The 144,179-nt window shown below is 44.4% G+C and overlaps 3 protein-coding genes across 4 annotated transcripts; 2 read left to right on the top strand and 1 right to left on the bottom strand.

The window, feature by feature from the left end:
- The first annotated feature begins 2,331 nt into the window (after positions 1-2,331).
- Positions 2,332-23,560, top strand: PACSIN3 (protein kinase C and casein kinase substrate in neurons 3). Its single transcript, XM_080617699.1, has 11 exons — positions 2,332-2,430; positions 14,222-14,305; positions 15,862-15,962; positions 16,383-16,539; positions 17,285-17,520; positions 18,201-18,356; positions 18,882-19,057; positions 19,832-19,952; positions 20,405-20,541; positions 21,554-21,714; positions 23,296-23,560. Exons 3-11 carry the CDS (start codon positions 15,909-15,911, stop codon positions 23,409-23,411), a joined length of 1,314 nt encoding a protein of 437 aa, XP_080473825.1. The 5' UTR covers positions 2,332-2,430; positions 14,222-14,305; positions 15,862-15,908; the 3' UTR covers positions 23,412-23,560.
- A 9,404-nt stretch (positions 23,561-32,964) lies between these two features.
- Positions 32,965-42,108, top strand: ARFGAP2 (ARF GTPase activating protein 2). 2 transcript variants are annotated; one of them, XM_080617141.1, is made up of 17 exons: positions 32,965-33,281; positions 33,531-33,649; positions 34,546-34,618; positions 35,173-35,304; positions 35,402-35,482; positions 35,812-35,914; positions 36,565-36,621; positions 37,182-37,226; positions 38,196-38,248; positions 38,662-38,798; positions 39,315-39,446; positions 39,915-40,043; positions 40,127-40,255; positions 40,618-40,744; positions 40,862-40,952; positions 41,071-41,189; positions 41,590-42,108. In XM_080617141.1, exons 1-17 carry the CDS (start codon positions 33,210-33,212, stop codon positions 41,608-41,610), a joined length of 1,620 nt encoding a protein of 539 aa, XP_080473267.1. In that variant the 5' UTR covers positions 32,965-33,209; the 3' UTR covers positions 41,611-42,108. The 2 variants fall into 2 exon arrangements, with proteins under 2 accessions (XP_080473267.1, XP_080473268.1); XM_080617142.1 differs by lacking the exon at positions 37,182-37,226.
- A 1,902-nt stretch (positions 42,109-44,010) lies between these two features.
- Positions 44,011-132,998, bottom strand: CSTPP1 (centriolar satellite-associated tubulin polyglutamylase complex regulator 1; the record flags this gene model as incomplete). The annotated part of the gene is made up of 9 exons (XM_080617143.1): positions 44,011-44,203; positions 44,706-44,769; positions 48,011-48,120; positions 49,671-49,866; positions 52,650-52,735; positions 58,496-58,580; positions 103,976-104,106; positions 122,155-122,257; positions 132,953-132,998. The coding sequence occupies 9 exons, from the start codon at positions 132,996-132,998 to the stop codon at positions 44,023-44,025; spliced, it is 1,002 nt and encodes a 333-aa protein (XP_080473269.1). The 3' UTR covers positions 44,011-44,022.
- Between the last annotated feature and the right edge of the window lie 11,181 nt (positions 132,999-144,179).

The raw sequence follows: 144,179 nt of genomic DNA, 5'->3' as shown, positions 1-144,179 counted from the left end.
GCATGGCATCAATTCATTGTCTAAATGCCTCTTAAAACACTGACAGGCTTGGGGTATTGACCACCTCTCTAGGAAGCCTGTTCCAGTGTATGGCTAAACTCTCAACATATTCAAGAATCTTCATATCCTTCTTAAATAGTGGAGCTCGGAATAGCAGAGGGTTCTCCAGGTGAAGCCACACCAGCACTAAATACAAAGCTAACTACAGTAATTTTATCAATTACTAACACCAAGTTTGCTTTCTCTCTAGAGCTATTTCTGTAATGATTATTCACTAAGGACAAGAATAGCAGATAGCACTCAATTCACCCACAAAATGTGCCACCACCCGGGGTGCCACAGCTCAGAGTCACCACACTGAACAAGCCAGAGATAGACTATAAAGAAATATTCCTGTGTGTATGTAGAGTCTCACACTCTTCAAACTACAATGTGCATCAAAGTCAGAGTATAATTATGTGTGCGCAGGATATCGGGCTTATTTTTATGATGCCTTTTGTCTGATGTACAGTTACGGTGAGGCTCTGCCTCAGTTATGGGACGTGGTTCTCTACTGCAGGACAAAGCTGTCTTGTCACTGAGTCTGGTAAAGCTATATTGTGACTGAGAAGACGAACTTCATGGTATTTGTAATACCATTAGTTATTCCACCTCCTCGTTGCCAGGATCTTTGTCCAAAGCATGAGTATTTTGGCTACTTTAGTCTGACTACCGACGTAAAGAGTACCAATACAGCAACTAGAGTTTAGTGTGTGTATGAAAACAAGCCTATACTCCACTGAAAAGTAGGATAAATGACAGAATCCTAAAGAGATAAAAGAGTAAATATTATGCTGACCTCCTCTTATCTCATGATCATTAACAAACATTAATTTGATAATGGAATTAACATCTCAGAGTTTAACTGAATTAGGGAATATCTATGCCAAAGAGTTGGGTTTGGTTTTGCTTTATTAAAATACAAAGTTGAGGCTTATACTCTCAACTATGTTTAACTCTTGAGGATAAGATAAGCATCTTACATCACTTCTGGAAGGATGCTTATGGTCATACCACAACCAGTGACCTTTTATGGGTGCCAACCTTCCAGGGACCCCATACTGGTAAAAGTGAAGAGAGGACTGGCCTGAAATTAAGTGGAATAGTTTTTAATGTCCACTTTCTAGCCCAGCAGTTCATCCTATCTGAATGGCGTCAGTACAGGTATTTTTCTGGTTCCTATGAAACCTGAGACAGTTGTAAAGAGAGAGAAAACATCCCAGAACTGGTCCAGAGAAGGAGCAGCACAGATTTACGGCATGTTCTTTCCTCTCTTTCTCCTGCAAGGCTCTCAGTCTCTCCTTTCTCCACCAATGGAATAAACATCACTGCAAACACGCAGCTCGTCCTTAAGAGTTGTGTCCCAAGTCACTTGGAAGCAGTCAAGAAGAGACAGGCCAACGAGGCCTCCTAGCACTCCTCTTGCAAGCCCTGCCCCAGCATTATGGGGAATTGCACTGGGAGCTGGCGCTGGAAATGGAAACTCTGGCAGGAAAACTCCATGGCATTTAGAAAAAGCTGGGTTTAACTGAGAGACTCCGAGGGCTTAAAGATGAGGTCTGGATTATTTAGATGGAGGTTTTCAGAGGAAAGGCAGAGTGGCCGAACAGAGTTAGCAGGGAACTAGGTATCTTAAGGTCCTTTCCAACCCTAACTATTCTGTGATTGGGATGAAAGAGGAAGGATGCCAAACGCATCCGAGGTGAAGCTGCTCTAGCAACCCCCCCAGTGATCAACACTAGGCTCAGCAGCAACGGCACATCTCCCGCTTGGGTGTGAGCAGGGCTTGCTTCGGGAGCCCTCTGGGCCTCCTGGTCCAGCACACCCGGCAAACTCCGGGCCCTAAGTGTCAGCACACGAACTAACACACTAAAAACTAAAGCCCTGAATCACTGGGCTCGCAGCACAGGCAAGAGCACAACTCCTGCCCGGGCGGGCGGCTCATAGGGCCGCCTTCCTCCTCCTCCCGGTGCCCGCCATGCCGGGCAGAGCTCCCCAGCCGGGGGGCAAAGAGCAGCCCCCAGCCCGCTTCTCGCTGTTGAGAACCGGCGGCTCAGGGCCTCCCCCAGCCCTGCCCATAGCGGAGGAACCACACTGGGAGCCGGCGCTGCCCTCCCGGCCGCCCCCCCGGCCCCACCTGGCGGGCAGAGCCCGGCGGCCGCCCGTTAATTGGATCGGGAGCGCGGCGGAGGGGGGCGGGAGCCCTCGCCGGAGCTGCCCCGCCGCCACCGGAGCGCTGGGGACGGGCCCGCCCCGCCGGCAGCCGCTGAGAGGCGGGGCGGGAGCCCCCGTGTCCCGCGGTTGAAATAGGGGGAGGGCCCGGCCCGCTTTCAGCTCAGGTGGCCGCTGCCCGCCGGGCGTCCCTCCGCGTGGAGCCGCGCTGCCTGGGAGGTAAGCGGCGGGGTCACCTCTGCTGCTGCCGGGGCGCTTTAGGACCTGTTTCCCGTGGGGTGCCGGGGGTCCCGGCGGCACGGAACAGCGCGGCCCGGTGGAGGGCAGCGCGGCTCGGGAGGCGCTGGCAGCTGCGAGGGAAAAGTTTCCTCATGGAAAGGGGGCGGACGGGGGGAGGCGGTGCCCGGCCGGGCGCTGCCTGTGGGCACAAGGGGAGCGGGAGGCGGCTCGGAGTGACACGGAGCGGAGACCCGGGGTAGGCGCGGGGGAGCGGCGGGAGGGGCGGCGGGTGCGCGGTGCCGGGCAGGTTGTTGGCGGGGGGCTGCGGGAAGGTCCCCGCATAGCTCCGGTCCCTCCGCTCCCCTTGCAGCCCGGCCGCCAGCCTGACCTTCACCGGGTGCTGCTGCGGCTGGGGGCTGCGGAGGCTTCCCCGCTCCCTCCGGGGCCAGCGCCTCCGCTCCGCGGCGGGGACAGGGGCCCCTTTGTGCCGGAGCCGTGTTGAGTCGCTTCCCACTCTGAAACCGGAGCCGCGGGCGCTGGCAGCGCTGTGGCGGAGCGGGGTAAAGCGGCTTCGCAGGACCCCTGGGGGAAGGGGCCTCGCTGGGGCCCAGGCTCGGGGGCTGCACCCCCGTGCTCGGGGGTCCGTGTTGTCGGTCCGTGAGCCGGACTCAGCCCTGCCCTTGCTCATCTTCTTGCCCTTGTCTGGCTGCCGACAGCGGTCTCGGTGTGCGGGAGGGGAGAGCAGGGTGTGGGGTAGGCGAAGGGGTGCTGCTTGTGGTCGTGTCAGTCGGGCCCGGGCAGGCTGCTGGGGGTTACCGTGTCCTCTCCGGCCCAGGGCAGGAAAAAGCTGATAAACATGGAGGGTATTAGTGGGCCTGAACACTTCGTGCTTGAGGAGACAGTCTACGATTTGTCACTGTGTGCAGGAGGAGAGATCAGCAATCTCTGCGAAGCTATTGATAAATGAAGTTAATATGGCCCAAACATATTAACCAGTTTCACCACTTTCCGTGCCAACTATGTGTTCTTCATTTGCTTCAGTTCTTCAGGCTTGCAGGAGGCTCAGAGCATGGTGGTGAGGGGGAGGTTAGCTGACCATCTCTGCGCTTGCTCCTGGCCCTAGGATGTAGTCTGGCCTTTTTGTTCACTCTCCTTACCCAACTGGTGCTCGCTGTCTCCTGAAGAAGGAGATAAGCCCCTTTCCCCTTGGAGTCAACCACTGGTCTCACTCACACAGAGGAATTCCTGATACGGAGGTAATTGATTGCAGTGCAGAACGCTGGCAGAGCCTCTCACTCCACCCTGGAATTCACATGTCACCGAGAAGTCCCTAAGCGTGGCGATGACTCAAGTCGCTCTGGGTGCGTAATGGGAGCAGAACGCACAACTGCTGTGTGTGGGCTAAAATGACAGGGTCCAGATACTCCTTGCTTCAGGTGTGAGCTGGTCTCGGGGTGGAGCCTGAGTAGAGCTTCTCCCCGTGCATTGCATAACTGCACACATTCTTTCGGGCAAGGATTCACCTTTCTGCAGACTGTTCAATGTGCTCTGTGTGAGCCAGAGTCTGTTCTGCTTTGACAGGGTTTTGTGTTATTAATAGTGTTTCACTAGAAGTTCCCTAAAATATATCCTAGATCATTCTTTGATTTGCAGCTTGGAACAGAATGAATGTGTGAGCTGGATCAGCTGCTCGCTGCTCCCCTGTCCTGTGCTCGCTGTATTGTATTGCTTTATTGGCTTTCTTTTCTTTTTTTCCTTCTGACCCATGAGTTTGAGCTTCCCTGGCTTGCCTGCACTTGTCCAAGTGAAGGCTGTTTTCTCCTTCTCAGGCTGTATAAAGCAGTAAATTCAATGTGTCAGCGATGTATAGGCCTGAGAACAACTGTCCACCTGGAACTCCATTCTCAAATGTCAGTGAGTGAATAAGGATTGTGTGTAACTGAAGTGTGCCAAAATGCTGCAGGTCCTTGGCAGATTCTATGTGTAATCAAGTCATAAAAGCTTAAATCTTATGGACCCAAATTAATTTATTTGCAGGACAATGGTGCTTTTAGTCATTATAGGTTATTATGGATTATACAAGAGCTAGCCTGTATCTGCTGGGCTTTCTCTAAATGATCGTGAGTTTCAACATAAATACATATACAGAGAGAGAAAGAAAGATTGTGGTTTTAAATGCAACAGTTCTGTCGGGTATATTTGTAATGTGACTGCTTTTAAGGGATGATAAACTGAGAACATGTTAGTCCCTGCACTGGGGCAACGTGAGCTTCTGTTAGAACTCCTATCACCCAGCCTGGCAAACACTGTATATTCTTTATTCTGACCATCTTGAGGGCTGGAGATTGTTCAGTTGTTGTTTGAACTATTTGGTCTGTGTCATGGCTGACATCCAGGAATTGAACTGGGGACCTGGAAAGCTAAAAGTATCTGCCTGTGGCCTGAGTGGAAAAAGCTATGCTCTTGATCAGAGAGCATTAATAAACTGCCTCTATTTCTGTCATCAGCTGATCAGTGATGTGCGAATTTGGGCTGCTCTGGAGAGTTCGTGGGGAAATGCCTAAACAATAGGAGAGCTGTATAAGCCCTTTGAGGGACTCTTATCTTTTTAAAGCAGACTTTCTGATCAGGCAGGCTATTTTATCACTAGTTACTCAGTGTGATGGGTGTAGAGGGGACTGTGTGACAGGGAACCGTGTCAGAAAGATTAATAAAAAAGCCATAATTCATTAGTGTGAGGTCTTAGTGGGTGGGACAGAAAACAGTGGCCATTGTATCCGGAAGTTTTAATGAAAAATGTGGGATTTTGCCCTTTGAAGACTAATGAAAGGACTTTGCATCCTTGGAGCAGTTACAGAGCTGTTTAAGAGGTAGCTTTTTGCCGCTACGTTGTGGTATGGTGACCACTAATTTAACATCCAAATTCACTCTGATTGTCTGGCCACAAGTTTTTCCAGCAGCACAAAGTGTAAAGTCAATGCAATGCCAGTGGTGCATCCTCTGCTGTAATCGTCCAGCTTTGTTTCAGTGATGGGCACATTAATTTCATGTTCCTTCAAACTGAAATGTGGGCTGAAGCCGGGCACTGCCATAAGGCACTATGTGTGACTGGCATCTTAATCATACTTGAGTCTTCAGTGATTTCTCCTCACTGTGAATGGCACGATGGGAAAGAGCCTTTCAGACTTGTGATAGTCAGAATCTGTGCATTAAATCTAGTGGCTGTCACTGGGCATTGTAGTTTGTCGAAGAGGCATGTGAGAGATCTCCATGGTACCCAGGGCCTGGATGCAGTCATTAGGCTTGTGTGGGCTTTCATGTTCTTTGTAGGTGGCTGTGGTGGGGCTCTGTTTATTGCGACCTGTCAGTAAGTTTTTCCAGCTTAGAGCAGTTAGAATTGCTGCAGGCAACCCACAACTAAGTGTTAGCAAGTCTTCAGCCTCCTCAGTTCTTGTCCATGCCATCAGCTTGCCCAAGCTGTGTCTCTTCTATTTGCAGGAAGATGCAGTAGTTGCCTCCTGGGTTGTTGGGGACATGGTCAGTGTTCTCACTTGCCTGTAGGTGATTATCTGTTGGCAGTAACTTCCTCTTCTCCTCAGTATCCCTGCTGCTGAGCCAAACCTCTCCTGCTCCTGGGAGGGCTGAGCTGTATCAGCTACTGTTAAATAGAGCTCTGAAGTAGGCTTGTGCCTGTCTCTGACAAGGGCATGAAGCTTCACAGAGGATTGGGAGAATACACAGCATATTTCACTTCTTGAATGATTCTAGGTATTTATTTTTGTTTCTTGGTGTTTTCAGTCAGCTCTTTCTTGTACTGGAACTGCTGACTTGTGTGAAAGCCCGATGCTGACTCCAGCAGCAATGCAAGTCAAAACCTAGGGTTTTGAGCTGTGGGATAGGAGCTGCTTCAGGAAGCCACTGGGAAGAAATAAACCCCACTGGATTGCTCTTTGTGCTTTCTGGTTTAAAAACAACCCCTTAGTGTTCTTTTCTTACATGTCAGGTTGAGTCCTGAGGATCAGAAACTGAGATCATTGCTTTGGGCAATGGGCTGAGAAAGCAAATGACATTCCAGTGATGAAGAACAGTTAAAATCTATGCTGTGATGTGTGCCCTTTGGGCTGACTGTCCCATTTGCTTGTGTTCTCCTGGGGTCTTGTTGATATGAAGTAATTTATATTAAAAGTCCTGTTCTTCAAGCTGAGGTCCAAAAAGCTTACTTGAAGAGGCACTACTGATACCAAAGAGCAGATTCTGTGCAAATAGTATGAAAGCAGATAAAATTTGCTCCGTGACATTCAGGATAATGAACTTCAAGAAGAATGCACAAAATACGGTTCTGCACAGTGCAGGCCAGTTCCTAACGGCTGCCCTGCTTCACCCTTGTTATCTTCTGACATGGGAAGAATGTCAGAAAGGCACATGAGTATCTTTAGGAATGGAGTACCTGCAAAGCGAATCTACCAAACTTCTTGAACCAGGAGATGCTATGAAGGGAATTGAAGTTACTGAATGTTCTCTCCAGGCCACAGAGCAAACACTTTCTTTGTATGTGCCTCGTTCCATAAAAGACTGTGGAATGACTCTGTGTAAGCTGGTCTATAGTTCTGCCAGTTTGTGGTACTAAAGCCTGCCTTACAGTTGTTCTTTATGTTGTTTAGATATTCCTCTGAGGAAGCAATTGAGTAAACCTGGCTATGGTGGCAAAAGGTGAACAAAGAGCTTTGCCATTGGAGTGGAGGAACTGACCGCAACATGGGACAGAAGCACTGGGTGTGATGCTTTACCTCATTCTTCTCCTTTACCATAAGAGCTATTCTAGCAGTCAAGCTCATCTTCTTCAGCTCTCACTTTAAAAAGTTGGTTGTACTCCCTTCTAGAGCATGTTTGGGACTCAGAACTGTGAAGGGAACCGGATGAACTTCAGGAATGTTTTGATGATGATCTTTCAGGTCCTTGTCTTCATTATATGAATATTTGGAAGCAAAGTATTCACATAATAAACAGCTTTAGTAAATTAGCTTTTATAAATAAAAGCAGAAACTTGTTTGATGTAACCAGAGATAAAGGAGCGGAGTACTTCAAATTCATTTGCCATATGTTTGCCACACTTGGCCTGAATGACAAAATACTATCTGCCATTCCCCCTTCCTCAAAAGACAGCTAATGGAAAAAAAAACCATAGGTAAAGTGAAGCCAGAAGCTTCACAACAGCAGCTGGGTAGAAAAACCCACTGTGATTTCCAAATGGGAAGAAGGGGCAGAGAGGGCTGATTGGAGACATCTGACTACTGTGCAATCTAGTGAAACAAGAAACACCCAAAAGCTCAGTGTTAGGATGGAGCTAACCTGCTTGTGGTGCCTATAAAGGCTGTTTGATTGCACTGATGGCAGGCTGCTTCCTTAAGACTTCTTAATGCATTCAAGTAAACTCGATCTCTGCTCTTGGGGTTGCAAAGTGATTCAATCACAGGAGAATATTCCGTTGACAGGGACTTACAGGAGTTTGCTCCCTCCTGTTCCCAACCACAGGAAGCATCCCCAGTCACCACCTTCTGTTACTTTTTTCTTTGCTCAGAGCTGAATGAAGCTGGAGCATTTTGTTCTCTTTGGATCACTGCTGTTCACATAAAGACCTGAACAAAACTTCTTTACTCAAAGCCTGGTTGGAATTGGGTGGACTGGCTCAGCCTGCTGTTGTGATGAGTTACCTTTAACAAGTTACAGGCAACTGGGTTACAGGATGGACTGTTGATCTTGCCAGGCACATTACCAGGTGAAATGTACATAAAATCCTTGGGAAACTGTCTGCATTCAGTGCAGATTGAGACTGCCGAGGAGGGGTATAATAGCTTTGGCTGGAGCTTTAAATACCTGTTTATTAATGATTTAGGAAGAAACAGCTTCCAGTTCTTTGGAGTCCCTTCTGATTAAAAGGGAGGTGCTGATTGCATGTATTTGCTGGCAAGCCCGGTGTTTGTTTGCAGAGGCTGATGCAGCAGGGTAGGAAGTACCAGGCATGTGAAGCAAACAAGTGAAGAGGCTCAGGGAGTGGGACAGCAGAGATTACAGGTTCTCACCATCCACGTGGCTTATACCCTTGGCCTGGGAGAGAGGTAAGGCAGGGATTGTGAGAACTGGGAAGTGGACATGCAGACTGATGTGTGGAACAGGAACTATGCTATTCACAGCACTGAGAGAGTAGGCTGGTGTATTGCTGTTCCTGGTAGCTTGCATGTGCCTTTTATTAAACTACCCACTGCTATTTGTAGCTGGCTGTTAAATACATAGACACAGCATACATGTCAAGATTATTCTGGCAACTGTCTTAAACATACAAAATTAATATGGCCTGTTGCCCTGTTAGAGTATGGTACCCCATGGTCCAACACTGATTTCCTCCTTCTTTTAGCTCTGTGGATATTTGAGATTATAATCAATTTCTTCATAGGAAGAACAACTGGGGGGAAAAATAAACACAGACTTTGACAGCCCAATACATTCCTTCATTAACACTGCCTCATATTGTTGTGTTAAGCAGCAGTCTGTGTTCCTGTGATGCTAAAGATCTACATCATTGGAAAAGCAAACAGGATTTCTCCTTATCTGGTGAAACAATTTCTGCCTGGTGAAGTTATGTCAGTCAGGAATCTTAACCTTTAGAGCAGCAGCAATGTGCTGGTAGAGCCTGTCCTGTAGCCTTGGCCTCTCAGAACCTGACAGGGAATAGCTACTAAATGTGGAAAGTATTTAATTCTGAATGAACATTTTGAAAGCAACTTGGGGTTACAGACAGGGGGATGTCTGTCTGCAGTACATTAGCTTGGTCTGAATGTGAAGAAGACCAATATAAAGAAGCTGTGGTCTGAAATAAGAGAATAATAAAGGAGTACATAGGCTCAGGATGTCAGCCTGTAAGTTGAACAGGATCTTGTCTGCATTTTAGTACTTCAGTATAATCATGGAGAATTTTGCTAGCAGGCAAAAGCATGATCTCTAGAGAATCACTGTATGGGAGACAGGCTTGCACGTAGCTGAAGTGACCTTTGTGTGCAGTTGCTCTTCAGCCTGGTGTCCCTCCAGCCTCTCCCTGGCTGGAGAGATTTCAAGTCTTGCTTGAAACTGTGCTCGACAGCCCTGGCAGGCTTCAGTCCTTAGGGAGTGACTGGGAAGCACTGATTTCTAGTCCCTTTCCCAGTCAGGTGACTCTACCAAGGGTGTGACCACAGCAAGAAGATAAACATCTCTAAAGGAAGTTTAGGGGAATCATCACATTGTTTGGCATCCTATCTAGCTATAGAGAAGAACCAGCCCCTCTTCAGAAGGGTGAGTACACCTGTAGATATCAGACCTCTTCTGTAATGGCAGTGGAGAGCACATTACTGGGCATCGTCAGTAGTCACTGGTTCAGAGCTATTGGATGTGCGCCTCCAGAGATGGTGAGGCTGGAAAGGACATCCCATCTCATGCCCCATTTTTGTTCTCTCCGTCAGGGAGCTTCCTAGCTCTGCTATACCAGCAGCAGTCCAGTTCATTCCACTGCTGGAGTCGTGTGGAACCTCCTGGCTCCAGCTCTCTAGTTCCATTCTGACAGGTTAACAGGAAAAAAAAATCCCCAAGGGTTTTCATGCCTGTTGTTCTGTAAGGGGAGGGGGCTGTCATCCTTCTGGGTATTTGTATTGTTCAGATTGAAATGGTTGTCTGTAGCCTACACCAGAAGTGCCCTGGAGTGAAAACACCCTCACCACTGCCTGTTCTATAGAAAAGTGACTCTGGGAATCAAACAAATTGGCTGCAGAAATCTCACATTGGTTCCTTGTGTTAGTTGTTGTCTTGACGTGGAAATAATAGCAGCCCAGTCCTGATTTAAACTCTTGCTTAGCTTGGCTTTAACACCTACATAGAAATTGGTCCGTAATAAAAATATGCCTCTACCAAAACCTCAGCTACTGTTCCTGAATAAATATAACTCCACTTATTCCTGCATGTGTCTGCATCCAGCGTTTGCTGTTGCACTTGGGAAAGGGGACAGGATTTGGGCAGAAGGTTGTGTTGGGTGCAGTGCACAAGCTCTCATCCTGTGGATGAATTCCTGCAGGGCTGCATGCTCCAGCCCTTGGAGCATTTATAGAGTTCAGAGGCTTGTTCTTGGCAAACTTGGGAAAACAATTGCTTAAAAGGAGTCTCAGGAGGCAGTCAAGCAATGCACTGAAGTGATGCCTTGGGCATTTGGAGGCTGGAATTATTGGAGTGTGGTGTAGAGGGAAGAGGATCTCTCTGGTTTATGTGCCTTTAGGAAAAGGTTTCTGAAGTGAAGAGTGATTATTACTATTGGGTCTAGAAGTTTTATTTGTGGATGAGATGCTGTCTTATTCATGTTGTGCAAGCATATTACCTTGTAGTGTGTTGCCAGGTTCACACACACTTTGAATGGGAATGTTTGTTTTGAATGACACGTTGGTCTGAGGGCAGGGATATGTGCTCAGAGATATGTGACTGATTGGAGCAGGGGTGAGATTAACAACATGGTTAAAGGTGGAAACGGCTCTGCCATGACAAACCCTGTGGCATTTCTCTATGTGGAGCTCAGTACCAGTGAGGCAGTCCTGAGCCATTCTGCCTTTCTGCAGCTGAAGACCAAGAGCCATTCTTTGATAACTTAACAGGGAGTTGATAGCAGGTGTGGCCTAATAACTATGTTGGTCATAAGTGAGGGAAGGTATTTGGGGCAAGGAGGGAATACCTTTCTAGTACTGCTAGCAGGAAGGGTTGTAGCTCTGCAGGAGTCTCATTTGCATGGTTTGGTTTGTCTACCTGATGTTGCTGGTTGTAGTGGTGCCTGTGATGCCCTCGTCCATGATCCTGCAGATGTGTGAAGTTAATAAACGTGTAGTCACTCTTTCCTTCCTTCTTCAGAGAGCTTGTCTTGCAGGAGCTGCAGTGAGGTCTCAAGTAGCTCTTAACTGTGAGAGCTGAAAGAGGAAGGTGGGAAGGTAGGGATAAACATTCCTTTGCCCTGTAAATATGATTTGCTAGATAGCCTCTTATTAGCAGAGGTGGCAGCAGCATCAGAAGGAGTCTTGTACATGGTGCTGACTCACATATAATTCTAGTTTACCCAGTATAACTTCAGTTATATGCTTATACTGTCCAGGCTCTGCCAGCCATCCTGAGTCATGTGGTGGCTCTCGCTATCATAGAGCCATAGAATGGTTTGGGTTGGAAGAGATTACCTAGTTCCAACCCACTGCCATGGACAGGGACATCTTCCACTGGACCAGGCTGCTCAAAGCTCTGTCCAACCTGGCCTTGCTATATCCACAAGGTAACCCCATCATCTGTGCTGCAAAGCAACCTCCAGGCTCTGGCATCTATAACTCAAATATTTGCTTTTCTTGGCACACTCGTGTTTTCCTTGGTCTCAAGCTCTTGGTGGCTCACAGCACATACGGTGTTTTGGGAATAACTAGACATGAAGGGGTGGAATGACAATTTATCTGCTCTTTTAGGGCTCGGGGTGACAGCAGCAGCTGTTATTCAGCCCCTGTGTGCAGTACCAAGTCCTTCCCCATGGCTGCACGCGTTTCCAATTTGATCTGCTGATTGACACAGGCTCATGGAGTATGTGAAGTCCAGAAAAAGCCTGGCAGAAAAGGGTCCTCCTCCTTCTTTGACCTTTTTGCTTCCACCAGGCTAGATTTACCTGCACTTCTATAAAGTCTATACAACCGCTTTGGAACTATGGACTTGACTGGCTGCTACTCAGGTCATGGAGATTAGCCTGCAGAAATATTAGACTACCTTATTGTATTCTCTCACCTAACTCCTGTGCTGATGATTGCAGGATAGCCTTAAGCTGTGGGATACTTTGCCACACGATACTGTGGATGCTGAAACCTCATGTGGGTTCAAAAGCACATTGAAGAAATGAATGGAAGAGAAATCCATTGGGCGTTGCTAAATTCATAGGTGCCACATCCAGCTCGGGAAGTGGCTGTCGACAAATGGTTAGAGGCTTGGAGAGCATGCAGGGAGGCAGCATGTATGCTTGCTCTGTTCTCAAAGCAAGGGAAGGTATCTGCTTTTGGCTGCTGTCTACAGGGGCTATGAGAGCCCTTAGTCTGATCCAGCACAGCTACTAGTATTTTTCAGAGCCTGTTGATCTTGGTGATAGTAAATCCAGTTATTTGGGTCTGGAACTCCTGAGGAATATGGCTCAAATTTGAATATGGAAACTGCAGAAAGAACAGATTCAGAGGGGTTTCATTGGCTTTTTGCTTGACTGCCCCTCAGGTGAACAAGCACACTGTGATTCACAGCAGCTTTCCACATTTACCCCCAAATTGAGCACTGCGTAGTCAGCCTGAATTGGAAACCAGAGATGGAAGGCATGTTTGTGATTCATTGCTTCCTGATAAAGTGGGGATGGGGGTGTGGCATGGAAAAACTGATACAGCCTTCACATGTCCTACCCATTGATCTGTGTCTTCACTGGCAGAAGGAAAGAAGGGGTCTGGGGCAGTTTTAAGTCTACTTTTTACATCAGTGTTAATGGTTTTAATCCTGGCAATTCGAGGAATGTGCAGTCTGGTTTATTGGGGGCCACTGGGAAGACTTAGAAGGTTTGTGACGAGCTATAACCTTTTATCCAGTAACCCGGATCATCCTTAAGTGTCCCAACTCTTCCCCCCAACCCCTTCCTCACCAAAGTCTGCAGTACCCCAATTTGCTTTTCTTTACCTCTTCCACTTTCCCTACCTTCTTTCACTTCTCCTTCAAAATTGGCTTAATGTCTGGCTAAAAGTCCCCCTTCCAGGTTTTGCGGTTTCTGCTCTCAACTGTATTAGCTCTCAGCTGCCATCACCTTCCAGCCTCAGTCAAGCGGATGTTGCTGACTGAGAAGAAGGGGTTTTTGCTTGTCTGCTTTTTAAACAAGTAGACTTTCAACATTGAAGTAAATCTTCAGGGAAGTGAATGTGAGATAAATGAAAATGCCTCTTTCTGCCCTTGCTTCCCGTATCTTCTGCAGGCCTTTTACTTCCCTTTCCTCTGTGGAAAGTTACCTGTACCATAAGGGCAAAATAAAACATTTCTAAGAAGCTGATGGGGACAGCTTACAGAACCAAGGGACAAAGGAAGCTCTGCTGGTTGAGAGCTGCATCCTACCAGGGCAGTGCTAGGTGCTCTGATCTTAAAAGGACTCTAGACCAGAGTATGCGTTCTAGTGAGTTTTGGTTTTGTTTCTTAAATGTAGGGTTATCAAGTCCTTTGTCTTGAATACAAATCCTCTTCCTCTTTAGTAAAAAGAAACTGGAGAAGGTGCATGTGTCTGTCCTTCCCTTTTCCTTCCAAAGCCAGCTACGTGTAAAAGAGTGCACAGCAGTGAATGGAGGTGGTGGGGTTGCTAAGCTGGACACCGTGCAGTGAGAGGGGACCAAGCCCCATGTATGGTGCCTGGGGAGTGCTTATTTTCAGCCTTCCTGGCCCAAGCTGTCCCTTTGCTCAGCTGTTGTGATGGTACCTTTCCCGCACAGTGCTGTCATGCCGCCCCAGGGTTTCTATTTTCACTCTCTCTGGGGTTAGATCTTGTGACACAAGGATTTGGCATCTCTCCTACGTGCTGGAACGTGGCATCTTGGGAGGCACAGTGGCTGCAGCTGCTATATCAGAGGGTGCCCCTCCTAGTAGCTGGCAGAAGGGGGACACCCCTAGGGTTGCGATGCATCAGACCAGGTAGCATCCCTGCAGAGCAGCAGCAGGGTCTAATCATGCTCATCTTTGCATCTTCCAGCCTTTTTGAGGGAATTTGAAGTGTTTGGGACATCCTTGCTAGCTGCCCACCGCTTCCCTGCGGCATCTCACTTTCGGCTTTCAGGTATGTGCTTATTGGGGACAGGAGTAGAGTTGCATGCCCTGGAGGCATATATGATAGCTTTGCAGCCTGCTGACAAGTAGCGGTGGGGAGGGAGGACAGGGACAGCTGGTGGCATGGGTGGAGGTATTTTTCAGGTTTTGAGGTTCATGCTGTTGAATGTCACGTCCCATTTAACAACTTGCTTCAGTGACTGGGATTCAGCCTTCGGGAGGAACCCAGGCGAACAGCATTAATGTACTTCTGACACTCTCCATGAGATGAGACCAGTCAAACAGAGCCAAACTGTTTCCAGAAGACATGCAGGAAATCCCTGCATTCTGTTCTGGGATGCTTCATGGTGTGGCTCATGTCACTGAGAAGGGTCTGTGGGAGTGGACTCTCAACCTGATCTTCATCTCTGCTGTGTTCTCTTTGGGCTGGCAGAATGAGCAGATACCTCTCTGGGGTGTGAGGGAAGCTTTTTATAACTAGGAATGTGCAAGAGGAGAAGTGGCAGCAAAGGACATCTCTGTTGCATTAACCCAGCGTTGCCTAGAATGGCTTTGCATGCAAGTGACTGGGCTTGGGCCTTTTTCCAGTACTCCTTCTCTCATTCCTGTACAAAAGCAACCCTGAACCTCTCTCCAAGGAATCCATAGTGATGCACCAGTTCAGGAACAAACTGGCAGTGCAGCCTAGCACAGAGTTCTGAGACAACAGAGGGTGAGATGAACCTCTTATATTCTAGGCTAGGTTTTGAGCCTAATAGAATCTCAGAATCAGCCAGGTTGGAAAAGATCTTTAAGATCATCAAGTCCAACCATTACCCCAGGACTGCCAAAACCACCACTAAACCATGTCACTGAGAAGAGCTGAGTGTAAGGAAAACCCCAGCTCTCCAGGGCTGTTTCTGGGAAGCAATGCTGCTGGGGAACCACTATGTGTGCTGCAGGGCCCTTTGCCTGGGTATGCCCCAGCATGTTTCTGTAAGTCTGCTCAAGCCCAGCTCAGCTGGTGGGCAGCTTATAGGGCTCCTCCCCGTTCAAGACATGCCAGCCTGCTGACTGCTCAGCCTTGTTTGCTCCAGTCAGTGGTTGTAATCCTGTAATCCTGAGTCACACCGGGAAGCTGGAGTCCTCTCCATTGACAGAAGAATTACTTAAAGTCTTTCAAGGCAGATTTTAATAGCTTTAGCTACCTCACTTTCTGTAGCTTTTGCTACTTTCCTGAGGGCCTTGGTTAAGAAAAGAATCTCTGCAGAGATGTCTGGTGCTGCTGAAGGGTTCATCGCCACCTCCACTGCTGGATTCACCAGCATCTCCAGTGTCTGTACAGCTGAGGTTCAGCAAGATTGTCTTCTATGCCATCCTTTCCCAATATGCAGGGAGCGAGGGGGCAGGTCCAGTCCTGGGCATTGCTGCTGGATCAAGCAGTGTGCTGCTGGAGGTGCAGTGATGCCAGTACTTGCCTGCAGGGCAGTAAGTTGGGCTCCTCCAGCCCCAGGGGTCATGGAGAGCTGTGCTCTCTGCCAAGGCGCAGCCTGTGCCATGTTAGAAATCGCTTTTCTCTCTTCTCAGCTTAATTGAAATCTGCAAAGATTCTCTGCTGCAAGAAAACGGGGGTGATGTCATCAGAAGATGATGCTGGTGGGGAGGCTCCTGGGGGCAGCTTCTGGGAGGTAAGGAAAGATAATGGGAGTCTGAGGGAGGGAGGAATGTTTTCTGACCTCCCACCAGTTAGAGGGCTGAGATTCAAGTTCCTGGGTGACATGATGTTCCTGGGGAGTAGGAGGGAGGAACTGTGGGGAGGCTTAGGAACACAGTGTGTTACTGCAGGGAAGAGGTGACCCTTTCCTCCACAGATGCTGTGGAATGGGAGTTCCTTGGTCAGCTGACACTGATCTGAGTGGGGAGAGAGGCAAGCAAAGCATCTTGTTGTCTTCTCTCCACTGCTGTGCCTACCTGAGAGAGTGCCAGAGGAGGGTCTGAGTTCAGCTGCTGTGCTCCCTGCCCATGCAGTGACTGAAACTGCTGCTGTCTGCTCTGAAGGAACATGGAAGTCAGTACAGGATAAATGATGATGCTCTGTGGCATTTCAGGCTGGAAACTACAGGCGGACAGTGAAGCGTGTGGATGATGGGTACCGGCTCTGCAATGACTTAATCTCTTGCTTCCAAGAGCGAGCCAAGATCGAGAAGAACTATGCCCAGCAGCTAACAGAGTGGTCTCGAAAGTGGAGGACCACAGTGGAGAAAGGTAAAGCTGACAGGTTGGACTGGGAGCAGGATGCAGTCATTGCACTCTCTTCCTTGAATGTTACCTCTTACTGAGGTGATGCTGTTTCCTTTGGGGACAGGCTTCCCTTCTCCAGGAAGAGGGTGGCTTTCTTGGGTATCTGTGGTTTTGTAGCTAGTCCTCTGATTCTCCTGGAGAGCTGTTCTCTGTATTGCCAGGTATTTGGGCACAAAAAAACCCCATTAGTATCTATTTCTTTAGTTTGGCATTTCCTTGGGCAGCCCAAGTCTTAAATCAAGCTGCAGATTTCCCCTTTTAAGCATGGCTTGGCTGTCTTACTGCCTCCTCCTCCAGAGAGTGAGTAGCTATTAATGCTGGGATGTAGTGGCAGTGGGCTGAAACTGATAGCGTCTCCCAAAGAAATGGGAAACAGTGGGACAGATGCCTCAAAGGACATGCTGGTCTTGGAAGCAGAAGCTAGCCTCATAGTGCTGTTATCTATCCTGAAGCTCAGGCTGGAAACCTTCTCCTGGCCAGCACCATGTGGGAAAGCTAAGCCTGCCCAAAAGTAGGAGCAGTCGGCTGTAACAGCCAGTTTAGATGCTGCCTGTTGGGTCTGTGTGGAGAGTAGTCAATGCTGTCTTGTGTGATGGGGGAGAGTTAAGGAAGTGACTCTATACTGATACATGTGTGTAGGAGGAAAAGAATCTGCCTTCTCTTCTGTAGGCAGGAGGTGTAAGAGCCCCTCTGGTGCTTGTTCCTGCAGGTCCACAGTATGGAACTCTAGAGAAGGCCTGGCATGCCTTCCTGACAGCTGCAGACAAACTGAGTGAAATCCACTTGGCTGTCCGGAACCACCTGGCTGGGAAAGACTCAGATAAGATCAAGGCCTGGCAGAAGGAGGCCTACCACAAGCAGATGATTGGAGGCTTCAAGGAGACAAAGGAGGCAGAGGATGGATTCCGCAAGGCCCAGAAACCATGGGTGAAGAAGATGAAAGATGTGAGCAAAGTGTGAATGGAGAAGGAAGAATAAGGGCAGTTGAGGTGGCTGCCAACTGTGGGAGCCACTGGGAAAACTGGGCTTAGCCAGAGTTGCAGAGAATGCCAGAGGGAGGAATGTCTTCATAGAATGATTTGGGTTGGAAAGAACCTAAAGATCATCCAGTTCCAACCCCCTGCCATGGGCAGGGAAGCCTCACACTAGGCTGTGTCACCCAAGGCTCTGTCCAACCTGGCCTTGAACACTGCCAGGGCGGAGCATTTACCACTTCTTTGGGCACCGTGTGCCAGTGCCTCAGCACCTTCACAGTAAAGAACTTCTTTCTGATATCTAACCTGAACTTCCCCTGTTTAAGTTTAAACCCATTCCCCCTTGTCCTATCACTACAGTCCCTCTCCAGCATCCTTGATGGTCTCTTGTTCTTGGTGAGTTTGTAGCTTTCTTTTGTGGGAAGACTTCAGTAACAGGTTCTGTATTCAGTTAGCACTGAAAAAGAGCTCATTTGGAGATACCTCTTCCCTTTGGAGCGTGGTTTAGTAAATGCCAAGTAAGCATTCCTGTTACATTGTCCTGAAATGACTGCTGCCAACACTAACAAATGTTAACATGCCCTCTCTGAGTAATGGAGTATCAACGTGGTCAGTCTCATGGCTTTCTCTGCATCCTCCTCCTACCTATAGGTGGAGACGTCGAAGAAAAACTATCATGCAGCCCGGAAGGAGGAGAAAACGGCCCATACAAGGGAGAACCACGCCAAGGCAGACTCCTCTGTCTCACAGGAGCAGCTACGCAAGTTGCGGGACCGTGTGGAGAAGTGCACTCAGGAGGCTGAGAAGGTGAGTGAGTGGTGTTGTGTGGATGTGGGTCACAAGGATATTCCTCAAGGAAGAAGCACTGGTGGTAACATAACTCAGAGAAGTTATGTTGAAGTTATGCTGAAGCCTGTAAGAAGGGCTGAGATACTGTGTTGAGGCTTTAGTGAGTTAGACTGAGACTTAACTAAGGCCAAGCTCTCTCTGTCTTTGGTGTTGGGGAAGATCTAATTTATAAGTAAATAAAGCAGGGGATTTGGTGGGTGGGAGCTGCGGAGCTGAAGTTTGTGCTACCAGAATTGTCTGGTTTGTCTGCCCACAAGAGTGAAAGTGTGGAAAGTCCTCTAGGGAAGAGAGTGGCAAAGAACAAGGAACTTGCAAGAGCATTAGGAGAGCAATGGGCTGGGATAGCAGCTCTGAGATTTCCTTTTTCTGTGGTGTATTTATTCAGCAGTGCAGGGGGGAAAAACAACCTTGTCAGTTCTAAGGTAGAGCAGGGTGACATCAAGGCACATGTCTCACTACTGCTGTCCTCCTGGGTTAATACAGTGCAAGGATCAATATGAGAAGATGCTGGAAGAGCTGAACCGTTACAATCCCCGCTACATGGAGGACATGGAGCAAGTGTTTGAGGGCTGCCAGGAAGCGGAGCGCAAGCGGTTGTGCTTTTTTAAGGAGATGTTACTGAATCTGCACCAACATCTCAACCTCTCCACCAATGAAAGGTACCAGCCCTGCCACAGGAGGGAATTCTGCCAGCCTGGGGTGCCCTAGGCTCTGGTGAGGGGTGCCAATTCTCGTCTCGGGGAAGGGGAAGCTGCCTGCTTGCATTTGCCAGGTTGTGCTCCTTCCACTTCCAAGTGTGTCTTGGAACTGGCATTTGGTTCCTTTAGACTGACCAGTGCTGATCTCAGACAGTGCCAGGCTCGTCAGAGAGGATTCTTTCTGCTTCTGAACCCTTCCCCTTCCACTACGACTGCGGGTGTGCTTCTATGCTGTGAAATGCCTCCATGTTGCTATCTGTAATCCCAGCCTGAGGGATGCAGCTCTGTTGCCTTCTAGTATCTATAGTTGTTACACCCATTCTGCCCTGAGTAAAGAGACCTTTTGTGAGATGATGATAACCATAAACCCACGAGTTGCCCTTCAGTAGGGATTACACAGGGGAAATGAGTGCAGCCAAAAATCTTTTGTGCTTCTATACTTTTAAAGTGGAAGCAACAAATCTGAGCCACCTCCCTGTCTGTGTGCAAGAATGTGCCAGGCTCTTTCAGTGCTCACTTGATGATGTTAACTGCCACACGAAACAAGCCTGTCCTGCTTGCCAGGCCAACTCCCCTGTAAGGGTGGCTCAGAACAGGTGCTGCTCCAGCATCCTTAATTCTGTGGGATTTCAGATGCTCTGTAATTGTGCATGAGGTTATGCTCTTCCTTCCTATTTGGCTTTTGGGAAACAAAGGGATGTGGTTATTGGTGGTTCTGTCTGTTCCTGCTCATAGCTTTCATGCGTTGTATCGAGATCTTTACCAAGTCATCATGGCAGCGGACAACCAGGAGGACCTCAAGTGGTGGCGCAACACTCACGGGCCAGGCATGGCGATGAACTGGCCACAGTTTGAGGTGAGGCAGCATTCTAGAGTGTATTTTTACTATTTCTAAACATTCAGCTGCTTTACTGGAATTGGGGGATTGCTGATGTGTTGGAAAGAGCACGTCTTTGCTTGGCAGGCTCAGGATGCTGGGCTCTTTTTTGTTGTGTTGCAAGCTCTCTGGTGCCCCAAGTGACACATGGCAGCCCTGCCAAGGTGCAAATACTCCCCCCATCCAGCTGCAAGGTCAGGGAACAGGAACTGGTGTTTAGGGCCTTGGAACAAGACCTGTTGTAATTTTCTCATGGGCCTCTTGTTGCACACTGGGATTCAATGGGAGTGTGCCTGCAATGGCAGCAAGGCCATGGGGCTGACACAGCTGAAGTATGACCTGGTGTTCTGTCCTTCTCTATTGGTCAGAAAAGATGTACAGAGCTTTTGTATTAGAGTGGCTTGATGGAATTACTGCCTTTCCCTGAGCAGGAATGGTCCCTCGAAAGCCAGCGGCCCATCACCAAGAAGGAGAAGAGTGGAAAGATGGCTGATGATGTCACCCTGACCAGCATTCTGCCAACACGGGATGGGGTTGTCTCACAAACCCCTCTGCAGATAAGGCAAAGGTAAGGGCTAAAATCCAGGATATGTCAGGTTAAGAAGAGTACCTGCCTAGGATCATGGATGGGTTGGATTGATAAGAGTGATCTCCAACTTCCTGTCTCTTGCCAATCCCACTTTAGGAAAGACAGGGTAGAAAAGTGGCTTTAGGGTAGCTGCCTTCTTTTTGTCTAGTGTGTACTGCCTCCCAGTGCATATTTGTCCCCTGACATGGTGCTGAGCACTACCTGACAAGTCTGGTATAGCTGCTTCCCTTACCAGGAAGCAAGCTGGAGAATAGGGAGAGGCTGAAGAGACTCTGAATGTCCTACAGTTCCAGCAGCCATCCTGCTTTAAAACATGAACTCTGGCCAGAAAGGAGTGGAGATATAGAGATGTCTCAAGGCCCCTGCTCCATTTCACAGTCTGTTGGATTCAGGGGCCCTATTTGCCAATCTGCAGGTTTTCCTATGAAGAGGAACAGAACAGTCTCTTCTGTGACAGCCTGAGGGCACCTGCCCATGTGAAGTTAGTATGGACATAGCCTTTTCAGGGGTTTTTGGGTTCCAGGTGCCTGTCCTCTGCTGCTCTTCCCCTCTGCTCTTGTTCCTGACTTGGAAAACAGCATTTCAGGCATTTCTTTGGGATGGGAGACATGGTTTTTCCTGTCTTATTCTTGGCTGGAATAACTCTGGACATAGCTGGGCTCTCCAATTAGGACTGGACTTTCTTGTGTGAGAGGGTCTGCTAGAGGAGGATGAGGTTATAGTGTTGCATGTGTGAAAATACTTTGGGAATGGGTTACCCTCGTGCCCCTCAGGCCTCTAATGCTGCCATGCTTTCAACCAGATCTAGGATTTCTTGGGATCTTTCCTCCCTGTTCACCCTCATTTGGCTGCTGGGGCTCTCTTGCACCTTATTCTATAGCACAGCAGTCTCGGCAGGAGGAGTGAGGGTGGTGTGTGGTTCACAAGGAGGTGGGTGAGAGCTGATTCTACTCACAACCATCTTGTCCCCTCTCTCCTTCCACATGCAAAGCGGAGGGAAGGAAGACATTTCGGAGTGGTCAGATGAGGACACTCCCAAGAAGTGCCTGGATGCCAATGGGCACGAGGAGGACATAAAGGTACCAGGTGTACGGGTACGAGCGCTCTATGATTACACAGGACAGGAGTCTGATGAGCTGAGCTTTAAAGCAGGTACAGAAGCACTAACCTCTTACTAACATTATACTGTCCTCACTTGGGCTGACTGAATAATCTGAAACACTCTCTAAGAACCAGATGTCCCCTTGAAAACTGATATTCTTTCCCTGGCCTGACCCATTGCCAGCTCTTCCGAGGTGGATGATGCACTGGGAAGTCCTCTAGTCTTAGTTCTAAGACTAAGAGACAGGCCATCTAAAAAGAGACTGCCTAGGCCTTGGTCACAGTGTAGGGAGAGCAGACCCCAAATGGGTAAAATGGATCCTTCCTGCCTCCTCTTAAGGCATTTATTCTGCCTTGTATCTTGAGACATTATTAAATGCTTCTCCCTTGTGCCACTGATACAAAAATTCTGTAGGTGGTATATATTGTCCTTTGAAGTAACCAGAAGATGGATGTTGTGGGAGAAGGCTCAGATAACTGACATGCACTACTGAAGGCAGAATTTAATTGGCAAAAAACTCAGTGCAAACCACTGCTTAAAATGGGTATCTTGAGAGTGGACATCCTGCCTCTCAGCAGAGGATTGAGTGAGAGAGAATTTTAGTTTGTATGTGCCCTCTTTTCTAACTCCAAGAGGACATCTGGATCTTGAGAGTGTCTCTTGTCATCTTGCTTGGTTTGAGTCTTACATGGTACCTCTGTCCTATACCTCTCCAAAATACACCCATTTTGAAAAGGCACTGAAGCCCCTCAGTAGCAGGGGCTTGTGCCTGAGGCCAGTATCTATGATGCAGTGTTATACTAGTGAACTTCCTAACATGAACCTGTTGCTTTAAAGTATCTTGCAATATGGGTGTTCTACAACTACAACTTAACTTTCTCTCTTTCTACCCAGCAGATGTAATGAGGCATGACTGGATAGCTTTAGTCATCCCCTGTTTGAATCTGCTCTGAGCAGCATGTACCAGTAGGGCTTAAGCTTAACAGCCAACAACTTGTTTTCTGTGCCTCTGCCAGTGTGGGATGTGCCTACTGATGCAGTCAGATCTCCCTCTCTGGCAGAAGTATGACCTTCTACTGGTGGAGAAGGGGACCTTCCTGCCCCTTCCCAAAGTAGATGGGGAAAGGTTAAAAGCCTTTCCTGGTCATAATCTGGGAGACAAGTTGGTTCCATGCCTTGCTGGCCAAACCAGACACTTCATCATGGAATAGGCATTTTGGGTCCTAACAGCCAGAGCTTAGCAGCCTCTTACATTTCCTCCCCACCTGCTATGAAGAAGCCACTAAGAAATAAACCTCTGAGATCCTTCTGATCTCTCTGGCTTGTAAACACATCCCTCTGGAGGGAAGAAAGCAGAAATATAGGGCACAACAATATTTCTGATGTTGAACAACAAAAGTGAAGATCTGTCTCTTGTTCCTTGGCCTGGAGGGTGATACTGAGCATAGATCCTAAAGAAGTCAGTAACTCTGGCTTTGATTAAACTGAGCAGAATGATAGAGTGTGATAAGGAGAGAAAAGTGTGGTGATTCAGACCAATAGGTGTTGCTTTTTATCACCTCTTCTGAGGTGAGGAAAATGCCATGCTGTCTTTCTCAAAACTGCTTCCTAATGACTGTTTCTGCTTTTAGGTGAAGAATTAATGAAGATCAGTGAGGAAGATGAGCAGGGCTGGTGCAAAGGCCGACTTCTCACTGGCCAAGTTGGACTTTATCCTGCTAACTATGTTGAGAAAGTTGGATCATGATTGCTACTGCCCTGCTAGTGTCTCACAGCCATACCAGCGTCTCCTGCAGAGGTCACTGGGTCACTGTTGGCCCCAGTCCACCTTTGCAGTATATCCAGCAACTTCTGGACTTTGAGGGCATGTATTCCGTGTAACTAATGCTTTATTTTAAATGCCTAGACCTGTAGGGATTTTCTAATAAATAAACAAGGATGAGTAAAGATTTCTTTGGCTGTAAGCACTATAGGAGTGCAGAAGGGAACAGATCCTCTTGCCTTGCTCTCAGTGAAAAAAGATAAGTAACACAGGCAACTCCTCAAAAGGGAGCAAGCAGACTTCCTTGGCTTCAGTGCACATGTATCCATAGCCCTGCCCCCCAAGCTTCCTGTTCAAGGAACTTTGGATGTGCAGTGTAATAGGGAACTCATGGTATTGCTTCCCCTTTTTGGCTCAATCAAGCTGACTGGCACAAATCTATTTATTCTCCCACATCTTTCAGAAGTCTTCAGTATCCTTCACCTGCAGCTTTAGTTCCCCTGGTAAAGCAGCTGATATAACTGATACAGCTTCAACATCCTTTATGTCTCGTCCCAGAGCCCTCATATTTATTGGGATAGCCCCAGGAATGAATGGTAGCATAGCTTGGGGCCAGGAAAAAGGCTTTTCTTGCATGATGTGGCTGTTCAGGCTAAAAAGTTGTGAACAGAACTATCTGGCAGCAGGTCAGAGTTGACTGAATGTTCCCTGGGCTAGAATGGACACACACTGACAGCTGGCATCAACAGAAAAGCAGCACATTCCAGTGCTGTTCTGCTTAGGGTCCCTACATGCATGAGTATGTGTTAGGGTTTCTAAAGTGTCTAGATAGTTTTGACTATACTCCTCTTCATGAACACTTGGTGCACAGCAGAGACTCTGTTTTTCCTTCTCCTACGTATTCTTGACCGATACATGCTAGAAGTGCATTCCCTGCTTTGCCAAAACTGTGATGAAGGGTAGCAGAGTCTGGAAGCTTCCTGTTGGCTGGCACAATATTAGCTATAGAGGAGTGACTCTTCTAGTTCTGAGCTGCTGCGGGAGCACTTAATGCATAGTTGTTAAGTGCCATTCAGCAGGGAGCACCTATCAAACCTCTTGTGTCTGGCCTGTCTTTCTGTCCTTGAAAGCCTCTGAAACTGCTGAGAGAAAGTGGGGCTCTGATCCTAGTGCTCTGCATATTCAAACATGAGGACTGATGGGCATGTTCTGTATAGGATAAACCTAAGAGCTTGAGGGAACAAAAGAAGGAAAAACTAGGATTTTTAGGAAAAACAGTAGTATAAAAACTGTTTACTTACTACATTCACTTGAACCTGTTGATGCACTGTGAGTTTGTAGTAGCCTTTTGCAATGAAATTCTTCTTCTGGGTTAGCACATGTGAGGAACTTGGTTAAGTCAGACATGCAAACCTCAAGTCAAGCCTCCACCAGCCAGCCCAAGATGAACTGCTTCAGAGCTGTTTGGAAAAGGGATGATACAGATAAGGAAGGCTGAAGTCATAGGTGAGCATTAGGTGAGCATGACCACAAAACGTTAACGGCAGCTGGTGAACCAAAATGGATGTTTAACAAGTGTAGACTGAAAGCAGGGTGGGGATGGACAGGTTCCAACACTGCTAACTTGTTCGTGATAACTTTTAACTTCTCATATCTTGCTGCCTGCCAGACAGAGCAGAAATTAACCTTTCACAACACACTGGATGTCTTGAAATGCAGCCTGCTGTGGACAAGGAGATCTGAAACTGATGCTGTTTAGTGTGTTTGTGAGACCACAGAAATGCATCAGCTGCTGAAAGGTCTTGCCCAAAGAATGCCTTGGACTGTACTTCATGAATGGGGGCAGAAGGGTGCAAACCAAAAGAACAAGGCTGAAGCATTTTGTTTGGAGTCAATAATGTAATTTCTCAAGCAAAGAGAAGTATTCCCAGAAGGCAATTAAAGATCTAAGCAACAGACATCAAAACCGCCTGGATTTAGCTATGAATTTACCTATTATTCAAGGTCCAATGTTTGAAGAAACCTCCAAGCTTACACTGTATGATTAGATGTTGGATTTATTTAAAGATGTGGTCTCTGCTTTCACTGCTCTGTGCCAGGTAAAGTGTTATTAAGTGTTGTACAGTAACTGCAAGCGTTCCACTTGCTGACCCATAACTGAATGATTTGTTGCTGCTTTGTCCTAACAGACATGAATGTGAAGAGAGCAGCGCATGGCTGCAGGCTTGGAAGAGGACAGAGCCAAAACAGGGATAAAAATACCTGGGATGTGCTAAAATGACTACTGGAATTTACCTTTTAAACCAATAATGCTAGCCTTTCATACAAGGTCAGAACACCTAGAAGGCAGTTGTGATGGATGACATGGAGGCTTGACTTCAGTTTCTCCTCAGAGTTGCACTCAAGTTATACAGATGGAGTCTGGTGCGGCCAGAACCTGCTGTGAGGACAGAAATGTCCAGCAGCCTGGTTACAGTACAAACCACCTGAAATTCCACAGGACAAAGTCTGCACAGACTTGTTTGTCCTGGGAAAACACAACCCCCTGATCATGCTGGGCTGCTTGAATGGCTCCAGAAAGTGACATATTGCAGCTTCTGTGAGCAGGCCCCTAAAGGAATGCACATCAGCAATCCCTGCTCATACCTGAAGTACTGGCCAGGTGACAACACACTGAGAATGAAGAATTGCTTGGCTGGACTGTGCACCAAAAATCCTGGTGTGGCACTTCAGCCTGGCTACCCAAAGGGACTAGTAAAAGAGAGCCTGTGTAGTAAGGAACCAGATGGAGGGGGGAAAGAAAACCAACCCAACACACACATCTGAGGATCTATTAAACTAATGGCTCTGCCTGGAGACTTCAGTTGTCCACAGCAGCAAATGAGGTTTTGTTAACCACAAGGGCTCTAGTTGGAACTTGTCATCCATGCCATGGCAAGAGTTCTGTGTGTAACTGCTTGCTGTGCCTGAATTCCAGGTGGCCAGCAAAGCCTGTTTTTCCTCCAGGGGTTCTCTAGAACCATACACTGCATCTCTGCCCCTGAGGGGCAGCACACTGAACACGTTACCTAGTCACTTCTAATAAAACCACTGCTTGTGGAAAGCTTGTGCAGATGTGGTTGGCACATAATGAATGTGGTTCTGACATCTTCCTGGAAAAGCATTTCTGAAGCATCACAAAACTTTTGGATTTCCTATAGCTCATGAATTTTCTAGCAAAAGGAAGTTAAAAGATTCTCTATGATGGATCACACCCATTTCCCCAAAGCAGCAGCTGAGCTTGCTCAACCCATTAGTGATGTTTCTGCCCTGTAGGCAGAATCTGGGTTGCAGAGCCCACAGGACAGCTGTGCTCTGTGATGGCAGCTGGGTTGTGGTTAGTGGCTAACACTTGGTGACACTCCCATAGGCCTGGATGGGGCTTGGAGCTGCTGGTGCTTCAGTTTACTTCTCCATCTCCTGTGTCCCTGTGGCTGTGTCACTTGGCACAAAGCACTGGGCAGGTGCTATATGTGGCAGTCCTGCAGGGAGACCCCTCAGAGCTCTTGCCAACTGTCCTGTGCTCCCTTTGCTCCTCATTACAGATCCAGTCCAAGGCTGCAGCCCTGTGGAGCTCAGGTTCTGCCTGTCTTCAGTGCAGGCTGTGAACTGGGGCTGCCTCAGTTGCATTTCTAGACCTGCTCACATCGTGCTCATGGGCTGCAACTTTCCCTTCTGCTTGTGAAGCAAACTGAAGTTAAAATGGGCTTCAACACTCAGATCAGTAGGTGATGGTTTCTGTATAGAGACTGGCTGTAGACTGGTCATGGGGCTAAACCTGAGCCAAAGCCAGTGCCACAAACTCCATCTTGACTCACGGAAAGGTGGTTGGAAAATACCCACTGCTGGCTGGTGGGAAAGGTGCAAAATAAGGTTGCCTGATACAAGGCAAAGCATCTTCATAGCCACCTTGCACAAAAAGCCAAGGAGGAACAGAAGACGACTTGGCAACCCAGTGGAGCACCACTGCCCAGGTCAGGCTACAAGGAGCTGGAAAACTCAGGGCCTGTTTACCAAGCTACCTGTGTTCTTAGCAGATCAAAGAGGATGAAGATGAGATGTTTCTGGAGAAGATAAACAAATCCTTGCTGGAAGTGGAGGAGAGACACAACAACAGCATAGGCTCTGTAACTAGAAGCAATAAGCTGGTTTTCCGTTGGAACATTCTGAGTAAACAGCATGGCTCCAGTGAACTTTTCCAAACCAAATTTCAGGCCAAATCACCTTAGCTGCTCTCAGCACATCCATTTTATTGACTGCGTCCTCCTGGTTTTTGTCATTCATCAACCCTGCTTGCACAGGTTCCTGCTTTGTCAACCTCTCAGCTTAACGCAATTCCAGATGCAGTCTGAGACTTCCTTTCTCCACAAGCAGCGTCGCGGTGCTCAGCACTTCTTCCCCTTTAGTGTGGGGGCCCATAATCTCTTGTGCTTCCACTGGGTCCAGCTATTTACAGATCCTGTGGTCCCTTCTTCCTGTATTTCCTTTATCCTACCATTTGGAAGTCTTTTTCCAGGTCCTGCACTCCCCCCTTTGACTTCAATACCTCTTTCCTTCCTGAGTCTGTTGTTCCTACTTTCAGCAGGAGGCTGACACCAAAACAGTCACTGCCCCCAGCTGTGAGCACATGAGGCCTTTCTCTCAGATTCTCCTGAGGGCTTCCCCACAGTTCCTAAGGAATGTTGCATCCACTATCCTATGGATGTTTGTCGGACCAGTGGCCCTGGATCCCTTCCACCCATTGTGGCCACCCGTGGAGCTGAAGCACTGCTACCTACACCCTCTCCACCAAATCCCTCATAATAACCTGCTTGACAGCAGTGCTTACACTCTCAGAATTGTATGTTTTCAAAGGAGCACCACAGTAAACCAGCTTTCCCTTGTCTTTTCATTAGCCCTGCCTGCCCTTCTTTCCAGGGCTATTGTCTTCTGCTTTAGACATGCTCTCTACGCTTGTAGGAGCTGCAGGCAACTAGTCCCTGTACTAGAGGGTGATCTGCAGGAAAGAGATTATGTGCCCATTGGAACATCTGGAAGGGTCTGATAGGAGCACAGCCCTGCCAGCTCTGACATTAAGTCAGTTAGTGCCTGTGCTGTGCACTGCCCTGGAAGAAGGGTGAGGTAGCTCAGGGCCAGCTCACTGCCCAGTCTCTCCACCTTGCTTCCATATGGTGTGATGAGCATGACATGAACATATACATCACTTGAGTACGTATAGCTGTTCCCAGCAGGGACACCTCTAACATCTCCAAACTGGCCATTGCAGCAAGGTCTAAAAGTTGTCCTCAGAGCCAGGAAACCCCAGGGCACATGTGTGAGTTCACCTCGCTTTGGGGTGCCCCAAACCTGCCAGGCCAGTCAGAACTGATGGTACCAGACACTGAAAATAAACATTTGATGGCAGTATTGGGAACAGAGTTCCAAAATAAAAGCCTGAACACATACATGTATGCACACACTCAACGACTCCTCAGGAGCAATGGGAGCAGCATGCTCCTGCCCTGGCCACACATCCCAGTCACCCTTTCCATCAAACCCCAGCAGTTTTGCCTGCCAGCCCAGCAACATCGGCTGGCACAACTGCAAGGGATACTCCTCTCTTTTCCCTCTCAGACCTTCCCAGGTCTTCCCTTACTTGCTTCAGAAATTGCACGAGCAGGAGAAATCAGCTCAGCAACACAATGGCAATCAGCGTTTCAGCAGGGCTAGTGACACAACTCAGCCCATGGTTGCCTCTTGCCAGTGTGGGTGCAAGGGACAGCACATGCAGCAGCACAGACCTTTTGGCTGCAACACAACCCCAAAATGGATCAAACCAACCATGACTGTGCTCCTCAGTGTCTCCTGAGTTCACAGAATCACGGAATGGTTTGTGTTGGAAGGGACTTTAAAGCTCATCCAGTTCCAACCCCCTGCCACAGGCAGGGACACCTTCCACTAGAGCAGGTTGCTCCAAGCCCCGTCCAACCTGGCCTTGAACACTGCCAGGGATGGGGCAGCCACAACTTCTCTGGGCACTCTGTGCCAGTTTCTCACCACCCTAAGTAGTGGAATATGATCACTGAAACCATGGGAAATTGGGAGTATCTTCTTACACACTCCAGCAAGGGACATACCTGCTGAGAATGTGTCCCTTGCTCTAGTGAGGGGGAGAATGCTTTCTATGTGATTCTCCTTTCCTCCTCTCCTCCTGTGGCTATGCTTGCACTTTCCAGTACTGAGGAGGAAAGGGCAGCCAGGCTGCCCTGCAATACTGAGCAGAGCTCTCTCCCAGGGTTACTGACTATCCCCAGGGGAAATCATGTGGATTAGTGTCTGTACACTGCTTGGTAAGAAAGGGAAAAAAATTAAGCTAGGAATTACTTCTCTCCCTGAGGTATCATTGTAGATTCCTGGTATCCCATCACACTGTAATCCATGGGAAACTATCTCCCAGGTTTTGTGGGTTGTTTACTAAATTTGCTGGCCCCCTTCCCAATCTTCTCATTCAGGAAAAGCATGAGAGGCCAACAGGGCTGAGTAAGCAGAGCAGGACTCAGCCACCTTCTGTCTCTCCTGCACAGTCCTTTCACCTACATTCTTTGCTGGGTAGTGAGAAGAGAGCAGGGTCCCTCTTCCACTCTACCACCTGCTTCTGGACACTCTCCCAGAGAAGCACTTTCTCTTCCCTTTGGCTCACACTTGCAAGTGCAGGGCAGGTTCTATCCCCATTACTTCACTCCCCAGCCTCACCACCTCTCTTTCACAGCAGCCTCATGTCCTCAGACAAGAGGTCTGGACTGAAATTGTGTCCCTAGTGGTATGGCAGACTCCAAGAACAAGCCTGGTCACCATCTTTTGCTTTCCTGGATGATGCTGGGGACTCTCTATTACTGACAGAGGTGGGAAATAGCAAGGTGATCTCTGATCAGGAGGTTATATTGGGATCAGGGGCTGGTTTCACAGCAGTCAGGAGGAAAGAGACAGATGTAGATGGACAAGGAAGCTGAGGGGCAAAGAGCAGGCTGCCAGCTTGGAGCCCAGAAATGCAGCACCAAAGCACACGAGGTGCAAAACAAACAGATGCAGGAAATAGCAAGAGCAGTGTGGTGGCAGCATGCGCTCGCAGGAACAGCCAGCAGCAGGTGGTCTTTCCTGTCCTGACAAAGGCAACAAAACGAAGCTGACTGTTTCTCTGCCCAGCAGCATGCTCTTCCTGCTGCTTTTATGTGGAACTGATGGACAGGATCAGCAGCTTTGCCAGGATTTGGAGCAACCAGCATGGACTGGAAGGCCTGCAAGGGCCTCAACTGAGGTAGAGAAGCTTGAGTTACTGCTGTAGCAAGTTTTCCTAAGACACAGTGATCAAACACTGTGCACCCTCCACCGACGAGAGGAGCCTGCACTGTATCTCCCCATGTCTCCTAGCACAGACAGGCACAGACAAAGCCTGGCACTGACCTACTGGCCCCTGAGGCTGCCTTCGCTCCTGCTGGGCACATGCTGCTTCTCTCTCACAAGCCCCATCTGGATTAGCACCATCAAGAACAGACTCTGTCCCTCCTAACCCCTGCACCAGTTCTCCATCACATAGCCAAGCACAGACATAGTGAGAACAAAGTCAGGAGAGGAGGGGAGCAACACTGCACAACACACGGTCACTAGGCAGGATTGTGGCTGCTTGAGCCCGCATGAACAGCACCATTCCCAATGTACGCTCATCGCCTGAATGTGCTCCTCTAGACAAGATGTACTTTACACAGCCTCCACCCTGGCACCATTCATTCCCTCTCCTGTCCGTCTGTCTAGCTTCACCTCTCAGGCCCTCCAGTGCACCAACAGGCCTTAACTGTCTTGAGCACCTCACCTGGAGCCTCTACCCCTGCCCATGGGTGTATTTTCATTTGAGCTCAGCCCAGAGGTACCACTTCTGTTGGAGGAGCAGAGGTCTCTGGCTGTGCTTTGCGATCCAGACCTCACACTTGTTTTGCCACTGCAGATTGGGCCTGATCCTGACCTGTGCATTGACTTCCTAACTTGACTGAAGACTCATGAGCTTGCCTGGCTGTATCTCAGTTCTTGGCCTGCTCAGTTCTTGCTCAGGTGCTGTGGGGATGGGCCATGGCTGATGAGGGCCAAGGCCTGCTGCTGCCCTTGAGAATGCCACCCTCAGAGCTCTCCTCCTAGGGTGCAGCCAGCTCCTGCTGCACCCTGACACTGGCTCTCCTGGTATGACTGCCTGGACAGCTGCACCATGAACAGCATCAGGGAACTCAACTGGTTTAAAAATAGAGTGAGGAAAAAGCTACCAGTTACTGGTACCTGAACTGATTCCCCCAATACTGTTTGTGTGATCCTAGAAATGGGTATATAGGCACAATTAAATACCAGCATAAGAGCAATGGGCACCAGGGGCTACTTAAGACAAGACTGGTGCCAAGGGTGAGCCTGGCAGGCAAGATCAGGCTTCATTACCCAGTCCAAATGCTCATCCAAGTAGCTCGAATCAGATGTGGCAGCCAGAAGCCTCTCATCTTACTGTAAGACAACATGCCTCCTGTATCAGGTCTCACTGATCACGCTGTTAGAGCTTTGCTCATGTGAACACAAGGCTTCATGTCCCTGTTAAACCTGCAGGGGTTTTACTGCTGGGTTATTTTGCCCAGCAACTCAGATGTTCCTCATTTCATCTGCATGTCCCAAGACTTCATGGGTCTTTGCTAAGATCATGGGCCTCAAGTTCCCACTGAACTCTACAGACTGCTTTACAGACCTGTGAAAATTGTGGAAATGAGTGACAGAAAAGCCTTTAAATTTAAACTGAAAGTTGTCTTGCCCAGCTTTAGTGCATTTAACTGTTCCTTTTAGTGCCAAGCTGGTGCTACAAAGCAATCTCCCTTTGGAGGTAAGGAAATCCCCATCTATTCCACCTCAGTAACACCATGCTGCCATTAGCTGCTGTTGCCCTTCTGAATCTCTCATTGATGGGCTGTATGCTAGTGACTTTTAGTTCAAAACACGACCATATGTTTTCCTATTTTTCTTGCATTATAACTGTATACCTTTCTAGTCCATTCCCTCCTGCTTCTAGGCAGGTAATACATCACCTTAAGGCTTGGTAATACATCACCTTAAGGCCCTGACACTGTATTTAGTGTTAAGTAACAACTTCCCTACCTTAATTACTGCCACCCGCTGCCTTGATTACTGCACAGGATTAGGCAGTGGGGCTTGAGAAGTCTCCAGCTGACTAAATTACTTCCAAGTCCTTGTGCTACTGTACCAGGCCTGAGGTCCAGCTGCTGGAGGTGACATCTGTAAGCACACACCTGAGCTTTTCCCTTTGCCCAAGGCAGGAATTGCCTCTCCGCTGCTCTAAACAGCTTCTCCCTACAGGGGCACTGCCTCCTCCCGCGCCATGAGGGCCTGAGGGAACACCGCGAGCAGTCAGGGCTGACGGGGCCCATTCACGCTTAGACTCGGGACGCGGTTCTCAGAGGACAACGCCGTGGAAGCCGAAAAGCGGCGGGGCCGGAGCAGCGGACGGGACTACCGCAGGGCGCTGACCCGAAAGAGCCGAGCCCGGGGACGGCGGGAACTGCCCGCTGAGGCGGCTTCAGTGGTTAATGGCGGACAGCGCCGTGCGCCGCTGCCATGGCGATGGGGTGGTGTGTGCTCAGGCGGCACCCGTAGGGCGGCCCGGCCCCTCCGCCATTGGGCCCGGCCGGCACCCGTCGCCGCGGTGGCGTCTGGGAAGGAGAAATCATGGCGGCGGAGCCGAGCAAGACGGAGATCCAGACTCTCTTCAAGCGGCTCCGGGCAGCGCCGGCCAACAAGGTAGCAGAGCGACGCTGGGCGGCTGCCGCCCTTCCGAGCTGGACTGCTGCCCTGCGGCCGCGGCCTGGGCTCGGAGCGAGCCCCGTTGGGTTCCGGGCCGCTCTGCGGCGGCGGGGCAGCCGGGTCGGGGGCTCCTGGAGCCGTGGGGAGAGCCTGGGGAGAGCGGTCGGGCCGCTGCGGGACGGGGTCGCCGGGTTGTAGGAGCGGCGCTGGCGCCTCAGCCCCTTCGTCCCTTTGCCTCCGCTCTAGTCGTGCTTCGACTGCGGCGCCAAGAACCCGAGCTGGGCCAGCATCACCTACGGGGTCTTTCTGTGCATCGACTGCTCCGGCGTCCACCGGTCCTTGGGCGTGCACCTCAGCTTCATCAGGTGCGTGCGGCCCGGCAGTGGCTAGAGCCGACCCGGGGTTACGTGGTGTGGGAGCAGGGGGGGTCTCGGTTAGAGAGCAGCGTTACCGCGGAGGGATCGCCTCGGGTTTAGGGTTGTGGGCGAGTGGCTTCCTCAGTGGAGGTTTTATGTCAGCCCTTCCAAGATGGAGTTTCCAAAGCAGTTCAGCTGCACATCAACGCGTTACTTTTGGTAACCTTGCAGAAGCGCTGTCTGGTCTCTGGATTGTAGAAGCTGAGAGGAGTGTGGTATGTGAATTTTGTCAGTAAAACGGCGATATAAAAGGTTCTTGTGTTGCTGAGCAGGGCAAAAAGAGGAATATTATTTAATCTTTTCCGTATCAACCCAGTGGGGAAGATGGTGTTGAATTTTCAGCACGTTGTTCTTATCTGTGTTACTTATAAAACTTAGTATTTTAAGTAATAGAGCTGTGATCTTTACTTAGTCAGAGCTAAGTTGAGTAACTGGTATGACACATGCTCTGCCACCTAGCTTTACGTGGTTGTTTTCTCAGTTGCTTTGTCATGTGTTCTTGCCTAATCTGTGGGACAGGCTGAATATGAGCCTCTCATGTTGTGGTGAGATCACATGTAGAACGAAAACTGTTGGCTCTGCTTTCCTAGCTCAAGCTCTGCCCCCTCGACAAGCAATACAAGTGAGAAGTCTAAATTTGGGGACTGTTACTTGGTGTGAAACTGAAACTGAGGAATTTTTCCTCATTTTAAGAATTCAGATTATGGGGAGCAAAGAAGTTACTAAGGTGTTCTTTTCCCTTTTGCCCCTTGTATTCTGGGGTAGTAGTGGGATATCTGACTGTTCTAGCTCAGAGCTTGCTTTTGCATTTGGTGTGTTAATAGAAATAATTGGCTCTCACACAGGTCCACAGAGTTGGATTCCAACTGGAGCTGGTTCCAGCTGAGGTGTATGCAAGTAGGCAGCAATGCCAACGCGGTGAGGAGCCTCTGTAGGCATTTTGCTTGCTTTCCCTCTTGCTAATCCACATCCTCTGGTTTTTTGTCCCTTTCCTCTGTGTGGCTTTCTCGGTACCAACCTCATCTGTTTGGTTGTTTTTCTTCTGGCTACCAATCTCATCTGAAATGTGTGATGAAGGGAGATGTTTGTCAAGTGTGCTTTGGAAGTCAGGCTGTGTGATCTTGGAATGCACTGTTTTCTGATGTGCAGATCTGTAATTTCCTTAACTCTCATTTAAGTGAGAGGCATAGCCCCCTTAAATGAAAGGTGTTAGTAACACTGATCACTTTGAAAGCTGATGCTCAGTGTTGTGACTCACAAGTAGCCTCCTGTGGAGGACAGGGATTGATTTTTCCCATGGAGCCTGGACTGAGACTTCTTGGAGGGAGCTGGTCGATGAGTGGCTGGTTCATGCCGTGTGCTCAGTGTATCTGCTCCTATCTCTGGGAAGCTTCTTTTCTCTGTTGAGTTTGTCTACCACTTGCTTGAGTATGATATAGCAGTCAGGAGACCGAGTGATCTTCCCTTTCCAGACGTCTTTCTTCCGCCAGCACGGCTGTACGACCACAGATGCCAATGCAAAGTACAATAGTCGAGCTGCACAGATGTACAGGGAGAAGATCCGGCAGCTGGCAAGCGCTGCCATGGCCAAGTACGGCACGGATGTAAGTCTGAGCAGCTCTCTGCTGTTAGGTGTGTAGTGCTGGGTGTTAACTCTTGTGGGATACGTTCATTTTATTTTTTCCCCTCTCCTCTCTTCAGCTGCTTATAGATGGACTGAGTGGAGCCCCTGGGCACTCCCCTGACAAGAGTGATGCTGATTTCTTCATGGAGCACACACAGGTGAGAAGAACTGTCTAAACCAGAGAGTCAAGTAGTCAGCTGTTCAGCCAGGAGCAGTCCCACTTCATGTAGAGGGACTCTAAATTGTATATTCCTTCAGTAGTAACATGGAAGAACTAGGACTCAGTCATCAGTGTGGGACATAAGTCACCGATCTAAACAGTCCCTCATGTGGCCTGTAATACCCATGTCCTTTGGGTATAGGCATATTTTGGAGTTTAGAACACATTTCCTTTGTCTAAAAACTGAATACAGGTCACTAAACCTGAAGTAGGTTCAGGATTGTTTGGCTCATTCTGCAAACGAGTGGAATGAACATCTCCTTGCAGTCTTCCAGTACCTGGGATGTAGCAGATGTCAGCCAGAATCCTGCACAGTCTTCACCGGAGGTGGAAAAAGCAGCAAAATCATCAGAAGGCAGCGAAGTGTCAAGTGAGTTCCTTGCTGAATAATTATTTCAAGACCCTGACTTCATTTCCAGAGTACATTTTTGTGCCACAGTTGGAAGGGCCGAGCTTTTCCTTTGGCTCAGGCTTGAAGGAGTGGAAGCTTTGTGCACTCTTACGATGTTTAGTGAAGACTTCTAAACTCACTGGTTTGCTTTGCCACTGTCCTCAAGCTTTTCTTGAAATGCACAGAAAGCTGTTTTGGGAATTAGTTCTGTTTCCCTGCTCCCAGGCATGATTATTTGTCCAAACACTCTTTTCTATCCCTTGAATTTGGTGCATCTGGAAATGATGTATGAATATAGAGCAGAAAACTGTTTCTAGGATGAATGATGAGGAGACTGAGTATGTGGGGGCATGGCTGTGATTTGAAACAGCTTTGTATGTTCCCTGCTAAGTGTTTGCTTGCTTTTCATGTGTTAAGAACACTACAGAATGAATAACTTGCTCAGTGGAGATTAAGTTGTTGTGCTTGAGAAATTGCACATATCACACTGTAACTTGGCTTCTTTGGGGTGGTGGGGAAGGGCAGAGGAAGTAAAACTCTCTTTTATGTAAGTGGAAATGTGGGCACCTAAAAAAGAATGGGGTTGAGAATCAATCTGCTGAATGTTCTCTCTGGTTTTGTGCCCACAGATTCCAGCCAAGGCCCATCTACTGACTTGCTGAGCACATCTCCTAAAGCTCCTCTAGGTGAGTGAGACTTTTCACTATCTCTCAGGTCAGTCTTGCTCTTATTCCACTGTCCAGTAGTAAGCTCAGTGGAGCTGGAACTGATGAGCCAATTTTTAGAACATCTAAAGGAGCTTATCTTCCTGTGGAGCCAGTACTGAGGATCTCCCTGAACCCCCAAACCAAGCCATATCTTACTGCAGGTTTCCTCCTCAATTGGATGATAGAATTCAAAGCTGTCACCTTCCCAAAAGCTTGGTTTCAGTTTTTGAGCTTTGGACAAAGCTTGGCATTTGTGTATCTAGAACTTGGCTGGTCAAGGCCACATGGCTGTGGTGTTTTGTTTGTGTGGGGTGTTCTCCCACCCAAACCTTTAGAGGCAAATGAGTTTTTGGCTACCAAAAATCAGGTTTTGGCTGATTCTCCACTGCCCTTACTGTCCTGGCTGCACCCACAGCATCTAGCTAGACCTTCTTTCCTTATTGAGAGTGTGCTCCTAGCCCACAGTGCATTCATCCTGGGTGGAAAGCCTGTGTCCTCAAGTGTCTATTTATTCCCCATGTTTTGTGTCTCTTCCTCAGACATGTCCATGTGTCTATCAACACAAGAGCCTGCTCCTGCCAGAGGTAACTGGCTTACAGCTGGCCTGTGCTGGCTGCTTGTGACAACTCTGCTGCCCCTTCTGTGATTCTGCCTTCAACTCTTAACGTTAGCTTCCTGTGCTTGGAGGGAGGGAATGAGCCAAGCTTACATGTATCATGTTGGGATCTAAACCATTCCATATCTGGAAAGGGATCTTGCTGACGTTTGTGTTAAATGCTTCCTGACAGTAACATAAAAGCCCCAAACAACCCCAAATCAAATGTTAGGAATAGCGAGCTGAAAAGAGTCTTGGGTAGTGTGGATGTTCTGCTCTCTCCTATTTCAAAAACCTCTGGTGAGATTAGAAAACATAGGAAAGGCTGTCAAGAATGATCTAAAGTATGAGTTGACAAAGGTCATGTGGGTGTAGAAAGTAAGAAGACACTTCTATGGAAGAAAAGCCCAACAAGGGTGATAAGATTTTGGAGCTACAGGTTGGAAGCTGAGAAAATGTCCTGGGCAGTCCCTCTGTGTTTGCTTTGTTCTGACACTTTTCTCAGGCATCTGCTGCTTGGCTCGACCTTGGCTGGTTTTACAAGTGTGGCACGCTCCATGCCCTTGGAGTGACAGGTTCCTGGTGCCAGGTGTTGGGGAACCTGTTGCTTTTACAGCTCGCTGCACTTCAGGTCCATTTTGTCATTTGTCTGTTCATGTAGACATGACCTTGGAGTTCTTGCTTCTTTTTCCCCAAGGCATTGGTGAGGCACTGGCCTTCATATGGTCTGAAACTGCAATGGACATGCTTCTGTAGGCCACCAGCCTGCAATTGTGGAGCTTCTAAGTGCATCTTTCTTGGCTGGGTGAAGTCACCCAGGCTTCTGATGTGAAGCTGCATGGTGTGCCCTGGACTCTCTAGCAGCTGCATTGTGGTGGATGTTTGTGTGGATTGCTGACTAATTTTGGCTTCTTAAATTAATTCACTTCTGCTTATTGCTGCTTCCCTCCTCTCACAGAACTTAAATCCTCCCTCATTGGAAAGAAGAAGCCAGGAGCTGCCAAGAAAGGGGTATGTCTGAGCTCTTGTTTTATGGAGATGTAGAGCGTGTCCTTTCTCTGGCCCTTGCTTTCTGCCCTTAACAAAGCTGCTTACTGAGAGATCCATTTGGGAAAGGGAGAGACCTTTGATTATATCACTGCTTATTTTGAAACATAGCTTGTATATTAATGGACAAAAGCAATTAGGTTTAGATCATGATTCCTTATGGTCTGAAGTGTATGTGGCTGATCTCTTAGCACTGGCTAAGGGTGGGTTAACTTGTGAGTGTTCTTCCATACTCCTGTTGCAAGCTCTATTTGGGTCTGTAGGTTGTGTCTGCACAGGGAGACTGAAGGCCTGATGAATACAGCAAAGAGTAGGATTCTGGTGTTCTGAACAATTTAGGGTGAAGAAATCACAATCTTTTGGTTTTGTTTTTCAAGCTGGGGGCAAAAAAAGGGCTTGGAGCCCAGAAGGTGAGCAGCCAGAGCTTCAGTGAGATCGAGCGGCAAGCCCAGGTGGCAGAGCAGCTGAGGGAGCAGCAGGCAGTGGAGTCCAGGAAGCAAGCTGAGGAGTCCATGTAAGTGCCCTGTTTGGGCTGAATACCTTGCACACGTAAGGCAGAAGTAGTATGAGGTTAATGCTGTTCAACGTAGGACCACCTAATGTGAGTACAGAACATGCTGCCTGGTAGGATGAGTGGTAGCTGTAAGCCAATATGGTCCTTATGGCAGGGCTCAAGTTATATTGCCATATTTTATTCAAATTAGCATCTTTAGAGGAGTTCAGGGAGCAGATACGGAAGAATTTTGTGTTTGTTGACCTTTAGATGTGACTGAAAAAGGCAAAGTTGAACTGGATGGGGCATTCTGTCAGGAGCGCTGGGGGAGTCAGTGCTTACACTAAGCCTAGTAAGACTTGAATCCCAGCAGAGGTGAGATGGGAAGACAAGAAGTAGCTTCTCTGCAAGGATTTATGGCAAAGCTGTTACAGGAGTGGGTGTTTTGATGGGTTGTCAAGGTTACTATCCCCCTTGAACAGCATGAGCTGAGGGGGAGGGTGATGAGCTGATCCCCACCTTAGCTCTTTCCTTTAGAGTCACCTCAATGCGACTGGCTTATCAGGAACTGCAGCTTGATCGGAAGAAGGAAGAGAAGAAACTTCAGAATCTTGAAGGGAAGAAGCGTGAACAAGCAGAGAGGCTGGGCATGGGCTTGCCATCAAGGAGGTATTTAACTGTGTGGCATAGAACAGACAGGTGCCTTGGAAGCATCCTGCTCTGGAAGAGTTTTCTGAAGGCAACAGCTTGCTGCTCTTACCACATAAGGAGCTGGTTTAAAGTCCTCATGTGCTGGACTGTGTCTCAAAATGCTTCAGGCCCCCAGAAGGAATGGGCACTCTGAGGTTCTAGTTCTCATTTGAGCTTTTCCAAAGACACCTGTGGTCTGTCAGTGTCTAGCTCTAGAGCCCTGTCCCCCTGCAGAATACTTCCCTTAAGAAGGTATCTCAAGACTTCTGAGGGAGTGGGATTAAGCTAGAAAAGTGGTGAAGGGGGCTGGCATCCCACAGCTCTTCCTTGAGACCTGGGGCACCTGCCCTGCCTGTGAAAGCCAGATTGAGTTTTAGGCCTGTAGGGTGACTGTAGGGGTTGGATGCTGTTGGAGCCAGGGTCCTGACTGCCTGTCTGTTGTGCTAGTTCTGTGTCACACTCAGTGATGTCTGAGATGCAAGTAATTGAGCAGGAGACGCCGCTGGTTGCAAAATCTTCCCGCTCCCAGCTGGACTTGTTTGAAGATGCTGGAAGCTTCACCTCTGGACCCCCCAAGTAAGACTTGGCTTCAGTGTAGTATTTGGTTTATTCCTGAATTTAATGTCTGGCCTAAATTACATTTATCTTTTGCTGCTTAGGTACAAATATAGTCCCTTCTCATTCGAAGATGCATTCGGCTCACGATGGGAAACGGACTCTTCATGGGGTATGGACAAAGAGGAAGAATCCGAGGTGACCATTTCTAGTATTCGGCCTATTTCAGAGAGGTAAAGTGCCTGCCACTGCTCCTGTACTTTACTTGTGCATGGGACAAAGGGATGGGACTAGGACCTGTGGGGAGAGATGCTGCTGTGTGATGACAGGAGGCTTGTGCTGCAAAAGACAACTTTCATGGACAAGCCCAAGAAAAAGGGCTTTGAGTGAAAGGGGCACTTACTTGCCTGTCATGAGACAGCCTTTATGGTCATCAAGTGCTGGCTGTCCTGAGGTGGCGTGTGGAGAACCCTGATGGTAGCTAGCACCTGAGGATTTGTTGCTTTCTCTTGGTCAGCTGGGGTCTGAGAGAGAAGTCTGTTTCTTTACTGTGTTGGTGAGCTGAAGCTGAATGTCTCCTGTCTTGTTTCCTCAGACCCACCAGTAGGCGGGAGCCAGAGAACAGGACATTCGTTGTGGAATCCAATGAAGCTCGGCAGAAGTTTGCAGGGGCTAAAGCCATTTCTTCAGATATGTTCTTCGGACGGGAGGCAGATGCTGAGGTAGATGCATTCTGCCGTGCTTAAGCTGGTACAGCTCTGGCTTCATCTCCTCCTGTTTGCTCAGGTCCTACTTCATTCCCTTCCTTTATAACCATTTAGTTTTGTTTTCTGCTGCAGTATGAAGCCAGATCCCGACTGCAGCAGCTCTCAGGCAGCAGCGCCATCAGCTCTGCAGACCTCTTTGGAGAGGCTGAGAATGTGCACTCAGGTTTGTTAGCACTCGGTGGGCTGAGGAAGGGAGCAGGTTTCGAGGACCTAGACTGGAAGGGGTCAGGGTGCTCTTTGGAGCTGGGGGACTCTGGGCTAACTGCTGCTGGTTCTCGTAGGTGGTGTGTCCATTGGAAATGTCCTGCCTGCAGCTGACATTGCACAGTTCAAGCAAGGAGTGAAATCTGTTGCTGGCAAGATGGCTGTCCTAGCCAATGGGGTGATGAACTCTCTCCAGGTGAGCTTTTAACACCCTGGCACCCTCAGACAGGCTGTAGTCATGCTCAGGGGCTCTCACAGTATCTCACAGTATGGCTTCTGGAATTATCTTCTCAAATCATGTTCAAAGCCCTGATCACTACACTACAACAGCTGAGCAGTTCCACTTGGCCAGCCTTAACACTCCTGCTGGACAGGACACCTTGTCGTGTCAGATATGCTTTTTCCCCCCCAAATCTCAGGCTGAACTTAAAAAGTTGGGGGTTGGAACTACATGATCTTAAGGTTCTTTCCAACCCTAACTATTCTGTGATTTTACTTCCTGCCTTTGCATGGCAACTTGTCTAGACCTTGTGTTAACTGTCTCTGGAGTCTGCATGAAGTTTGGAGCATGGTGTCTTGGTGTGTTTCCTCCCCAGGATCGTTACGGCTCATATTGATGACCCAGGGACTGCAACTCAAAGAGAAGCCAGCACGAGGCCCTGATGCCACCTTCGCCTGGAGTAAACTCTGCAGGATTGTCTTAGTTTGTCTGGTTGGGTGGGGAGGGGGCCAGGACATGGCTGTGCCCAGGGTGCTTTCCAAATATCTCTGGATTCCACTCTATTAAAATTCAGTGTGCCCTCACACCCACTGCTATCTACTAGCCAGTGGAGACAGGCCTTCTTACAGGGTTAACCTCGCTGCTGTAAAAGACAGGACAGGAGCTCCTGGGCTGCCCCCATCGGTGCTCTTGTCTGTCTTGGCCTATACCTTAGCTCACTAAGTGGCAGAGAGAAGGGGAATGCTGTTTCTCTAAACATCATGTTACCTGGGTGCTGTGGACATGACTGTTTTTGTTCTGCTCAGTGCTCCCGCTCCATGGTGCTGTGGAGTCCTCTCTGTTTGCAGGGTCTCACTCTGACCATGGGATAATCCTTTTTACTGTCTTCTAAACCAGCGTATATTGATGCATGAGAAAAAAAATCAAAGCAAAGGTTATTTTTTTAGCTTCTAATTACATCATCAGCGAAAAAGGCCCAGGTAAAGAAGTTCTGTAACCATACTTGCTGGATCCCTGGTTATTTTGTTGCCCAGAGTTTGAGCAGAGGTCAAAGTCCGGAGCCCTGATTTCACCATGAGGTGAACTGCGGGGTAGCAGTGAGGGAGGGCTCATTCTAGGCCTGTTAACTTGGCTCCCTGCTTTTACTAAGAGTGTGTTATTTCTCTTCCTCGGATTGTGGTGGTGAGGAGGGGCTGTGGTACCGCGGAGCCAGCACAGGGAGGGGTTGAAGGCTTTCTCGCCGTTTGGGCGGGTGTTTGGCCGGAGCAGGGAAGGGTCCGACCCTTCCACTGCCTGCCTCCTTGCCCCGTTACGGTCGCGGAGGAAAGAGCGCCTGCGCGGTAGTGCGAGAGGGGTGTGTGGAGTATGCGCATGCGCGGTGCGCCGCCTCTCGCTGCCGAAGCGGGGTACCGGTAGCGCCGCTCTGGGCCCCAAGTCCGCAGCGCCCCGCGGGGGTCCGGGCCGTTATAGGACCCGAGAGGCGGCAGCGGCCTCGCACTGTGCTTTATTGCCCGGCCGGCGCAGCCACGGAGGGTGCGAGAGGAAGCACAGAGAGCAGGGCAATAAATAACTTACAATAAATAAATCTCCCGTCCCGCGCCCTCCACAGCGCGGCTGTGGTACAGATCCGCAATAGCCTTAAAATAGCCGCAGTGCGTGTTGAATCCACCCAGCTGATGGCTGCCAGCTTTGGGGTACAGCTCCTGGTGGCCCATGCTGCAGTGTTCCAGAACAGGAGGTGTGAGGAGGCTCCCACAGAACCAAGAGGAACCAAAGATCCCCCAGGGAAGAGTGAGTCTGCACGCTGAGACACAGCAGCCATGCTAGAGCAAGTGTTAGGGCTGTGGAGGCCAACCTGCTGCACTGGTTGTCATTAACATCCTGAGACAGAGGCTGCTGCTCTCTGTAGTTGCAAAGGGTTACATGCCAGTTACGTATGATCTACAAGGCCAATATTGACAAAAAATACCCAGGGCTCCTTTGAGAACTCTTTCCAGCTCCCCTCCTGCTTCTGCCCACCCAGCGCCAGCAGATGCTCTGTGTATTTGCACACCACACAACCTGGGGGCAAGGAATTGGAAGACTTTTCTGCCTCTCTGTCTCCTCCACCCCCTCTGAAGCTTGCTTTTCCAAATGACCTAAATATGCTGTCAGAGGCCTCACAGAAGGGAACTCAGTGCAGCAGAGGACACGGACAGCACCATGCAGTACTTACTGCAGCCTAGCTTATTTGCTGTATTTGCTTTGGCAAGTCTTGGATGCATGGAGAAGGAAGCAGAGAGAGGTGGCATGGCAATACCTAAGCCCTTTTCTAGGAGTTTCCCTACCTTTGATCACATGCAGGTGCAGCTTTAGTGGGAATAATTATAATGAAGCAGGAATGCAGAGCTGCCACCGGTGATTTAACCCCTCTGTTGTCTAGGCCAAGCCTTAGCACAGCAACACAACACTGGCAAGCAGCCTGCACCGGCACTCCCACTGCTCCAGCAACTGCTGAACCGTGAGGGAGAGCCCCGGTGCTGCAAGCAGAGGCAGAGCTATCGGGTGCTGGTTTGTGTTGCCTGCCAGCAGAGGGGAGCAGAACCCTGCAGCTGGAAACAGCTCCTGCATGACTTTGGAGCTAGGAAAAAGGCGGAGTTCCTCCTGGGATGAGATGGGTGGACCTGGGAAAGGGGACTGGCACAGCCAAACACACACTGGTGGATGTGAACAGAACCCACCGTCAGAGCAGATGCTCTGGGAGGAGGTGCTGCTGCTCCAGTGGGTTCTGGAGAAGCCAAGATAGGAACATTGCCCACCCTCACAACCTTCAATTCTCAGAGGAGTCTGTCTCTTCGTTGGAGCCTTCGCTCTCAGCATCCATTTTTCGCCGATGGTGGAGAGGTTTCCAGGGACAGTTCATCCGGGGTGAGTTACGCACAGGCAAATTGGCTGCGTCCCCGCTGGAGCTGGTGGGACCAGAGACGGAGAGCCCTGAAACCTGAGCTACCCTGAAAGAGAAAAGACAAATGCCGGGCAGCATACCTTGTCATCCCCAACCCTCACCGCAGCAGGAGGCCTCATTCACAGCTCGCACAGGGACGGAAAGATGCTCAAGGCACTGAGGGGGAACACCTTGCACCAGTACCTACAAGATTTGCTGTAGGATTCTTTCTTCCTGATTAAACAGATCTTTCTTCTGGGCTGAGCCTGTGTCCTCCAACACTCCTGGTTTTCACCATCCAAACAAAACTTCCCTTTTCATTAGAGACTGCTGCTTCCTCTAGATCACTCTTTGAGGCACACTTTCCCCCTCTGTTTCTGAAGCCTTTGTTAGCTGCACCAAAACACCCCAAAGAAGGAGTCCCTCTCTACTCAGGCTGTTGTGTTAGCTCCTCAATTGTTTTATAGTAGAGCAAGGGAATAGGGACAGTACCTTACTAAAGTCTCCCTTAGCATGCTAACTAACTTTAATCTGTTGCTTTACCTCCTACTTTAGGCAACTTCACTTACAATTTGTCAAGTTCACGATCCATGGCAGGGTCCACAAACAAGTCTCCTTTATCTGGCAAAGCCCCTGGACGAAAAAAACAAGGGAAGTATCAGAGCAGAGTTCGGCTATAAAGAAAAGTGTTCAAGCCGTAGCAGCATCCAAAATCTGCCCTGCAAGACAGAGAAGACTCTTCCTTATGCCTATTAGAGAAATGGACACTGAATGTTGAGGATCATGGACAGATAAGGAATGATGATCTATATTCTGTGTCCTTCACACAGGCTGTGGCTGAGCTCATACTAAATGGGAGGCACTCTCAGTAGTCTCACCTCAGAGAACTTTAAGAGCCCTCAGGATTGGCAGTTTCCATTCACTGCACAAAACTACTGAGTACTGACTGTCGGGGAGATGACAGAATGTCAGTTCAGGCCTCTGCTAATTGCCCTGTATAGTCACCAGCCCCAGATCCTATCAGAGCAATAGATCTGTTGTTGTCTGTGCCACAGCCTGAAGCATGCACTGTACCACCCAGGGAGATGCATACTTCTGTGCCACCTGCCTTTCTTGTGGTGCACTAAACTTGGGGATCAAAACACTCCACAGATGTAAGACTATTGCCTTCCTTGCAATTCAGGAAAGTCAGGCCTGACTCTGGTGTACATTGAGCCTACGGGAGTAAGTGTGATGGACTGTGCTCTAGCGTTGCTTGCTGTCTGGGTGATAGCCTGAAAGGCTGGGCCAGTAATCATGTACCCTTTCTTAGCATAAGGTCAGCATGCTCCTTTGCACATTGAAAACCCTACTCAGGATGAAGGACGAGGTGTAGGGTTGGAACAGCTGGTTGACTGTCCTTGCCGTTCTCCGAAAAGAGACTGACACCTCAGGAAGAGCCCAGAAAGGAAGATGGGGCTCTTAGGAAAGCCCTTCTTCCTAACTCTGTAACAACCTACACCTTGTACAGGGGTCGTAGGAGGGTGTGATGACAGCAATTGCCTACCATAGCCTGGATAGTGTCACTGCACACCAAGAGAGAAAACCCACTTGGTAATCTGTACCAACAGTGCAGTGAGGAATGCTCTTGTTTGTCAGAAGGCCTGGGTGCCACACTCAGTACCTTTGGCAAGGGGATTTGTACTCCCTGTGGGGACACAAACCTGGTTTCTGGCCCTGGCATGTTGCTCTTGAAGGATAGGCTGGAGAGCTGCTGCCTCACACAGACAAGCTGGCAGCAGTCACCAAAAACATAACAATGAAGGGCCTAAAAATCAGAACCAGTTTAGGTCAGAACTGATTCCCCCAGGTCTTCCCCTCCTGCAGATGAACAGGGGGGCCTGGCACTGCAACACAGAGTGTCAGGAGGTCCAGTGAAGTGCTCCAGCCTGCTCTCTTTCATGGGATCTATTAAAAGAATAAGCAGCTAAAGCCTGTTTCTGTGTTTGCAGAATGCACAGTGAGGTCTCCAGGGCACAAGAATTACACAAGTCAGTAAATAACCCTCAAAGGATTCACAAATCAACAGTACCACTGGAGTTTGGCTGTGGATTCCAGTCTGCCTGACAAACACGTAAGTGCTACTCCAGCCTGAATGAGCTGCTCTAATCCCTACCCCTGTTCCTTAAGGGGAACTAGTGGCTTTGTGAGACCAGAGAGACAGCAGGCATCCTGACTGAAAGCTCCTTCACCTGGAACTGCCCTTGCTGAAGGGCTCTGGGGAGCTTGTGATCCCCTACAGCCCCAGAACTATTGAAATCACCCTTCAGGAGAGATTAAAAGACACCAGGAAAAGAATTCTCCTCTCCATGCCAAGACGCTAGCACCTGTCAGACTTGTGGCTGCTGCTCCTCCTCTGAGAGAGGCCTCAGCAGGAGATGGCAGAGGGCCAGGGGACGGCCCCACATTAATAGGAATGAAAACCCACACACTTTGTAGATGGCACAATGGAAGCTGTGGGCAGGATGTGTTTTTTTCTGCTCATCTGTTTTCTTTGCACTCGATTAGAAGTGGATTTCATAGGGCAAAGGGAAAAAAAACCAAAAAGATTTTGCTAGCTGCAATCCAGGCATCACCTTCCCCAGTGAATACACTGCTTCCTAAGCCTGTTTGCAGAGGAGATTGCAGGGCTGTGTTCACGCACCTTTGATATATAATCTCCATGTTGCTGGGTAAGCAGCCCTGCCCCAGAGGAGCATTAGCAGCTTAAATGGTTTGCTGTAAGAAGGGGCTCAGCCAGGGAGGGGACACTTTTGCTCTATTATGACACACACACCTGTGCAAAAGAACAACCCTCAGGCAAGGTACACCTTTTCACTGAGGCTTGTTTTGTAATATAGGGACTGGCAGGAACTCAAGCCTACAAGCACAGGGAGAGGATTCCTACCCAAAGACAGAGACACCCTACCCTTACTGGCTAGATTATTTGCTGAATGGAGATGAGTGAAGATGAGTGTTTGGGCCTCCATACATTTAAACTTACCTCCTGGATACAGACTTGTCAAACACAAAAAGCCATTTCTGTTCCCCTTTGCAAGAGGAGGAAGAGCACAAGCAAGGCATATGGGACAATATGGAATTGTGAGTCTGAATTGTGCATGGATTACATATTGTCTCTTGTCAATGCAACACCTTGCTTCCATGCTCTAGAACAACTTTGACCAGCACAACATGGAAACAAGCAGTGAGATGCTGCTTGGGAATCCATCTGGTTCCCCCAGCAGTCTGATACAGAACTGTGTAGCAGTTTGTGTCTTATGATACCACCAGGTTTTCAGCAGGCCATAGATGAATATCCTAGTTAGATCACTCTGCCTTGAGGGAAGATGGGGAAGAGCTGGGCAAGATTGGGCTTTCAGTCTTTGAACCAAGGAGGCAGCAGAGGTTTTCCCATTAGGTGTGCCTTCTATTCTCGTAGATGAGAGCAGTTACTTACTTAAAATCTGTGGGAGGATAAAGGACCAAAACATAGGATGGGACTTCAGTACTGTCAACAGCAGCCACCACCTTACTCATCTCCTGACCCTCTCTGCCTGATCTTTATAGCCAAATGTTAAAACATTCTGCTAAAATGATCAGCTACTGAGGAGGTAAACCACTGCTATCTTAGGGCAGCATTTCCTATCTACTTTTGTCCTTGAAGAAGCTCCGCGGCTTCAAGCAGACAGTAAAGGCACAGTGTTATGTGTTAAAGTTTAATCCATCAACAAAAAGATGAAAAACTTCCCCTCCCTCTTCCTGCCAGTGTAAAATCTGGGGCACAATTACAGAGGAAATTCCCCAGCAATACAGCATGACTGAAAATCAGGAGCTGTACCACTCACAGGAGTCTTACCTAGAGCTCTATTGATCCCCTGATCCTTCGCAAGTGCCATAAGGAATCCATAGAAGGTCAGTCTCTGTGCACTACTCAACATTTCCTTCACAAGACCAGAAGGTGGACAGCTAGGAAAAGAGAGACAAAGAGGTCATCTTGTCTATTATCATCTTTTTTTGACGCAAGACCCAGCTCAAACCACAGAAATAAACCCTGTTACCTGTTCTAACACTGTCAAGTTGCCCTGACTCAATTTAAACCAAATAGCCACCAGCTTGCTTATTTAGCATTGCAGCTGCTCCCTGTTTTCTAAGCAAGATGTTTGAGCTGGGGTACATCTCTAGGAGCTGTCTTACCTGTCTCCATTCCAAGAACAGGCAGAAAAGCCTAAATTCACTCAGAGGCATACACAGCCCAACTCTTAGCATGTTCTTTCAAAAACCAACTGGGAAATCCTTTCTTTTAGAAGCCAATAAGCTTTCATGAGGGTTGTTATGTTGTTATTACCCTTTTACCTGTCATCCAAGGGGCAGGAAAACCTCTGATGATAGCCTAAATATGTAAGAGAACAGTATTTAGGTAGGGACTAAATGGACATGTCCCCTTCTTCTACACTCACCTTAACCTCTGGCCCTGATTTCTAAGCAGTATCATCATAGTGATTCTTGCTCTTGCCTAATACTTCTTAAAGGAATTCATGCAAAATCACTCTACCTCATGAAGAGGAAGTGTTGAACAGTCCATGTGGGCTGTGTTATTCATCAGGCAAAGGTGGTTCTCAAAGCCTGGCTGAGTATTGAGCTATTGGATGAAAGGCTGGGAATGGCTCCCCTCATACTGCTGTGCAGAGCCTGACCTACCAGATGGACTCACAGTGTCCTTCCCATCTGAAGCTATCAGGATATACAGGGAATATAGAGCTTTTGTTATTTAAGAGAAGAAAACAACCTGGCATCTCCACGCTTAGTTATCTGTAATACTGGGCAGCAGTTCAGCAGTAATTTTGTGCATGACAAATTTGGACTCAGGCACCTGAAGCAGGATTCAGGAGGAACTTGTGTCCTGAGCCTTTTTGTGGATCTAACCCATGACTTTCTAGCAAGACATGTGCTTGCTACCTGCAAGAAACTATGAAGAAAGAGTCAAAGCTATACAATAAGGCCTAGTATTGCTCCATCCCCTGCTGAACTAAGGCTAGCCTTGTGCCTGGGATCTGTAAGTGGAGACCAGCTCCATCACAGGCTTGGGTACAGACCAGCACCAGCAGTGTGATCTTGTCTAGGTATTAAGGCTTCGAACTCCATCCACCCCAGTGGGCCTTTCCTGTGCTTCAATACCCAAGAATGCAACTGTATTTGTTTATCTCCTCTAGTTAACTTATGGTAGATGGACCTCTTCTTGACAAAAGTGTCAATGCTGAAGTGATAAGGAAAGCAGAGGCCTAACTCAATCCATTACCTCAAGAATCAGCTCAAATCCCATGTTTTTTAGGTCCAGGAAATTGTTCCTCTCCTTTAGTTAAAGTGGTTCAGTGTGATCTCTCCCTTTATACTTCTCCACTGAGATCTATTTGGGAGTTACAGCTTGTTCAAAGTCCTGTATTTCATCACAGCTCCAGCCTTACAAAGGGTCTCCAGAGACAGAGACTTCAAATCTGTGTTTTGGACTCCATTCATACCTGTATTTTGATCTGTCACACAAGGACTCTAGGGACTGGTAGAACAGAGATGCCTCTACCCCATCCAGTGGGCTGCAGTCACTGGGGGGTTGGCGCTGCCGATGCTGCCCAGAGGATGAAGTTGGCACAATCACAGTATTTGGATTCTTACCAGCCAATAGATCTTGATAAATAGCAGCCACACTTTCCAGGAACTCTGAAACAAACAGAAGGTTACTTAAAACTCAAGGCTATAACCAGCAAAGTATCCTCCTGACCTACCGGACCTGGAATTAAACTGTCAGTCCCAGCTCTGTGTTTTAGTGTTTTACATAGCACCAGCAGGAAATAAGCACAACATTACAGCATCCTGCATATCCAGATCAGATAATTATACAGGCATGAACAGCTCTTTCCATATAAGTTGCTGGCTTCTTGTCACAATGATTATGGAAGGCCACTTACTCTGTTGAACAAGATTCTCCTCAAGGAAACAGAGGCTAGGTGGCACATGGATAAAACAGTGGAGTGAGAAAGCCAACCTTGAACACAAAACTGGTTTGCAAAGCCTAAAAAGTTCTCCTTCTCCATCTCTTGGCACTGATTAAGAACTCATCCAAGTTAGGAACAAACTATAATGGAACCACAACAGGAGGACAGGCAGCAAGTTAGGGCTCCAGGCTGTATCCCAGCTTGTCTCTGTGCTGCTCCAAAGTAAATATAACATGGGATGTAGAGGAAGGGCCAGGGCAGGTCAGGGCTAGAGTTGGCAGCAAGCCTCTCCCCAGGCTCCTCATACTACCCACTGTTTACTGCAAGAGTCTAATTTTAAACAAGTTTGTTTATGGATGTGGTCAGCAGTTTACAAATCTAGATTCCATTTGGAGTGGTTTGCATGTGTGTGGGTTGGTGGGAGAGCGTATGGCAGGCTGCGTGTGTGCGTTGTGCCTGGCCGAGCAGGACACGGATGGGATGGTTGAGTGTGTGTGTACACAAGGGAGGGCTTGTGAGGATTTCGGTGCCGAGTGAATGGAAGTGTAAGGCTGTGTGTGAGGCGGCTGGGGAGGCAAGGCAGGATGTCAGCGGGCCCTCGGGCTGTGCCGAGGCTCTGCAGCACAGTGGAAATATTTGTTTTAGCAGGGAACAACTTTCCAAACACATTTGCTGGCTCAAGGTATTGCAAGCCTGGTTCTGCCCAACCCAAAATCACTGGTTTTTGAACTCTTTTTCTTTGACAAATTGTCATGGATAATGTTGCGATATGCACAGGGGACTTACAGGGAAGTCTATTACAGACAAGTACTGAGAAAAAGAGAGTTTTGTCTTAGCTGACTCTGAACTGCTAGAAAGATGGGAACTGACAGCTTGGATCAGATCATCAGGCCACCCAAGTGTACTCTCTGACCACAGACTATGCTCCACCACAGCTTCTAGCCAGTGCCTCCCAGTATCCAAACCTGGCCCCTTTTGCCTGTTCGAGGCCAACTGTGAGCTACATCCATCAGAGGGAGCTATTTAAGTGCGAGTGAGCAGGAATCCATGAGCTAATGTTGCTCTGTAGGGGAGAGAAGTGGCACCCCAGCAGTCCCCAGCGCTTGGTAGCATGCTTAACTTTGACGGAGAAAATGCTTCCCTCTTTTTTTCCCCACTTACGCAGTTCCCTCTATGAGATTCCCCTTCCCCAACCACATTTTAGGGGGCCTGGGACAAAAAGGCCAACGTGTTTCAGTATCTGAAGGGGGCCTATAAAGATGATGGGGAGGGACTCTTCTTTAGGGATTGTAGTGATAGGACAAGGGGTAAAGGGCTAAAACTTAAACAGGGGAAGTTTAGATTGGATCTAAGGAAGAAATTCTTTACTGTGAGGGTGGTGAGGCACTGGAATGGGTTGTCCAGGGAAGCTGTGAATGCTCCATCCCCGGCAGTGTTCAAGGCCAGGTTGGACAGAGCCTTGGGTGTCATGGTTTAGTGTGAGGTGTCCCTGCCCACGGCAGGGGGGTTGGAACTAGATGATCTTAAGGTCCTTTCCAACCCTAACTATTCTATGATTCTGTGATTCTATTTTAAAGCAGTCTCTCTGTATAGAACATGCACCTGAATGCTCATCCAAGTTCCTCCCTCTTGTCTTATGAACTTTAGTTTAGGGGATTTTAGATGCATATGTGTGGGTGAGCATATGTAAAACACACACACAGAAACTAATATAGTTTGATTTGTACTTTTCCTGTCAAGAATTTTAAAAGAAGTACCCCATCTAGTTAGCATTCAAACAGGGGGACAGCGGTAGAATATGATGAATGACCAACAATATGAGGAAGGTAGATGGGGATTATCTGTTCTCTTCCCTTCCAACTAGGGGCTCTCAAACCAAACCAGAGGGACTAAGGGCAGACCTGCAGCTCCTTGCCAAAAGGTGTGGAGGTTACAAGTTTATGTGATTTCAAGGGGAGGCTGGAGAAGTTCTTGGGAGAGGAGTCCACTGGGGGTTCCTAACCCTATGGAAACCATACCCAGGTCAGAAACACTGTGAGCCAAAACCAGCTCATAGATGGGTGAGCATTAGGGGAAAGAATTGTTCGGTTCCTTTTCCTTTCAAGGCACCAGCTGGTGGGGCTTTTCTTACCTATCTCCAGCAGAGACCAATACTCCAGAGGCAGAAATGTTGTATTAAGGAAAGGAAAAAACAAATGTTCCTAGTAAAATAGTTAGGTGCTAACGTACTCTAGACAAAGCTGGGAATTCATGTCTCAAGGCTAAGACAAATACATGCATAAGTCATAACAGTTACACGTATCTTGTTCGTCACAAAAATTGGAACCTCCTTATGAAGCTTTCCAATCTCTTGGCATCAGTGATGCCTTTCGTCTGTAGATTCCATTCTCTCTATATTTTCTGTGAAAAACCATATCTTTACAAGTTTCAAAAAAGCACAGGGCTTGGGAAGCTGTAAAGATGTAATGCTATACTGGTGGGTGAATTCAGGAGCTTCCCAGCATTTACCTGAGTAGTAGAACTGGATTTGGAAAGCAAAGAGGAAATCAGAGAAAGACATCAGGCAATCCATAGCATCATCCATCAGCACAATCCTATGACAAGATGAGAGAAACAGTTTAGCATCTACAAAAGAACTGATGTCTGTAACCAGGAACCCCACATCCTGAGAAAGTGCATGTGGGGAACCATGTGCAACTAAGGATTGCTACTGGCTTGGCCCAGAATAGGAGGTTAGGAGAGAGGAATGGAAACACCCACTGCTGCATGGATGTAGACACCCTAATACCAAATGAAGGCAGTTTAAGAACTTCAGTGAGAAGATCCTGAATGTCAATGCTACCATACACTTCAGCTACATTGTGAATAGAGCAGTGACATGGATGTCAAGCATTCAAAGCCTGGTGGACATGATGGAAGCAGCACGGGCATAAAAACTGCAAGGCTGGTTCACAAGGCTATACAGAGAGTAACTGTGCTGCAGACAAGACAGTTCCACAGGTATTAGATTGGTGTGAGCAGAATGAGACTTATCTTATTCCTCTGTATACCAGAGTTCATCAAACTGGGAGAGTTTCAGATTCATAAGGATAAAAATTAATTCCCAAGCTATCGTCAAACAAACTCCATTTGACTGCAGAGGAAATAACATTGCCCCAACCATCAGCTTTCTAATTACACACTGTGAACATCCTATCCTCCCTTCCCGATGCATGAATCAGTCTCTTTTCCTATCTATCAGGTCTATAATTTGTCTATCAGATCAAATTTCATGGAAACTGAAGACTTCTTGGGCCAAGGTCAATGCCTTCTTTCTTTCTGCTATGTCGCAGGTTCATGCAGGGAGCCACATGCATCCTGATGTTGAAGCATACTTCATGATATGAAAAGTATCAGCCACAGGCTATAAAGATGACATATAATTGATAGCCAAGTCCAACTCCTCATTTCATGAAAAAACTCTGGATTGCAGAAGTAAGTTAGGGCAAAAACATTCATAAACATGAAAACAAACCCAACGCTCTGGTCATACAGATGAAAAGGTCAGTCTCTGCAGAGGGAAAGAGAAGGCTTTGGCAAGACTGTATTAAGTCTTCCAATACCTAAAGGGCCTACAAGAAATCTGGAGAGGCACTTTTTACAAGAGCACGTATTGGAAGGACAAGGGGGAATGGCTCTAACCTGACATAGGGGAAACTTAGATTAGACATTAGGAAGAAATACTTCATTATGAGACACTGGCACAGGGTGCCCAGAGAAGCTGTGACTGCCCCATCCCTGGCAGTGTTCAAGGCCAGGTTGGATGGGGCTTGGAGCAACCTGCTCTAGTGGAAGGTGTCCCTGCCCATGGCAGGGGGTTGGAACTGGATGAGCTTTAAGGTCCCTTCTAACCCAAACCACTCTGTAATTCCACAAAAATCAAACTTGGGCTTACTAGTGAGAGAGTGGAAAACAGAAGGAAAAACTCCACTTTGATGGGAAAAACCATAATATTCAGACAATGCTAATTCAGACAATGCACAGTTTTTTCAACTGTGTGCAGGTCTATTGACCCTGTACAGTCAGCATTTGGCATATCATGTCATACAAGGACTACCAGTTCATTATAGCCAAAGAACAGGTCATCTAGTAAGATCCTTCTGAACGCAAGCCCAAACACAATCCATGGTCCAACTCCTGCAGCATCGATGTTCTAAACACATTGCTGGGGAAACGCTGTTCTGTCTCATAGAAAAGACTCCAGGGAGCTGTGTGGGAGGCTGACCTAGAAGAGTCACAGGATCTTGCAAGACTTCCCTGCCACTCAGACCAGTTCTGTTCACAGTGGCAAAATCAAACATGTAGAGCAGCTTGAATTAATTATCTCAAAGAAGAAAGACTGGGGCTAAGAGGGTCCCCAGGAGAAAAGCCAGTATTTAAAACAAAACCCTTTGAAGATGTCAAAGTGCTTCTGATTTATTTATTATGTTCCAGAAGCCTCCTCTCCTCCTGTCTAAAGAAGCAATAGCTTCAGTTCTTAATTCTCACTAATAAGCATGTTACTGAGATTGTCAGTGGCCACATCAAGGCAATGGCTTTGAAGCTGGCAGGCAGAGCATCTTCATCGCTCAGGCAATACTGCTCAGCCACTGGTGTTTCCAACCACTGTTTAAGCACTGGAAATGCGATTGGCCACGTTGCTGATGAGCTGCACTCCCTCCTTTGAAGCGACAGTCTGCCTCCCAGATACCCTGAAAGCACAAGTTCTGAAGCATCTGCCAGTGTATTTCTCCATCTTGGAGATGCAGGAGAACAAGAGTGGAGAGGTTTTTGTACCTATTTGTTACGCAGAGAGACAATATTATATCACCTTCATGTCAATCGACTCATTTTGCTTGTTAAATCTAAAGCTATGGTCAATGGCTGTGCTCTTCAGCATCAAGTCCTAGTGTTTTACTTAGAAGAGAGCAGGACGAAACAGGCAGAGGTCTGAGAATGTGCTGGACATTCCTTGCCGTTAAAGACAGCGAGGAGCCTCTAAGGAAGGCTGTACAGCACATATGTGACGGAGCAGTGTCTAAATAGAAGCAGGTGCACTCTGGTGCTGGGTTACTGACTCCACTTGGCCCAGGAGCCTGCGCTCCGGAAATGTTGAGAAGTCTTTAAATCGAATACAATCACTTATGAGGAGATTGACTGCAGCTGGCTATTTCCCTACATAGCCAGCTGAGTGAGCAGTCAGGGAAGCTGGGAGAGCATCCTATCTGCACCTCTTCCCTGAAACAGCTGGCAAGGAGAGAATCCTTACAGCCACGGACTGTAACCCAAACAGCAGGACCTGAAAAGCTGAAGTGCAACTCAAAAGAGTTCATCAGTTAGCTGATATTTCAGGGGATTCTTTTTTCATTCCCTCTTGTCCAAATTAGACTTTAAGCCCTTAGGGGCACAGATGTATTTACAAAGTTAGTAGTCAGCATTCAATGGATAATGAAAATCAAGCAGAAGCTTTGGAAAGGCCTGAGGAAAGATGCCTACACTTGAAGGACTCTGGTAACATGTACAGTGGTCTTCCAGGGTTGAAGTGGGTTTGGCTGGCAGGAAAGCCTTGCTGCAGTGCCAATGAGGAAACTTTATGATCTACTGCTTGCAGTTAAAATCTCAGACTAGACAGGATGTCCCCAGGACAAACTCTAGACCAGGCAAGTTGAAAGGACTTTTACTATTCTCTGCTACCATTAAAGGCTAACTGACACAATCTGTCTTAAGGCCAGACTGGCTCAAATGAGCCTTCAGGGACTTGGTTTGTTTACTGATACATGGAGGCAAAAATAGGCAAGATCATACAAAAAGGGCAAGATCTGCACCTCAGGCAGGGTACTCACCCTTAGTAACAGGGGTACAGACTTGCAAGCCCTACTTCCATTAGCACTGATCAGTGCAACATGAGCTCCCATACCACATAACACAGCACAGGAGCTGTGAACTACTCAGCTCTCACTACTCCAATGTGGGCAGCGAGTTCCTTGTGTTTCTATTACAAGGGAAAAGTCAGTGCTCAGGTACAGATCTTGAAATCATGGCATGAAACCAGAAAAATCCCTTCATGTTCTGTCCTTCTGCAATTTCACGATTCAGAAGCCAAAAGGTGTCTCTGAAGATCAAAGGTATCTCTGTAGATTAAGATCTTCAATCTGCTAATGGCTATAACCCTTTGAAGAGAAAAAAAACCATCCAAGAAATCGCACAGACACAGAAAACCTGGGGTTTTTTTTGTGTGTGGGGGAATGACTTCTGCATTTGTGTAGCACCAGGAAGAGAAAAACAGAGCGCGCTGGTGTCATGCAAACAAAACCTGTATTGTTGTATTCTCTGTTCTTCTGCTCTGACATTCCTAATCTTACTCCCAGTGTTTGTTATCAGTGCATAGCAACAGCTCCTGGATGAGAGAGGAGTGCACTGTGCTGTGAGATCATGTCAGTTATGCCGCATTGAGACTACAACTACTACTGCTCTCTTCCCAGACACAGTCCTGGCTGTATCAGTCAATGCTGTGGCTACTCCTGCTGCTACTTTATTTAACTCCTTTTCCAAGCAACTGAACCACTGGGAGCCTGCAGGCTGGAGAAGAACAATGTCAGTGGGTTTGTATGTGCCATTCATGCTTAGCAAGGACTCAGTCAACTGGTGCTAGAAGACAGGCTGCAGAGTTCACCTTTCTAACTGGCAAAGACCAAGGAGGACAATGGGAAATGTAGAGCAGAAAAGGGACAAGACAGTGAGAAACAGTTGGAAGGGAAGAGAAAGATAGTTTAGAAACATGACAAGTTTTATTATAATTGTTCAGCTAGATTAGCTTGTAACAGAATAATAGCAATGTGTGAGTAAATCTCCAGCCAGCCAAAAGCAGGAGTGAGGTCATCCCCACCTGAGCCTGGGTGCCTCTGACAGAGATCTCATTTCCCTCCAACACCTGCTCCCAAAGCCAGCTTGTCTGTCTCTACAGCACACACACAACAGTGCAGCAGGCCCCTGAATGGGGCCTCTAGTTTACAACAGCCCTGTGGATTAAATTCCTTGACACAAACATCAGAACATGTGTAGATAGGCTGAAGTCTCATGCACCATCACAAATTCCTGCTCAGCTCAGCTGGAAGCCTATGAAATACACACCAGTGCACGGGATTGGTGCTTGTGTACCTCCATGAAAGGAAGCAGCGGATATATCCCTACTACAGGGTTAGCATTCTTTCTTAGTCTGGCACTAGAGGCCAAGCAACTGTACTCTGTGGAGCCCCAAAGGCTCACTGATGAGCTAGAAGGAACAGCAGTGCTCAACTTTTAGTTTTAATTGAACCAACACAGCTTTAACTGCAGTTCAATTTGGACAGCAGCACATAGGAGCCAGGGAAGAATTCAGAGAGTCAGCCAAGTGAAGTACTAGCAGATGGATAACACTTTCCTTTTTCACTTGCCTTTCTTACTATAAATTTCATGGGACTCTGATGCTAAAGAAAGATAACAGTGTGACAAATAGAAAACGAGAACCTTTTCATTATTTAGGCTCTGAACAGCAGTTATATCCTGACCATGTGTCTGGATCCTGTTTCCAAATGTCTTATGTGGGTCCCTGAAATAAGTTACATTTCCATGACCCCTCTGCTGAGGTGGCTGTGAATGATAGCATGTATTCAGTAACCTTGCTGTGATTATATGTGTGTGTGTGTGCATATGCACGCCTACTGAGATCTGAACTGACCCCCTACCCCTACACATGCATATACCTTATTACATTTTCACTATCAGATAGTTAATAATCAACTGCCTGGGCTGGACTGGAACCAGCAAGCACTATCAGTAAAAACTTCCATATCACCTTATCAGTGCCCTGAGCCATCTATTTGCTTTAGGCCTTGTCTAGATTAAACTAGAATTTCAAACAGATTAGCTACAATGTTCTTAACTAATGCACTTGAAAACACTGGCAATCCTTCAGAGGGTCCTACCTTTTCAACGTGATCAACCAGAGGAAGCTGGGGTGAAGGGAAACATATTTTAAAGCTGGTAAACAGTATTTGAGATAGAGTTTAAAATCATGGCAGTTAAGAACACATTGGCTAACATTCTTTTATATGCAACTCATCTTCTGAATGCACAGCCAGCAGCAGCATTCTGCATTGCTATCTCAGTCCCTGTATACCTTTAAGTACATACACTCTTTCTCATTGCTAGAAAAACACCCTGTTCTTAACCTCAAAACATGGTATCTCTTTCCCCCAAAATCTTGAAAGCTGAAGGCTCCTGTCCATACCTTTACCCACAGATTTAGTTCTTAGACTTAAGTCAGATCTTGCCTGAAAGAAAGGATGAAGACCCACCTTGCTGCTTTCTGTGTGAGTTCCATTGGGAAGTCAGGGCAGAGCAGCTGCAGCAGGCAGTGGTATTCCTGTGCTGTCAGCAAATCTGCAGGAAAAGAGAGGTGAGAACATCGTAATTCTTTTATAGGCTGTTCCCTCCCCTTACTTCCTCTCTAGGAAAAAAAGTCCCACGCATTCCCTTCTACTCTCAATTCAGGTATACTAGGTACTAATGACAATATAACTGCTCTGAGGGGCTAGGGAGCAGTTATGTGGGCTCTTCACATGGAGTTTCCAGCAAAGAATATCAGAAAGAGGCCTGATAAAGGGGAAATCCTATGGAAGAGACGCCAGCAGAGAAACTGCGAACAGGTAGGGATTTGGTGTGAAAAAGGAGTGACCAAACCAGGGCAGTTTCAAGTGAGAACACGCTTTGGTTTGACTTGAATATGACCATGTGGAAAAAGGAATCATTTCAAAGTTGCTTAAATTTGCTGAAATTCACTGGCATGGTGTCATTCACCACAATCCGCCTGAAAACCATCCGCAGAACATCTGGCAGCAGTAACAAAGACAAACAAGGGGTTTGGGTTGTGTATGGAAGGCTGCAGTGTATAAACCACAGACGTTATTACTTTGGCATTCGGTAAGGCAGCTGGATGGTCTCTTTTGGAATAATGTGTACAAATCTGGTCACTGTATTATAGGAAGCACAGAAGGAAGATCCAAAAAACACAAGAAAACCAATCAAATGATTCATGCTTTAGAGAGCAACTTTGTGAAAGACTAGTACAGAAAGGCCTCTGTGGTTCAGCAGAAGTATAAAAGAGGTGACTCTTAGCGAAGCTCATAGGATCCCAAGAGAATGGAAACATGCTGATGTCAAAAAGCCCTGCATGATTGTATGTTCACAGTCCAAAAGGCTGTGGACTGGAGTTCAGAAGACCAGCAGAACAGCAGCAATTTTGCACTACTTCTATATACAGAAGAATGCAGAGTATGGAAGAAAGAGCCAAGGGTTGAAGTAGAGCCAAGCAGTAGTCAGGAAGGGGATCCAAAGGGCACAAGCATTAGGACTGAGGCACAGAGTGCAAATTTTTTTGCCACACACACATCTTGGCCTTCCTTAGGCTCCCATCCAAACAATCAACCTTATCCCAGATAGAATCATAGAATCATAGAATAGTTAGGGTTGGAAAGGACCTTAAGATCATCCAGTTCCAACCCCCCCTGCCATGTCATCCAAGGCTCTGCCCAACCTGGCCTTGAACACCACCAGAGATGGAGCATTCACAACTTCCCTGGGCAACCCATTCCAATGCCTCATGACCCTCACAGTAAAGAACTTACTTATATCTAACCTGAACTTTCAGTTTAAACCCATTGCCCCTTGTCCTATCGCTACAGTCTCTGACGAAGAGTCCCTCCCCAGCATCCTTACCTCCACAACTCGTCACAGCCTGGCAGACCAACAAAACCAAGGGAAAGGGAAAATGGTATCCCTTTGTCTGATGTTCCAAGAGGCAGGTATGCAATATCAAAAGCATATTTTACTGCAACACCCAACCCAGCCACGTTAGTATTTTCAGTGCTGGCTAAAGAAATAGTGCAGGAGGACTGTCAACAAAATCAAGTTACAAACTTTTCCTTTGCCTACATTATTGGCCAGGGAAGCAGAGGAAAGAAAGGCGAGAATGACTATTTTTAGTTCAGGAAACCCTATAGCTGAATAACACTGCTGTCAGGCTCTCTGGCATCCATTAGAGACACTCTCTAGACTACTATACTCTGAACTGCTTTTGGGTGGACTTTCTATTCTAATGAAGCACCTTAGGTTTAGGGTCATGCTATGAAAAGGTGATTTTGCTCTGTCTGGAAAAGCTAACTCTGCTCTAATCCGAGGAAGTCCCAGCCTGTGCAGAACTACACCAGGGATTTGTGCAACCTATTCTACTGCAGGGATAAATACATCAGAATCAATCTTCTTCCCATATTTGAATGCTGAGCTGAGTTAAATTTCTGCAACTGCACTGAAATTACAGATGTCTGGGAAAATATGGAGGGCACTGTAACTTTGTATTGTCATTTCTGACTAAAACACACATCAGAGGCTGCTATTGCAGACAGGACTTTGATCCTTCAGTCAGTGTGTATCTGGGCTCAGAGATGGTATCCAGTGGAACGGTGGGGTTTCCTCCTGCAATGTAAGCTAATCAGTTCCTTGAATGTCATCAAGGAAAGTATCACCAAATGTTATGTAAAACTGCAACAGGTTATTATTAAAAAAGTCCCAGTTATGAGGAGCAGGAAGAGGCACATTTTTAACTGAATTTTCAGCTCATTGTTTCTCTTTCATGGCACTACAGAGGAAAGGAATTTTTCTTCTGTGTTATTTTGTTAGATCAGCAGTCATTTATAGCAATAGAGATTTTGGCCATCAGTTAAGAAAACTCTTTCTATGTAAGATACATGCAAGTTTCATAAAACCATCTTCAATGGGCTCAGCATAGGAAATAGGTTACAGGAAAACAGAGAAGTTGGGCATAAAAAGGCCCTTTTGAAATAGGCACTTTCTCATAATTGAAGAAGACAACAGCATGGATCTCTTACCACTACTCTTCGAGGATTTCTAAACGTACCTATGAATAATGCTGGGAATTAAAGCTCTGATCTTTGCCTAAGGAATCTACATGTTGGTCTGAAGGAGTCACAGCATTTGGAGGCTTTATGCAAAACTCAATTTAGATTTCTTGTTTAAGTTCAAATTCCTGTTTATGCATCCCTAAACCTCTTGTTTTCCATTATTTTTTCCTTTCATTTGCCAGCAGAGATGATTATAACTCTTCATACTGCATCTTATCCAATGTATAACTGATAACTATAGTGAAACCATAGTAACTATAGTGAAACCTTTTTAAGTGTATCGCATCCTCCACATCCCTCCTTCCCTATGCCATTCATATCTGTTGCTCTGCTTTGATCCCCTTCAGATTTTCAGTGTGGTGTCCAGCAGCATACAAAGCATCCCCCGTGCATTCAGAACAGACAGGCTCTAGGAGGATAATCTGCCCACTGGCAGCAGCAAAGCCAATTTTCAGTAATTCTGAATCTTGGTCTCCTCTTTGGTCCCCCTGAAGGTGGAAGACTTTAGGGTATTTTTGAGGATGAGGTTTCCTGAGAAGGTTGCACTTTGTTCATGGCCCTACAAGCATTACTTTTGAGGCACGGAGATCTCTCCCTTGCTAGAAATGACATACTTTTAAAACTTACAATAATTTACATTGTCTTTTTCTTCTCCCTCTTCATACCCAGTCAAAGCATCATCCCTATTCCTCCATCACAAAACAACGTAGAGCAAAAGCAGGAGTCTGCTCAAAAAGGTCAGCAAAGGGTGGCAGAGACCCTCTCCAGCCAGCACATAGAATCATACAATCAACCAGGTTGGAAAAGATCTTTAAGATCATCAAGTCCAACCATTACTCCAGCACTGCCAAGACCACCACTAAACCATGTCACTGAGGGATCAGAGGGTGAAGTTAAAACCAAGCGGAATTAATTGCAGCTTCACTCTTCGAGCAAATGGTTTGTTTAGACGGGGACTGCACACAAAGCTGAATGGTGCAGAGAAGTCTTTTCTCTAAAGGAAGAAGCCCTTTGCATCTTTTGCCTGGAGAAACAGCACCAAGTTAGTCCTTGAAGACTCTTTTAGGCCATAACACAGCTCAGCCCCAGGCGCCTGACCGATAAATCGTATCAGTTCCTCAGACTACAGACCGGTACCTATTACACAGGAAGGGGGGGTTCACCACAGACCTTAGGAGGTGTCCACAGTTTGCCGTGATGTCTGTTTTCCTATTCCCCACTCCAAGGTCAATGAAGACCATGCAAAAAATTTGCATTTGCCCATGCACCCTATTGCCTGCCAAGAGCTGCTTGGAATAAACAAGGGCACTTTTGGTGCACGACCACATTGCTCCTTCCTGTCTCCAGGCCACAGCTGAGTAAATAGTGTTCGATGCTGCCTGATCAAGAAAGAAAGAGAAGGAGGAAGGTACCAGTCAGAATGAGTGAAAACTGCAATCCACAACTGCTACTTTGGTTGCTACCACAAATTACTGTATCTCAAGTTCCAGTAACAAATGAAGCAAATCACGGAGAGTTTAAATCTGACCCCACAGCACAGGGCAGGGAGCTGTATGCACTCCACCATGCTCTCGCAGTGGAACAAACTTGGTCATACCACACGCTTGGGGACGGAGAGAGACTGCAGTCTGCATGTTAACCGTGTTCATTTACAGTTGAACATAACACTTTCCTCTTCTACTGCAAAGCAACTAATAACAAACTCCAAAGTGACTTTAAAACAGCAGTTCACTAAGAAGAAGAAGAAAAGTGGTATGGTTAGAGGTGCACAGGAAGTACTTTAACTGTTCATTCATGATAGTTGCTATACAGCTCTTCAAACTCCTGCCCATCCTGTTCTGCTGCTGCTACTGTGCCACTAGCAAAATCCTGACTCTTCCCTACAAATCTTACCGTCTGTTGAGTAGCTTATAGTCTTTTAGTGCCTGAGGCAAACTCATCCTCATGTTTCAGGCATAGTGGAGAAGGAAGCTTGTCCATAGGAAACAAACACCACTTTCTGGATAAAATGGCTTATCTTTGAGGAACATGAAGGCAACTGCTTGTATTTTCCTGACTTTTAATAAAACACATTCTGTTTTTACCAGCTTCATTTCTGGTTTATATGTGGCTGACAGATGGCACCTGACCCAAAGTGATGCAAACTCAAGGAATGTTAAATGATGCGTTTATGCTGCTGTCAGTGTTGTGAGTGAAGCACAGACACACCTGAGCTTTCTTTACACTAGTTCCCTTTCATCCTGACAGCAGCCTAGCCACAGGAGCCTGGAGCTCAGTGAAGGCTGTAAAATCTACCCAGGAAGTCAATAAATATTTAGGACTTAGCCTGAATTGCAGTCATTGCTGCTGTAGCTAGGCTGCTTTTGACACAAGAAGTAGCTATCTACAATGCTGTCACAACACTGTGACAGCTTTAAGTACGCCCAAAGCAGTAGGAGAATATTCACTGCATTTGGTGTATGAAATCTGCCCCAAAAAGTCACATTAGTCACTTCCCAGAAACTCAAAGATTGCCTGATGAATATACATTAAAGTTCCCTATTCCCATCATCTTGTACGCACAACCGCTATCCAAACAGGCTGGAGCCCTGGGCAATGCAGCCTTTCCCTTTGGGTTATGGTAGGACACAGAGTTTCCACAGGTTGCTTTTCTACCACAGTCATGAAGTCATTCAAGAGCCATAAAGCCATTGAGCTGTAAATCAGTCTCCTGGAAATATAACAGAGAACAGACCAATAAATAACAACTATTTCTTCTAAGTGTTGGGAGAGTCTTTCCTGGCCTTTAGGTTTTAATGTTTCTGGTATAAGTAAGTATCACATCCTTAGGATTCTCTCTGTATCCATGCAAGCTTGTAGAAAAGAAGAAAATCAAACAAAAGCCCTAAAAATTAGTCTGGATGTTCTTGTGCTATCTATAGCAGCTGTGATTTTATCAACTAACCCAAATACAAACAGGAGGTTTGATACTATCGCAGCTTCACAACTCACATCTGGCTAAGAGCCTGTGCTCTGCACATGGCTTGTTCCCCAGATACCTATAGCCTAATTTCCTCCATATACCTAGTGCTAATAACAACCAGAAAGCCAGGACTTCTAGGAAAATTAATCCATGTGTAGGACCTGCCTAGCGACATACAGCTGCGTAAACCCCCCATTTCTTCCTCAGAACACTTTCTAGTCTGAAAAAATAAAAAGCTTTCTTCCTTTTCGATTAATAATTCATAACATTTTGCATTTTATGAGCTATTATGAACAGATCTGTTGCTGTTAGTTGCGAGAATGGTTGTTTAGATATGAATTTCCAACCAAATAAAAGCATTTAAGGGCTTATTCTTTGACTAATCCGCTTTCTCCACTGAGAAGAAGAGACATAAAGAGGAACCAGATCCAGAATGTGCATCTGTCTCATTTTAACAACTGATTTTCCTTATTTTCCAAGCAAACCAACAGCTCACGTGATTATCCCCACAATGGTTGTTGTGATGGAAGGTTACATAAAGCTAAACTAAACAATACACAATAAGCACTGACACACTTTTCCTTAGGTTGTGTAAGTGTGTTCACGGAAGATGTGTGCAGCAGGGTTCATTCTGCTCTTGAAGCTCCCACAGTCATTAGAAAATAATCCTCAGAGCATAGGAAAATCAGAAGGAAACTGGGAGAGACCCACCTGTTACTTCTAAGCAACAGAGAAATGCACTAGAAGGCAAAGGTTCCTGCCAGGTCAGCTAAAAAGCAACTTCATGTTTTAAAAGAAGGTTTTCTAGTGAATAGTTTAAAGAGGGTAGTGGTCAAATCAGGGACCAGCATAGGAATCTGTGCTTTACACAGAGTCTCGGGCATAGGTAGCTTTAAAAGATTATGTGGCTTTGTACCAACATCTGGCTTAATCTCATTAGATACAAAAAACCCCATCTCTTAGTTTAAATAAGTGGATGCATTACCTCTGCCTTCCTGATGGTGAAGCTCAACAAGCAGCGAGGCCAATCTAAAACCTTACTTGGCTGGTCTCACCCTTCTCTCTTCTTTCCTTCCCCCTTCACTTGCTGCTGGCCATGTGCTTCTATTACCCCTTGCACTCAGCAGGCCTCTTGCTGAGAAAATTCAGCTTTTTCCCTAGGCTAGTGAATGGGGCTGGCTCTCAGGAATACCTGATGAAAGCTCATGCAAAGCCAGCTGTGGCAGAGCATGGCCAGGTGGAGCAGAGGAGCAGCAGAGAGAAACTATTAGGCAGGCTCAGGTAATTCCCCACTTAAAATGTTTTAATCCTTAAAGTCCAGGCTGTATGCAAGGCATTGCCACAGGATTAATGATCCTCCTAATGAAAAGCAGGTTCAGCTTTACTGGCTGTACTTGCACCACGCCAGCTAAGGCGGTTTGTGAGCACCCTGTTATCAGACACACTCTTAAGACAGAACTTTTGGCATCCTTACTATCCCAAGCACGCAGGTAAGATCAGGTTATTCACAAACCCCATTTACTCTTCCCACTGATACCATTTAGGTCCTCCCAGAAGGGATCCCAGGGCATCCTCAGGGAAGGAATCCATAAGACTTTGTGCATAACACAACAGCAAAAGCAGAGAGGTAACTGAAGAATGCAGGGTTGCTGGAGTTTGGTTCTGTGTGGGGTTGTCTTCCAGGAGGGTACCTGCACCCTGGATTGCCTCTCGTGTCCTACAGGAGCACTAGCAAAATCCTGCCAGACATAAGGTTGCTGCTGCAGGTAAGAAATCTTCACAAACAAGATGTTTTGCACCCTACAAAAGGAGCATGGCTGCAAACAGTAGGCTTAGATAGGTGACTCTTGTTCACAACAGGTAAAAAGACCCAGCTTATGATGTGAAAAAGCAAAGAGTGACAGAGATTTAGGAGATTTGCCTGGTTCAACCTGTGTCAGACTCAGGACAAATATAGTGGAGAGCTAAGTAGACTGACCTAAAAAGATCTGTTGGGGGAGTGCTGCAAGAGAGAACAGTTAAAGGGGATTAGCACTGTGGCTGAGCAGAAAGCCAGTTTTGAGGCATTCAGGTAAAAAGGAAAAGATTCTGCTGATGTGAAGAATGAACTCACTTGTTGGAGGGAATCTGGACAGCTTGTATGAATGGTAAATTCACTGAAAACTGGGGTTGTTGTGGGCAAAGCTCCAGCAGCATTGTATTTTAAGTGAGCTGAAGGGTTTCTACAGAGCAAAATCACAGAATGGTTGGAGGTGGAAGAGACCACCAGAGGTCATCTACTCTAACCTCCCTACTCAAGCAGGATCACCTAGAGCACATCATAGAATCATAGAATAGTTAGGGTTGGAAAGGACCTTAAGATCATCCAGTTCCAACCCCTCTGCCATGGGCAGGGACACCTCACTCTAAACCATGCTACCCAGGCTTCATCCAACCTGGCCTTGAACACCGCCAGGGACGGAGCATTCACAACCTTACTCAGGTTTGTGTCCTATTCCAATGCTCAGTCACTCTCACAGTAAAGAAGTTCTTCCTCATGTTGAGGTGGAGCTTCCATGGTTTAGTCTATGTCTGTTGCCTCTTGTCTAATTGCCTGGCACCACCAAGAAGACTGGCCTCATCCTCTTGACACCCTCCCTTCAGGTACTTATATACATTGATCAGATCCCTCCTGAGCCTTCTCCAGGCTGAGCAGACCCAGAGAAAACCCTCTAGTTGATGTGAATGTTTTTCTGCCCTTTGATCTTGAGCCCTTTTATCAATGAACCACTCACTTAGATTAACAAAAACAACAAAAAAAGAATTTATACAGAACTGCTCCAATTCTATCTCCAAAATCCAGAATCTTGCTGTTTATATAAACTTTAATCATTCTCTAGTCCCTTTCAAAATCCCCATAATTATCCTTTCAGTATCTAACGTTTCATGTGGCAGCATTACTTCAGCTTTGAGTGAATGTTACTCAGGGCAGAATGAGCTGTGCCAAAGGCACAGTCCAAGGCTATCATCTGGCATGCTTATGTGGCTAGCATGGCACATCCACAAACTGAACAACTTAAACTTTCATTAGCAACATAAAAAGAAATGCTCAGCTCTCATGGTTGTAAAGAAAACATTCCAATAGTGGAAGAGTTTAACCGATGCAGTGTGGGATTCCTAAATCCACACACAGCCTGAAACACAACTCAAGTCTGAACTTTCCACCTACTTTGGGAACCTTAATGCTATACCTAATGCAACACTAAAGACAATGTTAACTCTTTAAGTTCTTGTTCTAACTATAGAATGGGACTTTGAATGAAGTCAGAGCTTAAAGAATTCAGAGATCCTGAAGTGCAAGAACAATAAGAAAGGAGAAGCAGCCACAACCTCTGTCAGTATTTCCAGAAGTACAAAAAGAAGCTAGAATACGACAAACAAAAGAGCCTGGTTTAAATTTTCCAGTATATTATTGACTACAGCAACCAAATAGTGGATTAAACTTTATTTCCTACACAGACAACCAGTTTTCCTCATGCAGTTTTCTTTAACGTTCGCAACAATAACCTTGTGCATATTCTGAAGCACATATAATCCCAAAGATATGCTCAGCTCATTGAGTATGATCCAAAAGGACATTTAGCCTTCTTCAAAGCACACAGGCCTGAAGCAAACAAAGTGCCTAGTTTTGTAGACTACAGTATGAAAATGTATGACTTCCCCTTATGTTTCAGGGGCATTAAAAAGCCATGCAAGAAATGTTAAGAATGTCCTAGCATCTGAAGTGTGATATAAACATGCTGTATGTTCTTGGGTAACTATAAGCCTGCAGAACAGCAGAGATCACCCCTGGTAAAACTCGGTCTGTAGGCAGTTACAAGGAAATGACATTAGATAGTAAGAGGTACTTTAATCTACCAAATACAGGCATAGCAAACCCAAACCAACACCAGACTGGCTCTTAAGATAGACTAGAATACTAGAGTGAGAGTAATTTATAACTGAAGTGCTGTGACATTTGACGTCCTTTGTGTGTCAATTGTGAAATGGTTTTTTCCTTTCACTGTAATGTCCCTAAAGATGTAACTAGCAGATCTTCCAAGCAATAGGTGAACTAATGAATTTAGACTGCTTCTCTCTTGTTCGATGCTTGATTTTTCCTCACTGTGAGTTTTCAGTCACTCATTGAGAAAATAATAAATCCAGTGCCAGAACTAATTGGTGTTGTAAACAATAAGCAGCAAACATTCCTGTTGGAGTTCTGGCCATCTGGGGGGCAGACTGCTCAACCACTTGAAACGGGACCCACAGCAATTTCAGAGTGAAGTACAGGAATGCCGGCAACACTTCACTGGAGGGGACCATCAGCGTTTCCCCAAGCTCTCAAACAGCAGCAATAATCTTTAGACAAGATGTGGCTCAGCCTCTAGTCAAGAAAACAAGTTGTCATTAAGCTTAAGATCTTCAAAACAACTAAAGAATTCATAGCTACACATCACAAGATGGGCAGAGTAAATGGGCAGGTGGTATGCAGCTGCATCTCATGCAATACAGGACCTTGCATATGACTCTTCCTCCCTCAGATACATACTAGGTCTAGTGACAGTAACAGGACTGTGGCCAGGGAGACGCACACAGTCTTCAGTTACTGTATGGTATTTCCTTTCTGCTTTGGGAGCCCCAGGAAACACAGTTGGCTGGCAGACAGCTCATCTCTGTCATGCTCACAGGGTCAGGGAGCAGAAGCAGTGACACTGGCCTAAGAAGAAAACGAGGTTAAGGAGGACATACACTGAACTATGGAAACGCTGTAGGTTGCTGTAGCAATCTCAGATCTCCTTTACTTTCAGTTTCTCTCTAGCCTGACCTTTCCAGGGAACACCAATGAAAGTTTGCAGTGAACCAGTTCCAGTACGACCAGGTATTTTCAAATAATTTGTATCTCCCAAGTGTTCCAGACTTCAACGTGGCTTGGAAAAGCATGAAGCGAACTTTTTCAGTCAACCATTTTCTCAGAACAATGAAGGAAATGGAAACGTTCTGGACTTTTGGCTTTTAACCACTGGTTAGGAAGAGGCTTTCAAGTGACTGTGCAGTTGCTACAAACACCCCACGGAAGAGAGACAAAACATTTCAGCATCATTTCGATCATAATCAAGCGTAGCCTTGTGTGTCTCCCCCTGTCCCTGCTCCACATTGGCTCTTAAATAATCCACTGCAAAGTTAACGTTACCACCTTCACCAACTGCTGTCATCACAACAGGCACTGAGGCACTTCTCTGAAACATGTCCATCAGGAGCCCAGCCATGAAAGAGACAAGCTCAGACTTGTGAGGAAGGCAGAATCCCACATGCCACCAAGAGTGACACCAGAATGCAATGACGCAAAGCAGCCAACTCACCGGGTTTGAAACCCAAGAAACTGGTTGTGATCCACAAAGAACACCTTTCCCTGTGCACTTGTGTCACTCGGAACAACATGACCACCTGACTAAACATGAATCTTCTAAGAACTGAAACCCATTCATAGTGCTGGCCGTTCTTTGACTTTACTACACAGTGTATCTCTATATGGGTTTATATACAGGCTCTGCAGTACAATCCCAAGCACCCAGGCTGTTGGCCGGTTTTCTCCAGTTTTCTTTCACAAAGTATAATGCCGAAGAAACAACCCAGTCTGAAAGGAAAGGACATTGTTTTCAGGAGCCTCTGAGTCAACACGTAAAGCCTCTATTCATAAAAATAAGCACTGCAGCATCTGGACCTCTGCTTGGGCAGTGTTGTTCACTCCTGTAAAATGCTCTCAAACACACCGATATTGAGTCTCTTTTCTAAGTGTAAAAACTTCAGAAGCAAATGAACCTCAAACCAAACAAAATCAATGGGAGAACAGGCTGGAGGAAGGTAATCTGGTTAATGACAAGACTGAAGAAGTCATCATTAGTTATTTAGAAGGAAATGCAGTGGAGCATGTAAGCTCCACAGAGAATGTTTGGAGCCCATTATAATATCAATGAGCTAGATTAATGATTATAAATGACCACCACTACAGAACTGGTTTGAATGCAGAACAGAATGAATGCACTCAGAGAAACCTGAAACAAGGCATCCAACTACCCCTTTTAAGGGTATGCTTTTGGCTAAGGTTCTATAACTCTTGATTTTAACTCTTGCAATAACCCAGTGAGCTGTGTGCTCTAAAAAAGAAGTCTTCAAAAGACTGAGAGAGAAGGAAATAAGTTCATTTTCTCTGTATTTCACATGGAGAAATAGATGTTTAATACAAACTTCATACAGATGTTAATTTCTAAATAATGAAACTATTCTTTTTGGTTTACATTCTTTGAGCTTCCACCCAGCAAGTTCTAAACAGTCCAAATGTCCCTTAATCCTTGAAGTTTCTCATGAACATCATGCATCTCTGTCAAACTTTAACTGAAAATGCACCTGTTTCACAGCTAACTACACTTCCATGGGCCATCTACCATGAACCACAAGTTAAGCATATTTTGCTGGAGGAAAGATCAGGCAAATGCTCTAAATCCTGCAGCATTATGCCCTAACACCGATGGTATGCATACATTATGGTAATCAGGGAAATGTAAGAAACAAGACAAAAGAGCGACTCTTGTTGCGGAAAGAAAAAGAACACTTTCTTGTTGCTACACAGGGCTTTCTAGAGGGGAAAAAAAGGCTATCTACTGAAGGACAAATGTAGAGATGAATCCATACTGTAATCCTGGCTTGTGGAAAGTGGAAATAGATAGAGTTCAGTTGTTTAATCTTTTTCAGCATTATAATGAGGTCACGCTCTGCAGGACCTTTTTAACGATCTTTATGGCAGAGCAATAAAAGGAAATATCACTTACCTGGTTAGTGGTGGGTGGTAGCGTGGTGAGCAAATGATTTTGACCAGATATGATATGCAAGTGATTTTTCATCAAGGAAGCATGATCAGTGTTCTGTGGAAGGATTGCTGCTGTGATGTAGGCTACTGAGAAGATGATGCAAAGAAGAAACAAAACATAACCTCTAAAAGATGTAGGACTGCCCTTACTTGGAATAAAGAATGGCAGGAATCCTAAAACCCCAAACAGAGTTACTGCTGCCTAACCCAGTCAATGACAACAGTAAGATGGGCCATCCATAGTAACACTGCATTAACCTCTATCAGCAGCTGGGGCCTCAGTGACATTGTTCTAACACAACTGTACTCTTTGTGGTTTCACTTACATTTCTTCATCTCCTATGCAACAATATCCTGACTGTTCAGCAAAAAAATCCATCATGGAAATGTAAGTATGATAAATCCTCAGAGTGGGAGTCAAGATGAAAGCTGCTCTTTAAGCATCTCCAGCCATTGAAGGCTTACAAAACACATGTTCCTTTTATTTGCTGCAACATTTGCCCTTCTTTCCCCATTCGATATTGAGACTTATGGAGCAAGTCTGAAACTCAGATGGTGCAAATCATGCAGCAATATAGCTTGAAGAAGTACTTAAGTGTAATGGATTTCAGCATATGCTCTTGACTCAAAGGAAATGTGCTGGATCTTTCAAAGCAGAGCTTAAAAGCTGGGGTCCTATTTGCTCCATGCAATTATAAATGTTTCTTAATGCTGCCCTGTTGGGAAAAAAATTGCTTCCTGGTGTTTCTGGGGGAAGAACTGTACCTAAATTCACTATATCAGATGTAGCTGCGTTTTACTAGTACTCTATGTGAAATGGATGCTAAAAGGAGGGATAATATATAAATGTGTTCATTCATATTCCTCCCACTTCCACACCATGTTTAAAGGTAACATCCATCCTTGCATTTGTCTTTCACATGAATTATCTCCTGTCTGGATCTGTTTCAGGCTTTGCTGTTCCAAGCCCCCACCCACATGCAGTATGAAGGGCTCTGAAACTAGTAGTTCTAGCTCTTGAGAGTCAAAATTAAATTATTAACATACAGGGGATCCCAAAGGAAAGCAGAAAACATCCCACCTCCAAAAAAAGTTTGAATACTTCACTTGGAGCACTATGTACAGTTCTGGTGTCCTCAACATAAGGACATGGAGCTGTTGGAGCAAGCCCAGAAGAGGCCACAAGGATGACCAGGGGCTGGAGCACCTCCAGTATGAAGATAGGCTGAGAAAGTTGGGGCTGTTCAGCCTGGAGAAGAGAAGGCTGCGTGGAGACCTCAGAGCAGCTTCCAGTATCTGAAGGGGGCCTACAAGGATGCTGGAGAGGTACTCTTCACCAGGAACTGCAGCAATAGGACAAGGGGTGATGGGTTCAAAGTTAAACAGGGGAAGTTCAGGTTAGATATAAGGGAGAAGTTCTTTACTGACGGGGTGGTGAGGCACTGAAATGGGTTGCCCAAAGAAGCTGTGGCTGCCCCATCCCTGGCAGTGTTCAAGGCCAGGTTGGAAGGGGCTTTGAGCAACCTGCTCTAATGGAAGGTGTCCCTGCCTGTGGCAGGGGTTGGAACTGGATGATCTAAAGGTCCTTTTCAACCCAAACCATTCTATGGTTCTATGTTCACCAGAAAAATACAAATTATAAGAAATAGCTCCTCACTTATCAGAGAAACACAGAAGTGACTCTCCGGACTTGAAAACCTGGGTCTACGTGCCAAAACAAGACTTCACTTACCAGCTCCTGGAATTGGAAACTCTGACAGGTAGAACAGGGGCCTTGAGGATCCATGCTGGTGGGCAACAAACAATGCTCAAGTTCAAGGTTTCCAAATTATCTCCAATAATGGGATGTGTTTGGAAAGTCACTTTGCATGACATGTTTATTAAGGGAGAAAACAGATCTCACTATTTACTTTTGCTCTTTCCTTCTAGGAGGATGTTTTCTGGGGTTTGGTAAAGAGCAAACAGATGAGTGCTGCAAAGGGAAATAGACTGAGAGCCTTTATGTGTATATCTCATTTTCACTTGCAGCTTTGTATACACAGCTGTGACCAGAACAGACTTTTGCTGAATGAAGGACACAGAGTTCTGCACCCACTGCCACAGCTCAAGGAAGAGCATCATTACTTGCTTTGCAGTTCATGTTTGAAGTAACAAATCAGTGAATTATCTGGGGATTTAATGAGCTTTTCTTCAGATTTCCTTTGCTTTTTGAACTGCTGTCTCTATGACTAAAGTCTTTCCCTGAAAACAGTGTACATTTGAAAGCTTTTCAGTGCTAGACAGATTAGGTTCTAATTTCAATGTCTGAGTAAGAATGTTAACTATTCTAGACGTTAAAAGGAAGCAATGAAAATACTTTCTATTATACCTATTAGGAAACCAAAAGAAAACCATACAACTGCTACAAGTCTCTGGTTAGCAGGACTATGTGGAGATGCAGGAGTGAAGTTTGTGGCTGCAATAACGTGCTTTCAGATGCTAAACAGGAATAAGGGCAGAGTAGTTTTGATGAGATAAAACTTGTGCTCTATGAAAGAAGTATAATTTATTACTCATCTTTCCAGTATTTCAATTCTTCTAAGTGTGAATACAGCAGTTAAACAAGCTGAGCAGAATAAACATTAGTATTTAGTGATAGTGATAGATCAGCAAATGGCCATATTTGACTCAAAATGCCCAAAAAATAGAAGGAAAACAATTGTTGAATGCAGAGGTGAAATTAAAGCAGGTGAAATAATATCTAGAATTATTAAGCAGAAAGATAAAAGCACACAGGAAGTCAGGGATTCAGGCACTTTATAACAGGTTAAAGTTGACATGTAACATTATAAATGGAGATCTGTAATCCTTTTTTGAACCTGGCTATCATGGCCTGCAAGCATTAATGGGAATAGAAAACATGGCATGAATGAACAATCTGGAGAACTGAACAGTTACAAACAGACCTAACAAAGATGGTACTATCCCACAAATCTGGGACAGCAGTTACAAGACTTGCATGTTTTGGGTGGAAAAGATACCACTACTTCCCTATGCAGAGATTGAAAACAAACAAACAAAATCCTAAACCCCAAAGGACTGGCACTCTCATTTCCCTGAAAGAGGTTAGGATCGCTTAGAGAAAGAGGATGGTTTCTTCTCAGGGAAAGCACACAGAGGCAAACTAAGACAGAGAAGTGAAATATGGAAGTGGCTGGACGAACTCTGCATAATTCCCCGGTGGAAGATGACAGTGGACCTTGTAAACAATTATTCCATCCTGCATCAGGTCTGAGACTGAAGAATAACAACTATCACACAAAGGAAGTTCAATGGTTTGTCCAGCCTGGTAACTGTGACACTGCTAATTCCCACTGTGCATCCAGTGCTCCTGGTATGTGACACACAATAGAGGTTTTCCAATTTCTTATGAGGAATTGCAGTGCTGAATGTGCAGCTTTGCCTTTCTTGCTCTTAACGTTAGCTAGAGCTGAAGTAGAACCTAAAAGGCAAAGCAACTTACTTCCTCTTATTTACATAAGACAGGTACAATCTCGTCCTGTTCTCTTAAATTACATCCCTCAGACTTTTCACTTTCAAAGCAGAAGGCCTTGGGTCAAGAGAGAGACTCTTCTGTCACAGAATGCCAAGGGAATTAAGGTACCTAATTAATCAGAGACCCTGAGATATGCTATTGCCCCTTCAGTACAGCATATCCATGGGACAGAGCCATGCGTTGAGTCAGCAACGCAGCACTAGCGAGATCCTGCAGTTATGGGTCTGGTTGCAAAATCATGTTGAACGTTTTCCTCCTTAATTTGGGCAGATTATCACTGAAAGCCTAATTGTGCATTATTGCTAACTGAGCGAATGAGAAACAAATGAACAGAATCCCCAGTGAAGAGATCTGAGAGCACTGCAAAGCAGTCTCCAGTGTTCTAAACAAAACCTCTCTTCATTAAACTGGTTAATATTTAAATTCTTAAACTGTAAGGGCTTATGTGTTTCTATTTCTAGGGTTTTCCTTGTCTGTTCCAAGACAGATCATCCTGTGAAATTGGAGCCCAACATCAGCTGTACAGAAGGAAGGTCTTTAAGTGATAGTACATGATACCACATTTAACAGCGTTCCTGTGCCAGTCTGCATAATGAGTGGGGGATGAAAAGCAATCGTTTTTCTTCATGTACAGCTCAGTGAGGACAGTTCCAAGCCTGCCCCACAAAACTCCTTTAATAATGCAATCCAGAGCCTTTGATTTGAGGAACACGCAGAAGAATAAACAACCTATTAATCTAAATTTTCTCGTTTGCCTGAAAGTACAAAGCGGCAATGAACAAACCTCTTGGCTACATTAAGTGTACTGAAATGCAAAACTGCTTCTTTTCTCACCCTACAGTTACTCAGGAAAAAGGAGGGGGGAGAAGAGGGAAGGGAGAGAACAGGCAAGGGAAGCAGAAATGGTTTTAATATAAATTGCTCAGTCAAAACATCAGGCACAGTGAATTCTGAAGAAGGCTTTCAAGTATTGCCACACGAAGGCACTTTAATACAAGTGGATACACTCAGAAGATGAATGCAAGAGATAGCATTACTTAGGAAAGAGTAAGAATCCTCAGGCTAACCAAGCCTCAATTGAGCTGGTACTGTCAAGATGAAGGAACCACTGGTAGTAGCTTGATTGATGTTTGCAGTGGTTTTGTTTGTTTTGGGAAGCTTCAATACAAAATACAGGTGAACACCTTGATTAATGTTAGTCTCCTGCCTGTCTGCAGTGGTGTGCTTTGCTCTGTTATTCTAATGTACTTGCAGTCAGCAGAGGTGTTTTCATTATCCATCCACAGATTTTAACATCTGAAACAGAATTGTTCTAGAAGCACTGTCAGTCTGACTCAGACACAGCCTGCTGTGCCCCAGCACCACCAGTGTGGTTGGAGGATATGTTTAAGCATTTGGCTAAACAGCTTTGGCAAAGGTTCTTGGTTCCCCTACAGCCTTTTTCACAGCTTGAGAAGGGCAGAGAAATATTCAAGTTGCTTGTCAAAGCAGCTTCGCTACGTCTATGGTTTGGGTAAAACATGCACAGATTCAGTCAAGCTCTTCTCTGTATGTATAGCAAATTATAATGTACCTCAGAAAGTTATCAAAAAGAAAAAAGCTTCTTCTGGCTGTAACTAAAGCAGAACCACCATAAACTGAGAAAAGGGTAGGACCTCTACCACACAGGAATTAGTATCTGTGGGTCAAGCACCCATAATACTTTTTGTATTGAAAGTTCAGGAAGCAGCTCAAAATACCTGCAATGAAGGGTATTTTCAATGTTCTTTGAGCCAATATACTCATCATCTTTCTGCTTTGGCTCCCACTCTTCGGCACACAGTTAAAGCCAGACAAGACAAATTTAGCAAGCTGCTGATAGCTTATTCTGCATTTGTAAACAAGAGACCTGAAGTTATATATAAATTGTTTTCAGAGGAAGAGAAGTTTTATGGTGCTAAGAGCGACTCTGGCCTTTATATCGCCACCAAGCAAAGCTGTAATACAAACATAGGTATTATACTGGCTTATCTACTGAAAAGGGCAGTCCTACTCTCCTCCCTACCTCTCATTCCCACCTTCTCCATTATGTCAGAAGAGCTGCATGTGCAGCCCCAATGTGAATGGGACACGAGACTGATTTAACTGAAAAGTAGCTTCTTTTTCTCCAGGTTATTTTTTGGTTGGATCAGCTCTGTGCTGTCTTCACTACCCAGCCAACTGCACCCCCACAAAGAAAGGGAAGAAAATTAGGAGCAAAGAGGAAGCCAAAGACTACTCCTTCCCTCACCAGTGCCAACCTAGAAGTCTTTATCTAACCACAGGCTCCATTGTCTTCCTTGGGAAGAAGCAGTTCCCTTGCAAACCACCTTGTTAAATAACTGGCCACAAGACTTCCTTTTCTCTTCTCTCTTCTTCTTTTTCCAGTGTCTCAAAGCATTGCATCACCTTCCTCAGAATGCAATCCACAAAATGCCCCTACCTCCACAGCAAACAGGACAGAACAACAGGCAATATTTTACAGCTGATAGTACCTATGACTAGAAAAGGCAAATGAAATTCATAATATTCCTGGTTTAAAAACCCCAAAAGTCAACACTAGGGAAAAAGCAGGAAATAAATCTCTTGGAGAGTTCAGTTTAACTATCTCCTGCATCACGCAATTTTAAATCATTAAGGAAATAGCTTATGGTTATTAAAGCTAGAGAATTAAAGGGATAAATCATTCCGAATTTATCTACTGAAGAATCTCTTACAAGAGTAAAATCTTGAACTGAATTTAGTGAACAAGCGTCAGGCGCCTCCAATTATATCCTCCAGTAGCCACCATCTGAAGAAATTTAGGGTCATCTTAATTAAGGACAAATGAATCTTTAATCAGTCACCTTTATAGTCAGCAATGGCGTAGAAGCCTCTGTTTTGTAGCATTCAGAGGCTGCCTTTTAAACAGTTCTATTAAACAAGATAGGAACATCACTTGCTCTGGGCAAAAAAGTCATTAGATGCAGCTAGTTCCACCCTGTCTCTCTTATGTGTTTGTATTTGACTTGGAAAGGCGCATCTCCTTCAAGTGCCATGTCTGCCTTAAGGTTTTCCATCCAAGTCAATTTTCTTTCCTAGTAATGGGAGTATCTACCCTTTTGAAGTTGGTTGGTTGGGGTTTTTTTTTAAGACTTACTCATGATTATCAGGTGCTTGAAAGTGTAATAACTAATTTTAAAATTACCAGATTAGATTTCTGTGGAGAGAGCAGGTTATTAATAGCTGAAGAGTTCAAAATTCCAAAAATCCACCCACACGTGGCCTGAAATGCCAACATCAGGCATATGTTGCCTTTGCTGTCAGTTTCTATCACTATTTAGATTTACTTTTCAACTTTATGAACAGCAAACAGCATTACAACAAACCACTCTAACACTGGAATAAACTGAAGCGTGGACAGAAGGTGGAAGAAGGTGATCTTGCCCCTCTGCTCTGCTCTCGTGAGACCTCACTTGGAGTATTGTGTGCAGTTCTGGTGTCCTCAACATAAAAAGGACATGGAACTGTTGGAACAAGTCCAGAGGAGGCCACGAGGATGATCAGGGACTGGAGCACCTCCCGTATGAAGACAGGCTGAGAAAGTTGGGGCTGTTCAGCCTGGAGAAGAGAAGGATCAGGGGAGACCTCATAGCAGCCTTCCAGTATCTGAAGGGGGGCTACAAGGATGCTGTGAAGGGACTCTTCGCTAGGGACTGTAGTAATATGACAAGGGGTAATGGGTTCAAACTTAAACAGGGGAAGTTTAGATTGGATGTAAGGAAGAAATTCTTTACTGTGAGGGTGCTGAGGTGCTGGCCCAGAGAAGCTGTGGCTGGCCCATCCCTGGCAGAGTTCAAGGCTAGGCTGGATGGGGCTTGGCACAACCTGCTCTAGTGGAAGGTGTCGCTGCCCATGGCAGGGTGTTGGAACAAGATGGTCTTAAGGTCCTTTCCAACCCAAACCATGCTATGATTCTATGAAAGAGCTGCTTTTGGATCTTCATAGTTTACAAATCTATTTTTCCACTCAATAGAATAAAGATGAGCAGGCATCAATCCATTTAGAGACAAAAACTTATAGAAACTGTACAGCATTGCCTAAGCACTGAAATTTTCATCTTACGACACAATTTCCTGCTTCAAACTCAAATTTTACCTGTTTACACCTTGAGATGTTTTGGAAGTCATGCAAAGAATAGAACAAGGCTTTGCCCAAGCTGTGACCTAATTTCATGCTCAGGTAATAAAATGAAGGGAATTTGCTCAGCACACGGCATAGGAAAGCTGTTAGTATTAATCACTTATTCCAGTAGTGGAGGATCTTGTTTATCTCAAAAGAAAACCCCAAGGAAAAGCCATTTAAAAACATGACATTATATTTCTATGGGTAAGCATTGTAAATGTCATAAAATGTTAAAATTAGGAACATCCAGAAAACTTTATTGACCTCAAGCCTGGATAAATTATACCACCATTTCCTCCATTATGCAAATACTATTCTTAAGCTTTATATTACTATGGCATTTTTCCTAGTTTCTTCATAACATCTCTAATTCTTGCATACAAATCTCTTTGTCACAGTGGTGCCAAACATCTTTATTGACTGATTTCTGTATTATGCTTTATTTGGATGGAATGTCACATATTTTCCCTTCCAAAAGGCACACAGCCTACCCAAAATGAAATTCAAATAAGAGAAGAGATTAAGTTCTCCGCCAAACAGTGACAACATTTTAACTACCTTTCTAATATATCTCAACTGGAAGATTCAAGTAAAACTCGTCTAGTATTAGCATAGATATCTTTCATAAACTCCCAAGCAGTAACAAAAATGAATAATGCCATGTAAAATGGAGCCTGCTGATAACAGTGAATAATGGTGAGAAGCCAGGAATTTGCAGAGAGCTGGAAAGAGAAACCAAACGAAAGAGGTAAAAAGAAACATGGGACAAAACCCCATAGTTAATGATATGCATATCAGGAGTAAAACGTAGTAATGATAGTGCTCTTGACATTTTCCTCCATGGGGAGAAAAATAAAGTGGTGCTCAGAAGAAGTGTATGCTGTATTTAATGTGAGATATTTAATGTAAGATTTGTCATCCTCCTTTCTCTGCATAATCCAAACCGTTTTCCATTGCAGTGATAATTCGGGGAGATGTCAGCAGTGGAGTGGTACTTAACATATTCAAATATTAAAAGCAGATGTTCATCATTTCTGTCAGGGTTTTGAAGAGGGTTGGCTGAGAAGCTCTCAGCACTGCTGAGAATTGATTTTCAAAGTCTGAAACACCTGGGAAATTTTACAGCACTAGGAAAAAAGCTGGAATCGCATTAGCACTTAAAAACTGTAAGAGCAGGGGCTTACTCTGGCTGAAGTGGCTACCAGCAAGAGCATGCACTACACCAGTGAGTGCAAGGATGAGGTCAAAATGAAGCCTAAAGTGCTGCCATCAGTTGAGATACTTGAAGCATCTGTACACGGCCAGCTACATCGTATTCCCAAATAAAATATTCAGACAGGAAATATTGGACTTCATTGGTTAACATTGGTTTATTTGGGCTGTTCAGGCTGGAGAAGAGAAGGCTCTGGGGAGATCTTAGAGCAGCTCCCAGTGCTTAAAGGGGCAGAAAGAAATCTCGAGATGAGCTTTTTATAAAGGCCTGTAGGGACAGGACAAGGGGGAATGGCTTTAAACTAAAAGAGGAGAGTTTTAGATTAGACATTAGGAAGAAGTTCTTCCCTGTGAGGATGCTGAGGCACTGGCACAGGTTGTCCCACGAAGCTGTGGCTGCCCCATCCCTGGCAGTGCTCAAGGCCAGGTTGGACACAGGGGCTTGGAGTAACCTGCTCTAGTGGAAGGTGTCCCTGCCCATGGCAGAGGGTTGGAACTGGATGAGCTTTAAGGTCCCTTCCAACACAAACCATGCTGTCATTCCACGATTCTAATATTTATCAGCCAGGAAAAAAAATTTCTTGGAGAATTAAGTAATCTTTTCAATTGGGAACACAGTATCAAGAAACAGTTGGACTTTGAGAGATACTACACATCATAATGAACAGTGCTATTAGTAAAAACCTGAATTATTCAAAATAACCACCAAACACATCAACAGGATAACTGTTACAGCTCAAAACAAGGATGAGGACTCACAATTAGAATGTGTGTTTCTCCTGGAATCCCCAAGAACACCCCCATAGTTCTACATTCTGAAGCAATTTTTCAATTACTGGCCTAGGAAAGAACAGGAACTCGTGATAACATTTGTGAGCCATATGGAAACTGAGGCAACACTAGAAAGTTAAAAGGAATGAGTAGTAATATAAAGAATCCTCACTGACACATTGTCTCACATCTAGATTAGAGTATCCCCATACATGAAATACTACATCTAGAAACAAAGAATGCAGAGGGCTCCACCTGGATTAAGTAGTTTCTATGAAGACAAGTGGAAAGGAATGGGACCACAAATGCTCAGAATAAGGTAATCAGGAGAATAATATGGTCCTCAGAGGAGTAATTACAGCAATGGGAAGCAGAGATGCTGAGTTACTAGCATTTGACCAATCTGAAATAGCCACAACTCAGGAATGATAGTGAGAATTGAAATGGGATCAGAAGTGGGGCAAGAACCATCATGTTCTTACAAAACCTACCTCACAGACCTCCAAAAACCTATCAAATAAACAATCTTCCTCCCATGTCAGGACAGTTTCTTCCTCACCTGGCCCTTTTATCATCTCAGGCAGTCTTTTTACAATTGACTGTTTTCATATAGCAGTGTGGAGCATGCTCAAGGGCCACCTTACCTACCACATGTCTGCAGAACTTCACATCAGGCTCCCTGCCTCTTCCTGTGCTAAAGCACATGCGAGCACATGGGGACAGTGTCCGAGAGCAGGCTATTTCCAGCAGCCCCCCTTGCCATGAAACCTCAGTGCTTCATGGGGACCGGGCTGTGGGCCAGCCTAATTGCTCTGGCAGCACCAGCCGACTGCTTCCTCCTGCTCTTATTCCCAGGGGCCCTTCGGCCCCTTCAGGATCACATGAATTAATCAAACCTGAATGCCCTTCTGGAAGATATGCAAATTCAGTTGGACAAAAGCGTTTTGGCTCGATACTGGTGTAACTAAGTGAAGTTTAATGATGTGCTATACAGGTCACGCTCTATGACCTAATGGTTCTTTCTGGCTATAAACTCAGCAAGAGTATTACCCTCTAAAGGAGGTTTTAACACAAAATATTAGTCTACTCATTATATTACCTAATTAAACTGGGCCAAGTATCAGTGCAAAGCAATATGACCTGTATTTTAAGGCTAGGTTTGTCAACAATGGATTTTTGCTCTTATAAACTGCTAGATGGTTTGACTTTGGCCATGCTTGCAGAGCACGACACTCTGCATCCCACCTCTCGTGTGCCCTGGCACTGGTGCAGTTCAAAGTGCTATTGTGCCAGAAAACTAACTCCAGCAGCAGAAGGACTGAACTGTTTTCTGTCAGTTTAGCATGCTGAGACAGATCAGCACGAGATCAGACAAGTGCTAGAGCTGCCCTCAGAAGGATGGGAGAAGGCAGTATCTCATTAGCCAGCAATTAGATCAGGTTATGCTGACATGGTACTGCAGCTTTAATGAAGGCATTAGTAAAGACTCAAGTGCATTCAATTCAGAGAAGACAACAGCTTCAGTTTCTGATTTATCTTAGGCACATGACCAGAATAGGCCTCTTTTTCCTGCTCTTACCACAACAAACTGTATCACTAGGATATCCTTCTCTTAAAACACTAAGCTGAAGCTTTTTCCACTGTGAAGTGGGATAAATCAACTATGAATGTTTCATAGCCACATGAAGCACGGTAGTCTGGTTTTAAAGCCATTTTAAAACTGAATGTGAAGAAAGACAAATTATGTTGCTTTCAAGGTAGTGAAAGTACAATCTCTAAAAGAACAGGTTTCAACTTGTGCAGTTCCATCTTGCCCTGAGCAACCCATTTACACTGCGTGGTGGAACATACAGTCATGTATATTCCCTTTATTTATATTAAAGGTACAATGTGGGATCATAAAATGCATTACAGGCCAGAGGGATTAACTGAATATTGAACAACTCTACAGGACACGCACATGTACTTTCATGGTTCTCTTTCATCTGTTGAGATCAACTAAAAGAACCAAGGAGACTATTGGAAATGCTACGATAAAGATAGCACCAGTTGTTCTAGGTACAATAAGGCTACTGGGACAAGGTGGCAAGCATTTCACTGGGTACAGGGATCAGTTCTTTCTAAACAATAATAGTATTTCTACCTTATCCAGCCAGCTGCATGTCCTTGCCTACGTTACTAGAATTAATACTACACAGAACTCAATTTGTTGTTTATTTACAACTGCTCTTCTCACATGCTAATGAGTGACACCAGCTCTTCAGAGGGAGAATTTGCTCTTCTTGCCAATCCACCCTTGGCAGACTCTGCCCTTGAAACAGAAGATTTCAGGGAAGGACTGAAGCCAACGAGAGGGAATGCAAGGGAGGATAGTATGATATGAGAAGAATGCCTGCAATTTTACAGGGAGAAGACCCAGCTGCCAGTTATTCAGACGTCTGAACTCACAGATACTAAGCTGTTTCACCAACAAAAGGTACACATTTAGATACTCAACTGCCAGAAAATGCCAGGGAACAAGTGCTCCTCTGGGCTCTATCCTGCTTTATGTGCGCTTAGAATTGAAGGTGGATGCATTAAGCAATAATACAATATACCATGCTTCCTCCCAACCCTAAAACAAGAGAAACATCTTTAGTAGAACACCACCATCTCCATGCTAGACACAGCCTATGCAGATAATGCAGTTACAGGACAGCTTCTTCAACCTCCCCTGTGACTCAGATAAAACATTCTGGGATTGGGACTTTGTTTTTCAACAAGGAAAAACTTAAAATCACAAAGAACTTTGATCCTTCAAAACCAGTGAAGCCATTTGCCTCCCTTGCATTGTCTTCCAAGCTCCTATCAATCATAAGAGTGCTGCTGGGCTTTCCCAAATCACTTGACACCACTTGGAAAGCAAGGGGATCGCATGCTGTAGTTTTATCAGAATACATCTATTCAGTGCATCCAAAGCTTGCAATGAAGTGTGTACACAAATGCTTTAAGAAGCAATTGAACTGTGATGGTTTAGTGATCCCCAGACTTCTTTTGGCACTCAAACATGGAAGTTACATGCTAAAGCTGTAAAAGAAGAGCACCAAAGGATACCTTGACAATGATCATGTTTATAGTTCTAACAAGAATGAGCTGAAACACACATAGCATTCAGTACAACAACAGTGTACGTGTTTCATCAGGTATGTTTCAGTTTGTACACTAAAGGTGCCATACCAGTGTCTATTTCTTCAGTAGCAAAGCTGATGGTTTTCCACTTCCACTTTGTCTGTCACAGTTCACTGCTCTTTGTTTGCCAAACCAATTGCTCGAGTAGCTGTGTTAGAAATCTGATAACAAAGGAGATCCAAGTTAAAAATAAGCTTAAAAAAATCAGTACAGAAGTCGTGAAAAGATAGAACATCACTGAGTAGATCTGGACATCACTCAGCAAAGGGAAAATAAATCTGTGCAGAAAAAGCAGCAGCCTACGTGGCACTCTGGTGGCATTCAAGTCCCAAGAAGTTCCAGTTGCAGCAAGTGGAAGCCAATATCAGAGACTGAATCTAAGGTACTTTCTGTAAGATGTTTTCACTTACTACTACTTCTCAGTGTAGTTGCCTTGCTTATTTGTTTTTGTTTCTCCCCCAGATCATCACAGAAGGCAACTAGAATGCTAATATTTCTTTAAGGCTCAAGGATAATAATATCTGTCATATCTGCATTTACCTTGAAACACTTTCAAATTGAAAGTTATCTGAACAAGGCTCCTGAAGAGCAGAAAAGTCCCTCCTGGATACCACAATAACTCAAAACCTCAGTATTTTGAAGAGAACCCTCTTGATATTTTCTTTAAATCAGCTCTTGTGCATAAATACAAGTTATTTCATCCTGGATTTATTTAGTTTTGCTTGTCTTTCCTCAAAAAGCTATTACAGTCTGAAAGAAAAGGTTTTAGAATAACTTCTGGCTATAACCACACTTGGAGCATTGCCTACAGTTCTGGTGTCCTCAACATAAAAAGGACATGGAACTGTTGGAACAAGTCCAGAGGAGGCCACGAGGATGATCAGGGACTGGAGCACCTCCCGTATGAAGATAGGCTGAGAAAGTTGGGGCTGTTCAGCCTGGAGAAGAGAAGGATCAGGGGAGACCTCATAGCAGCCTTCCAGTATCTGAAGGGGGCCTACAAGGATGCTGGGGAGGGACTCTTCATTAGGGACTGTAGTGACAGGACAAGGGGTAACGGGTTCAAACTTAAACAGGGGAAGTTTAGATTGGATCTAAGGAAGAAATTCTTTACTGAGAGGGTGGTGAGGCACTGGAATGGGTTGCCCAGGGAAGTTGTGAATGCTCCATCCCTGGCGGTGTTCAAGGCCAGGTTGGATGAGGCCTTGGTTGTCATGGTTTAGCGTGAGGTGTCCCTGCCCATGGCAGGGGGTTGGAACTTGATGATCTTAAGGTCCTTTCCAACCCTAACTATTCTATGATTCTATGTTCCACACAGACTTGGTTGTAAGGAATATGTCTGAGGATACAGTTAACTTCCTGATGATTTAGGCTTCTCTACAGTCAACTACTACTACATTCCAGTTCCAAATTGATTACTGTTGTGTAACTTTAGGAGTCATGTAAATTCCTTTTGCTACATTGCCTGCATATTGTCTTACAAGTAAAATAAACGTTTTTCTAGGAGTTAACTTAGTAGTAAGCAAATATCCAGTGTTTTGAGGCTGCTTGAAGTACTAGATTAACTTGATGCTTACCTAAGCCTCTTCTCAAAATACCTTAGAGCCATTCCTTAGCAATTGAGTGCTGAGGTCTGTGCCCTGCAGAGTGGTCATAAGGAAAAAGTAAAATGCTTCTCTACCTATATCCATGTTACAGAAGAAGTGCTCAGAAAAGAAAAAGCAATTAGGATTAATTTGCTTGTACAATGCCACACTCAAACTAAGTTTTTACATTTTTAGTATGCTCAATTTGTACCAATCAGAAACAGAATCATCCAAATATCCACTAGTTAAATATGAGATGTATTTGAACAACACCTGATTTATCACATATTTGCAAATGCTCAAATACAAAAAGAGGAAGCAAAGCGTTAAGGCAAAGCAACAGATTTTAACTATCTGGCTAAAATCAGTGGTCCACCTCACCCCCTGCTGAACCTATGCTGGGTCTGAGACAGCTCAAGAGGGTTGTGTACAATCTCCCGCATGTGTGTGATAATCTTCTGCAACCAAACCACAACAAAAAGAGCCACCACTTTCATATTTCCTCCCTGCAGGTCTGGTTAGTTTTCACATGAATAGATATAGCTCTTGAAATCCAGTTCTACCTATCATAAAGTTGTTCCTTCCTTCCTTCCTTCCTCCAGAACTGATTTTAATACCATCTGAAGAACTGTTAAAAGGCAGAAAAATTCCCATAGGAAAAATCTTCTGAGTCTGAATTGGGAAATGAGGAGGAGAAGAGGGGGATGGGGAAGAAAAGGAAGACTGACATTAAAGGGGTTTGATATTAAAGGTTTTAAATTTCAAGTACTTATACTGGTTTACTTGCTCTTTTTTGTGTATTTAAAAAAGAGTTATTTTAATGGAAAGAAGCTGCAAGGAAGTTTACATGCATCTGTCTAAAATTAACTGCTTACCACTAACAAAAATGTGAGAGCTCCTTAAGGACTTGATTCCATCAAGTTTGATCTATGCAAATGTCTAAGTAGTCTCAGTTTTACCTAGCCAGTCAAAACTTATATGTAGAATGACTGCTTAATTTAATCCAACAGGTGGAACTCCAGGTTATAAATAGAGAAATGAAGGTACATTGAGATTAAGTGATTTGCACAAGACACGGATTAACAGGATTAGGATCCAGGTGTTGCCACTTCGAATTTCTTTGCTTGTCCCACATGTGCTGCAGCAAAGTACAACAAGGAGAGCAGAGAAGGGAAGAAAATGCTTACATCTTGTACAACAGAATCAACAATAAAATGCCAAAATCCTACTCAGCATCAGCTATTTGCTACAGATTCACTTTACACAAACCTAGAGCATGCCTATCATCAGACACAGTATTTTGAGTACACAAGAACTAATCTTATCTTAAATCAGCAGGCCACCTTATAAAACAAAGCTCCAGGCTGTGTGTGCATGTAAGGGTGTACAGACAGATGTTGCAGATCCATTCTTGTAGCAGAGAAAGCCAAAAGAAGCAATGAACAAAGACCTCAATTGCTGTATTACTTCTTTAAAAACCTGCTTTCCTCAGAAAGGGAAAATGCTTGATTGCTGCATCTGTGCAATGCATTTGCATGGCAAGGTTTTGGTAGGAGGAGGGTTACAGCGTGGGTGGTTTTATATGAGAAGCTGTTAGATGATTTTCCCCCATGTGTGATAGAGCAAAGAGCAGTCAGCTCCAAGACAGACCTGCTGCTGGCCAAGGCAGAGCCCATCAGCAACAGTGGTAGCACCTCTAGGATAATGTATTTAAGAAGAGGGAAAAAACCTGGTCAACAGCAGCTGGAAGAAAAGAGTGAGAATGTGTGAAACTAACAGCTCTGCAGGTGCCAAGGCCAGTGAAGGAGAAGAGGGAGGAGGTGCTCCAGGTGGTCCATGGCAGCTAATAGTGGAGCAAATACCACCTGCAGCCCATGAAGGACCCCACACTGGAGCAGGGGGATGCCAAAGGAGGCTATGACCCCATGGGAAGCCTGCACTGGAGCAGGCTCCTGGCAGGACCTGTGGACCCATGGAGGGAGGAGCCCACAGTGGAGCAGTTCATGAAGAACTGCAGCCCATGGGAAGGATCGACGCTGGAGAAGTCCATGGAAGACTGTCTTGCATGGGAGGGAGACCATGCTGGAGCAGGTGAAGAGTGTGAGGAATCCTCCCTTCAGGAGGAAGGGGCAGCAGAGACATAATGTGATGAACTGACCACAACCCCATTCCCTGTCCCTCTGTGCTGGTCGGGAGGTAGAGAAATCAGGAGTGAGGTTGAGCCCTGGAAGAAGGGAGGAGGAGGTGATTTAAGATTTAGGTTTATTTCTCATTACCCTATTCTAATTTGATTGGCAATAAATGAAATTAATCTTCCCCGAGTCAAGTCACAGAATCATAGAATCACAGAATAGTTAGGGTTAGAAAGGACCTTAAGATCATCCAGTTCCAACCTCCTGCCATGGGCAGGGACACCTCACACTAAACCATGGCACCCAAGGCTCTGTCCAACCTGGCCTTGAACACTGCCAGGGATGGAGCATTCACAACTTCCCTGGGCAACCCATTCCAGTGCCTCAGCACCCTCTCAGTAAAGAATTTCTTCCTTATGAAGGAGGTCTGGTTTGCCCACGACAGTAACTGCTGAGTGATCTCCCCCAGTCCTTATCTCAGTGCATGAGCCTTTCATTGTATTTTCTCTCTCCTGTCCAGGTGAGGAGGGGGAGTGACAGAGCAGATTTGGTGGGCACTTAGTGTCTGCCTGCTACCGGTGGCAGTGCTCACTTTCTGAGAAACATATAAATAACATTAACTAGGGTTTTTTTTGTCTTTTACTATTAGTTCTGCAATATGTCTTAGCTAGGATTCAAAGGAAATACTTCAGTAGATTACAAAACTGATTTCAGTGACTATTGATTTGTTTAACTCCTCTTGTTTAATAAGATTTAATACATCATTCATTTTGCCCTGCTTTGCTTAGGGGATACTTAAGACACAAAAGTTGTAGAAGATCTATAAGGAAAGAAAAGAGTCATGGAATCAGAAACTTTCCTAAAAGTTTATTCATGAACATTACCTCCCGTATGGAGACAGGCTGAGAAAGTTGGGGCTGTTCAGCCTGGACAAGAAAAGCTGCATGGAGACCTCAGAGCAGCCTTCCAGTATCTGAAGGGGGCCTACAAGGATGCTGGGGATGGACTCTTCATCAGGGACTGTAGTGACAGGACAAGGGGTAACGGGTTCAAACTTAAACAGGGGAAGTTTAGATTGGATATAAGGAAGAAATTCTTTACTGTGAGGGTGGTGAGGCACTGGAATGGGTTGCCCAGGGAGGTTGTGAATGCTCCATCCCTGGTGGTGTTCAAGGCCAGGTTGGATGAGGCCTTGGGTGGCATGGTTTAGTGTGAGGTGTCCCTGCCCATGGCAGGGGGTTGGAACTGGATGATCTTAAGGTCCTTTCCAACCCTAACTATTCTATGATTCTATGATTACAGAATACTGAGTATCAAACTAAAATGCAGTAACACAGCATCATTAGAAAGACACATTCTGCTAACGGTTTAATGTATTATTCTGTAAAACAGCACACATTTGAAATGCACAATGGAAGGGTAATTTTTATGCTGCCTAACTTCAGGCACCAAACTTAGGTCCTCAATGAAAACGCTGCTCTACCTAAACTCCTAATATAATGAATAGAGAGAAAGAGAATGAATCTTTCTTTGTATAGAAAGAGGACTAGACCCCGTGTTACTGTTCAAAACTGTTCTATCATTAGTCACTCTATGTTGGCTATCAAAGATGACAATGAAAACTAGATTTCTAGTCTGGGCATCAAACTCATAGGACAAGACATGACATACACGAGGTGCCACAGAGGACAAGCTCCAGCCACTATTCTTTAGCTACGGCTTTAGCTTCACCAGTTCACATACTCAACTTTCCCATAGCAGCCTCTTTGGAGCAAAGGCCAAGATCCCCCTTTGCTAGGTTTGAGATCCAAAGCTCAGCTTTTAAGGCTGTATTTCCAAATAAACAGCACGGTGTAACATAACCAGATCAGGTTCTAGGCTGCTGTGATTCATCACTGAAATAAAAGGACTCAGAAGATGGCCCTTCATGGAACAGATGTGTTCAGGAAATCCTCTACAACTCGCCTAGCAGGCTGGACCTAAGGGGAAAGAACAGTATGCTATTTTATAAGGTGGTCCCTTGAAGAACAACATGCTTGAACAAGACTCTACTAGTTAGTACTTCGAAGCTATGGAAAACCAACAAAAGACTGCAATCTCTATATAAAAGGGAAATATTCTGACTTTACAATGAGGGAAGATGAATGAAGAAGATACTCCAACATATAAAGTAGTTGCTATTTTGAGCTCCTTCAAAAGGGAAAATCACATGTCAATTTTACTTTAAAAGCTAGCAACTTCTGTACAGAGATTGGCTTTCTAAGTGATACAGTTACCAGCTAAATGCCAGAATGCTTATATGAGCCAAGGAACTGTGAAAGAGGATATACGTTACTAATGCACACACATAAAAATACCTTCCCCTCCTAAAGAGGGAAGGGTTGGTGTGAAAGTGATACTGAGCATGTGGTTGTACAATGGAGACGATGAACCTGATGACATAAGTCACCTCTGTGCCTGGCAAAATCTTGGAGCAGATTCTCCTGGAAGGCATGCTAAGGCACATGAAAAACAAGGAGGTGGTTGGTGACAGCCAGCATGGCTTCACTAAGGGGAAATCCTGCCTGACCAATTTGGTGGCCTTCTATGATGGGGCTACGAAACTGATGGACAGGGGCAGAGCAGTTGACGTCATCTACCTGGACTTGTGCAAAGCGTTCGACACTGTCCCACACGACATCCTTGTCTCTAAATTGGAGAGACATCAATTTGATGGGTGGACCACTCGGTGGATAAAGAACTGGCTGGATGGCCGCACGCAAAGAGTTGTGGTCAATGGCTCAGTGTCCTGCTGGAGACCGGTAACGAGTGGTGTCCCTCAGGGATCGGTGTTGGGACCAGTCTTGTTCAACATCTTTGTCAGTGACATGGACAGTGGGATTGAGTGTGCCCTCAGCAAGTTTGCTGATGACACCAAGCTGTGTGGTTCAGTTGATACGCCGGAGGGAAGGGATGCCATTCAGAGGGACCTTGACACGCTTGTGAGGTGGGCTGATGCCAACCTTATGAAGTTTAACCATGCCAAGTGCAAGGTTAAACAAGGAACTGCTGGGCAAACTCATGTGGGAAAAGAGAATCTATGGATTATGGAAGGAGGGGCTGGCCACTTGGGAGGAATATAGGACAGTTGTTAGAGGATGTAGGGAGGCAATTAGGAGAGCTAAGGCCTCCTTGGAACTTAATCTTGCTAGTCGGGTTAAGGACAATAGAAATGGCTTCTTCAAATACATAGCGGATAAAACTAACACAAGAGGCAATATAGGCCCACTGCTGAATGAGGTGGGTGCCCTGGAGACAGAGGATATAAAGAAGGCAGAGGTGCTGATTGCCTTCTTTGCCTCTGTCTTTACTCCTGCAGACTCTCCCTGGGGCCCCCAGATTCCTATAGCCCCAGAAGGAGTCAGGATAAAGGAGGAGTTTGCTTTGGTAGATGAGGATTGGGTTAGGGATCAGTTAAGCAATCTGGACATCTATAAATCGATGGGTCTGGATGGAATACACCCACGGGTGCTGAGGGAGCTGGCGGAGGTCATTGCTAGGCCACTCTCCATCATCTTTGGTAAGTCGTGGGAAACAGGAGAGGTGCCTGAGGACTGGAGGATGGCAAATGTCACGCCAGTCTATAAGAAGGGCAAGAAGGAGCACCCGGGTAATTATAGACCGGTCAGCCTTACCTCCATCCCTGGAAAGGTGATGGAACAACTTATTCTTGACACCATCTCTAGACATATCAAGGATGAGGGGGTCATTAAGAGTAGCCAACATGGTTTTACCAAGGGGAAGTCATGTTTGACCAACCTTATAGCCTTCTATGAGAAAGTAACTAGGTGGATGGATGATGGTAGAGCGGTAGATGTGGTTTTTCTTGATTTCAGTAAGGCATTTGATACTGTCTCCCACAGCATCCTCATAGATAAGCTAAGGAAGTGTGGGCTTGATGATCAGGTAGTGAGGTGGATCAAGAACTGGTTCAAAGGAAGAAGGCAGAGAGTTGTGGTCAATGGGGCAGAATCCAGCTGGAGATCTGTGACTAGTGGAGTCCCTCAGGGGTCGGTGCTGGGACCAGTGCTGTTTAATATTTTCATCAACGACCTGGATGAGGGAACTGAATGTACCCTCAGGAAGTTCACTGATGACACTAAACTGGGAGGGGTGGCTGACACACCAGAAGGCTGTGCTGCCATTCAGTGAGACGTGGACAGGCTGCAGAGTTGGGCGGGGAGAAACTTGATGAAATTCAACAAGGGCAAGTGTAGAGTCTTGCATCTGGGGAGGAACAACGCCATGTACCAGTACAGGTTGGGGGTTGACCTGCTGGAAAGTAGTGAAGGGGAAAGGGACCTGGGGGTCCTGGTGGATAGGAGGATGACCATGAGCCAGCACTGTGCCCTTGTGGCCAAGAAGGCCAATGGCATCCTAGGGTACACTAGAAAGGGTATGGTTAGTAGGTCAAAAGAGGTTCTCCTCCCCCTCTACTCTGCCTTGGTGAGGCCGCATCTGGAATACTGTGTCCAGTTCTGGGCCCCTCAGTTCAAGAAGGACAGGGACCTGCTGGAGAGAGTCCAGCGCAGGGCGACTAAGATAATTAAGGGAGTGGAGCATCTCCCTTATGAGGAGAGGCTGAGGGAGCTGGGTCTCTTTAGCTTGGAGGAGACTGAGGGGTGACCTCATCAATGTTTACAAATATGTGAAGGGTGAGTGTCACGATGATGGAGCTAGGCTTTTCTCAGTGATGTCCAGTGATAGGACAAGGGGTAATGGGTGTAAACTGGAGCATAAGAGGTTCCATGTGAACATCAGGAAAAACTTCTTTACTGTGAGTGACAGAGCACTGGAACAGGTTGCCCAGGGGGGTTGTGGAGTCTCCTACATTGGAGATATTCAAGGCCCGGCTGGACAAGTTCCTGTGTGATGTACTCTAGGTTACCCTGTTCTTGCAGGGGGGTTGGACTAGATGATCTTTTGAGGTCCCTTCGAACCCTCGGGATTCTCTGATTCTACACCTGGGTCGGAGCAATCCCAGGCACAGCTACTGGTTGGGCAGAGAAGAGATTCAGAGCAGCCCTGCAGAGAAGGACTGGGGGGTGTTGGTAGATGAGAAAATGAACATGAGCCGGCTTCAGTGTGCGCTCGCAGCCCAGAAAGCCAACCATGTCCTGGGCTGCATCAAGAGGAGCGTGACCAGCAGGTTGAAGGAGGTGATCCTGCCCCTCGACTCTGCTCTCGTGAGACCTCACTTGGAGCATTGTGTGCAGTTCTGGTGTCCTCAACATAAAAAGGACATGGAACTGTTGGAACAAGTCCAGAGGAGGCCACGAGGATGATCAGGGACTGGAGCACCTCCTGTATGAAGATAGGCTGAGAAAGTTGGGGCTGTTCAGCCTGGAGAAGAGAAGGCTGTGTGGAGACCTCAGAGCAGCCTTCCAGTATCTGAAGGGGGCCCACAAGGGTGCTGGGGAGGGACTCTTCATCAGGGACTGTAGTGACAGGACAAGGGGTAATGGGTTAAAACTTAAACAGGGGAAGTTTAGATTGGATGTAAGGAAGAAATTCTTTACTGTGAGGGTGGTGAGGCACTGGAATGGGTTGTCCAGGGAGGTTGTGAATGCTCCATCCTTGGCAGTGTTCAAGGCCAGGTTGGATGAGGCCTTGAGTGGCATGGTTTAGTGTGAGGTGTCCCTGCCCATGGCAGGGGGGTTGGAACTGGATGATCTTAAGGTCCTTTCCAACCCTAACTATTCTATGATTCTAAGTGAACTAATCTGTTATCTTCCTATAAGACTTTGTCTAGAAAAGCAAGTAGCAAAAGGGATTATAATGTTGAACTTGAAAACAACCAAAAATACATCCTACATCATCCCATGTAGGGCAGGCAGTGATCTACTATTCTAAGGCAATGATTACTGTCAAAACTTTTAAAAAGACAAAAAAAATCAGATTCTTACAATTTATCTAAACAATATTGCTTTATACTAACATACGTGTGTTTTCCTACTTGTCTCGTGGTAAAATAAGCCTGTGTCTGTAAGAAAAATACAAATTTAGCATATAAAATTGAATTCATAATATCAAAAGGCCAGATATCCTGATTTTACCTCTGACAATGTAAGCTTCAGCTAGTCACTTCATTGCCCCATTTCACTTTCTAGAACTGTAAAGTGAAACTGGTATTGTCAAGGTTTTTGGGAAGCTTCATTCCTTAGCATCTGTAAAATACCTGGAGATCCTCAGAAAGGAGAAAAGTGTCGTGACTGATCATCATTCTGAAATGAAGACATCACATTTGAGGTTCAGTCCATTACAGAAGGCAGACATGAAACACTCCTCAGTGCCTTTAGGACAATTACAATTGCTCAGTCATTTCAAGGGTTTGAGAAAAGAAGTTTCCAATCAGAGTAGACAGAAAACATAAAGTTCTTTCACGAAAAAGCTGCAGTGGTAACTGTTTAGTATCCTAATCAGGTTGACCAGTATCTGCTTTGCACCCTAACTTTGCACAGCACAGCAATCCCTTTGCCACTGCTGGCAGAAATGAAGAACTATCTATTAGCAGCATGGAAAGTGGGCATGAGAAAGAGGAAATAAAAAGCTTTGTTTCTTTCCAAATGTTTGGTTTGCTTTAGGTTCATTATGTACTCCATGTACTCTCTAGGCCCCCTTGATACTATTGTTTATTCTAACACCAGGTTACAAATAATACACAAATTCTACAGGGGAATCTATACCAGCTTATTAAATCAGCTGATATAAATTCTGATCACTTCTGGGACTAGACTTTAATGCATGAAAAGCTCAGAGAAGACAAGATTTGACAAGTAACTCTGTGAGCACTAGAACTGGCAAAGCTTTTATCCTACAGATTTGTGGTTCTTGGCTAACTGACATTGAAGTCTAGGAAGGTGTGAACTTCTATGGAAGCTTTTCCTGTGCCTGAAGCATTTCTAAAGTCTTTGTCTTTATAACTGAAAAATCATTGCAAGAAGCTTTAAGGAATTTATCTACCTGGCAAAAAGCAGGACCAGAGCCCTGGATTTGAGGAGAGCAGGCTTCAATGTCTTCAGAGATCTGCTTGGAAGAATGCCATGGGATATAGCTCTAGGAAGAAAAAAGGGTCAAGAAGACCTCATTGATATTCAAGTATCTCTTCCTCCAAGCTCGAGAAAGGTCCATTGTGCCAATGGAGGTTATGAGATTCATGCTTACTAAGAGCATGGAAGGCAAATCACTCTCAGATCATCTTATGAAGGAAGGCATCAGACTGTACATTATCACATCATGTTCCTGCAACAAATTCAAAATGGATCAAGCTTAACTTATAAATATTACTGACTAGATTTCATAACTCATTTGCAGATTACAGGTAAAGTACTGCCTTATCCCCATTCCACAAAGTAGTAGTAGTATATCAAAGTACTAATCATGCATGCAGATCACTTCTAATGATACTCATCTAGGATTCTCAAAAGGTGCATAACAGAACATAAACCAACAATCCTTTTAACCATACACAACACATTTATTCTTGATCATACTGATTTAAACCAGACTTACAGACGGTTATTGAGGCAAGGCGACTTTAAAGTGATGAACAAACTTCTACACTTAAGCACAGCTGTACTGTTTAACTAAACTAATTCAACATCACACCTTTATTCAAACATGGACATACTGAATGGCACCAACTACAGAACAGGGACTTCCTGAGAGACAAGGAATTTGCAAGCAACTTGCCTAAAGGTTTGCTGGAAGAGCTTGGCAACATAGCTACAGAATAGAAATTCAGCTCATGTCAGTCCTTTTAACACCACAGGGAAAAAAACAGTTCCTCCAAACAAATAAATGGCATTCCCAAGCTTATTTTACTGGAATAACTGAATTTAAAATTGGTTTTAAGTATAACTTAATAAATGAAGGGGAAATGAGATGGTGTGGTTGTTCAAATTCACAATCAACAAACAGGGAAAAAACTTCTAGATATAGGTCAGGTCTGCTTAACTCCATAGATGGAGACACAGCCTCTAGAGTTAGAAGCACACTATATAAATCAATCAGGTTAACTTAGGAAACTAGGGATTGAATTTGCAGTGATGGAAACTATACATAACAAGACCACCAGAGAGGAAAGCTGTAAGAAGCAGCTGGGACAACAAAGGCATAAAGAAAACTGGTTCAGAGATTTATCTGCAGCTGGACAACAGTACTTTAAAAAGAGCAATTTTAAAAGGTAGATAATACTTCACTTATCACCTAGGTTACTTTCAAGAGTTAATTGCAAGTGTAAAGGAGGGTCCTTACTCTTCTATTCACACTGATCTGGAACACACATTCTCTCTTCATAGTGCTCTTCCTTAGGTTGCATCTACACTGCTCACAGTAGCTCAACACAGAGATGCCAGAGTTTATTTTGCAGCAATGACCTACATGGATGCACTGTAACAACACTTCCCATATGTCAGCTGATCTGCTGAGATAGATCAACTCATCTCAGGCTGCTGTCAAAGAAATAGAACTCTGCACTTTCCAGGTCCCGAGCTAGTATCTTGAGATAGTGCTGAATTGTATCATGTGGAAATCCAAGCCAACACTGAGCTTAGATTGTCTAAATAAATGCTGCATTTCACAACACAAACACTTCAAGCCAACAGCATGAGGAGAAATAAGGTTTATGGTTCACTGAAAAGGGATGAAGGTAATTCTTTCCTCAGTTCAGGGACTTTCACAGCTCAGGGCAGGTTTAAGAGCAACAGGGGTTTGAAAGCAGACGAGAGCTTCACAGTATAAGGAATCAAAAGAAAACAAGATTTAATCTTGTGATTTTTAAGCCTTTTTAAAGGAGATTTTTAATCTCCTTTCTCTACCTCCCTTTCAACATCTCTGGTGCTGAACAGTAGACCAGAAAGGTCATAAATCAACTTAGTTAATGAAGCTAACGCTTCATAGATCTTCTACTGGATGATCACCTATGCATACACAGTGTGTAGATCATCTCTCAAGACTTGCCATAAGTGAAAGAAGAGATAGGCCAACTTCATTTAATATAAGAAACATAGAGCATTCAGAGTCCCAGCCCAGATCACACAGCTTAGAACTAATTTTATTCGAGGGAACTTCCCCACAATTTGGAATGCGAACTCTTCAGGGCCATACTGGAACCGAAAACAGTCTTAATTGAAAAAATCCATTTCAGTTGGTTTGCATAAGAATGCTGTCATAGGGATGGGAAACTGGCCAAAAGACTGCAAAGCAAATGGTAATAATAATTACCAGTTGAATTTTGGATAATTGCTTAGCAAAATGCAATAGTGATCACTGTACATAAGCTCATTTATATGTTTCAGTCAACTGAGAAAAAAAGAACACGTAATTTAACTTGCCAATGACACAATCAGTGAAGAACTCTCAAAACACACAATATAGCCAGAAAACATTAGAAAACAAACAGAAAAGCTTATTGGTTTTCCAAAAAAAAAAGGACATTTAGGGAGATACACATCTAGAATATGAAAAAACATTTGGAAATTAAGAGGAGCTGGTGCATGTTCAGAGATATAACTGAAAATTAATTGTAATATGGGGTAGGGTGTGGGGAAGGACTCAACCAAACTAAACCAGGTTGAATACGGAGGACTTCCCGTGTACTGCATTTAATTTCACAAACTGCATTGACAAAATAGTATGGACTGAATTTAGGGAGAGGCTAGCTGAACACTGCCCCACGTGCTACTACTTCTACAAATGATTACTGCAATGCATTTTAGATCTATGTAACACAGATGTTTTAACTTACAGTGCTTGCAGATAGACCTCACCATCTCTAAAACCCTCCACTTATTTCTCCTCATCTTCAGAAATCCTTTGTCCTGACATTCCAGTCATCAGCGGTTCCAGGCAGAGCTATGTTGATAAATCATAAATAGCAACAGCTAGAGTTTTAGGGCAAAGGAACTGCGAAGTGAGTAAAGAGTGGAGAGCAATCATTTCAGCCAAGGCTATTTCCCTGCAGAGAGAGCTTCCAGAGAACACTGCATTAAAAAACACAGCTTAATTGTCTTTAGGATATACTATGAGACCTTACTGATTCGTAACAACTTTCTAACAATAATATGGTATAAAGATCTGATTTGGTTTTAGTAACAAAAGTGAAAGAGCAGAAGATTCTGACATTTGTGGCAATTATCACTGTATTGTTCTATGCATCTCACTAAACAGAGACTGGCTAAGCTACAAATGGAGATAGTGTAACAGCTTACAAGGGAGGGAGTAAAGAAATAGGGAGGAATTTAATATATAGAGTTACATGTGGAAATATTAGAATTACACTAGTGAGCGAAGGGGGTTTGGAACCTCAACTAATTTTAACATGCATTAAAACAGCATCTTCCAAAAAAAAAAGCTGGCAGAACAGTGGTCCTTCTTGCTCTTCTCAATCTCCACGTTTCAATCTCCACGTTACAAGAATCATGCAGACAGGACATTTCTTTAATCTTTTTGTAAGGACTCTACCCCTCCTGGTGAACTCAAGAACTACTCAGAGAGACACCACTTCTGTGACAGAGATTGTGTGCCTGGTTGTGGTAAGCTTCTCTTCCACAAGCTCCAAAGGTAGTTAGGCTTCCAGTTCCCTAATCCAAGTGTGCAGAAGCAAAGAGGCAGCCATTACCCCACGTGATGAATGCAGAAACCAAGATATCTTTACGGAGAAGATTTTATTTCAATATGAGCACTACTTGCTCAGTACTTTTTGTCTGAAGCGGGGGGAAGAGTCTGCAAAAAGAATCCTCAGCCCATATAATCCAACATACTTTCTCCAGCAGTTCTATGCTTCAGTGCTGTGTGCATCTAAATAAAGTAACAGTCACCCTGGAGTGGAAGCAAAAGATCCTGTATCTGGTGTTGAACCATTCCAGGGCTGTATCAACAGTATCAAACAGCAGCTATTTTTGCTTGAAGCAATGGAGGGGGGGGGTGAAAGGGTGGAAGCTGTTAAAAAGCACTAAAGAAAGCTTGGGCTCTAGAAAAAAGTGCCAATGGTCCTGACTGAGCTTTCTGTTCACTTCTCAATGCATCAGGACTGGAACAAGTTTCTCAGCGCAAAATTTCTCTAATTGGCTGGAAAGCATTTAAGGAAAAAATCTTTTTAATTAAAAACAGAGAAGCAACAAGACATGAAAGCCATGGGGGTTGGGAGAGGCATATGTTGACCTCATGAAGCTTCACAGCCGAACTCTACAGGGGCTGTTTAAACTGAGAAAGCACAGTTTTAATTAAAGAGTCCTGAGGAACAGACAATTCAAAAGAGCAGGTCAGCTAGATTCCAAGAGGTCAATTTAAGCAAAAGCAGAGGGAAAACAAGACTTCTGGTCATTTTGCCTTCCTCTGGGAGAAATCTGTTGCTAACCGACCATTATGCTCTGTGCTTCTCAACAGAAAAGCTAAGCTGTCCTCTAACCACCTCTATGGGTGTTGGGTACCACTGGTAAATGTTTACAGGAGAGAAGAAATCTTGTGAAGTCCATCCCAGACACTGAATGACATTCTAAAATAAACCTACTTTTGTTCCCAGTGCGTGGAATCCCAGATATGCTTATACATACTTGAAAACAGAAGGAAGGATCTTGCTAATCTTCTAAAACAAGTGGAAAATCCTGTAAAAACAACATCCAGCACATCACTGAAGAGAAACCCTCCTCTTAAAAGAGAAAACCAACAAACTTGCTCTTTACTTTTTGAAGTGTGTTACGTTACTATCGCATTTAGTGCAGCTAGTTGTTTTTCCTTGCTATTCGGAGACAAAAGGAGAAATCAATCTAGCTTACAAACATAGCAGTTAACAAAGGGCAAGGTAACTAGAACCCATTAAGTATCAGGCTAACATAGGAAAATTGAACATAAAACCTGTGAAGAACTCTCTGTGGAGAACAACTTGCCAGTAATTCAAAAGGATAAGGAATTAAGAAGAAAAGTAGTATCTAGAGTAGTTTCCCAGGAGAAACAGTAATGCTAGAGCATGGTTCTGCATGTACAGGGGTTGTCACATTTAAATATTGCTTCTGTTCAGATAGATTTTTCTCTTATTAGCCCTTTGAGAACTCCAGGCTAGATGCCTCTGCTTGGGTGATCAAGGTGTATATTCCAAGTCAAGGCATGGTTACTTCAGCACTGACAGAGAAAGCAGCAAATTTCCCTGCATCAAGGAGGAGCAACTGGCAGCCAAATGAAGCCATCAGTTCACTCACTGGCGAGACATCGTCTACTCTTCTAAGACTCCAAAGAAACACTCAGAAGTGGAAACTAGGGGTTTAGTTTGTCTGGGGGGCTGAGAGTTTGTGTAAGCTTGGATATTGCATCGTCTTACATCTCTAATTTTATTCTCCCTTGCTTCCCTCCAGCCAGAGTGCAAGCTTTGATGCAAGATCTCATTTATTATGCTGACCTATATCTGCACAGAGCTGGCATTTATGCAGTTTATCAGGAACACATCCTCCACAGATAGGAAAAAACCCACTTAAACTGAGCTTCAAATCTGGAATGAAACATAAAGTAAATGAGAGGGGGAAATGGCAGTAAACACTTCGCTAGCAAAGGAATAAATAAAAACAAGAGCATCCTGAGAAACATGGAAGTTAGTGAATGTAATGCTTTAGACAAGAGAAGACAAATATGCCTTCATAGTTCTTCACAAACATAAATCCATGACAATACTGAAGCATGGAGCAATCCCTGCCCAGAAACAGGAGGGAAAACTGGGAAAGAGCAGAACCTTGCTAAAGAGGGCAAAGAGCGTATTTTCATTCTTTTCTGCACATAGAAATTGCATTGAAATAAAATGGACATTCAAGGAATAACTCTCCATATACCTGACACAGGGCACCAAGTACAGAAAGATCCTAGTTTAGGTCTCAAAAGCCATATATCAATGTTAAACCAAACTATACTGCTAATTCAGAACCAGCCAGGTTGTTTGTCCCATGCTCGGTTGCATAGTAGAAGATAACCATAAACAGAACTTCTTAGCAGGACTCCATAACTCACTTACCTCCTTGTAGTGGGTTGGCCCTGGCTGGATGCCAGGTATCCACCAAAGCTGCTCTACCACTTCCCTCCTCGGGGAAGAGAAAATACAATGGAAGGCTTGTGGTTTGAGATGAGAACAGGGAAAGATCACTCAGCAATTACTGTCATGGGCAATTGGGGTTGTGGTCAGTTCATCACATGTTGGCTCTGCTGCTTCTTCTACCTCACATGGAGGACTCCTCACACTCTTCCCCTGCTCCAGTGTAACCAGCGTAACCCTGCTCATGGAGGAGACAGTCCTCCATGAACTTATCCAACATGAGACCTCCCCATGGGCTGCAGTTCTTCATGAACTGCTCCACTCTGGGTCCCCCACAGGGGTCACAAGTCCTGCAGCAAACCTGCTCCAGCACGGGCTCCTCTCTCCACAGGGCCACAGGTCCTGCCAGGAGCCTGCTCCAGTGTGGGCTGCCCAGGGGGTCACAGCCTCCTTCAGGCATCCTTCTGCTCAGGTGTGGGGTCCTCTGTGGGTGGATATCTGCTCACCATGGACCTCCATGGGCTGCAGGGCACAGCCTGCCTCACCATGGGTTGCACTACGGGCTGCAGAGGGATCTCTGCTCCATTGCCAGAAGCACCTCCTGCCCTCCTTCTGCACTGACCTTGGCGTTTGCACAGCTGTTACTCTCACGTATTCTCACTCCTGTCTTCCAGCTGCTGTTGCACAGCATTTTCCCCCCCCCTTCTTAAATACATTGTCACTGTCAAAATTGGCTCAGCCTTGGCCAGCAGCAGGTCTGTCTTGGAGCTGTCTGTCACTGGCTCTATCAGACATGGACGAAGCTTCTAGCAGCTTCTCACACAAGCCACCCCATAACTCCCTCATTACCAAAACCTTGCCACACAAAGCCAATACACTCCTGCATATTATATAATGTTTAGATTGTCAAAATTGTGTGATCATAAAATGAGATGCTGTAGCAACAAACTATCCATAGACCCATGACTCCATGCAAGCTTGTATAAGTGGTTTTGATTGATTTGCATGTATGGTCTTGTGTTCTACTGCAGTGATCGTAAAGAAACAACTTAAAACTAACTTCTAGAATAATCCAACTGGAATACGTACCACCAGCCACGCTTCCAAAGAAAGCTCCACAGTGAAAATCTTACTTACTTTGGGCACCACTAAGTCTGACATTTTCCTATCGTTAAGAAACTCATTCTATAGTTCAGATCATCAATGATTTCACTTCTGGATGCTGCTGTTTGCTGTATAACATGATTTCCTTCCCACATTCATTCAAAAGCAATGTATTTCAAGGAAAGAAATCCACGTCTAGTCTATGCCTGAGTGTGGTAATAACCTTAATTCACCCACCACATTGCACAGGTTCAGTTTCTTAGTAAATGAGTTTAGCTCTTAACAGACCATGGGTGTTCTGAGTTCCCCTACACATGAGCATAGCAGAAAAAAATCCCATAGCAAATAAAACCAAAATGACTAAAATGAAGGTTCTAGTCTGTAATTAATTGCTAGAGAATCAGAGAAATTGGACTGAGCAGATGAAAATATAGACAGGAAGTTCTCTGAAGTGATGCATTTCCGTCTCTAGTTAATGTAAAAAGAAAATGTATATAAATGTATAAACATACAGGTAAGCATGCCGTATTTGCTCAAACTAAAAAGCACAGCTTTAAAGTCAGAAAAAGATATGTTGAACCTTGTAAGGCCACAACCAGAGCATAGTAACATTCCCCTGAGCTTCTGTTCCTGTGCTCTCTCTTCCCCTTCAAAGTACTTTGGTGTTTACATTTTCTTCCACAACCTTTTCCATATTCACATAAAACTGCTAAAAGTAAAAGCCAGTGAGATACTGTGTAGCTAAAACTTTTCAGCTCTTTCCAACAAAGCCAGGTGCCCACCATTTGGCTAAGATCAGATGCTAGATAGATGAAGCCTGATGAAAACCTGCATTGAAAGTACAGCAGTGGGTACTTTCCATCAGATAGCTTCTTCTCAATTTGTCAACAAGATTTACCACTGACACCTGCAGTTCTGGTGGATGACTTCTTTATTATCATCTAATTCTCCTACAGGAATGTTCTAGGAGTCTACAATTTATCTTTCCTGACCACGACCTGACCTCATCTCAAGTATGTCCTCACTACGTACCAGTCAGCTTAGTACCATACAGAAGCATAGTTGGTCATTTCAGTAGCTAACTACAGATTTTGTCATGTTCAACTACAATTGTCTTCTTTCCAAGGATCTAACGGCATATGTCAAAAAGTCCATAGCTATTCAGAGTCTTGCAAACTCTGTTCATCATGAGCAGTGTTGCAAAGCTGAACCAGGAGACAAGGTTTCATCCACACTTAAGAAATGGTCCTGGTCCTCTCTAAAACAAGAAGTGAGGCTGAATAGCCTGAAACAAGTGAGGCTTATAGAAAAACAAACCACCAAAATTCACATTTGTACAGCAACATTCAGTATATTTGCCTAAAATACTAAATTAAAAAGTTAAAACCCCGTAATTTTAGTTGCATGTAGTTACATGAGTTTATTTTGAACTCTGGCCAGTTCTGTAATACCTAATATACCGAGTGCAGTATAAGAATAGTTAGACAAGACAGCACAGTGCTGAATAGCTATTTTGGCATTGGAACTTTTTCCTTGTGGGTAGGTGTTGTGGTTTAACCCCAGCAGCAACCGCTCATTCACTCCCCCCTTACCCAGCCCTGGTGGGATAAGAAGGAGAATCGGAAAAAGGTAAAACCCATGGGATAAGGACAGTTTAATAATTGAAATAAAGTAAAATATAGTAATAATGGGGTGGGGGTAGGTGTGAAGAGACAGAGGAATAAAACCCAAGAAACACAAGTGATGCACAAGAGCATGAGAGACTGAAAAGTCCTTGACCAAGGTAAGCACTACTGAGCAACAATTCACCATCCTAGAGCCCAACACCACTCCACCTCCTGCAGGGCTCTCAGTCAAAGCTCTTGGTACCCCAACTGCCCAATAATCTCAGCACCTACAGCCCTCATGCACCATACCCTATATTCTAACCATCTCTGGGTCTGCTGACCTGCTGCCATCCACCAACCTCCAGCACTTTATTTTTGTCTATACATCCTCACACACAGGCCCACAACATCCTCCCTCTGATGGAGTGTTGCTTGAGATGCTGTTCTGTAATGGAAGCAGCACTGGCAGCAAGGTGCTCCTACACTACTTCACGTAATGTGAGCATTTTTTAACTATTCCTCAGGCAACTGTGCTGGTGTCTCCCTGTTATCAACATTAGAACACATTGTGAAGTGTCAGTATTTGTACTGCATCAATAGCCTCGCTGATGATTTTAATGTCAAGGGAATGGGACAGCAGCAGACATTAGAATACTTGCCTCCATTCTTCCCCACTGTTCGGAAACACCTCCAGAAGGTCCGAAGGAAAGATGCCCTGTTATGAGGAGTAGCTTGAACAAAGCTGAACTCACGGAACAAGATGTGTGTTCCTTGACGCACACTGTTAAAGCTGTGGAGATAAAAGTCAAACCAAAAGAACGTTAGAAAGCTGAACCAATGTCAATGTTCTGGGGCCAGCTAGAGCAGTGGCAACAAAACCACTGGCAGTTACGTTTTGTGAAACCCAATCTCCAAAGCTTAGACCCATCTGTTCTCTAGAGAGAAAACCATCTGCAAAAACCACACACTGAAATTTAATTATAGGAATTAGAGGTTTGTGAAAGTAAAATTCATTCTAAAGAATCCCAGCAAGGGGTGTCCAAGAGCCACTGATTTGAAATCAATCCATTGGAAAATGGCTGGCCAAGAGTAACTTTTGTTTATCTGACCAGAAGATGCCCTTTCTTTTAATACCATTGGTACTTCACTGCTATTCTCACCACAGTTTTCTGTGAAGCCACTGGAAATATATAAAGAAATAAATAAAAATCCTCTTTACAAGACTTAAGATTTAATTTTGAGGTTACTGAAACTTGTACATATTGCATGTATATGCATCATTAAAATCTGCTGCAGTTGCCATGAAGAGCAGATGGACACTGCACTAAACAACACTTTGCACTAGTGTATTTTGAAGAGAGTAGCTGGTCATTATGATGGATTGTCAATTTGATATTCACATTCTTGCATTTTAGTACAAATCTCACCTATTTGACTTGTAAGCACTTTATGGTAACTTTATATAGCAAGCATATAGAAAACAACCTTTTCTAAGGTTTCTCTGAAGTGTGAGCAGCTCTCCTTTGGGCATGGTAAAGCTCAACATGCAAGAACAATAGGAATGCAAATACAAACATTATCTACCAAAAGGTACAATGACAGGGCTGTCTCAAAGATAGATTTTCTGCATTTCGCTCTGCATCATGCAAGTGGGACTAAGCCTTCAAACACTCCAGAGAGATCATTAAAAACATTCACTTGGGACAGCAGCTTAACTCCCCCGCACAGGAGAGAATTAATGAAAAGATGGAAGTTCACTTTCATCACAGCAGAACCTCTCCATAGGCAGCATCTCCACAACAGACAAAATCCAGTGGTCACTGTGAACCCTCTCAGTCTGCAACTTTAAATCATCTCTTTAAATATAAATAGCTTAAATCACTTGATCCTTCATCGTATAGAAGAGGGTCTTACATGGGAAAAAGAATTATACCAGAGAGAGCTGAGTGAAATGAAAAAGTCATGTAAGAACTGGGAGGGGGCTGTGGAGAGAAGCCAATGTAATTTCACTGAAAAGAATTACAGTTCCTGGGTTTTAGTGTCCTGGGTCTCAAAGACATAAGAGTAAATGGAGTTTTTTGTCATGTGTTGACAGCTAGGTGCAGAACATTGCTTTTAACCCTCCTACCCAGGAGGAAATGCAACTCAAATAAGTACAATCACCTTATGATTAAGAAATACTCATGCCTTGTGAATTCTGGAATTAGAAATACTCTTTCTGTACATATCATGGACAAATATATTATTTTGTATTTATGAAACCTTTTTCGGGCATCAGTTCTGTATAAACCAGAGGAAAACTCAACCATTGTCCCAAGAGATTAAATAAATAAATCATATGCCTGATCAAAATATGCCAGGATTACAGGAAAGGGCTCCCCTGACTATCGGATAAGTAAAGAGCATTCATTACGATGTGCTGTAGCTCACTGCCTTAGAGTGACTGAGTTCAGAATAAGGGAAAGCAACTTGCATGAAGTCCCACAAGATGCCTGTGACAAAGCTGGAAACGGGATTTCGTATCTTCTCATCCCAACCAAACAGCCTGTAAGACTTTCCATTTCCAATTTGCATTGTTTGGCTGATGATTTGACAGGCTGATGGAGAAAAGAGGGATATGAATGAAAAAAGAAGAAACGTGGTGTAATAGGAGAAGGCAGCTTTTAGAAAGATGAGATATGTAAGGGAGACGTTCAGGAAGAGAAAGAAGATGAAGGCTCAATCATACAATTAAATGCATCAAATTACGTTGCTCAGAACTTCAGCACATGCAGCTTCTGGAAGCAGATCCTGGCACAACTGTAATGTAAAGGTCCAGACATGAAGCTAACATACTATTAATTCACAGCAGACAGCTCTACTATATTACTCCTTAGTTCTAATAAGTGAAAACTCCAGTCACTTGCATTTTCAGCATGGGATGGCTCTAAAGCTAGCAGGCAGAAGGGTATGATATCATTTGTTGTTGCTTACTCAGTTGAAAGAGTGGGTGGATATGTTGGAACATCAGCACACCTGGATGTGCTGACAGCCAAGTGCCGCCAGCTAGTTGAGTAAAAGAGGTACTATATTGCTTTCATTCCTCATTTCTCACAATAAGATCTTGTTTAACTATACAATGGAAGGACTTTTTCTCCCAAAAGGTCAAGTCTGCAAGTAGAGGAGGCAGAATTTTATCTCAGTTGAGATGCTGCATTTCAGAAACCCTACTGCACAAATGTCTTCTTATAAGCTGGAAAAGTTCAGCTTAAAGGAGCCAGCCTTTGACGGAGCTATCCAGCAAGCAGACCAAGGACAAATCAACAGGTCTATTTTCAGGCAGGGTCAAGATTGCTGCAAGAGACAGGAACAGTATACACGTTGAACAAACTGTGTATTTTGAAATGCCTTTTATCATGGGTAGATGATAATGGTACAAAAATAACTTGGCCACATTTTCCTTAACTTTCTGGAGGTAAAGCTACCAGTAATGTGGCCAGTGGTAACAGACTGCAGGTAAACCTTCTGGAAGTTACAGAAGCAGTGACGACCCAAAGCTGTTGCAGGTATTCCAACAGCATGTAGGGATTATGACCAATACTTTATGTATGATTTTTAGATATGTGCCAACAGACATCCTTTTCCAGTTTCTCTTGAGCGCAAAAAGGAAATAGGCTGCAGACTCAGAGGAATGGCTTAAGTAAACAAGATATCAACAGCAAAGCAACACACTTAGCGCTCAGCATTCCCAGCAAGTTCAACAGCTGCTGAGATTCTTCCCTTAGGGTTGCTCAGTCTTCCTTCTGTCTGCCCTCCTCTCACTGGTGGCCAGAGCTTATCAGCACGTCTGCAGGAGAAAGACTTCTGTCTGAAGCAGGGTATCTCAACAAGGCATTAGCTTGTTCTCAGTCATTTAGAAATGGGTTTGTGAACCCAGAAGAAGGGAAAAATAAGTTTTCACTTCTCTGGTTAACTTCTCCTTTCCCAGTTTTGGGCATTTAGAGCAGTCATCTGCACGAGATTCCTTCAAGAAAGCTTTCAACAGCTCTGTAAGCCTCCAAACGTCCTATTGCATTGTCCTGGCCCTCTACATTACCAGTGAATAGAGCAGGCAAATTACAGCATTAACAAAAGTTACTAAGGACGTGATTTTATTTGTCTTGCTGAAACTGAGACTAGAAACTGAACTGAACGTTCATTAGTTATTTCACACAAGGATTGTTATGCAACTGGATATTCCGTTAACAAACGAACTTCTCCCTTTCACTCATGAGAATATTCTGGAGAAAGATGAGCAAAGTAAACCAAGGTTCTCACTCGCTGGGAAGATCCAAAGCAGCTTTTGCAGTAAGGACTTCAAGATGCTTACTTTTTCACTCCTTTCCTTTCCATGCCCCAAAGCAGCTAAAAGATAGAGCTCTTTCAATGCCACTGCTGAGAAAGCTGCCTCTTGCAGCACACCCAGTCCATGCTTGTGGGATGGCACGTGCACGTGAGAGGAACTAAAAAAGGTTTGGGAGGAGACTGTGCTAGAACAGCTCCAGCTCTCAGAAACGGCTGTGCTGGGAACTCCAGCATTCAGGTGCTGCTTCCCTGAATAGAGCTGCTTTCAGTAAGGCTTTGTCTTTTGTGTAATTACGTTTCAGCAGCTTGCCAGAGTTCAGAAACTTTCAAGCACTCTTTTCAAACCTTTGGACTTCTAAATAGACTGTACAAGTCCCAGGATGCTATGGTAACATCCCAATTGAAACCCACTACAGTCGCTAGCCTCTGCTTGCTGAACTCAGGCAAAGCCAAACATGCACAATGCAGAAAAAGCCCCGAGTCCCCAAGAAGGACAGAAGTGCTTGCCAGGACCCTGCTGTCGCTCTAGCAGGTGCCACCTTTGGTTACCATGCAAAGAGCTGAATGAGTTTACAGGACCCCTCCTCTACTAAATAGAAAACAAGAAGCCGGGACTGTTATTCCTTAACTTCCAGCATTACTGCTTGCATTTTCCATCAAAAGCATGATGAAGGAAGCAAATCACTTTGAAGGCTTATCCTGCTTTTCCAGTGTGAACAACTTCCCCCCCCCCACCCCACACTACTTTTCTTCTCAGTTACACAAGTGTCTAAGTCATTAAAAGAGAATCAAGCATCTTAATGGTAGTCTCAAATGCAAAGTTGCTATTGGACACTACATCTAAACTGACTGAAACATCTGTAGAGAGAAACAGCACAGAGGACCAGATGTCAACATTATGGGTATCTCAGGGTTCATTTCCTCTTGAAATACACTCTGGATCAACTCTAGTCTGGTCCCATGGGCTGAATGCTCATTTGCAGTTGGAACACATCTTCCAGTTCAGTTCCATCTGAAAGGAACTCAGGTCACAAGCTCCAAGACTGCTTCATGGTGTGAACCAAAGCACAGTAAGTAGGGATAATCAGGAGTATTAGGATTAGAGACTGTGGTACAATAGGTAACAAAGAATTAGCTCCAGCAATGGAAAATACTGACATTCAAAAGGCTTTAAAACCCAGGCAGTTACTGTTGTTAAATAACTCATCCACACACAAAGCATCCCCAAGTGACCAATCCCACTTACCCCAAGGCTATGATCTGAAACAGCAAAGTGAGGCTTACCTTCCCTGGAATGAGGCCCAAGAGGGAACACTTATAACTGTACATACACCATCAGGAAAAACAAATCCCAGTTTCACTGCTGGGATGAATAAATTACTACTGCAGGAGTGCAGTTTAATTTTAGATGATTCTATTCTTCACCTCCTGGTTTAAGTGTACTACATTACTTACAATATTCACACCAATCATGGGACTGTTTCCCTCTTTGAAGGTAGCAGAGAAGCATCAGCATTCCTCAGTTCAAAGCTGTTTTATCAAGTGCTTTGACAAATTCCACAGACATTAAAATTTGGGACAACGAAGTCAGCCTCAAGGAACTCACCATCTTCCTCTAATGAAATTAGCCGTGCTTTTTAGGCACTTCCTCTGAAATGCATTAGTAGTGTTAAGATGAAACAGATGCTGAGAGTTATTCCTGATGACTGGCTTTAAGGAAAAAATCTTTTTTAACAACTAGGCAGATAGGAAATCATTAACACTCAACATTTTGGCGAGACTGGGTGATGTAACACCACAAACAGACTGGATTTTCTGAGATCCTTTCTGTCTCACCCACTCAAGTTTATTTCAGCTGAAGGGTGTGGAAAGAGGGAAAGGAGTGACACAGATTTTAATGATTTGTTTTCAGGCTTCTTGGTATGGGCTCAGCAATCTCTGTATTCATGGCAGAGTTAGTACAGGTGGTACAGAGATTATCCCAAGCGCTGTTTGAAAGGAAATGAACCACAGCACCTGTGACACAGCTCAGGGTAGGCAGCGAACAAGCTTTCTTATGTTGCTTTGCAGCAAATCAAACCCTCTGGGACCAGTCTACAGTGGGGAGAAGGAAAGGATTAAAGGAGTTGCTGTGCTTGCTGTTTATTACCCAGAATCTCTTTATCTTTTTTAGAGCGTGTGTCCCCCCCCTTAATTTTTCCTATGCTAGGTCAGTAATTTAACACCTTGAAGCTTTCAAATCAAAAGCTAAAATGACTTTACTGCATTGAATTATTAGCCCAGGATTAAAACCAAAAAAGGCAAATGGGGGCGGGGGGGGGGAATCTCTAAAAACAGAGGCCTTTTGATCAGAGCAGCATCCTGCAGTTTGCTGTAACTCAAGCTGGCCATTCTTACATAGTAGGAATTAAGGACTCCCCCTGCCAGGCAGGGCCCTATTAAAACACAATAGCTGTTTGAAAAGGGTAAGCAAGCTGATATGGATATAATAGACCACATATTGGGGCCCCTTTCTACTCTGAAATAAAGCTGCTTCTTAGAGTTATGAGCTGGGAAACCTAGTATTCAGGAAGATGGGAAAGGGCATACAATGGACGATGGTAAATAGCCCTGCAGAAGCCCTCCAAGGTGCTTAAGGGAAAAGTAAAGAAGCCTTCAGAGATAAGCATCAATCACCCACGACTAGCTCTTTCAGGCTGCTCAGGTGGTATTTCAGACCACATGGGGTTTCAGTGAGGCTGGAAAGGTCTTGCTGGTATAACCAGAGATTTACTTTTTATAGTAGAAAACACAGGGAGTTGTGCACCACAGAGACAGCTGCATGAATACCATTATAACTGGTTTTATGGAGATCATTGCAAGTTGCTACCCAGCTTCCCACAAAAACCCCTTGCCCTTTCCCCCCCCCAAACCTAAAATAAATAAAACAATCTAGAATGATACCTACCCAAAAAAAGCTGCAAACTCTCCAGCTAATATATTTAGTATTTGTTCAAACTGCTCCAACTTGACATTTTGGGGCAAGAAGAAAATTCCCTACTGAATTGCTGTATAACCTTCTATATGCTGAGGGTATGGGAGATTCGAGTCCTCAATAAGCTTTATTATCATAGAGCCATGATCTCCATTCTTTGGCTTCCTTTATTAACCTACAGATGTGTTTTTGCCCTCCCTGACACACTGTGGAATTAGCTCACTAGCTGCTGCAGATGTTGCAGAAAGCATGCAGTGAGCCTGTGGCAAGTGTGAGAAGATAGCACAAACAGCAACACTATTAAAAACACAAGCAACGCAAGGTACTGTTCAGATTTCCTCTAGTAACAACAACTCTGGAAGTAGCTATGGAGTTGACACGGGTTGGACATTGGTTTTGATACCAAAATGTCAATGTCCACTGAAGGAGGAGTATGAATTTGAAAGTTATTGAATAATTGCACCCATCTTGTGCTGCTGAGATCAAAGCATAATGCCAATGAAGGCAAACTGGCTGATTCAAGGCCTGCTCACTCCATTCTGCATGTAGTCTCCTGTATTTCTTATTCTAAGACAGTTCTCTATTTTATAAGTTAGACTTTTAATTATTTCTGAAGGAAGCAGCCCAATCACCTTATTACTGTGATGATCCAAGAACTACTGAAAGATAACTTACTGACCGTTCCTAATGGATTCAGTACTGATGCCCTGCATGGAGCTCCCGTACTTGCTCTTGTCAGTCTTGGTTAGACTGAAGGATTCCAGAAGAAGAAAGCAATACTTACAACTAATACCCTCACCTATTCGGTTGCTTTGGCAAGATTAAAGCACAAAGACTGAGCAGCTTCCAATATTTCCATCATCGCAACAAATGAACCTTGCCGAGGTTCCTTTGTATGGATGAAGCTTCAAACTTTGACATTAATGGTAGCTGTATTTAAGATGTTGCTTAGCTAAACCACACCGTCATGCTCACTACAACTGCTTGGCTACAGTGTTGATCAGCTACAGTTTGTCTAATGAATTTGAAGATAGGCAATAGGATTAATTTTGTAGGACATGAGGTTACTGCAAATCTCCAAGGCTAATCTAGTGTGGAATTTGTATGGTTGCAACTCTATACAGCATAGAAAGCCTCAGGTTCTCCAAAGACACCCAGATTTTTGGAAACCTGACTGCTTTTCTTTTTTAAGAAAAGGAAAATAAACCAAGTTTTTAAAAAATGCATTTTTAAGGCAAGATACAAGACCTTCAGCAGTTTGCTGTTCATGGTGAAGGGATTTTCTCCTCTAAAGGATAAGGAATCCTATTACGGGATCTTATCACATCCCATTGCTGCAGGCATTTGCCGATTTTTACAGCTTGGCACATGCAATTTAGGAGAAATTCTGCATTCATTGGCCTTGTCCACGTTGGAGCACGCACATTCTTAGCAAGGCAATTAGAAACACTCCTCAAGATTTGGTGGGGCACCACAACACTTTACAGATGAAGAATGAATACACAAGTCCTTCCAACACCACAAAACCAAAAAAGCCCCAACTCCTATTCTGATCCATCTTTTCTTAGAGATCTCTCTGGGGAAAACCCAGTGTTCCTCAAACCTACACTGCTTTATTCCAATTGAATACAAAGTCTTAGAAGTTTAGATAGATGGAAGCCAAGAAGGCCTCTGAACCTGATTTCCTATATACATATAGTAGCTTAGACTCTCACTAAAATGCTTCATTAAAACCAGAACTATACAAGTTAGCTTCATCAATAACCACACCTTTCTGTTACTATCATGTAGACAACAGTGTTTCTTAGCTTGAGACATTGAAAACTTTATCGTAAGAAATAGTATGTTAAAAAAAAAATCCATACAGCAAATGATAAAAGTAAGCCTTGTAATTCTTAAAAATAAAAACCCTCCCATTTAATAAGGGAAAAAATACCAGCGTGTGCCAAACTTCCTATGTTTTTCCAAAGCTGCTATTCTCCAGTGCATTTTTACTGATTTTTGGTGCCAATTTCACATGACTAAACCTGTTTTCTTCAAGACATTTACACAGAAGCTGCAGGAAATCCAATCCTTAAAATATGTGATCAAGCATGTAAAGAGATTACAGCTTTATATACATACTGCAGATTGTATGCAAAAGGCTGTAAATAGTCCCAACTACATCTGCTGTGGATATGTCACCATTTAACTTTCTCATTTTTCATATATATTCCAACAATGACTCAGCAAGAACAGCTGAGCTGTTTTCCAGGATGATGGAGAAGGATGCTTGTCAAACAGGGATCTCAGTGTTGAATATCCATTGTGCTTCCTCAGTGGAAGATGGACAATAGAAGATTGCCATAGTTCACCAACTCTGGCTTGAGAGCCCATTCCGTTCTGCAAGAACACAGACTAAAACAGAGCAGAGATCTGTGATCAGAAACGCAAGAACAGTGGTAAGGCAGGAACGACCCAACACCAGAGATATTAAAACCAAGTAGACTGACGGAGAAAATACAATGAAACAAAGGACCCTGTGGCATCCCAAAAAGGATATGATGAGCGCTGTGAAATAACCAACTGATGAAATGACTTATGGCAAAATAACCACAAAGAGCATGTATGCAGGAGGCTCCTTAAAGATCTTCTGAGGAACAGCAATGACTTGCATATCTGTTTTGTTGTAGTGCCAAATGCAGAGAGTGGGATGGACTGGGGAGTAGAAAAACTGTATCACAAATGTCCATAACCAAGAAACATTACTTCTCTGTTACCTTCTGAGATCAGAGAGATCAATATTCATCAATTCCTCAGATTTTTTCCTTTTCCCACTCTCACTAAATTATCCAAACTTGTTTCAAGAATAAATTTTAACATTTGAAGTGTCACAAAAGACTGATTTTAACTCCCACGTGGGACCATGTCTACACAGAATCATAGAATATTTAGGGTTGGAAAGGACCTTAAGATCATCCAGTTCCAACCCCCTGCCATGGGCAGGGACACCTCACGCTAAACCATGACAACCAAGGCTCTGTCCAACCTGGCCTTGAATACCGCCAAGGATGGAGCATTCACAACTTCCCTGGGCAACCCATTCCAGTGCCTCACCACCCTCACAGTAAAGAATTTCTTCCTTACATCCAATCTAAACTTCCCCTGTGTAAGTTTGAACCCGTTACCCCTTGTCCTGTCACTACAGTCCCTAATGAAGAGTCCATCCCCAGCATCCTTATAGGCCCCGTTCAGATACTGGAAGGCTGCTCTGAGGTCTCCACGCAGCCTTCTCTTCTCCAGGCTGAACAGCCCCAACTTTCTCAGCCTATCTTCATACAGGAGGTGCTTCAGTCCCTGATCATCCTCGTGGCCTCCTCTGGACTTGTTCCAACAGTTCCATGTCCTTCTGATGTTGAGGACACCAGAACTGCACACAATGCTCCAAGTCAGGTCTCACAAGAGCAGAGTAGAGGGGCAGGATCACCTCCTTTCACCTGCTGGTCACGCTCCTCTTGATGCAGCCCAGGATACGGTTGCTTTCTGGGCTGTGAGCGCACACTGAAGCCGGCTCATGTTCATTTTCTCATCGACCAACACCCCCAAGTCCTTCTCCACAGGGCTGCTCTGAATCTCTTCTCTGTCCAAATCTCCATCTCCAAATATGTACTAGTAATATTATCAACTATGATGAAAAGCAATAAAAATACTGGAAACAGATTTATGCTAAAGTTACGATCTAAAACTAGGCAGAAGATAGTACATTCAACTTTAGCCCAGAGAAAAAAGCACAAACACAGTTATCTCAGTTATATATAATCCTAATGCTTATACCATTTGCCAGGTTCTTGGACTTTGGCTTTGGGAAAACTTTAAACATCTGTTTTTCAGTTTTATTAGCTATCAACACTGCCAACATGCAATTGGCTTTAATCATCTTTTAAGGCAGCTCAACTTCACAGCAAATGTGTTGCTTTTCAATATTCAAGGCTGTGAGAATGAATGCAAATGTACTCAACTACATAAGGTCTCCGTAACATAGTCAGTCCATTTCTGATGCAACTATTCTGATAGACCACCAATAAATACGGAATTTCCATGATGTAAAGGTGTAGGAAAGAAATGGGCAAAGACTGCACCACTACACCAGTGAATACATACTAGAAGCATCATAACCTGACCACACTGCATATAAAAGTTGTGATTGCTTTTCTTCATATATCAAGCTGCATACTGCAGCTCAACTCAGTGTATGAGTAAGTGAAGGGCTATCTACAGATAACTACCCTGTGCTGACAAGATGCTGATATCAAGTGCTAACAGCCATATGTTATGGCAAGTTCTCTTGATGTTTCTGACACCAAAACAGTATTACAAGTTTCCTGAGTGGAGCATATTATCACATGCAGCATCAATATTCATATTCAATTCTATGTTACTCCTTCAGCTACAAGCCTTACAAGATTGTTCTGCTTACCCAGAAAGCTTCTTGATCTTTTTATCCTCCCTATATTTTCTTGTGAGGATTTGGACTCGTCCAAGCTCACCTGTAAGATTCTCAAGTATGTGGGAAGAAAACACTGCATTTTCCAATATACTGGCAACATGCACAAACTACAGTGGGAATCAGTGTGTTATTCCTATTAACATACGCATTTTTCCCAGCTGTTTACTCAACAGCAGTCATCCCAATCAGCATATTTGTCAGGCTTGGACTTGTTGCAATGTTTGTTGCAAAGAAACAACTCTGGGAAAATCAGGAATTCATAGATCCTGGCTGTCAGATGAAGATACCAACACTGTTTCTGCTGTCAAGCAGTTCTGTGATAAAAACATCACACTTCAGGTGGCAGAACTACAAGTTCTGGACAAAATTCACATCATTTGAATCACAAATAAACTGAGTAATCCACAACTCCCAAATCTTCTATAGCACTCACGCAAGATGTCTACCCCATGCACAGTAGACAGGGGGTATTGAAATCACATTTCTAATATGGGTTGGAGAAACTTAGATTAGAGGAAAAGACTTTGCCGTTCTTACAACTCTTCTCTGTAGACGTAAGACTGGTAGGCAATAAATGGACTTTAAGAAAGAGAGTTGCTAATGGACACAAAACCTAAGTGGAGAAATACACAACTATTACAGGTTTCCAGACAGGTTTATCAACAAATTCAGTCCTGCAAATCCATGTACTCTGTGGAGAGAGACTTTGAAAATGTCTTTCTTAAAGCAACTTATTCACATCAGCTGCAAAATCTACTCCTCAGAGCTTCTGGCACGAGTGCTGTGTCTGAGTGCATATATTCATTCTCTCTCCGCTGAGAACTGAAGAGCAATGAGAGGCTGACAGCACTCTTATGCAGTGCCCTAGGGATCAAGGAATCCCGAGCAAGAGCCTGTCAGGAATCATCAAGCACGTTATCCCAGCTGAGATTTTCAGCCCAAAGGGTTGTTCACAGCTAGGTCACTGACAGCAGCAGCTTCATACCAACACCACAGCTCAGGCTTGCATTGAGTGGGATAACTTTGTCTTTTCCTCTCCAGAGCAGAAGACATGTAGGAATCCTAAGAGTATTTGAGGAACACATGAAATATTACTTTTGCAATTGCTCATAAGATTATATCTGAGAGAATACCAACAATTTATGTAAGAACCTGAAAGTAGCCTCTGGGAGGTAACAACACAGATTTGCTCAAAACATGCAGACCTAAGACTAAAAACCTCAATAACCAACACTCCTGCCACAAAGAGTTTGATTGAGAAATGCTAATGAATGGCTCCATCTCTCAGAAGGGGAATCTGGCACAACCTGACAAAGCCCTAAGGACCTTCTCACTACTGTTTCTGCTGTTTATACTACAATTGTGCAAAGCAAGGAGACAACATTCTACAATGCTAGATGCTGTAAAGTACATGCAGTACAATGTCAATTCTGTCTTGAAAAGCTCACCCTAACCTTGCAAACAAGATAGAACAAGTTACTGTGAAAAGGGGAAAGATGCAGAGCAGATGACAGCAAGATGATGACAATGATAAGGCCTACATACACTGAGATGAAAACCAAATTGATGGCTCTAAGGTAGCTCTAAGAATCTCTCCTCTTTCCAAGCAGATAATTCAGCTTATTTCCAGTTGCCAATTAAGGCTGTCTTCAGTGAATGGCCTAATTCTCATGGGCATCCCATCTGTCCTATTCCTGGCCCTTCCCCCCTGCATTCCCTCCTCCCCCAAGGGTACTGAGACTATTTTAAAGAGGACAATATTGTTTAACCTACAGATTTATTCAGGTGATGTTCTATAGCAGTACAGGACTGAATAAGCCAAAAGTTTTTCTGCTACCAAAGCCTGTGTCACTGCTATTGCCACAGAAAGCCAAGAAAGCAGTATCATATTTGTCCCTAAGGAATGAATTGAACAAATTGTTCCAGCCAATCCAGACAGCAAAAGAAAATGAGGTACTTTCATTGCTAGAAGTTGATACTTCCCACCATGATAACATCTTCCTATCCAAGGATCAAACTCTATAGCACTAGCAGTCCTGTTACTGTGAACAAAGCAATTGTTTCTTTGTGTAGAACAAGGCTCTACACAGTGCAGAGCTGGTATTTTCAGGCTCACAACAGATCTAAAAGCAGCATCTGACCCCCAGCCCCCACAAATACACCCATCACAGACACCTTCTCAGATAAGCATTATCAAACTGTCACACAAGATCCAGGCAGGGGCACTTTGAGCCAACAGAAACATCTTTTACACGAAAAAGGAATCTCAGACATCAGTTTGCAGAGCCCAGTGGAGGTAGTGCTGCATCTGCAAGCTAAAAGCAAGACATCTTTCCCAGTCATGTTCCAGCTGGCAGGTGGTCAGGGAGACATTTCACCAGAAACAAAAGACAAGAAGTGTTTTCAGAGACACAGAACAGCCTTTTCCTGTGTCTTCCATTCGCTTGCGTTTGGTTATCAAACAAGCTATAAAAGTGATGGGAAGACGAGTTTCCTGCCTGAGGTAAGCTATCACTGATTAATACTTCTGAGCTTTCCAAAGAGGCTTAAACAAAGTATTGTATCTACCTGCAGGCTGGAAGAGAAAGCTTCAGGCAAAGGGTTAGCCCAGAAGTGAAGCAAAAATTACTGGTAGAAAGTGTCTTGGTCAAGAATTCTTTTTGCTGCTTTTTCATAGAATCATAGAATAGTTAGGGCTGAAAAGGACCTTAAGATCATCCAGTTCCAACCCCCTTGCCATGGGCAGGGACACCTCCCACTAAACCATGGCACCCAAGGCTCTGTCCAACCTGGAACAGACAGCAAAACCAAAACAACAACAACAACCACCAACTAAACAAAGCCCCCTAGAAAACCCACACACAGGCTCCCTTTAAGATCCCAGAAAGTATAAAGCGGGATGCTCTGCACATTCCCTCTGTGTGATCAAATGCATTAGCACAGGGGCCCTGTTTTATTTCAGTACAGGAAAGATCAAGAAAACAGGATGATAAATAATGTATAGGAGGAACATGTTCCTTTAAGATATGTTGGCAAAGAAGTTAGGCTGGAAGAAGTAAAGCAGCATTAGTGCGTAATTACACAGAGGGCTTTCAAGAGTCTGCATTTCATGGAGATTCAAAAGCAGAGCAGAGATTTCTTGGGTTTGTAATGAACAAATACCAGTAGCATTTTAACATAGCTATAAAGTTAGACTAGTCCTAAGAGAGGAATAATTTTACTAGTTTAGCTAAAAGATGTGGGTTAACTGGAGAAGGGTGATTGATCCCTATTCCAGTAAGAGTCAGGAGTCAGTCAGATGAGGGGAGTCTCAAGGTACTCCCAGGATTGAAAGCAGATGTCCACATGACTGGGACAAATGAACAATAGAATTAAGTGGGAGAAAAACCAATACCCTTGAAAACTGAAAATATTCTGGAAGAAGAACTGAAGAGATGAAGGTCAGGCCCCTGCAATCAGCAATCTCAGTGCTAGGCTGTGGATAGTGGTGGAATACAAACCCAATTTCATTTCCTAGGAACAACTAAAAGCATTCATTGCCTGCAAAACACTTACTGCTTGATCCATACAGAGCTACGTGACCACACTTTTCAGCTCTGAAATTTCACTCAGGTTAAGCTAAACCCCAATAAAACGTTCTGAATTGCCCATAAAAACAGTCGTTGTAACTGGCACAAGGATTTGAAGTGACTCATGGTGAGGTGGGGCATTGCAATGCATGATGGAAAGGCCATGGTTGCTCTTCAGTGGTGAATCCAGCAAGGGAATCCACTCTTGAGAAGTGTGCCCTCTGAGAAGAGTTTGGAGAACATCCAATACCTGTCCTTGGCACACTAACTTCATTATTTCTGAAAAGTTACTGGACAACCTAATACCACGTCACTTCATCACAAACATTTGCAGCATACTTTAAAAATCTGCACAAGTCAATCCTCTCACTTAGAATAACCTGGAATAAGGGAAACATTGGGGGAGCGCACACAAACCTTCTGCAATCTCTCAAGGATACTGAGACTAAAGATAAAAATCATGATCAAGCTTATTTGCTTGGCAGAGCAGTGCAGCCTTCAAAGCACAGCCTGGACAAATGTTGACAGTTCTGTGGATGAACAGAATTGGGCAGTGAGGAGCCCTGGCAGCCAGAATATACGACACTTTCATAGTAGGAAACTTTCTATTCTGAGTCTACGTACACCCTTGTTGCCCTAATTGGATAATTTATTCTCCGCTTCAAGATTTGAAATGTGGAATTCTTTCATAGAACTATAGAATGGTTTGGGTTGGAAAGGACCTTAAGATCAAGCAGTTCCAGCCCCCCTGCCATGGGCAGGGACACCCCACACAAGACCATGTCGCGCAGGGCTTTGTCCAACCTGCCCTTGAACACTGCCAGGGGTGGAGCATTTACCACTTCTTTGGGAAACCTGTGCCAGTGCTTCAGCATCCTCACGGTAAAGAGCTTCTTCCTTACATCTAACCTGAACTTCCCCTGTTCAAGTTTAAACCCATCACCCCTTGTCCTATCCCTACAGTCCCTAATGAATAGTCCCTCCCCAGCATCCTTATAGGCCCCCTTCAGATACTTGAAGGCTGCTCTGAGGTCTCCACGCAGCCTTCTCTTCTCCAGGCTGAGCAGCCCCGACTTTCTCAGCCTGTCTTTAAGAGCTTCACAGCTCTCAAAATGACTAAGCCTGTTTGTGCAGGTACAGGGACACATTTGATCTGCTGAACTCCAGACATACTATAAAAAAAGAAAAAGAAAAGGGGGAAGGGGAAGACAGTGACTAGTTCTATATTACAGAAAAAACAAACATGCAACTTTTTCCTGTCTTTCAAATCACCTTCACAGAACACTCGGAGTGAGCAAAAAGCCATTTTAGAAATTCACATCTTACTTCAAAAATAAATAAACGGGAAAAACATGATCTGCAGCACCTAAGTGGATCAGAGGGTTGTGCTCTGTGGTGACAGCTTTGCTCATTATAGAATCATAGAATAGTTAGGGTTGGAAAGGACCTTAATTATAATGATCTTAAATTACTATTTATTTTTCAAAGGTGGAAGAGGAATAGGAAGTGAAAACGGTTATCATGACATTGTGCAGAAATACTACAGAGAAGCAATGTGAGCAGGTTCAGAAGTGTGGAAGACCTCTTGCTCACTGTCTGATACGGTCAGAAGTTTAGAAAAGGCCCTGAGGTGTCAGCTTGAAAGCAGGTGCAAATCAAACCTGATCTGGAGAGATGCCTGAATGATGATTTCAACAGGGTATTTCAGAGCTACCTTGCTTTTAACTCTGGCAAAGAAATCCTGTTGGTGGGTGGAGGTCACTGTAGTCATGCTCTTTATCTTTCTTAAGCTCTTGTTTACTGACTATTTCCTCAGCTGACTAATGTCAGTATTATTTTCTGTGGAAACTCACCTATACCAGATGGAGTATCATGATTCCCAATCACATCAAATGCACAGGTTATACCTTCATTTGTCCCAAATACCTACCATCAGTCATTAACTATCTGCGACCATCACTTAACAGTGACCACTGCAACTTGCTCAGAACTGTTTTATAGTAAGAGTTTAACTCCTGATACTATGCATTATTTTAACTTTGGTAATCTACAAAGAGGAAATGCATTTTGGTAGCTTAAGCTATTTTATAAACAACAAAAAATAGCAATCTCCTTATAAAATCCATGGAATATGAAGTATTTCTGAGGTCTTTCAAAGTCAGTATTCATTCTAGTTACTAAACTATAGAGAAAAATTAACAGTAAAACTAAACTGCATTGACTAGCTGTTTGATTCTTGTAGTAAAATTGCCTTTACACTGTTTCGCATGAGCCTTCCAGATTTTGCCACATAGATGACTCACACCAAGTGCAAATTGGAAGTACCTTATTGAGAGAAAAAGAGATAACACACTACCAAAAAATCCTCTTGTTACGCCATCTACCCAAAAGATCTCTTCGTGTAGCAACATGGCCTGTATCTTACCGTTTCTGCCAAGATGGTCAAACCACACTACTCCTTGACCTGCTTGTTACCCTAACTCAGAAGAAGAGTAAAATAGCTTTAAGCATTTCCCCTCAGACTCGCTGCAGCATTTATCTTAGTTACTCATTCACCAGTGAGAACCTCAGTTGTTTAAGTTGCGAATGTGCACAGGGCAAAAAATATAATGCAAGTTGTCCAATCAGTCACGGTAGCAAGTTAGGCCCCATCTGGAGATTAGAAGGACACTGATGTAAGAAAAAAGTAAACAGAATCCACAAAAAACTCTTAAAACTGTGGTCAACTGAGAAAGAAAGCTACTCCTATGCTTTGAAATCCTTTGTGGTACCGCTGTACTACAGCAGTAGTACTACTATCTACTACTCTGTAGTATAAAGACTATTGTGAAATACTCTGCATGTTGATTTGCCTCAGAAAAAGATAGCAGGAAAGGAAGCAAACAAGGAAAGATTTGCAAACAGGCATCAAAAGACAGAAGCATACAACCACTGCAAGCACACGCATTACCAACAGACTTTTAATGAAGCTGTCTGGAAGAGTTTTAGACATTGTGCAAGACATCATCAAGTTGGCAAAACATACAGCAATTGGCTATGTCAACATCAACAATACGGAAGACCAGCACGTAGCTTTTTCCTAAGAGTCTTTCACCATCTTGTTCAACAGGACAAAAAACACACAAGGAGACAAAACAGTTCAAATTCATACTCAGAAAAAGGAAGAATGAGTGCTGCTGAAACCAGAAGCAGTCTCTGCTTTTGATACTAACAGCCCTGATTATGGCAAGCAGAATTTAGGCAGTTTATATGCTTTTAAAAGCTCTGTTGCCTAAAGTGACTGCTTCACATGAATGTTTGTAACAGAAGAGGTACTGAACTGTATGAACTGTTTCCGAAACATGCCCAGAGAGCCCTTGGCTAACCCAGTGAAATCCACCATTCACAACATAATCAGCAAGTGTCCAGCTCCATTCTCCATGTACCCTGACTGTTTCCAAAAGTCCCCTCAGGCTGGACCTATTGGCAGCGTCCTGATGTACTTACTATTCAGTGAAGAACCTGGCAATGCCATACTGGCTAATATCTTCTCTGTTCTCCAGCAGCTGGCTCACTGCATCCTCCATGTACGTGAGGACATGTCTTTGAGCTGCAAATAAAAGACAATAAGAGACAGAAGTTAGAATATAAGGAGCCTGCAAAACCCAGAGCCAGACCAGCCTAGTTGTGTGCCTTACACAGCAAGCCAACAAGCATTTATTCCCTCAATTAGAGCAGAGGTCTCATTCTCCTAGATACTGATAGTCAAATTCCTGACCTAAATCCTGCTTTCTTTCCTGGCCACACAGAGTTAGGCATTAACAATGCTGACCCTCTTTTAAAATCCCCTGAGATTCTGGAAGAGAAGGAAAAGCAGAAGGAGTTGTGAGGTTGCCTCACTGGAAAATGCTTACTCAAGAGGAGTTCTTGATCTCTGTTCTGAGTCACTGCCATCTTTCCTATACAGATTGCCAATGCCGTATCGATGGGGCTGTTGCAGACCTGTGGGTGTTCCCTGCCCTTCCCTCCTTACTAAAGCCAAGTAGCTCTAAGGTTGTTTTGCAAAGTTTCTTTTTCCTAAAGGTGAAAATATAAGCACAACTGGTTTCATACAAGCACCAGTGAATGTTCTTGGAATGGCAGGTGGGGAACATGTCTTAATGTCAAGAGAGATTTATATTGCCCAACAGTCTCAAATAACTGCATAAACCAAACATCAGGAAATTTCAGAAGCGGTGGATCTGCCAGTACCCAACCACAGAATGCCACTCACTTGTAAGACTCCTGAGTAAAGATAGTTTGGTACAACACAAACAATTTTGCTGCTTCTACAGGAGGCAAACTCTCTACAAATCAAGCACTTGCCAGGGAGGAAGCAGCAGAGTTTTGCCATTCAGCCCCTTTGATGTTTTTGGCTAGAAACCAAGTTGAAGCAACAAAGAGCTGAGTCTGGGGTGACGCGCCAGCTACCAAGCAGAACAGCTTCCAACTCTACAAGTTCAACAATCAGAAGACAAGTCACAACGAACCCAGGAAAATCATTCCTAACCTGGAAAGCACACAAACCCTGTTCCCAAAGCACACACCTCCATCCTAAACACGTATGCTACTGCACCTCTGCAAGTAGTGTCGTGTCCTAAAAAGAGCAGGAGAAAACCCTTAGGGGGTATAGGAAAAGCAAGGGCTGATCTTGCTCCTTGCCAATCTGTTCCAGACTTGGCAGCATCATCCCCTCACCAGCAACTGGCCAACCTCAGACCCACATCAATATTCTTCAAACCAGTTTAATTTGTGCTTAATATCCTGGTAAGCATCAAGCCTGTGTCACTTCATTCACAGCATGGAAGTCCCTTTCATCTTAGTGTGGGGCAGGTGGACTTCAAGAGAGACCTGGAAATGATTATTCCCAGTGGATACAGTGATTAAAAGTATGTATGAATATTGATTGCTATCAGGGGATTTCTCTGCCTAGAACACATTTTAGGACAATGGTAAAATTGGTTAAGCACACCCTGGAAAATACCTTGCAGCTGATAGCAAAATGGTGAGCCAAAGGTTCAAAGATATTATCTGGCACTAAAAGATGCAGGGCGTAGCTTTATTTAATTATTTTAATGCAAAGGAATAAATTTAATTTATGTGAGCGATTAAAGAAAAATAGCTCTGCGCACCTGTGTCCCCTGAGGGAGGAATGAGCCGCGCAGCTCAAGCTCAGGCTCCAGATAACAGCAACTGGGGAACTTGATTTCAGCCCATCCTTTCCCCCTCTTCATCCTGCAGCCCCTCATGCCCTCAGAAACTGTCTCACCAGGCCCCTGTTGAGCTGTCAGTGGTACCAGATCAAGCCAAGAATGGTACTAGAAGACAGGCTTCCACTCCTCTCAGCCTGCAAAACCATTCTCAAACCCTTGTGGGGAAGTATAGACTCCTTTCATAGCATAGCCCCTTCTTTACAGTCATTAAGCACTCTCCTAAAAGCCTATGGGAATAGACAGGCACGGTCCCACAGTGCTATACAGCATGATGTGGCTGACCTCTGTAACAAACACCTTTGAGTATGCTCCTGGAGAACGAATTAACTTTCAACATAGAAGTTCAGATGTTTCTGTCACACTTCAAAATGGACACAGATATATATGGTCACTGTTGAATACAGTCACTGGTAAAAGAGTGTTTCTGTTAAGCTTTTTGTTGCGTGGCCTAAGGATGCTGGCAAAGAACCACTCTCCCTATTTCCAAGAAGGTAGGTAGGGGTGAGGGAGAGAGAAATTGGTGAGCAGAGAAGCTGAAGGAAATAGCACTTACAATCTCTTTGAGAAGTGTCTCTCTTCAGCTCTTTAACTGCTGTTTTCCAGGTAGCACAGTTCATGCTGCCAAACCAAACTCCAGCTCTGGCTTTCTGTTCACTGGCTGCCCAGTTCCATGGGATGGTACAAGTAGTATGTTGTATAACCCAACCAACTCTATCCTATACAGAAAAGCCATGGAATCAAGTCTAATTTGCAGGCAGGTTCTAGCAGGCCAGAGAGGCAAAATAAAGTGCCAGGAGTCTGGTTATAGCAAAAATAGGAGCTCCATAATTTACACAAATGGGCTTTCCATAACAAACACTGGAATATTAACTATTTACGCAAGCAGAGTTAAAAATATGTGGGGTCCTGTGCAAAATAAAGCAGCTGATTCTGATGGTTTAATAGGTTTTGAAAATTCAGGGAGATCCTGGTGCAATGGGACACATGCTGTTCGTATTTTTAAGGCTTACTTTGCAATAATAAGGCAGCAAGTCCAAAACAGAATGTAAAGTCCAAATATTGTGCTATTACAGCTTGCTGTCTCTATTTTCTTCCTAATTCCAGTATACTGCAGCTTCCACTCAGGAGGTATTACAGTATGTTATCATCCTCAGCATTTATTTGTTTATGGCTTATTGCAACAAAGGCTCTCCTCCCTACTTGTACAACACTTTCCAAAGCAACCCATATTTGCTAAACTCTTCCGTGAAAACCCATGCAACTATGCCAACCAGTAAGTGTTCCTGCCATGCTCATTTGACAAGTGCTACTCTTTGCTGTCAGATTTAAGAACTACTAGGCAGCTTGCAAGGAGGATCTGCCAAAGCTGAGCGGAGTCTTGGGGCAGCCCATGACCTGATGTTAAGCAGATACCTTTGCACAGAATACCTTACTTCTTATCATTAAACCACTAGCAGTGATGTTACTTAGAGCCTCTGTTCAATGAGCAGCAACATGGACAGTACAGCTCCTCCAAAGCTGTGACTGCAGCACTCAGGAGAATGGCCTCTGATGGTATTACCACCACATTCACATGCTCACACACCACCACCATCCACATGCCCAACGTTTGAAGCAAATTTTGGAATGAATGCACTTTTGGCTTAGAACCAAATCAAGGAATAACAATGGCTGATCAACTTAGGCATGGCCAGACTAAGTCATATAAATCTCCAGCTTACAAGGAAAAGGCAAAACAAGGATTACACCTACAGTCAAACCACAATCTCTATGGACTTCACTACAACAGATTAGACAATCAGAATTAACTCGATTTAGCCATAACTGCACCAAATAATTTTGTATGTGTATTTAAAATAGTAAAAATAGTCCTTTTATAAGCCACAGAATGACATGTTTCAATCTTCTTATGAGAGCAAATAATCTGCTGATTCATAGGTTTGATTACAACAAGCATTGATACTTGAAAAATCTTGAAGGAAAAGGAAAATGTAATGCGAATAACATCAGTGCATGACAGACAATATATGCGCTGAAATACTCAAAGAAAGAAATTCAGGAGGAAGGAAGGGAATACCTGTCAGTAATAATAGTGCATATATACCATAGAATCATAGGTTAGGGTTGGAAAGGACCTTAAGATCATCCAGTTCCAACCCCCCTGCCATGGCCAGGGACACCTCACACTAAACCATGACAACCAAGGCTCTGTCCAACCTGGCCTTGAACACTGCCAGGGATGGAGCATTCACAACTTCCCTGGGCAACCCATTCCAGTGCCTCACCACCCTTACAGTAAAGAATTTCTTCCTTACATCCAATCTAAACTTTCCCTGTTTAAGTTTGAACCCGTTACCCCTTGTCCTGTCACTACAGTCCCTGATGAAGAGTCCATCCCCAGCATCCTTATAGGCCCCCTTCAGATACTGGAAGGCTGCTCTGAGGTCTCCACGCAGCCTTCTCTTCTCCAGGCTCAACAGCCCCAACTTTCTCAGCCTATCTTCATACGGGAGTGCTCCAGTCCCTGATCATCCTCGTGGCCTCCTCTGGACTTGTTCCAACAGTTCCATGTCCTTTTGATGTTGAGGACACCAGAACTGCACACAATGCTCCAAGTGAGGTCTCACAAGAGCAGAGTAGAGGGGCAGGATCACCTCCTTCGACCTGCTGGTCACGTTCCTCTTAATGCAGCCCAGGATAAGGTTGGCTTTCTGGGCTGCGAGCGCACACTGAAACCGGCTCATGTTCATTTTCTCATTGACTATATTTTTATTATCAGCAGTGCTCAGGAACAGAGAGGATTAAGACTTTAGAAGTAACTGACACAAATAGTACCATGGCATGTGATACCTACTTCAGCATGTATTAGCAACACAATCCCATTAACCATATTAGTTTTGTATATTAGTTTCCCAGTTTTACAACTGAGATATATCTCCCGAATGCTACATTGATAAGAAGTTTCCCTTCTCAATAAGTTTGCATTTTCTAAAGGCAGAGGGGAAAAACTGAAGATCAGTACACCAGCACACTTACCAAGAAGTGATAATGCTTGAAATACTTGAAAGGAACAGCAAACATGGGATGACCAGAAGATACAATAAAAATAGCAGCAAATGCTGCAAAAGGAAAAGAAAGTGTGCCAAACAACCTGAAGAAAGAATATGATTGGAATAAATTGGTATCAGATAGTAAAACACACATCACATACCTTGTTTAAAAAAGCAGCAGAAGAGTCCTACAGCAGAGGTAAGTCCTCTACTTATCAAATCAGCCAGCTACATTATTGCTCAACTCTACCCAAGAGATGACTTCTTCTGGAACAAGAGCCGTCTACCAAAACAATTTGTACTGTATGCACACAAGAGGGCTTTTGATTTTATGGCTGGTTCATTCCCAGCATAACTGAGTATGTTAAAAAATCATGAGTGGGAATTCCTGGATAAAACAACCAGCTTTTATTACTTCTTTGCCTTCTCAACTGAAGTGCCAGAGAGATACACTATTTGATGCAATCTACATCAATTCATTTCAGCTATCAGAAGTTCAAAAGCATAACAAACTATAATATATATGGAGTATTTCTGGCATTTTTTAATCTCTGACAGCATATAAAGTAAAAACTAAACACCCTTTCAGGATTTATTCTAAAATGGAGCTTAACTAAGGACACTACTGTATGACCCACACTGGAAGGACACTTCTATGGTAACACAAAATTGATTTCATGCAAATATTACCAAAACAATAAAGATGCAAGAAGGAATTAGTAAGGAGACAGTGTGTAAAAACTGGAAGTTTTTCCAGCATTAATGGTCTTTCAGGATGCTTTTTAATCTTTTCAGATATCATAAGGGATTTTGTCTCTTCAGATATCACTGAGGAATGGCCTGAGCAAGAGAAATATATAAACAAAACAAGCGACCTCAAAGCTAAAGCACTGCAGAGCTGTAGTTCCTTCCAGCTTTGCACAGTTTCAAAGTGTAAGTTCTGTTAACCCTCAGAATTATTTTGTTTTTGAAATACAGCACATGTAATGAAGTACAAGTAGACCTTGTGATACCAGAGATAACACTATGATGTGAGACATATGTCCTCAACATAAAAAGGACATGGAACTGGTGGAACAAGTCCAGAGGAGGCCATGAGGATGATCAGGGGACTGGAGCACCTCCTGTATGAAGACAAGCTGAGAAAGTTGGGGCTGTTCAGCCTGGAGAAGAGAAGGCTGCGTGGAGACCTCAGAGCAGCCTTCCAGTATTTGAAGGGGGCTACAAGGATGTCGGAGAGGGACTCTTCATCATGGACTGTAGTGACAGGACAAGGGAGAACGGGTTTAAACTTAAACAGGGAAAGTTTAGATTGGATATAAGGAAGAAGTTCTTTACTGTGAGGGTGGTGAGGCACTGGAACAGGTTGTCCAAAGAAGTGGTAAATGCTCCATCCCTGACAGTGTTCAAGGCCAGGTTGTATGGGGTTTGGAGTGACCTTGTCTAGTGTGAGGTGTCCCTGCCCATGGCAGAGGGGTTGGAACTGGATGATCTTAAGGTCCTTTCCAACCCAAACCATTTTATGATTCTATGAAATGTCCTGATCCTCAGGAACACACTGCCAAGTGGACACACAGCATAACTATACTGTATTTTGTATGTTCACTTTTTCATATTCAAATGAGAACTCTGTATTCTCAAGATTTCTCTTGGATTTCACCTATTACTTTTGCAGTTAAGGTAGAAGTCTTGTAGTGCTACAGCAGGTTTAGGGATAAAACCTCCATCTTCTGGAGAAAGTACAAGACTGAATCTAAGAAGATTCAAACTTAACTGACATTTTGACAAGCAAACTCTTACACATCAGTGGGGAAGTCATTCATCTTTCACATTATAGTTCTCCTATCTAAACAACAGAGCAAGGAATAATTAAAAATACATAAATAAAAGTCTTTGTCTTCTCTTTGTAAGACCAGACTATTTCAGCCAGAGTGCCTCACTGATACTCATAAAGCATCTGACTAACAGGACACTGTCAGCTGAGATGTCTGGATAACAACGCAACCTATACACCGATTACGCTGTTAAAGAAAACGATTGCACTTGGATTCTCCAATTCAGTATTTCTTAAAGTTGCTCAGAAGAAGAGTAAAGCCTCAGTATCTGCAAAGTCTGTACATAACTTATCATAAAATCATAGAATGGTATGGGTTGGAAAGGAGCTTAAAGTGCATCCAGTTCCAACCCCCTGCCACAGGGGCAGGGACACCTTCCACTACAGCACATTGCTCCAAGCCCCTGTGTTCAACCTGGCCTTGAACACTGCCAGGGATGGGGCAGCCACAGCTTCTCTGGGCACCCTGTGCCAGCGCCTCAGCACCCTCACAGGGAAGAACTTCTTACTAATATCTAATCTAAATTGGTTTAAAGCCATACCCCTTTGTCCTATCACTACATGCCCTCGTAAAAAGATCACCTCCAGATTTCTTGTGGACCTCCTTTAGGTAGTGGAAGCTGTTCTAAGATCTTTCCAGACCCTTCTCTTCTCCAGGCTGACCAAGCCCAACTGAAGTTCTCTGCTGGGAGCTACTCAGTTTTGTAAAAGCACCAATACCACGAACATTCCTTCTAATCATGAAGCCTGAGACCTCTTATGAGAGGGACGAGGAAACATGACCATGTTTCTGGTACTTAATAGCCCCATGCTTTACTGATAAGGCACTTCCCTAACAGAGCATTTACGTTCTTACATGTCTCATATTGGCAAAGGAAGAAAAGAAAGCACATCCTGGAGTTGAGGAGTAGAAGGGAGGAGAATCCAGAGAACAATAAAGTTCAGAAATTCATAAAAATCTACTGCTTTTTCTCCAGAAGAGGGGGAGGGCACACAAGGGGGAGCTTCACAAGACAGCTGCATGAGCAGAACAATACACTAAATGCTCCACTGCCTGCTATAAATAACTGAGCAATCACCAGTTATTAAACCATAATGAGGAAGGCATGGAAAAGTGTCTCAAATAGACCTCATTTGCCTACTGCAGTTCCAGTCTCATCCATCAAATGAGAAGCACATTTTCATCACTATCCCCAAACGCTAAATGTTGTTTATTCAGTGCAAATACTGTTTAAAATGTCCTGCTAGTTACAACATCTTCATTGTAGCCTTTCTGCCAGCTCCACAGACCTCATCTCCTTTCCTATTCACTGAGCATCAATCATCTCTTTTCTCCTACTTACAGCTTCACAATCATTGTGGCATGAGATGTGCTGCCCTGATTTTTATTTTCCAAGAACTCTGCTGTACCAAAGCTTTGCAATTATTTTTCATCTTAAGGAAATACTTAATTTTCCCCCTGTTCACTTCTATTTTAACTCACAACTGGGATGTTGAAGAGTTGGATGTGGATGAATCATCTCAAATAGAAAAAAAACCCCAGTAATGTGGCAAGTAACATGGAATATTATTTTGGTCACTTATTTTCTTTATTGGCCTGGCTTTGATATTGAAAAAGGAAAAGGGGAAAAAGAGGTTAGGTGAAGCTTGCACACTTCGAGTCAGGAAAGACAGTGCCATCTGATCTGGGAGACTCAGAGAATACCTTACGTGGCAGCCTTGGGCAGCACAACTTCAGAATGAAATTGCAGACAGTGAAACTCGTTACAGTTGCTTACAACCCCACATCACATAACTACATTGACAAGCCTTGGAGGCACACAATAGAAGAAATCCAAAGAACGGTGATTTCAGAATGCCAAGTTAATGTAGAAAACATAAAAGCATCTTATTCCCTCAGTGACACGGTTTAGTGGTGGTCTTGGCAGTCCTGGGGTAATGGTTGGACTTGATGATCTTAAAGGTCTTTTCAAACCTGGTTGATGCTATGATTCTATGATTACAAGAATGTGTGGAGAGGCAGATTTATTGGAGGGGAGGAGAGTTGTTTTTTTGGTGGGAAGGTTGTTTGATTGGTTGGTTTTCAATCACTTTCCTACTGCTAATACACGATCCAGTAGGACATTTGGACGGGTTTGGTCAGCTACAAAATCTCATTAAGACAAAACCATTGTTATTGGTAACATTTAGAGCTAATAAGGATACCATCATGTACCAGACACCTTTTCCCCTCTAATGGACCACAGATATTGCAACCTAAAGAGAAGGACACATTAAGTGATCAATAGAAATGGCTCTTGTACAAGTTATGGCTCAATCTGACATACTCACACGTGTCTTTTTCTGATTCCAGTGTTAGAATCATTTAAAACGTTTTACAAAATGAAAAGGGAATGGTAGATCAGAATGGCCTACTTTAAGCAGGCCAATAAAGCTGCTTGCACCCAACAGTCTCACACATCTCTTAGAAGTCTCAGTTCTCAACTTCAAATGTGAAACAGAAAACCTGCTTATTTTTACACTTCAACAATTTTTAGTGTGCTTCCTAAGTTGTTTTGGGAGATTCAATCCTTACCAACAAGTTTCACATAAGTAAAAGAGCCTATTTCATTAAAAACAATAAAATGAACCTAAACTTAAATTGGCTCATTTTGCAAGTTTCAGCCTAGAGCAACTCTGGAAAAGTTACGAGTCTCTCTGTTAATGTGTAGGTTGAAAATGCTGATGCAGTGTGATAGATTAGCACAAAACCAAAGGGTGTATCTACATGGCACACTGTGATACTGTTCTCAAATACCTGAACCAGCTCCAGAATTGAAATCAGCAATAAGAACTTCAGCAAAGCGAGTCTTCTGAGAGTCACCCCAAACAGACTCCTAAACACTTATTTCTGTCCTGAGTTTCTTTAACACAAACTAGCATTGCAGTTATGTAGGTAGGCACAGAGTACCCTAACAGAAGCCTAGCAGCAAGAACATAAAGAGATTCTACTCTAAGACAAATTAGATCACTCCTTTGCTAATAAGTCATCTTTCTTTAGCACTATGATGTGCTTTGAACTAAGTCAGATGCCTCCTCATTAACACTATTGCTAGGCAAAACAAACAAGGCTCTTTTAGCCTCCTCCCTGCAAGACGAGTTTTCCATTTACTGGAAGCCAGCAATGTTTCTCTAGTCTTATGCCAATTTTGACTTATAAGAGATGGCAAAATCACGGTGGAACAAGTAGCACAAAACAATCCATGCCATTTCTGACCTATCCTTGTACACGAAAACCTTGGTAAACTATATATATATCTTTGAAACAGTTATTACCAAATAGCCTCTTGGGCCTAAAAAGTAATGGCTGAAGACTTTCACTTCAAAAATACTGTCTTGAACACATTCCAAATGCTTACTACTTGTAATTCATCGCTTCTTTAGCAATTAAATGAAGTCATATTGACTTTATTCCATACTAATTATTTCTATTTGACATATTAACACTGAATCACTTTGTTCCTTAGTTTCCTGGAACATCAAGCAGTAACACAGACTGTTAGAGACAACTTAAAAGGATGCAGGCTGTAAAAGAGTGGCTGCTTCATAAACTAGAAGATTTCCATTTTATGTGGGAAACATTATCAATATTGCCTTATTTCTGAGGAAAAGGTGACATTCAAACCATCTCTCAACGTAAGAAGCGCACTCTTTCCGATGCTGGGAAATGAGCCTAAAATAAGGTTTCTCACACAGATCTGTCATCAAAGCAGATGGATAATCGGTTAAATGAGGTCACAATCTGCCAAAGAGCCGCTGGACATTGCTTGCTAACACTGTGCAGATGAGCCAGAGGAGGAGACCGCAGCTCACCACCCTCACACCGGCACTGCCTTGGCGGTCACCCTGTACCCGAGAGGGCCCCGCAGCCCTCAGGGGATCACCCGGAGAAGCAGCGCTCTGTAACACCGACCTGTACCCCCCGGTGCTGCCCCCTCCCCAGCCGAGAACGCAGACACGGAGTCAGCCCGACCCGGCCCGCCGCAGCCCAGCTGAGGGGCACCCCACGGGCCTGCAGCCAGGCCGCAGGCACCCCCGGCACCACCACATACCCTCCCCATGCTGGGCCGCAGCACACCCAGGGGACGGGGCCCTCGGGGGCTGCCCTGCCGCGCCTCCCCGCTCCTCACCCAGGTACTCAGGCCCCGGCAGCGAGAGCCGCTCGGGGCTCAGCATCCTCCTGCCGCCACTGCCTCTCCCTCCCAGCTTCCGTCCGTTTCCAAGGCGCCCGACGCTCCCGGCGCTGCTCGGCCGCTCGCCCCGGCTGGGAACACGACCCCTCGGCGACAGAGTTCCGCGCCCAAAACCGCCCGGGCAGGCGTCATAGCCCGGCCTTAGCTCTCTCCGTGCCTCATCACCTTTGAGCGAGGGCCAGCGGCCTCACCCCGCTAGCCTGGGCAGTCTGCACAGGTCAGGGGTTGCGGACAAGGGTGGGAGGCCGTAAGGTACCTTGTGGGAAGGGTCTCCGGGGGTGCATGGCAGCTTGGCCTTGAGGATGGGGCCATGGGCAATATGGCGGCCTGGCCTTGGGGAAGGGGCTAAGGGCAATATGGTGGTCTTACTGTGAGGAGAGGCAATGGACAGCATGCTCCAGGCCTAAGGGACACCTTAGGGAGAGGAGCTAGTGAAGCTGAACAGGCAAAATGGCACAAAGAGATGCATGTGTAAAGTCATTCTCGTTAGATCTAGGTTGGAAATCAAAAGGTGCCTAAAGCCAGGGATGGTTGGGACTGCAGCTGTGGGGGAAAGACTGTAATCTGAAGGGGAATGGTAGTAAGTTAATGAAGGGCACTTGTGTAGCACTCTTATTCCAGAGAGCAGGGCCTGAACAGTAAGACCAGGAAGGTCCTTTACAGCTGTGTCCTGTCCACGCCACTCCTGCTTTTTTGCAACCCTTGTCCTCGGGAGAGGGAGATGAGGAGCATCAGGAATCTTCCCTCACATGAAAGTAGGAACTAGCAGAAAAGTCCTGAGCCACAGGCTCTTTCTTATCTTGTCTGGGAATGGTCCTTATCCCAGGGATGCAGGAGAGGCAGAGCTCTTCACATGGCTGGAGGCAGCCCTGCAGGCTCCTGTTCCCCAGAAGCTGATGGGGCTAGAATTTCCAGATTGCTTCACAGTTTCTTGTATCACTGTTAGAAAAATTCCAGCCCAGGATGTAATCCCAGGAGTTAAAGAAAGGACTGGAAGTGTTGTCTGTGCTTTTACTGACAAATGCAAAAGAAGGGAAATTAAATAAACCACTTGTGCATACATATAACCTGCCCTTATGCCACTGTAGGAAAGACCTGAGTATGACTATTATCAACTCAACTTAATCTATTCTTAAAGGGCAGCCACAGTTGAAAATGGCAAAGAGGATGTTGTAACTTACCAGTACACAACCCCCTGGTTATGTACTGTAAATAGCCTGGACTACTCCACTGTCTTTGGCTTGCTTTATCTTTAAAAAGATATGGCTTAGATATAAATATTTCAAAGATGGGCAGAGCGAATTATTTAGGGAGCAGACAATGAAATACTCCAGTGTGAAGAACGATTGGAAAAATTAAGATTGGCTTAAAGAGGATGGGCATCAGATGTAAAATGATGTTATCTAAAATCATTTGTCTTATTACAAATAAAGCTCATTTAAACATCCTATTTATTCAGTTTTGCTGTTCGCACATTTGGGTATAGGCTATAAATTTAAAGATGGGGATTTTTTATAGCGGATACAATTGGATTGTAGAATACATGGACACAACATACTTTTGGGGCCAGGAATTTAGCCGAATTTAGAAAGGAAGTAGATACTTTCAAGGAGAATGAGAAAACACAGGATTATGTTGTTACATATGAAAGCATATTGGAAAGAGAGCACAGCATCTGTAGGAATATGAACTGTCCCAGTTCACAGTGAAGCCACTCATCTGACTAATGCGGTTTTGGAAAACATTTTTCCTAGCATGATGTCTATTCCATAACTGCTCGTTTCAGGGTTTCTGGCACTTCTCAGTGAGGTATCTGGTTCTAGGCCACTGTTGGAGAGGAGAAGGGGAATTTGATTGACCCCCCTGTGATCATTAGGTTCAGGAGCACAGTTCCTGCACTTTTAAAACTAGGCTCAAGGTCTTTGTTTTCACAAGAAGTCCTTTATCCTCAGCCAGGCTGTTTCACTAATGTTCAAAAGCCAAATCTAAAAGCCTTCCCCTCTCATACTGTTGGTCAGCTGAGCTGGTAGGAGCCTTCCACAGGTTGGGCACAGTTTCTTTTTTGTTGTGTAAACCACAGTTTATCCTTGGTCAGTATCTGGAGCACTCATTTGCAAGGGGCCTTTAAAGACCAATTTTAACTCTTACATTCTAATATCTCTCTGTGTGGGCAATTATTTATTTTATTCTTGTTCCTGTTTGTTCTCTATGGGTTGGACTTTGTTATTTCCTTTAAGCCAGCTAAGGGAATCCTTTTGGACACTGAGCCCATTTGTGGTTTTAATAACGATAAGTTTCAGTAGTAGTGGCGCCTGACTGTTAACAGCTCAAAGAAAACTATATAAAAACAAGATGTTGTTTCTGGAGCCATTTATAGACTTCCCTGTTTACTATTATTTCTCTTCTGAGTTTGGCAGAGCCAGGATTAGGTGATGTATCAGCTGCAGCACTCACCTGTTGTCTCATGCCCGTGACTTGAAAAGGGAGAAATACTGCCAGCCTGACCATAGGCATTGAATTTTCTTTTCCATATTTATTTTAGATCCTTAGACTAGAACATTTTAACAAATTGAGAAGCCTTTCCTGGGTCACTGGAAAACATCTGCTGCCTCAAGGGGGGCAAATCTAACAGGGACTTAATGTTCTTTTGCACCCAGCTGAAACAATGATAGTGGAAAAAAGCGGTTTTCTCTGTAACAACCCCTTGGTAAATTATCAGAGGTACAGGTCTTACTTTAGGGCAGACCTATGGAGGACACTTTAGGGTCATCATTTACCCTGGGAATCGTGGTGATGCTTACATCTCTTAACTAAAATTGGTGAGTTTTGACCACCAGAGACATTTGGGTATCTAAATCAGTATCTCAAGCAGGATCAGTTGTACTGCATGGGTACATCTTGTGCACACTCTCTTTCAGATTTTAAGTGACCTTAATTTGATTTAGGTTAATTCACTTCAAAGTGTGGTTTAAGTAGTCTTTCAGAAATCATACCTTTGGGTAAATTGAGCTAATTTACTTATATGAAAGTCCATGTGAGCGCAAGTTTGAAAATAGTCAGTGGTATGACTTAAACTATGCCATGAAAGAAAATGTCCTTATTGTGTTACCATGCATGGACTGCAAAATTCCTTTCTATGACAGTTTTATAGGTGTTTCTCAGTAATTTGGCTTAAATTAGATTTCTGTTTTCCTCCATTCCCACATACTTTGCCCTCACTACGTTAATTGCTTAGCTTACTCTTTGCTGGTTTTATATTCACCTTCCTAAATGATACTATCATTGTTGAGCTGAAATATTTTGCTTTTATTAGCCAAAGTTCTCCTGACAAACAGCTCCTCTTTCAGAGAGAGTATTATATAGAATAATAAACAGGACCAAATATCAAGCAACAAATTCCAGAGGAAATGCGTTGTTTTAAGCAGACTGAGTCATTTTGTCTGGCTTCTATTACTTTGTCTTGGAATGAAATATTTTATTTCCTTAGAATTTTAACAGTTATTGTTAAAGTAGTTATAATAAAGCCTTGACATACTGGAAGAAAGTTAACTTTTCTATTTTTTGTTGTTCAGGTGACAGCTGGAAATACTCTTGCTTTATGCATTACGACTACAACATACAAAGAACTGGGCCATGGGCAGTCTTCAGTCCTGTTCCATCTGACTTCTGTGAAATTAATGTAAGCCAGTTTCACACAAACACGAGGAAACTGTCTCTAGCCCTTGTTCATCCTTTAGTGTCCAAAGCCCTGTCCTGTTCTGAAACAGTTAGCTAAGAGCCTGTCTTGTGGCAAGACTTTGCTTTTACTGGTTTGATGTTACTTTGTATTGTTTGAGGCTTCCCACACATTGGCCAACTGAGCTTTACCTAGTCCGTAATACTACAATTGCAAGTTCAATAACAAAATGTGTTTTATTGTAACACATGCGAAAACCAAATTGTACTGAGAGGAGAAAAACATTGACTTAAACAACTGTCAGCCTTTACTGATAATCTGTTATTTTGGGCACCATAGCAGAGATAAGTTTTTGAGAAGGGATCAGAAAAAAATGGAGAATAAGAGCTTCATGTGCTATTATTTATGTAAAGTATTAGAAATCTTATAAGTGCAATTAGGATTCTATTATGCAAGATGTTATAAAAATCAATGGCACTGAAGCTGGATGATTCATTTATGAGTCAGTTGCAAACCCATAAAAACCTCCCATTAAGTTCCTGATTTAATAATTATTTTTATGAATTGTGACCAAACTCTCTAAACACATGCACTAAAAATAAGATTATCTTAAATAAAGAGGTCAGCCAAAATCACAATGGAATTATGTGATGGAATGTGTGTTTTCATGTTGTTGATTTCTCAGGAGACATTTACAGAGAAAGATCCAGTACTTTTAGTGTTTGTCCTAATCAGAGCCTTCTCAAGCTGAATGAACTATTTATGTGGTCCACATGCAGTGCAGTGGTTTTGCACAAGTAAATGAGTCATTTTTCTCTAATAATGCAGTATTAATACTAGTTTAGCTCTTCAGGTCAAACCTAGAAAAACAGGTAGGACTAACATCGTTCTTTAAGATCAAGGGACTCTAGAGAAATAAGATTCACAAAGTTTTTATGATTCCTAACATCTACCACAAGTTGAAATCTGTAAATAACTCTTTGTTTTCCAGCTAGTGATAGAACGTGATAACAGCAGCAGCTCTCTTAAATAGCCAGCATTTGTAGCATTAAAGGGCTTAAATTTAGCATATGGAATTGTACCTGTAAGTAAGTCTTAAGAATACACTTAACTGTTAAGATGTCATAAGCATGCAGGAAGTTGTGCTGTGAACATTGTGCCTTTGTAGTTTCTTTTTTATTTACTAGTTTAGCTGCATTTCAATCTGGATTGCTGGGATTTTCTTTTTCTCCTTGAAATCTTGGACAGCAAGAAAGTAGAGATCTGATCTAATTTCCAGATCTCTCTATATTGATGAACTTTATGTTCACCTGAGGATTTAGGTCTAATCAAGCTCCCAGATCCTTGTATTTTAAATATAAAACATTCATTTACTCTTTAGAAGAATCTACTCTTTAGAATTTAGACGGCACACTTCTAAATTCAGGGTGATTTGCTTATCAGATGAGGGAATATCATTATGACAGGTCCTGTGGTTTATGGAGGCCACATCTTCATTTTAAAATCAAGGGTAGCTCTACGTTGTATGATAGATTCCTGGCGTGTATTAAATGTACTGACCAAATTCTGGTTGGTTTGGAGCTCAATGTTAGCAAGCGAAGTTGGCTTTCTAGGTAACAGCAAACTGTTGAAAGACTCTCCTTCAGGTTTTGTTCCCATTATCTTGTCAGAAAGGAAAGGACAACATCTTTAAAAGTACTTAAATACCAAGCAAGTGACCCTTCTCTGCTGGAATGCTGCCCCACTAATGATGCAGAGAAGAAAAACAGCCATTTCTGGCAGAGTTTGCAGGATCTCTCATGCCAAACAAAAACGTCTAAAATGTCTGGTAAAAATAAATATCACTATGAAATTCTGGCACTGGAAATATTTCTGACAGCCAAGACTTAGCTCATCCTGGGGGGTAACCTAAGAAGGCCTGCAATTTTCATTCTTTATTCCTACTCATCGAATGTCCTTGCAAACTTAAGCTGCCAGTCTGCATTATCTATTAGACCAGGTGTCTGTGTGAAAGAATTATCATAAGTAAATGGCTCTCTGTGTGAGCAAGAGAGTAGGCAAATCTGTGTGGGAGTGAGCTGTTGATTCTTGGGCTGAAGTGAAGCAGTAACTCTGATGGCTGTTCTGGCCCCCTGTTAGGGGAAAGGTGTATTACTTTGTGTGCAGTACAGAGATTTAGCATACCCAAAGTGCTTGTCTTATAATGTCTAAATGAAAAAGCAAATGAATGAAGCAAGTGGGGGGGGAAGGAGGGGAAATGGGGAGAATAACAGAAAAAAAAAAAACAACAAAAAAAAACAAAACAAAAAGAAAGAGATCACAGATTCATTTAAATTCTTGCTGAACAATCCTTAGTTCTGCTCACTAGTTACACAAAAGAGAGTCTGAGTATTAGGGCTGTTGTGAGGCAGCACTTGGGAACCAGACAGCTATGCAAAAGCTCAAGTCAGTTGTTGGGGTTTTTGTAGTGAAGCACACACACTGGTATCCCAGTCATTCACTCTGTACTGTAAGAGTCCAGTGATGAATGTTCTTTCCTTTCTGCTACATAATACTCAAGATGTTTTCAAGAGTAACATCTTTGTGGAGTCACTAGAAGAGAAGAGACCAGAAGATGATACAATGATTGGCGTACTTGGAAAGAGAAGTTGAGGAGCAGCGGATGGGAGATGAAAAGGGTAGTATTCAAATCACTTACTGAGAGAGAAGATAATCCATGGGAGACTGAAACAGCAAATGAAGATAATGGCAATTAATTCTAAACAGAATAGAGGGAATGTAGAACTTCTTCCAAAATATAGTAGCAAATAAAGACATTGATTGAGTTTTATCTGATGAATGTATTTAGATTTCTCTCGTCAACTTCATCATGGTAGTTTCTAAACCAGAGCAAAATAGATTGACCATTCTGCCTTTGAAACTGATAATGACATGCTAGTAAGAAAATATCCTCAAGGTTCCAGCTCTTTATGTGTTAAACTCTACACAGTGTTAATGAAAGAGGAGCTGTTCCTTGAACACTTACAGGTTAGCTGTAGATCTGAGTTTCTCTCAGACTCTGTGACTAGAGTCCACTTCTGATATTTACTAAGCATATTCAGTGTGCTCTGAGTTAAGCGAAACAGAAACCTGTACTCTCTGTGACAGGGGTTTTGCTGTGCATTAAAAGCATGGCTTTGTGCTTGCTGAAGTCAATAAAGTTTCCATCAACTGTGCTGACCTAGAATGAAGCATAAATGGAAATGCAATACACAAACCTGCATTACTTTGAACTCAGCTTGCTAACCTGATGTTGATATGTTTAAGAATTCTAAAATCCTAAAATGGCAATGAGATGGCTGGACACAAGTATATGTGGCTAGGAGGGAGGTTGGACATGTGAGCATAGGTGTGGGTGGCTGATTTCAGACTCATGTGGAGGGTGTGTGCAACTCTAGATCTTGCTCCCACTTGTGCTTTTATACAGGTCTCAGTGCTGGTTAAGAAGCAATTAATTTGTTCCCTCATTCACATTTATCAAGAGCTAATATGAGAGAGGGAGAGGTGTTAAGAGGCATCTCTGATTCAGCCACCTGATAGGAAAGCAGATGGTTGACATGCCGCATCTCTTATCAGAAAGACTCAAGGGTTATATCTTGTGCATGCTGGCAGTACTTGCCTAACCCATCATGCCAGTAAGGTATTAGAACTGAATCATCTTCAAGAAAGAAAACACTCTTTATCTGTCTGTCTACATTTTTACATCTTCATAGTGGCAGGGCTTCTGCAAACAAGAAAGGGTTGTGAGCTGAAGGAAAGATATGTTTATGTCTTTCACATCTATTCCTGTGACTACTTGTTTCTCTTACAAGTATTCTTCTTTTCTGAGAAAGGAGAACTCAGCCCATCAGAAATACTCCACATACTGAGACATAAGGTCACCTTTCTCTGTTTGTATGATTGATTGCTACCACAAACTTTTTAACTGAGTACAGAGACTATTGATGACAAACCACATTAACAGCTTGAAGTCAAAGACAGACACTGGTCTTCAGTTCTTTGGAAAATACTTCTCTGCACACTCAAAAATTAATCTAGGAGCTTGTTACTTATCCATTTGGATGTGTTTGGAGAATAAAAGGGGTTAGGCTTCTGTTTTCAAACTGAATTCTCCTACTGCTAGCTTTTAAAAGAACATTTTCCTTTTATGCTCATCCTTTTTCCTCCTCTTTTTTTCTGTGCCAGACTCAAGGTATTAAGCTGTGCTGTTCCTGAGGCTAGGCCACAGGCTACCTTTGCAATGCAGACATTGTGCAAGGCCTGGGTAAATGCCATTTCACTGCAGGGAGGAGTCTCAGCAGCGATAAAAGAGGGTGTATTTGCATTATTTTTACATAGAGGATGTAAGGGAACCGGCGAAAGAAGGAGCAGAACCAGCTTGCAAGACACCCAGAAAGAGCTACCATCTCAAATAAAACATGAAGAAAGGTTTAGTGTTGTAGGCTGGGTTTTTTTCCCTAGTTTGAATGTCAATTTACATGAGGTTTGGGGTTTGGGTGGTGTTGGTTGGGTGTTTTCCCCCAGAGTGGAAGGTTGAGCAGCCTGGCAGGTTGATTTCAGTCCCACTTTCCAGACATGCACACACACAAAATGAGGGTTTCAGACGATGAAGCTGCACTTTGGTCATTAAGTTACAAAGGACCTTTTGCAAGATTCTTCCTATCTCAGCTTCTGAATGTAGCCATTTAATGTAATCTTCAGTTTTGCTGTTCTGCACTTAGAATTGATGGTGATTCACGAGATGATCACAGTTTCCCAAAATAAATGCAATTGGAATGCTTAGAAGGGAACAGACAGATGAAGGGTGAAGAAAATGAAGTAACACATAAGCTGTAAGTTATTAACCTGAACCTAATTTTGTTGTAAATGGTGGTATTGTGGTAGCCCTGCAGCAGTTGGCACATGGATTAGTTTTTTCTTAAGAATAAGTGGGCAGGAATTTGAGAAACACTGTGAAGGACAGTGGTGACAGGGTCTTTACATGTCCAACAGTGAATTCAGAGGCCCAACCGATAACTGCATCTTCCTATGTATGGGTAAAGTCTTGACACTTCACTTACTTGGTATTCTGGGCTACCACCCCTTTGGTTCAGTGGTGATACTGATGTGGAACTGATGTGGGTAATTTAGGAGTAGTGATGAAAGTTAAAAGGGCCATTGGAAAATCCTGTAGTCTGATAACATGGAAACTGTGATTTTATCTTGAACCTAGAGCTCTGTTGGGAGCAACTTGCTATTTTCCTGGCTTTTCTGTTCAGTTAGAGGAGCTCATGGTAATACAGAATCTGATCAACCAGAGCACAGGGTTTGTAATGATCTTTCCAGTTAGAATTTTCCAGATTATATCCATTGTGGAACTTGGGTTTGGGAGCAGTCCCAAAAGATCACCAAGTCCAGCCTGCACTGCATCAAGACTAAATATATTAAGGCTAATACCAGCATGCTTACCAAACTTTGCTCCTAAAAATTTCCAGTGGAAGTTTCCAGCCAGCTCCAGTTGAAAACCCCTTAGCTGGAATGCTGATCAGCAAAGTCTTTTAAGCCTTTCTTGTCACAAATCATGTTGACTCTTTCATGTCTACTGGAGCCATTGAGGATAACTGATCAACATCTCTCTAATGAGCTCGTGAGTATCAGAAAGCTGCATCTCGCTTGAAGCTTTTATTTTCTTGACTAAGGCAAATCTAATTCCTTCAGCTTTTTCTCAAAGGGGTTGTTTTTTACACTCCTTGTTCTTTCCTTGTTCAGCTGTGTTTATATTCCTAAGGTGTTCAACCAGGGACAGACTCAGCCACTTGGGACTTCAATACTATGCAAGGTTAAGGAATCAAACAAATTGTCTTGCACATGACACACCTGCTGGTGCATTCCAGAATTAAACACATTTTTTGGCAGTTGCACTGTGCTGTTGATTTATGTTGTTTGTTATCCGTACAAGCCTAAGAGCTGTTCTTGCTGTATTTCTGTCTAGTCAGGAATTCACAATATTTATTGATGTCTTTCCTAACAATAATAATTTATATTTCTCATTGCTGTTTTTTAACTTGTTGGTTTTTTGGACAACATGTCCGATTTGTCAATAGCATTTGGGGTGTCTGATCTCATCCTTCCTGGCATTTGCATCTCTTGCCATTGTTTTGAGGTTATCAGGTTCTTTATCACAGGCTTTATAAACATAAATATTGCATCATCTCAGCTGTCAGTGAACATACTAAACAAACAGAGCTTAGGAGAGACCCTGAAAGGTGTCTTTATGAGGTGCATTTGCATTTTGATGACTAACCACTAATGACCACTGTGGTCTCCTTCTATCAGGTGCCTGCATACCTTCCACTGGTTGTATTTAAAATGTTCATTCTATGGAAGTGCCTCATGAGATGGTGCCAAAAGCCATACAAGATGTATCATGTCCATTGCCTTATGCCTACCCAGTGAGCTGAACATCACTTAAAAAAAGGAGAACCTGGCTTAGAGCAGATGTATTTTGTCCATTTTCCATGAGCTTTTTTCATGCTATGAAATCAATTCAGGCTATCTCAAATATATAAAACACAATTACTCCAAACCATTCTGAACATAGTAATTAAGCTATCTGATCTGTTATCTAGGAAACTTGATGTGTGGAAAAGCATCTTCCCAAGGAAGGAATGCTTTAAAAATACTTCAACAGGTAAGACCAAAACTGTCCACCCTGTTTTTTTCCCTTTTTAAACCTCTTCTTAAGGTCTTTGCAATTTAGAAATAGTTGAAGTGTGATGTCCCCTAGTAATCCTACCTGGTTCTGCTTCCTTTCTTTCTTCTTCTTCCAGTAACACCATGTCCTTGGTTCTCTTTTCCCTGACATAGGGTTGCAGTTTAAAATCACTCTGAAAATGATGCCAACTTTTAGTATTATTTCATAGTCGCTATTTTCTGTCATTGGACTGGTTTATTTCTCCAATCGGTCTATTTGGAGGGGGGAACAATTATGTCTGGAAATGGTTATTAGGATAATAATCTTCTTCCTGTTCCCTTTATAATGACTGGTGGGGTTTTTTGATTAAGCATGTTGTCATGTAAATTAATTGTTCATTATATTTAACTGACTTCTTTCTCATCTGTCTCACAATATTTGTGTTATTTATCACTTATCAGTGATCTATAAATTATTACAAGCTACTTAATAATGTTTCTTCCTCATAGCTGTGGGTAAAAGCAAGTACCTTGTGCACGGGTTGAAGTGCATTCTGATACTGATATTGTCTTTCTTGAAGTGAAAGAGGCAAGTCCTAAGTATATGGTTAAGTTTTACCAGCATTATTTAGCAACCCTTCTACTTTTCTTTCACCAAAAATATCCATTTTACACTGCGTAAATCTACTTTCCAGTTATCCCTCAAAGACCCTACATGGACTCAGGGCTTTATTCAATTGTAGTCTTGCATCAACAGGTAGGAAATTGAGAGGTTTA

Source organism: Psittacula echo (genome assembly GCF_963264785.1).
Source record: "Psittacula echo genome assembly, chromosome: 5".
Classification (NCBI taxonomy): Eukaryota; Metazoa; Chordata; class Aves; order Psittaciformes; family Psittacidae; genus Psittacula; species Psittacula echo.
The sequence above is the reverse complement of the archived record's forward strand: the minus strand, read 5'-3'. Positions and strand labels throughout refer to the sequence as shown.

What these genes read in the sequence shown, in the direction of transcription:
- PACSIN3 (XM_080617699.1), top strand. Translation starts at nt 15,909, where the DNA reads ATGTCATCAGAAGATGATGCTGGTGGGGAGGCTCCTGGGGGCAGCTTC. An exon ending in GAGGACCACAGTGGAGAAAG is followed by an intron (nt 16,540 to 17,284) that starts GTAAAGCTGACA and finishes TTGTTCCTGCAG; the next exon opens with GTCCACAGTATGGAACTCTA. An exon ending in TGAGCTGAGCTTTAAAGCAG is followed by an intron (nt 21,715 to 23,295) that starts GTACAGAAGCAC and finishes TTCTGCTTTTAG; the next exon opens with GTGAAGAATTAATGAAGATC.
- ARFGAP2 (XM_080617141.1), top strand. Translation starts at nt 33,210, where the DNA reads ATGGCGGCGGAGCCGAGCAAGACGGAGATCCAGACTCTCTTCAAGCGG. An exon ending in ATCTCCTAAAGCTCCTCTAG is followed by an intron (nt 36,622 to 37,181) that starts GTGAGTGAGACT and finishes TCTCTTCCTCAG; the next exon opens with ACATGTCCATGTGTCTATCA. An exon ending in GACGGGAGGCAGATGCTGAG is followed by an intron (nt 40,745 to 40,861) that starts GTAGATGCATTC and finishes TTTCTGCTGCAG; the next exon opens with TATGAAGCCAGATCCCGACT.